Here is a 143,440-nt window from a genome sequence, read left to right as displayed (position 1 = left end):
ACATTTATGGTGCTTTTGATATTTCTCAAAAGTTTGGCTTTCCTATAAAGTTATGAGTTTAATATCCAATATTTAAAGCTAAGCTAAAATATTAAAAATCGAAAGTTACATTGATGAACCAGAGAAATGTTTCTTTTATGTGGTTAATGTGATGATTTAATTTCTCAAACATAGTTAGGTTCCTACTTACTATCAGCAGGTTTTGTATACATTAAGGGGAAGTTGGGGATGTTCTAGACCAGGAGAATGCCATAAGGCAAGACATGAAGTCATGAAATGTTATCAATGCAGAAATCTATAAATAGTTAGTCTGAGGGTAGAATGAACAGTGAAGATTGATAGGAAATGAAATTGTGCAGGAATACAATGTTCAAGTCTTAGAAAGTCAAGTTAAGCAGTTGGAATACTGTCTGGTTGAGCAGTGATTTCAAATTTGTCTATTTTGAATTGGATCTCTGTGGCGGAGCCAGGAGTCCATATTTTAAATGCTCTCCAGGTGATTCTGATGCAACATTCTACTTCAGTGATTCCCAAGACCACTAGAGTTTAAGCAGGGAGTCAAATATAACATAGATTGAATACTATTGAGGACAGTTTTGACAGGAAATAATTGAAGGCAGAGAGTCAAATTAGAAAGCTAATGCAATTTTTATGTTAAAGATCCAAGGGCCTGAATGGGTACTGAAAACTCCCAGAAAGGAGGAATCAGCTCCTGAAATACTAACAGGATTTAGTTATTCATTGATAGGGTTCTGGCCTTGCAAACTGGCATACTTAATGCAATCAGCAGAGTTCAAGGGATGTGGAATTATTTTGAATCTCAACATAAGTCAATGAAAAAAATAAGAATTTTTTTTTTGCTATGAAAAGTACATATACCTTAAATGGACAGGGTACAAATAAAATTCGTTGCAGAGTATATGTTTCTGTGGACTTGCATGGTAGAAAGCATGCTGCAGCAGTGGTATAGAATCATGGAGAGTCCAGAAGTTTCAAGTTAATCCATTTAGAACAGAACTTCAGCCAGTGGTCATGTTACAAGGCATTGGGGCTAGATTACCATGGAGACAATACTGGCATGATATACTCAGAGTATTCAAGGGTCCAAGTTCATGGACTATACTTAAAACAAGGACTTTGGTGCAGAGGGGAAGAAAAATCACAAGCCCAGGCAAAATCTCAAATGTGCTTTTAAAATGTGTGATTAGAATTAAAGGGAAAAACAAGCTTGATTGATAATATTAGAACCTCAAATCTCAGGATACTCTTCCGTTGCTATAGTGGTAGGATACCCAAACATCACCAACATTCCCCCCAAGTAAATTAAGAATGTCAGTAAGCCCAAGAAAGATTCACCAAAGAACAATACAATCCCACACCCGATACTCCCACTAACATTTAATCCCAATCCACCATAAATAGGTGACGGCTTTGAGGAAAACCCCACAAATCCTAAAACAAATAATATGCTCAATAAATACGTCATATATGTCATTATTTTCACATAGAATTTAACCATGACCAATGACATGAAAAACCATCGTTGTAATTCAACTATACAAACAATTCTCAGTATTCTAGGGTAATATTCCAATTCCTAACTTGTATTGCTTTGGTAAAAGCCGCATCTATAGGACTGAGCCTGCAGTATGAAGTTCCTTAGTGACTAGCCGAGAAAGACACAACAAAGCAATTGATTGACAAGCAGAAGTTCAAGTTTCTCCCAAACTGGCATTATGTCCCAGTAACCAAGCTGCATTGAGCTGCAGGCTCCTTCTTATATTTACAAATGTTCATTTCCAACAGGATGTGAGCAGTTGAAAGGTATTAACTCCTGATAAATATTTTCCTTGGCTAGATACAGGTCTAAAAACTTTTACTTATTAGATTATAAGTAACAGGTTACCTTAATAAAACAATTCACTGGAAGAATACTCAATGCCTCGTAGAACAGATAAGAATTCATGAAAACTGTGGCGGTGAAGAGTCAGGGCAATAAGAGCCACCCACAATTTCATCAAAATAATACCAGTCAAATGAGTGAGTTCCAATAATTTTCCCCATGTTTCTATCAAAGTCCAGGGAGAGATAGAGTGGCCAACTTAGGGTAAGGTGGTGCTCCTTGACATGCAATGTAGTACTACAATACTACACCAAATAGGCAAGTGCCTTTCCAAAGTATTTAGGATGCTGCTAACAAATAAAGGGGGATTAGATGCAGGTAACTAAAAAGAGCAAATGCCCACTACTGACCTCAAGAAAAAAAATTAATTAAGATAATGCAATATATGTGCACAATACAGTTTTACTCAGCTATAAAGAAGATGGAAATTATGTCATTTGCTGGTAAATGAATGGCACTGGAGAACATCATACTAAGTGAAATAAGCCAGATTCAAAAAATCAAGGGCCAAGTGTTTTCTCTCATTTCCAAAAGTTAGACCAAAATAAGGTGGGGGTGGGGATAAAGAAGGAGAAATCCCATGAAAATATAAGGGAGATCAGTGCAGCAGAGCAGGGGAATTGATTGAGAGGGAAGACGGGTGGGGAACAGAGAATAGTGCAATGACATTGACCAAATTATGCTGTGTACATATATGAATTTGCCACAGTGAATTGCAATTTTATAGCTATAAAGCACTAGTTTAAAAAACAAAATAAATACAAGGAAGACCAGTAGAATAGAGAAAGAGGACCAGAGGAAGGGAGGAGGGAAGAGAAAAGAGAAGTACTGAGGACTGAAGTAGAGCAAATTATATTCCATGCATGTATGATTGTGTTGAAATGAATGAACCCCACTACTATGTACAACTATAACGCGCTAATAAAAACATAAAAAAAGAATCCATGACAGGCTTGAGTATCCTTAACTGGATTTTAAATTTAAAACAATAACAATGAAATCAATGAGACAAGTCATTGTACATTTTAGCACATAAAAGTTAGTACCTGCTGAATAAAAGGCCTCCATAAAACCATTGAATATATTAAAAATGAGCATGTTTCTGTTATTGAGTCCTGCACAAATTTGAGAGATAATTTCCAGAGTTCTATGGAAAGCACAAATATGATAAATCATCCCATAATAAGATAAAGAAATTATTTGATTTCTGTACTGGTATATATGAACTTTATTCAACCTAGATGTCTTTTGAGTAAAGACATTTTAAAAACTGACAGAGTTCCAGTAAGTTCCAGAAGCAGCCCTGGTCCTAGTTATCTCTGTCCCTAGTCAGAAATTAAAACAGCTGAGGCCTTTTTGCTCCCTCTCCTTATTCAATTATGGGTACCACAATAGAGAAATAGAAACAGTAAGAGTATATGAGATTCAAGTAGGAGAGACCATGTGGAAAAATCAGTTTACATCATAAATCATTGTGACACTACTAAGAAAAGAATATGACCATTTCTGAGCAGTTGTCATTTGTGACATCAATTTTAATTTCTAAAATTCCTCTGTGGACTAAAACATTTAACTCCCTATAGGATTTTTTTTCTTATACCTTGCTATAAATAATGACTGCATTGAACTTGTCTAAGCATCACGCCTGAAGGGAGGGCAAAAAAGTACAAAGGGATCCATGTGCTGACCCTGTTCAGAAAGCCCGGCTTGCCTTCCCAGGTGAATAATCACAGGGCACACAAGACCAGAATCTCCAGGAAGCTTTTTATCAAATACACGTGCTGTGGCTTTCTTCCCATAAACTACACTTATATCTATAAATAAATTTATCTGTCCTTTTGTACAAAAGAAGATGTACCAATTGGGAGACTGAAGAGAGTAGATGGAGGCTCAGAGTTTGGATCAATAGCTGCCTGAAGCACTTTCACCATTAGCATCCCTAGGACATTTGGAGGTCTGAGAGCATTTCTGTGCCCAAGTGCTTTTTATTAGAAAGAAACTCTCAAAATCTCAGGTCTCGATTTTTAATCTTACTGGGTTTACATATAAGTGGTAATAGAAACTACCGTCACACATTGCTGTTTTTCTTAAAAAACAACAACAACAACAACAAAAAAAAAACTTGATGTTTTTTGACAAATGAAATTATACCTTAAAAATTCAAACCCAGTATGAAAAAAATTCAAAATGAACAAATTTCAGAGCACATTTTTTTGTCAAATGATTCCTTGCTTTGCAAAAAGATAAATTCATATATTATTTATTTTCTGAAAGTGGTCTATGTATCATTTACTTCCCTAAAAACACATTCTTTGTGTGTACAGTGTGGCCAATATGAGCATTCAATTATAATTCCTTTGTTGTAGCATTCAAACATCATTTGTTAAGTCCCAAATATATACTAGATTTGGGGAAACACATATGGATTAATCCAGCCTCTTACATCAAGAGCTTATATTAAGTTGGTTTAGACAGCCATGAACATAATGAATTATAACCTGGAAATATAACTATTTTTTAATGTTCAAAATGCTATAAATGAGAAAGTGATTAATTCTGCCTAAAAATTCAGAGATAAATTTATAGAATAAGGTCATTTTAAGTGAACTTTTAAGCATAAGTAAAAGTGTGCCCAGTAGCAAAGGGCTGAGAGGTCTGGAAAAAAAAAAAAGCATTCCAAGGCTTGGAGAGAGCAGACTATATGGATGTATTTGTGGAACCAGCAGATAAGTGGGACTGGCTTTACCCAGCAGTGCTGAAATGAAGTATTAAAAGGCATGTCTGATAAAGAAGACAATGCAGTATTGTGACATGAACTCTCATGCCGATGAGTTTGGAGAGTCAAGACAGCATCATAAGGAGGGGAGTTTTGATGGATAATTTTTGTGTCATCTTGACTGGGCTAAGGGATATCCAGAAAGCTGGTAAAATACTCTTTTTGTTCCTGCCTGTGAGAATGTTTCTGGTACAGATTAACATTTGAACTAGTAGACAGCATAAAGAGTCTCCTCACTAAAGTGGATGGGCTTATTTCAATCCTTTGAGAACACCCCCCACCAAAAAAACCCCACCCCAAACCAAAAGACAGAAAGGGTGAAATTGGTCAGTTTGAGCTACCTGGTACGTCCATCTTTTCTTGCCTGGGGCATTGGAGCATTGTAGCTTGGAGAATGCAGATCACAGGATTTCTCATCCTTTATAATCACATGAACCAATTTCCATTAAACATATGTGTATGATTACACACACACACACACACACACACACACACACACACACTCTCTTCCATTGGTTCTTTTTATCTGACCAATACAGAAGTGATATAAACAGATTAGTGGTTTACTTAGAAATGATCATTCCAGTTGTAATACTAGAGATAAAATCAAATCACTAGAATAATACGGTCTATAGGAATCTAGGGCAAGGTAAAACATGAGGACTATAAACTATGCTCTTCTGCTGTGAAAAGCCACATATTTAAAAACTAAGAATTATTTTTTATATTTTAATTGTTGAAAATTTTATGTAGAAAAATATACCTTGTCATTCAAATTTCAGAGCCCATAATGGAAGTTTTATTGGAACACAGCCATATTTATTCATATGCATGTTATCTATGGCTATAATCACACAGCAGCAGAGGTGATCAGCACAGAGATCACAAGCCTGAGGGTTGATTATCTAACTCATTGCAGAAGATATGAACAAAGTGTGGATAGCTAGGTCCAATATGAATTATGTTCAGAAAGATTCTTCCACTGTAAGAGTCAGAATCACCTAAAACTAGACTGGTAATAAGAATATACTCTAATTCTTCTTCTACTTGACATTGCAATTTCTTTTTTTTTATTTGTTGTTTGTAGATATATATGACAGTAGAGTGTATTTTGACATATTATATATACATGGAGTACAACCCATTCCAACAAAGATCCTATTCTTGTGGTTGTACATAATGTGGAATTACACTGGTCATGTTTTCATTTATGAGCAAAGGAAAGTTCTGTCTGATTCATTCTACTGTCTTTTCTATTCCCATTCCCTGTCTCTTCCCTTTATTTTCCTTTGTCTAATCCAATGAACTTATATTCTTCCCCTCTCTAACCTCCCTTGTTGTGGGTTAGCATCAACATATAACAGAGAACATCAGGATTTTGGATTTGGGGGGATTGGCTTATTTAACTTAGCATTATACTTTCCAGTTCCATGCATTTATCAGCAAATATCATAGTTCATTCTTCTTTATGGCTAAGTAGTATGCATTGTGTATATATACCACATTTTCTTTATCCATTCAAATGTTGAGGTGTACCTAGGCTGGTTTCATAGCTTTCCTATTGTGAATTGAGCTGCTATAAACATTGATGTGTCTGCAACACTGTAGTGTGCTGATTTTAAGTCCTTTGGGTAAATATCAAGGAGTAGGTCAAATGGTGCTTCTGTTTCAAGTTTTCTAAGAAATATGCATACTGCTTTCCAGAGCAGTTGCACCAATTTGCAGTCCCACCAGCAATGTATGAGTGAAATTTATTCCCCACATTCTTGCCAAGAAAGATTCTTCCACTGTAAAAATTGTTACTTGTATTCTTGATAATTGCCATTCTGACTGGAGTAAGATGAAATCTCAGTATAGTTTTAATTTGCAATTCTCTAATGGCTAGAGGTATTGAACATTTTTTTCATATATTTGTTGGCCATTCATATTTCTTCTTCTGTGAAGTATCTGTTCGGTTTCTTTGTCTATTTATTGACTGGGTTTTTTGTTTCTGTGGTGTTAAGATTTTTAGGTTTTTTTTGTCTATCCTGGAGACTAATGCTCTATCTGAGGTGCAGGTGGCAAAGATTTTCTCCCATTCTGTAGTCTCTCTCTCCATATTCTTAATTGTTTCTTTGCTGAAATCTTTTTAGTTTGATATCATCCCATTTATTGATTCTTGATTTTACTTCTTGCACTTTTGGAGTCTTGTAAAGGAAGTCAGTTCATGCTGACATGATGGAGAATTGGGCCTACTTTTTCTTCTAGTAAGCACAGGGTGTCTGGTCTAATGCCTAGGTCCTTAATTCACTTTGATTTTAAGTCAAAAGTGAATTTTTTCAAGGTGAGAAATAGGGGTTCAAATTCATTCTACTACATATGGATTTCTAGTTTTCCCAGCACCATATGTTGAAGAAGCAATCTTTTTTCCAAAGCACCTTTGTCTAGTTTGAGATAACTGTATTCATGTGGGTATGTCTCCATGTCTTCTCTTCTGTACAATTGGTCTTCATGTCTATTTTGGCACCAATACCATGCCATTTTGTGTTACCATAGGTCTATAGTATCATTTAAGGTCTGGTATTGTGATGCGTCACACTTCACTTTTCTCACTAAGGATTGCTTTGGTTCTTCTGAGCCTCTTAGTTTTCCAGATGAATTTCATGACTGCTTTTTCTATTTCTATAAAGAACATCATTGGAATTTTACTAGGAATTGCATTAAATCTGCATAATGCTTTTGATACTATGGTCATTTTGACAATATTAATTCTGCCTATTCAGGAACCATGGGAGATCTTTCCATTTTCTGAGATCTTCTTCAGTTTCTTTAGTGTTCTGTAGTTTTCATTGTAGAGATCTTTTGCCTCTTTTGTTAGATTGATTCCCAAGTTGTTTTTTTTTTTTTTTGAGGTTATTGTGAATGGGATAGTTTTCCTGATTCTCTTTCAGCTGATTCATATCTACTGTATAGGAATGCAACTGATTTATAGGTGTTCATTTTATATCCTGCTACTTTGCTGAATTTGTTTATGAGTTCAAAGAAGCTTGACATTGCAAGCTCATCCCTGAAATAATTTAAACACATACGCATATGTATCCTCACGTACACACACACTAATGCATTTTTGGAAAAGCCCATGTAGCACTACAAACTTAAGTTCAAGGAATATTCTTGCAACTCCTATTCTGGAGAAAGTGGTATCATTTGCCAGGACAAAAGTGAAAGGGATATTTTGAGGAACGGTGATTTAACTACTTAAACCTTGATATCAACCAATCCTGAGCTATGACTATATCAGTATCTATATAACTTCATGAACTGAATAAATATTTAATGAATACTAACTGTATACCAGGTGTTTCTAGAAAGTCCCCAACTTCTGATAGTTTGACATGATTTTTCAGCTTTACAATATGCATTCAGTAGAAACCAAACTTTGAATTTTGAAATTTATATTTTCCTGGGCAAATGACATTCAATACAATAATCTCATGATGTTGGGTAGTGGCAGCAAACCCTGCTCTCAGTCAGCCATGTGATCAAGAGGGTAAACAATCAATACTGGACAGTGTGCTGTGTTGCTAAGGTATGAAATTCTGTAAGAAGTGACATTGTATTAGTTTAACATCTCTTAAGCTGTTTCTTGGGGAAAAAATGCCTTTGGGTCTGCTGTGAAAATCAAATAACCATCATCACAACTATCATCATTAGAGCAAGACAATAATAAAAAGAGGTTCTAGAATGTTTGTTATAAAATGTGTCCAGCATTGCTGTAAGCACTTTATATATTAATAAATTTGAATTCTCTTACCATTTTACAGATGAGAAAACCAAAGTACAGAGAGGTTGAGCCAAATTGCATGCACAAAACACCACAGCTTGTGAGTTCAGGGCCATTACTGCAAAGCAGTTTATACAGAGCGTTCAGGTCCTTAAGCAATGCACTTTATTGATCCCAAAAAAATAAAATATGAAAAACAGAATTATGTCTATGTTTTGATTGATCAATGAACAATGTCAATAACTACATTTTAGAGAAATCATTTAAATTATATAGAATCAATTTCATCTGAGTGAGCAGAAAGTAGTAGAAGGAAATCACTTCACTTGGAAAACCTTTATTCAGATCAGTGACACTCAAAAAAGGCTTTAATAGGAGATCCAAAGAAAAGAAAACCATACCATATAACATGCATGAGCACGTGCACGCACAACACACACACAAACACACCACACACACACACACACACACACACACACACACACACACACACACACACGGCAAAGAAGCTGAGCCTTTTCTTTTGAAGTGCAGCTTTTCCCTATATAGTCAACTGCAGTCCTAGGAAATGAGGTCAGAGAGAGCTACACGTGTCCATGATGGAGGTTGGGTATAATAGTAAGTTAAACAGGAGAGCTAGTGTCCAGTATTACAATATCAACAAAATGGGATTAAACAGAGAAAATGTTCCTTTGCTGTAACTACAAAGCCTTCTCTCCATGCCACTAATATGGTTGAATCCTTGTACCCATGTAACATATCAACCAACATGTCCACATGAAATCTCAAGAGAGAATTAACAGAATGTAGGTAGGGAGTAAGGACGTCTCTACCATGGCAGCTTGGGGAAATATTATCTGTTCATGTTCAAAATGAGTAGAGAGTGAGACATAGGCCCTCTGAAAAGATTCTACTATCTAGAAGAAATTTTTCACTATTGTTAAAATATTTACTTTATTAAATAAGAGACTAAAGCAATTAACTGAGTTAATGGGAAAACATAAGAAAATAATACCACAGAGGAATTGAAAATAGTTTCAAGAGATTTTACCGGCCTTTCACTCTGCACCAAGATAAATGTCTGATGGATGAATGATTTAAAGGGAAACTATAAGTCAATGAATGATGCAGCATAAACTATGGATCCGGCTACATGGTTTGGTAGTAGAATAAATTTTACAGCTCTAAAAATCTTATAAATTCTATGATTAATGCCAAAATAAATACTATAAACAAAAAATTTGTATATTTGATTTGATTGTAAAGTAAATGAAAGATTGAGAAAAATAGTGATGCTATACATGAAATGAGATGGGTATGTTTTTCTAGAGATATAGGAGTACAAGGTGCTTGTAGATATTGATTACAATTTGCCATGAACATTACCAGGGCCACTGAAACTCACCCAGAGTAGTGTATACATACAGAAAAGATCAAGCAGCTGATTCCCTAGGGTCAACATTGCCCAAATACTTTTACTAATTCCACCCTCAATGGACTTTGCCTATTACATAGTAACAGAGCATTAGCCTGCTTCTCTCCTTTGTGTTAATCACCCAAAATTTAGGGCCCGATTTCCAACCTGTTATTTCCTACAACTTTTGTCTTCTCTAACCTAACCATTTGACCTGCCAAAATTTATCACACCACTAGTTTTATACTAAATGAAAAATGCGCAAAGCTTTTTTGAAAGCTTCCAACCACTCCAGGGTACCAGGAGATAAGACTCATATTTAGAAACATCATCTACCTGAAACACTACTTTCATTACTCCCTCTCATTACTTTCAACAGTTCAGTACTATTTTCGATCATATCTTTAATTATCATTCCACAGCATTCTAGGAACCTTGTGTGTGTGTGTGTGTGTGTGTGTGTGTGTGTGTATGTATGTATATATATACCTCTACTATCCATATTTCCTGCTCTCTTTCACTCAGAAACATTCAATAGTTTGTATGCACATCATTCACAAAATTAGTAGGTTTGTATCAACCTTTCCTAATTTGAAAATTCCATATTCTATGTACAAGATTATTCATGACATCATGTCAGTTACAAAATTTTAGAAAAACCTAAATGTCTTTCAAAAGTGGACTGGTTAAAATGCATGATCTGAATTTTTAGTAGATCATTAGACAGATTTTTTTAAAAGATTAAAAGTTCTTTATGCATTTCACCATTAAAATCTCTGTATTTGTTCCTCATTTATTATTTGTCCAGGTACATTACAAAATACTTGATGTAATATTGCTTTACAAAGAAAAAAGGTTTATTGAGCTCATTGTTTGGAAGGCTGAAAGTCTGAGATCAGGCAAAATCATGAGTTCAACCTCTGGTAAGGCCCTATCTGAATCATGGCAGGAGCATATGGGGGAGCAAGCTCTCATACCCCAAAGAAGGAAGTCGGAAAGTGATTCAGGAGTTGGACTCACTCTTACAACAATTTGCTCTCAGGATAGTTTTCTTCAGACTAGGCGTCTTCCGAGGGCAGCACTCCCAATACCCTAAGTACCTCCCACTCGTCTACTACCTATTAAAGATTCCATCACCTCCTACATTGCCATATTGGGGACTGAGCCTCCATCACATGAATGGATGGGAAGACAAACCATGTCCACATTAGCAATGTCCAAAGGATATTGTAAAAAAAAAAAAAAGTGAAAATAGCATGTACAGTGTGTATATAACATTTGTGCTACAAAAACAGGTGATTATAATTAAATGTAATATTTATATATGCATAAAATAATACACGAATTAAAAATAAAAATGTGATTTTATTTCTCTGTACCAAGAACAGGTAGGTGGCTGGAATACAGGGGTGAGTTGGAAATTTTTCATAATATGCTTTTTAATCTTTTTAATTTTGAAATGTGTCATTGTAGTACTCAAATTAAATTGAGAAAATGTTTCATGATCTGTTCTGAGAAATTTGTTTTTTCCATGACTTTTAATCACATTTTGTTTAAAAATGCTTTTGTTTGAATCCTATAACAGAGCTTAAGATTTTTCAAGGCATTTCCATCAATAACAAAAACCAAAATTAAAGTAAAATTCACTTATCTTTGGGGGGTCATTTAAGTTAGCAGGTAAATAGGCAAATTTTTTTTGGTCCTGGAGATTGAGCCCACAGGTGCTTAATCACTGAACCAGATCACAGCTTTTCTTAATGTTTTATTTAGAGATAGGGTCTTGCTAAATTGCTAAGAGCCTTGCTAAATTGCTGAGGCCGGCTTTGAACTTGTAATCCTCCTGCCTCAGCCTCCCCAGCCAATGAATTTACAAGTGTGTGCCACCATACCCAGCTAAACAGGCAATATTAACTGTCTCATAATTTATTTATTACATAATTCATTGCCTATTTATTCTAACATTAATTTTAAAAGTTGTAAAATGCCATTATTATAAAATAGAGACATTTTAATTCCCAAATCAAGTGTCACCTCTGCTAGGCCTTTACTTGTTTCTTTGGCCTTCTTCTCTTTGGTATTTTATTTGAAGTATTTTATACTCAATTTTGAGTTTAGTTATAATAATTATTTACCTAATGCTTATCCCAACCCTGTGCATAAGTTGGGGAGTATTTTTCTCTTGTACAAGGAAATAAACTGAGACCCAGTAACCGGGGAGCAATTAGGATTTGAAATTGAGCTTGTCTGACTCCAGAACCTGGGTGTTTCATTCTGTTGTATATTGCTCTGTATATCTCTAATTGTTGTATTTAATTTGTTAATTTCATAAGGAATTAGCAATGCATTCTTTGCATAATACTCGGGTTTTCTCCTTCACAGCATCAAGCACAGCTCTGGAAATTCAATCATTCTTTATAAAATGCTTTTAGATGATGTGAGCATATTTTGTTAAAAATTAGGTCACTTTAGAAAAGGGTCCTTAAATACACATTTATAATGGAAATATGAAAATGGCCTTCCAAATGTAAAATATGAGTTTTTGAAAGATATTAACATAGTTGTCATTTGGATATAATAATATTTAGAAATAGAAATATTTACAGGAGCTTATAACATTTGTAATTCCACAATGGTTAATATTAAGGTATATGACTCTGCTTACAGATGTTTTTAAAACAACTACTCATGGTCAATTAAATCATTTAGGGTATTCATGTGATGGTTGTTGTTGTAGGGTTCCAAGGTTTAAACTTTCTTTAATATGCAAAGTTCCCCTGAGCATTTTACATTTTACAGACCAAACAAACTGATTCAGATAAGATGCTAGATGCTCTCTGGGGAGCTCCCAAAGGCAGTGGTGTGTGATACAGCTCTGCTTCCTTCTGATGAATTCCTGCATGAAGAACATGTTTTCTCTGCCTTGCCTGTGGTTGATACCACCAGGGAGCAATTCCACTGTCACTGATGAATGCCAGCTAGGTCAGACCTTGTCAGTGCAAATGAAAGTCTTGTGATTAGTATTCTGTACCTTCTTACTAATGAACCTTCTAATCATGAAATCTGTCTGTACTTATAATCTTCTTCTCACTGTAAAGTGCCCTTGAAAGGTTAGATTAGCTGGAAACAGTAGCATTTTTTTCCCTCACATCATCCTTTCAAATTTAGTTTTAGACTTGCTGTTTATGACTCTTAAAATTTGAATTTCTTGACATTATGACTATGACAACCTTGGTTATACAATTCTAACATGCAAACAGAAGTTTCAAACATACAAAATCTTAGTAAAGTATTTTTTTATAATCTTATAAGTATTTCTTTAAACATTCAGACTTCTTGAGGAACATTTTGATAATAGAAAAACTATGTAAGAGTTATTTGTAGTAGATTTTACTAGAAAAAGTATTTATTAGAAATAGACATAAGAAAAAAATTTTTGCATTAACCAAAACTAAAAAAGAGTGACTTTGAAGTCAATGCCTAAGGAAAAGTTATTCAATGTAAGTTGAGTAGCTTTTGGCTTAATGTAAACACTGCATATATTTTTAACTTCACAAAGATTTGACTACTATTGTGCTTCAGATCAATTATATATTTTGCTAAATAGAAAACATTATTTATAATAAAGTACATTATTATTTTACATTTTTTTTAGTATTTTTTACTTGTGGATGGACCTTTATTTTATTTGCTTATTTATACATGGTGCTAGGAATTGAACTCAGTGCCTCACACGTATGAAGCAAGTGCTCTACCACTGAGCTACAACTATTTTATATAAAACTAAGATTTAAAGAACAAAGAATGTCAATTCAAGTATGACAGGGTATCGACTAAAGGCCACACATGTTGCAATGTGAAAACTATGTATAAAACTATGGCCAACTGTCCTCTGAAAGTCACAGATTTTAAAATGTGAGTTTATGAAATAAAGCTTGTAAAAATTATGGATATTATATAGAAGGAATACAGGAAGTCTTCTAAGATAGCGCACTATCTTTCCTCACCAATATTTTAAACAAATTTACATTTAGCAGATCCTAAAACTGTACATAGTCCATCTGAATTTACACATCCATCTTTATTTTAGTATGTGCATGTGGATGAGTGTGTGAGATTACCTAGAGCAACCATGAAAAAAGGTTTCCAAAGAGATAAAAATATACAGTCAAAATCATTTATAGGGCTAGAGTTGTGGCTCAGTGGTAGAGGGCCTGCCTAGCATGTGTGAGGCACTGAGTTCGAATTTCAGCACCGCATATAAATAGATGAATAAAATTAAGATTCATCAACATCTAAAAAGTATTTTCTGAAAAAACATTTATCAATGTGTAAAAATGGAATTATAAAGTGTTCAAGTGACCCAGAGAAAGGCAGTAAAGTGAAAAGTGGGGAAACAGAGAAAACAAATAGAAGACTAAAAGCAAAATGGCAAACATAAGGCCCAATAAATAGTTCAAGGATCAGGTTAAATGCAAGTGGGCAAAATATACCAATGAAAAGACACAGATTTGCAAAGTAAACTTTGAAACATGACCACACTCTATGCTGTCTATAAATATTCATATGAGCTTTAAAAATATAGGCAGATCAACAAAGGAAAAAGGCATCAATCACATATCAAGGAGACATTAATTTTTAAAAAGCAGAACTACTCCTTTTAACGTTAGCTACCATTGAATTCACAGCAAAGAAAATTCCCAGACATAGAAGAAAATCACACAGAGCAAGAATGCATTCCATTCCCAAATCAGAACTGCAAAATGTGTGATACAAAATTGGTAGAACTTAAAAGACAGACAAGCCTATAATGATGGTTGGGAATTTCAAGGCCCCACATCAAACTCGACATGAAGTTAGAAAATCAAGGAAGAATATGGAAGCAGCATAGTATGATATGCAAAGGGATGATCTCACTGAATTGTATAGAACACCCACTGACAGCAGCAGAAGCACATTCTTCTCAAGCTTTCCTGGAACAGACACCAAGAAAGACCACAACCTGGATCATAAAACAAACTCGGCAAAATGAAAAGAATTAAAAGCATACATATTTGTTCTCTGACAACAATGAAATCAAACTATAAATCAATAACAGAAAGACAACAGGAAAATCTCCAGACATGTGGTCAGAGAAAAACATACTTCTAAATAACCCATGGATCAAAGAGGAAGTCTCAAAGGAAATTGAAAGAATACATTGAACGAATAAAAAATAAAATTGAACGTTAAAATTCCTGGGACAGCGACAAAGAGAGGACAGCAGTGGGGGACAATCAGCGGGCACACCTCGGGCAGGCGTGTGGCCAGGCCTGACTCCCAAGTACTTGCAGAACTCCTCTGGGGTCCCAGGTGAGCGCCTGGGTGGTGCTGGCAACTAGTGCCCAGGGAGACGCCAAGGGAAAGTCACTGTCAGGTAAGCCCCAAAGCTGCTGCGAAGCGCCTCAACTTGGAGGAATGGACCTTGGGACAGCTCCCAAGCCCTACCACTGCCAGGAAGAGAAGACCCCAGAGCTGCAGATTGGCGTGGACCAGCTCTGGACATGGAAAGCAATGATACCCAGGCTGCCAGAGTCAAGGAGCTGATGGTTGGCTGTTACAAACCCACTGACGCCTTCATCCCCGCCCTGCTGGACAAGATGCAGGACATGCAGAAGCTGAGCTCACCCCAGGAGGAGTAAGGGTCCTCGACTCAGGTGAACGTGATGGGGTGGGAAGGATGGGGGTGTGTTCCCACAGGACAATCTCTGTTCTGGGACCAGGTAGCAACAGTGAAACCAAAGGACCCTGAAATCAGGATAGCTTCATGAGCAAAGCTCCTGCCATGAGCAGTGCTTCCTGTGTCCCTGATTCAAAGGTCTCTTCCCTTGTCCTCTCAGTTTTCTACTTTGGGTTTTTTAATTTGCTTTTTGTTACTAAACCAATAGGACTCTTTTTTTTTTAATCCTAGAACATAGCTAATATAGTGCTAAGAGGAAAATTAATAAAACTAAATTACATAAATTCGTAAAAAGAAAAGTATCAATAAAAGCTCTAGAACTTAGAAAATAGAGGAAATAATGAACAGAAATCAACAAAATTGGAAGCAGAAAAGGGAAAATCAGCAACAAAAGCCGATTTTTTGAAATGATCATTAAAATTGATAAAACTCTACTGCAATGATTTGCAAAAAATAAAAAGTAAAAATTACTAATATCATAAATGAATGATGAGTTAACATTACTGATCCCATTAACAATTAAAAGGAAAGCTATTAAAACCTCTGCCTACAAATTTGATAACTTGGATGAAATGGACTATTTCTTTAGGGACACAAGTTACAAAATTCACACAAAAAATTATAACTAATCAGAATAGGCCTTGCTGAGGTCCAAATGCTGTGCTCCTCTCAGGTTCATATGTTGGAACTTAATACCTTATGTGATGGTATTCAAAGACTGGGCTTTTGGCAAAGTGATTAAGTCATTAGGGGTCCACTCTCATGAGAAGGGTTAGTGCCCTCTTAAAAGAGAGTTAAGGTACCTACCTTATACTTTCAGCAATGTGGGCACATAGCAAGAGGGTGTCATCTGTAGGAACAGATGTCTGTTGAGAAACAGACACTAAATCTGCTGGCACCTTGATCTTGGTTGTAATTCATAAATTTGTAATACCTCAAATTCTGTTGTTTATAAATTGCTCCGTCTAATGTATTTTGTTATGACAACCCAAGCAAGCCAAGAAGGGCCTATGTGTACTAAAGAAATCGAATCAATAATTATCTGCCAAAAATGAAAGCACCATGCCTGGATGGTTTACTGATACTTTCTACCAAACATTTAAGGAAGCAGTGAACCCAACTCTCAACCCTTGCCGGAAAACAAAAGCAGAGAATACCTCCCAACCCATTCTCTGAGCCAGGCATTGCCTTAATACCTAAAACAGATAAAGGTGCTATTTTTTTTAAAAAAAGGGGGGAAGGTATAGACCAATGCCTCTCATAAACATACAAACAACCTGAATAAAAGATGAGAAAATTATATTCTTAAAAATATATAAAGAGAATTATATACCACAACAAAAGGGGATTTATTTTTGACATACAAAGCTGGTTCAACATTAGAAAGTCAATACAATTCAACATATCAATGGGCTTCTACAAGAAAAATTGTATGTTTGATGCAGGAAAAATATGTAATGGAATTTAACTCCCATATATGATAGAAACTCTTAGAAAATTTGGAGGAAGGATGATTCGGTTTGAGTGTGTCCTCCAAAATTTCCTGTGTTGAAATTAAATCTCCATTGTCAGGTATTAAGAAGGTGGAAACTTAAATCAATCTCTCACCTTGGGGAGGTGATTAGAATTATATAAGGCCATCAGGGTGGAACCCCCATGACTGAGTTTCTAATGGCTTAAAAAGGATACAGACCAGAAGATCACACACACACACACACACACACACACACACACACACACACACACACACTGTCTCTTGCCATGCGACATCATATACTATCTCAGGACTCCGTCAACATGAAATTCATCACCAAGTGCAGTCCTTCAACCCTGCACTCCCAGAATCATGAGCCAGAAAACCTTGTTTCTTTTTTTCTTTATTTGTTCTTTTTAGCTATACGTGACAGTAGAGTGCATTTTGACATATTATACATATACAGAGTATAACTTCCCATTCTTGTGGTTGTAAATGATGTGAAGTTGCACTAGTCACATATTCATATATGAACGTAGGAAAGTTATGTCCAATTCATTCTACTGTCTCTCCTATTCTTATTCCCCTCCCATCCCTTCATTCCCTTTTGTCTAATTCAATGAACTTCTTCTCACCCTCTCCTGATTGTATGCTATCTACATACCAGTGAGAAAATTCGGACTTTGTTTTTTTTTGGGGGGGGATTGGCTCACTTCACTTGGAATAATAGTCTCAAGTTCTATTCATTTACCTGCAAATGCCATAATTTCATTCTTTAAAGCTGAGTTAATATTCCACTGTGTATATATACCATATTTTCTTTATCCATTCATCTGTTGTAGGGCACCTAGGTTGGTTCCATAGCTTAGCTACTGTGAATTGAGCTGCTGAAAATTATGCTTGGCACCATATACATTGGTTGAACTAAATACCTTGTTGTTTATTCTCAATATCCAGCATGAGTATGTTGCAAAGAACATACACAATAAGAGTTTGCAAAAAGAGATACTGAATCAATCTGAATAACAGGGTTAAGAGAAAACAGTATCTAGAAGAAGTCATTTAGGAAGAAAGTGATAATGGATAATGATAGAAGCAGCTATGGAGCCAGTGGATAACTGGGGGAACATATAGACTACTAGGTTCTAATTGCCTTTCATTCAGCTGCCAATGCATTTCTACTTTTTAAAAATAATCCTTGGATTACATAGCTTTTAAGAAAAAATGGTTACAGTACCCTTATTTCTAAAACCCTTCTCTTTCCAAGTTATTTATTCAATCAGTTCACTCTTCTTCATACTAAGCCACTCCAAAACTTAGGTACATAGAACTGCAATTGTTAATTTATCATCCAGTGGTCTAAACCCACTCAGGTGATCTCCACTGACTTGTCCATGCCTCCACGACGTCAGTGTGTTTTGCCTGGTCTCTGGGTAATCTGAGACAGCCTCACTCATATGACTAATATTTGGCAGCCTATGCACATGCACAACTGGACCATGTGTCTGTCATCATCTATCAGGTTAATGCAGGCTTCGTCACATGGTAACCACAGGATTCCGAAAGCAGCAAGCAAGCAAGAACTAGCATATTTTAAGCTTCTGTGGTCCTACCTTTGCTTGATAATAAAGTTTGAGCACTCCCTTCAGGAAGTTGACTTATTTTCCTGCCTGCTTGTCCCAAAGCATAGGCAACCCAAAGAGCCCAGGTGGCAGTTATAGCTTAATTAACGAGACCCAAGTAGAGGCATTCCCCCTCTGAAGGTCCTCTATGTCTCAGAATTTCAGGAGCAGAAAACATAACTTCCTCGATTGGGTCCCTGATAAAAGGTCTTACTGTGGCCACTCCGGCTTCCATCACTGGGTTCTCATGTATTTGCCCACTGGGGACACAGTGACATACATTCTTACTGATTTAGAATATGCATGATAGGCTGGGCACAATGGCACACACCTCTAATCGCAGCAACTCAGGAGGCTGAGGTAGTGGCAAAAGAGCTGACTAAAACAGTCATGATACAGGACTGACAAACTGTCTTTCAGCCCAGTGAGGAATTACAAAGCAAAGATCTCATTTTTAAAAATCTTAGGGGGATCCTACATGTGCAGAAACGGTCACACCTACATCCCCATTTTTCTCAGCAAAAGTTAATGCAGACTTTGAATGAGTTAACAGGCAGTTAGCTAACCATATCCTAGGACCTTTGCAAGAGAAATACATTTGACTCCTACCCAGGCAGCTCCAGATATATCACTGACTGATCCTGCTGCAGATGGGCAAGTGTAAAAGTTGAACTCTAAGAAAAGCATGCTAAAGTAGAACTCAGACCTCAGTGTTTGGATATTCCCCTTCTCCCATAGTACAGACTATAGTTACCCAAATAAATTACTATGGAAAATTGTTACCGTGTCCACTTTCCAAAAGTACTTCTTGTTGGAGATTTGGCCTCTTTGACTCTATGAATTTGGGATTTGTAAAGTGGCTCAGATACAAAAATTAGAAGTAAAATTATGCCTTGTTTTTCTTTTTTAAAAAGAAGCCTCCGTTTTCTGGGCATCCATTCTTTTTTCTTTTTTCATTGTGCAGATTGCACAGTATCCTTGTTTTATGGTATTCATAGTAATCTATCTGTTTTGCCCCAACTGATGTCACGTTCTAGTAGCTAACTCTCTGAGGGGCAGGTCTTCTGATTCCCACTCAAACCTTGCTCTTAACTTGGTTTGTGCTCCTGTGGGAAGCCACTCCTGAGCAGTTTAGCATCTTCACTTGGCCTTGAGCCAAGGAGATTTTGGTCTGTCATTGCGTGCTATTTTGTGGCCCCCTCCCACTTAATGGATTATGCATTGAACATGGATTAAGAAGGCTGCTCTGGTAGCTCCAGAATTAGGCATGACCCATTGGGCCTGGTTGGCCTACCTCTTGCCTTGTTTGGCAAAGAACTTTCTACGGATAACCTTTGAACTTTCCCTATATATAATAAAGCAAAGGCAGGTACCCATGCTCGCTCGCTCTCTCTCTTCCTTCCCAGGGTGGAAGCTGGACTCCTAAGGTCGTAGAGCCCTCCTGCCCCTGCTCTCCAAAATTAATTCTATATTGTGTGGTTTCTTCCCTGCTTTTTTTTTCTTAGCTTAATTTCACAGCCCACCCCACATAGAGGAGACCCAAATTCCATCGCCCAAATGGGGCATGGGTGAGATAACCCCAGTGACTCCTCATTATTAAAGAGTGGCCATTGCATCTCCATTGTTTTAGAGTGACTTACCCATTATCTCCTGTCCTTAAATGTATTGGTTTTCTCTTGCTATTATAACACAAATTATTACAAATAGTGGGCTACAACAATACACATTTTATTCTCTTGTGTATTTGAAAGTTGAACATAGGTCTTGGTGGGATAAAAACAGGCTGACAGGACTGAATTCCTTCTCAAGTCTCCAGGGCACATGTAGTTGCCTGTCTCGCCTTCTACAGTTGCTTGCCTTCCTAGGCTCATGGGGGCCTCCTTCCAGCCTGTTTCCATTTTCATATCTCCTTCTTTGACTCCCCCCTCCTGCTACTTTCTTATAAAGACTACTGGGATTACCTTGGGATTACCCAACCAGATTATTCAGGATAGTCTCCTAAAATCCTTAATCACATCTGAAAGGGCCATTTTGCAAAGATGAAGATGGTTGCATCTTCACAGTTTCCAGGCATATGGGACATATTGAGGAGGCCATGATTTAGCCCATAGCATCTCCTGCCATTAACGTTGAGCTAGAGAAGTGGTTCTTTCTGATGTTGGTGGCCCTTTCATGAATATATCCCAAGTCCTCCATATAGAGGACTTTCCAGTCTCACACAATGTATCTACTCTAGCTCTTCACCTAGCCTTTTAGTTCCTTCTTTTACCATCTGGGATGTCAATTCTGGCATTTCCAACTTGCTGTGGTTCTTGACTTCCTTCATGCTACTAATGCTATCAGCATGTTTTCAGTATTTCCCAAAGTCCTTGCTAGACTGAGAAATCCTGGGAGAATATTCTCATATACATATATCCACTTTGATTTTAGCATCCAAAGAATTGGGTCCACACCTACTCTCCTGGAAATAGGCAAGTCGAATACCATATAAGAAGAGTCTGTCAGTAGACAAATGGCAGATATTTAAATGTAACTTTCATGAAAAATATCAGAAATAATATGGAAAGGAGGGAGTTCTGTTTCACTTGCAAGAGTGAGACAGGAGTGATGTCTCCCTTGACATTGGCCCTCAAGGACATTTACCCTAAATTTTATTTTATTCTATTTCATTTGTTAGTGGTGCCAATAAATTGAGCCCAGGATCTCACACATACTAAGCACATGTTCTACCACTGAGCTATACCTCCAACTCCTTAAGTTTTATTTCTTTAAGGCATCCAGATTTAGTAAAGACTACCCCTGTGTGCTATATTCAGGAAAGACCTCAAATTGAATGAAACAAACCTCACATTTTATGTAATACTTTGGATTATTCATTTATGTTTTTACTAAAAAGTTTACAAATGCTCTGAAGAATAAAGGAAAACTCCCTTTGAGGTGGTGCCTGAGAAACATTGTAGGTATCTTCAGCACAACTTCTTACAGGTGCATAATATTCTGCATTCCATGTGAAATGCCCTGTTCACTTCCCTCCCCATCCTTATTTTTTAAATTTTTATTAAAAATTGTTTTCTTTTCTAATTCATCTAGTTCCAAATGCTGTTGTGCTTAAACTAGTTTCTTATTGTTATTACAAATTTATGAGTTTTATATTTTTGGTGACATGGACTCATTTATCATGAGGCACAGATTATTGAGAAATATGACAAGGCCACAAGCTGAAACTCGTCATCCTACTTTTATTTCATTACTTTTTTTTTCTTTCCATTTCTAGTATGTTTTCAGCTAGGTACCCTCAATATTTTATTGCTCTCTCTGGTTTCTTGGATCTAAAGAGTCTCCTGTTTCCTGACATTTTGAAGAGCGATTGAGTAGGTAGGAGAGAAGGGCAGCCGAGCTGATTGGAAGCTTTCTCTTCTCTTCACAAGATCACAGTGGGATGGACTCCCAAGGTAAGAGGAGAAGTGAGGAAGGATGTCAGAAAGGAAAGCAGAGACCCCAAACTCCTCTTCCCTTTGAAATGAGACTGAATGCTGTCAGCATTTGATTTGATGGATAAACTATCCAGAGCTCTTTATCTTTGTTGCAAAGAAATTCCATTTCTTACAGGGTAAAGCGGTGTCTACTCCATGCACAGAATATATGTATTTATAAACAATATTCACACAACTATGTGAATTTTCCTTAGACATGACAAATATTTGGATACTGTTCTGCAATTTTGCCTGGTGTTCTGCATCTCATATTTGTTTCATAGTTATAAGTTCACAAGAGTTTTTGAGTACCATGCTTGTACGACTTTTTATCTAAGAAATATATTTTTGAGACAAATAGCTCATAAAACATTAAAGTGCTTCTAAATGGATTCTTAGTTGTTCATCTGCTAACATGGTAGTACTGTTATTTCCTTTCATCTTTATGAAACCCATAAAAGAGTTCAAATAATGAAATTGATTAGTTACATATTTTAACTAAAAACCCATAATATTATTTGAAAATACTTAGGGAGAATATTTACATAAATATCTTTTAAGATATTTTTGTAAAAAAGACTAAAACAACCCTTAAAATAGTTTTGTGAGATTTTATGATTTAAAAATGAAGTATGAATTGTAATCTAATTATAAAGTATTAAAGATACTTAGGTATAATGTCCAAATTGTTTTCCAAAAATTTTATGAAAAAGCTGTAATATCTCAAGTTCTTATCTTGGTACAGGAAATAGGTCTAAGTTCTTGATGATTTATATATTTTATGGCATTTCCTCTCATAGCAGAAAGCAAAAATCTACTCATAACAGCTAACATCTATTTAACCCTTAATAGTTTGCAAACATTGCCCCTATTATTTTATCATTTGATCCTCCTAACAATTTTACGGGAGATATTATCATTAATTCCAGCAGCTCAGGAGTCTGAGACAGGAGCATCTCGAGTTTAAAGTCAGCCTCAGCAACAGCAAGGAACTAAGCAACTCAGTGAGACATTGTCTATAATAAAAATACAGAATTGGGCTGAGGATGTGGCTCAGTGGTTGAGTGTCCTGGGTTCAGTCCCCGGTGCCAAAAAAAAAAAAAAAAAAAAAAAACCCTCAAAATAGAGTTTTAGGAGGTAGAAGTTCCTTCCCTGTCTTATTCTGCCATTCTGTCATCTTGTTGCAAGGTCCAAAATGGCTGTTTAGTCTCCAGCTGCACTCGGGGAATAGGAAAGAGTAAGTAGGAGTTTAGTGCTGCAGAGCCACAAAGCTTATTTTCCGATGAGACTCCCTGGAAGCCCCACACAGTATAACACCAGACATTTTATTATCCTCTTAGTTATATGTTCAAGCAGATCTGAGAATGTCTGGAAAATTAGTCTTTTACTCTAGTGGCAATGTGCCATCAAAATCTTAGTGTTCTGCTAGTGGGAGGGAAGGAAAGAATAGCTGCTGTGGTGTAATTGGGGTGTGTCTGGGGCGTGTCTCAGCCACAAAATCACTTATCCAAGTCATAATTACAGGAGTTCTTTCAACTTAGGCCAAGCAGAAAATGCAAAAATATATTTGATAGATATCTTTGAGACATTAATTCATGTGCCTATGTTCTGTGTGTAAAATAAAAATCACAATAGTATTATTTGAAGAAAAATGGTTGACATAAAAAAGTTTAACAGTTATTTAGCAGTGATTAAGTCTTGGCCCTGGAGCCAGGCCACTTGGTACTAACTATACAGATTTAAAGAAGTCACTTAGCACCTTTGATTCTTCATCATGAAATGGAGAAAATGGTACCTAGTTGCTAAGGTTGTTGTGAGAATGAAGTAAGTTAAAAATGGAAAGTTAATAAATATAGAATTGTGCTAATACCTAATAAGTACTCAATAATACTGGCTATTATGATAAGTGGTCTTTTATTAGCATTAAACCTGAGAAACACATAGATTCCTACTATGTGAAACACACAATAAAAGCAAAAATATTAATTAAGGGCTCGGGATGTGGCTCAAGCAGTAGCACGCTCCCCTGGCATGCGTGCAGCCCGGGTTCGATCCTCAGCACCACAAGAGATGTTGTGTTGGCCGAAAACTAAAAAATAAATATTAAAATTCTCTCTCTCTCTCTTTAAAAAAAATGTTAATTAAATGTATATATTATTTATATGCTTATTAAACCTACAGTTAATCTTAGATGACATATTATTACTAGGAATAAATTCTAATAAAGGAAAAGCGATCTATATTTTATAGAAAAGTTTCAATGAATGCATAAACTGCCAAAGGAAAAAACTATAAAACTTTATATTATATAGGTAGGGTTGTATTCATCTACATCATAAATTAGTAGACATTTTTATAGTATTAGCAGCCAAGAATCTCTCACACAGTATCCAAAAATGATAAAAGAACAAAACTATGCCTAGTATATAGGTCACCTGATCCTAATTAAATTATGAGTCTTTTGTGCAATAATACCGAAATTCCTATTGGTGAAATTTCATTTATTTAAAGCATCAAGTAATCTGATCTTATTTTTTTGTGTTTTGCAAGTAGTCAATTCTCCAATATTATTTCTAAAGTGTACTCATTAAAGGAACTGTGAAAAACTTTATATACTGACAAATTGCACCCTCCAGTGGAAAAACATGTTTATCCATAAAAATATAGTGTTTGCATATTGCAGCTTTGGTAGATTCAAATGTGTTTCTACCCCCAAATTTTTAAATGTAACTATATTTTATGACTTGAATGAATATATATCTATCTCTATTTTTCATTATACTTCCTAGGTCACTAGGAAGTTGCTCTGAGTTTCAGATTCTATTATGTTAATAGGATATTAAATGTTGGAAAAATAAAAGAAATATTTAGGAAGAAAATAAAAGATGAAATCGCACCATATGCACCTGCATATATTGATTATTTTCTAAACAAATATCCTCAAGTATGTTTTTAGTATAAAAATATTTTAGATATATAATACTTCTTTGTGTTGAACATACTGTTTCTATATTAACAAATTTTATTTATATTCCTATGAGCAAAGACTTTGGTTTGAAGGATCTTCAGCTGGTCAATATTAGAAAATGATTTCTTTTTAAAATTTTTTTTATTATTTCTTACATTCATCACAATAAAGGAGTGCATTACATTCATAATTTTTGTATTACAAATCTTAATACATCTTTATACCACAATTTATTAAATCTCTGTTTGTGTGTACTCAGCACTAAAAAATAATAAGATCATGGCATTTGCAGGGAAATGGATGGCATTAGAGAAGATTATGCTAAGTGAAGTTAGCCAATCCCCCCACAACAAATGCTGAATGTTTTCTCTGATATAAGGGGGGGTGAGTCAAAGTGGGGTAGGGAGGGAGAGCATGGGTAGAAGATAATTTTTTAATTGGCTAAGTAAAAAAGGAACCCCACACGTATTCTCATAAACTGAAAAAGGAAGGTAAAGATTAAGAAAAATACTTTCCCTCTGGAGAAGTGCTAGGTGCTTAGATACCAGTAATTATCTTCCCCTCCCTGCTACAATTGTATGGTAATAAAAACAGTCTCCTAATGATTTTAATTTTTTAAAAAACTAGAGTCCTAATAACAATGGGAATTGAATATGGCCTGCAAGAAATATGTAGCACATCCCCTTCAGCTGCCTATAATCAAGAAATGTCTTTATTTTTAAAAAATCATCAGGTAAATGTTTCATATTCAACTTCAAAATACAGTATATGTGATTCTTTTCAGTGTAATAACATAAATTAATGGTAAAATGATTGTTTTTCAAAAAGAGCTGAAACCTTGAGCACATCCGTTTGTCATGCTACTCTGAGAAGTCTAAAAGCTGATAGTAGTAGAAAGTGATGAACGCAGATGGACTTGACTTTAAAACTGACCTCACTCCACAATATTCTGTGCTAATTCCAAAGCCATCAACACCATTCTCCACCTTCTGTTTTTGGTGAGTGACTGCCATGCTATCAGACTCAGGCACAGATGGAAACTAAGTTCCTTTTCTTCACTGTCTTCTGGTCCAGAAATTCCTCCCTTTTGGCTTTCTTCTCTCTATTGCAAATGGCCTCTGAAATTCTCTGTTTTCCTAAAGTTGAAAGCTACTGTAGCCTTCACTTCACACATCTTATGCATCAGCTATCTAGTTTTTATCCTTAATGTCTCCTTAGAGGACTTCTAGGTTTCTTCTTCCTGGAGAACTGTGCTAAGAAATACATCCTTCTCCCCTAAGTTACTTCTTTGCAAACATTTGCTGTCTTTGACACATTGACCTAAATCTTCTTCTCAAGAGAGAGCAAACATAATATTTACCTTTGTTTCCTAAAGTTCTTAGAGCCAGGACCTAATTAGATCCTCTTCCTGCTGCCCTCTTCTTTGGTCCTGTCTCTTCTGGGAAACCCTGTCTGGAACCAGCCTGCTAGGCACTCAGCTGCGGGGAGAGTCTGCTCTCACTCTCTGGAATGCTTTCTCCACCCTAACTCATGGTTTTTATGTTGCTGGTCTTGTGCTGTATTTCAACTTTTTTCCAAGTTCTCTACTGTAACTCGTTTATGATCTTTTTACTGTATTTTACTTAGTTCTGTTTGTCTTTTAGACATGTAATACTCCCACTTTCTTATTGGTTTGACTTTTTTAACCTGTTAAAAGGGATAAATCATGCTATTTTTTCTTTTCTTTATCCATTTTAGTTCATAATTTTTCTTTTCTTTCTCTCCATGCTAAATAGTAGGTTAGGTCCACAAAGAAAGAAAGAACAGAGAACAAAGAACAAACAGTATCTCATGTCTCGTGGAGGAAACGTATTAATTTAAAAGTACTTAAAATTCAAGTCTGGAGCATATGAATGAATTATTATCCTAGTTAAACAAAGTCAAAGCTTCCCTAAAGAAAAGATGAACTGAGGTCTTATAAAGAATGAGAATAACGGAAGAGACTAAGTACCATGGAAAGATGAGGGACAGCAGGCTAGCAAGCTGATTTGCAAGAAGTAAAAGCCATTGAAGCCCAAAGAAAAGAACACATACTATGACAGAGCCAAGTGGAGTTTGGATCATTTAAGTTTTGTTATGTATCTTAAAACCAAAAAGAAGTGATTCAGATATTTTGGCAGAAGTGACATGAGATCAGCATTTGAAATCTTACTCCTCTACCAGCTGGCTCTGTGACATGACCTTTGGGCAAGTTTATCAACTTCTCTTAGCCTTATCTGGAAGGCAATAACCATTACATTTGTAGTAGTATAAGAAGTTGTAATGATAATGATGGGTCAAGCTTTATGGAGCATGTACCTTGCCCCAGTCCCTGTTTTTCGGGTGTCATGCTTTTTCTCTTTTGATCCTCCTCGAAGTAGTTACTATTACTATCATTCCTGTTTTTCAAATAAGGAATATGAGAAACAGAAATCAAGTGAAACAAACAAATACTAGTTAATGGTAGATTTCCTACTTCCCTTTTGCAAAGATTACAACAATTGATAACATTGAAGTGGTTATCATAGTCACCATAGTAAGTATTTGACAAAATTGGTCACGGTATTAGAAGTTCTGTAATTACTATTTATTGTGTTGGAAATGATGAGTTTAGATTTTCTAAGACCCTATCCAAAGTTGAATTCTGATCAGATCAGTGTCACTTTCTTTCTTCCTTTCCTTTCTTTTTCTTTTTTCTTTTTTGGCCAGTTTTGTCATACAAACTGTTTATACTTATTTTTAAAAGCATTGTTATTTTTTTTTTCAGTGGCCATGGAAAATCTGCAGGCACTTTCAGCTCTCTCAGGCTCCCTTAGTACTTTTTAACTATATGGGCTTTAACTCTTTACTGTCTGTACTCCAACTAACCCCTGCTCCTCTCCATATCAAGAACTTCCACTGGGCTTTCTGCTAATGTAAATATGTTGTTTAACTATCTTCTCCACCAAATACTCCAACTTCTTCCTGGTAAGGTGGCATTCCTTAGGGTATATGACTTCTCCTGCAGTTGCTCTGATGGTATTTCCTATCACAGCTTTCTCCCCCTCATTTTCCAATATCCAATCCATTTCTTCAAGTGAGTGTAAAAAAATAGCTCCTTTCAGGTCCATGTGTCTGTCTGTACCACATCCTGCCCTTGTAGTCCCTGCCATTCCTAACATTGCATTATCCATATCCAAGAGACTTTTACTACCACATATTTGGCCCACACAAAATCCTTGTCTCTCAGGACTGTGATTCCAACTTCACTGACTCTACATTCACTTCATTCTACTCAAGCTGTGCAGTGAAGCAGAGGTTATCAAGTAGGGTATGAGGCCTGAAATCGGTTATTTGGTTCAGGAAATTTAAAAAATATAGTTGATCTGACAGGTCTTCAGTCACCACAAATCCAAACTTTATATATAGAGAATCTCTATATAAGTCTATATAGAGGGCATTTTCTGCCCTAAGTATAAAAATATGTTCCAGTCATCAGTCACTACCTGAGGGTATAATCCCCTATACAAATTACTCTCTTGAGGTTTCTACTGTATAATTTAGGATCAGAAAACACTTTCTTACTGGTCAGTAGAGTACTCCCTAAGACAAATTTAAGCTTTTGAAGTCATTGTGTTTTCATGGTATGATGAGAGATCTTATTGCTTGCCTAGCATACATGACATCGTCTGACACTGAAGACAAGTCTAGAACAGCCTGCATAACTATGACATTGTCTGACACCTTATCCTTATGGTACTTTTCAAAATTTTTATTTTTCCCATTATTAAAACATGTGTTTATAATAGAAGAACTGAAAATATTTTTTGAAAATTGAAGAAAATAAAATTTTACATCTCTCCACTACCTAGAAAGAAACTGTTAAAATTTTTATGTAGTGTTTTCCAGTCTTTACTCAGCTCAATTCTTTTCTGCAAATCTAACCATAAATATGAACAAAAACTACTCTTTTATTAACATATATATGTACATGTGAATAAAAGAATAGTTTTATTCACATATACATATATATTTCCAGGGATGTATCTCAGTGGTAGTGTGCTGCTTGCCTAACTTGCAAGAGGCCCTGGGTTTACTCCCCAGTACCACACATGAAGAAAAAGTCCTTTTTCACTTAAAAATGACCTCATAAGCACTTCAAATGTTATTGCAATCTCTTTGGACATATATTTTGAGATAAAATTCACAAATTATAAAGTTCTGCATTTTCAACCATGTAATTCAGTGAATTTCAGCATGCTTTCCATGTTAAATCAATATTCATATTTTGAAAATTCCTAATAAACAGAATTATACCATGTGTGGTCATGTATGTGTGTCTTACTTCATTCCGTCATACTTAGCATAGTGGTTAAGGTTTATCCATATTGTAGCATGTGCCAATACTTTATTCCTTTTTATTGAATAAAAATATTGGTTTTGGGGAAAGTAATAAAAGGACTAAAAATGTTTTATGGAGCAATATTCAAGGGAATGGATATATCAAATTTTGCTTATCAGTTCCATCAGCAGTGGAGATTTGGGTTGTTTCCACTTTTTGACTATTATGAATAATGCTGCTTCATTTGTGGACAAGTCTTCATGTGAACATGTGTGTTTAAATGTCTTGGAATATATGTACAAGTGGAATTTGCTGGGTGTTGTGGTAACTTATGTTTAACTTTTGAAGCAACTAACAGTTTTCCAAATGGCTGTGGCATTTAACTTTTCCACCAGCAATGTATGAGGACTAAATTGCAGATAAAAGAGGAGCTCAATATCAGCAAGAAACAGTACACTTTTGACTTCCCAGTAATGTTAAAGAAATATTTCCTATTTTCTGCTATTTAAAGTTTGTGTTTTATTATAGTACTTTTATGTCTTCAACATTTACATGGAAAACTTTGATCCCTTTGGAATTTATTTTGATGAATTGACAAGTTTGTATAAGAACTTACTTTTATTTCTGATACCAACTTTTTCTCCATTTCCATTTATTTGAAAGTTCATCTTTTGCCACAGATTTAAAATTTTATGTTTCTATGTTGTAAATTTGTCTGTGAATTTGGATTCATTTCTAGATTTTTCTATTTCTCTATTCTCTTTCATTGTATGCTTCTGTTCTTGTGTCTATATGACACCCCTTTTTTTAAAAAAAAAATGGTTTTACTTATTTAGGCCTCTCGTACACTACTCCACATGCATTTAATAATTTGATCAGTTATGACATGTGTATATCTTGGTAAAAACATCACACAATAAAAGTCATGAAAAAACATTTTCTTGTGCCCTTTTTTTGTGCCCCCATTCCTCACCAAGCAACCGATATGTTTTCTGTCATTATACCTTGGAGTGTCTCAAATTTTGATCATATATACTCATTTTGTCTTTTGCTCAGCATAGTTATTTTGAGACACATTTATTTGTTGCCTTTAATCATTAGTTTTTTTTATTGATGATAATTTTGTTATATAAACATTACTTGACATCCATTTATCTGTCTTTGGACATTTGAGTTGCTTCCAGTTTTTTACTGTTATAGCTACTGTGTGAACATTTATGTGTAAAGCTGTGTGTATATATGCTTTTACATCCTTTAGGTGGGATGGAACAACTGATGTTTTTGGAAATTACTAGACTATTACCCAAAGTGCTTGTACTATTTTGTATTTCCACAAGAAGTGCGTGAGTTTTTTGTTTTTTTTGTTTTTGGCTCATCCATGTCCTCATCAACACTTGGTATTGTGGCTGTATAATTTTAGGCAATCTTATATATAAAGGAAAATATAGAGACGTGTACTTTGTAAATATATATAAATGAAATGCCTAAATTTTCATTGAACATTGGTCTAGATACGGCTCTCAAGTTATGGTTTACATATAGTCAACAAGCAAATCAGACTTGAGTAGATTACTCTCTAGTCAAGTGGTGAACTCATCCTATTATTTGAATGCCTCCAGAGCAAAGTCTGAGGTTTTCCAAAGAAGTATTTCTCCCTGAGATTTAAACTTAGAAAGCTTGCCTGAGTTTTCAGCCAGGGGAATTCAGACTCAAGACTAGAATCTTATCTCTTGCTGAATTTACAGCCTATGGAGCCTATTTTATGATTTCGAATTTACCATCCCTCACAATCATGTGAGTCTATGCCTTTAAATAAATCATTCTCTCTTTATAAAAAAGTATAGCTGTATCATATTGTGGTTAATTTCCAACTCCATTAAGATACAAATTAAAAATTAAGAAAAAATCTTTCCATATGCTAGTTTAGTCCTTTTCCATAAAATGTCTGCACAAATATTTTGCCTACTTTATATAAATGTATATATAAATATATTTATACAATGTACATTCGTGCACATCTCTCTGTATAGTTCATCTTATTAATGTGAATTCATTTCATATTCTAGCTGTAAGCTCTTTGCCAGATACATATTTATCAAATGTCTTCTCACAGTCTGTGGATTCTCTTAATATTATCTTTTGAAAAGAATATTAATGAAGTCCAGCTTATTTGCTTTTAATTTATTCTTGTTGTATTTAAATAGATTTGGAGACAACTTTTTGATTTTTACAATAGGTAAATATATCATATTGTATGGTCTGAATGCCCCCTTCCCCCCAATTCATGTGTTGAAATTTCATTCCCATTGTAGTGGTATTAAGATGGGGCCTGAGAATGTAACCACCATTTAACCCAGCTATCCACTCCTTGGTTTATACCCAAGGGACTTAAAAATCAGCATATTATAGTGATGCAACCACACAATGTTTATAGAAGCTCAATTCACAATAGCTAGACTATGGAACCAGCCTAGCAGTCCCTCAATAGATGAATGGATAAAGAAAATGTAGTATATATACTCAGTGGAATATGACTCAGCTTTAAAGAAGAGTAAAGTTATGGAATTTGCCAGTAAATGGTTGGATTTGGGAATATCATGCTAAGCGAAATAAGTCAATCCCACAAAATCAAAGGCCGAATGTTTTCTCTAATATGTGGATGTTAATTCACAATAAGGCGGGGGGGGGAGCACTAGGGAAGAATGTGTTACCTTAGATTAGGTAGAGGGAAGGGATGGGAGGGAAGGGGAGGGGATGTGAGGATAGGAAAGACAGTAGAATGAAACAGACATTATTACCGTATGTATATATGTGACTACATGACCAATGTGATTCTGCAACATGTACACTCAGAAAAATGAGAAATTATATCCCATCTATGTATGATATATCAAAGTGTATAAATGCATTCTACTGTCATGTATAATGAAAACAAATTAAAAATTAAAAAAATGATATAGTGAATAAAATTATAAATCAGATGGTATAAAGTTGAAATTCTAAAAAAAGAAAATGGGGCCTGAAGCAAGGTACTTAGGCCCATTTTTGTCCTTCTACTATCTTCTACTTGAGGACAGTGCTCACCCCTTTTATGTCATGTGAGGATGTAAGAAAAAAGCCCTTACCAGACACTAAGTGCCAGTTCCTTGATCTTGACTTTCCAGACTGCAGAACTACAACAAATTTCTATTATTTATAAATTACTCAGTCAGTGGTATTTTATTATAGCAGAACAAGGTACTAAGGATATTTCTTTAGTTATTTAGGTTATTTCTCTAAGATGTGTTTTAGAAGTGTTGGTCAGAAAACAATTATCCTTAATGTATCAAATTTAGCCCATGGCTTGCTTTGTTATGGTTTCTGAGATAAAAATAATTATAAAAAATATTCTTGGTAGTAGATGTTCACAATACCTTTATTTTATTTAGTTTTTTTTGTTGTTGTTGTTTTTTTATGTGGTGCTGGGAATCGTACCCAGTGCCTCACACATGCTCGGCAAATACTCTACCATTGAGCCACAATCCCAGCCCAAGATAAAAATAATTTCTACTTTTTTAAAGGCTTGTGAAAATTCAGAAAAAAAGTGGGAGAAAAACTAAAATACTCCTATTAAAGAATTGTAAAGAATTGTGTATGGACGTTAAATATAATTTATTAAATTCATTTCCAGGTATTTCATATTTGTTCCAGGTATTTCATATTAAAAACATGTTTATAAGAAGTTTATTGAAAATATCACATTCCTGGTACAAGGTCATTGTTTTATGGATTTTCAATTGAATAAATGAAGGAAAACATTTTCATTATCAGAAATAAACTTCGGAATAAGTTTATTAAAGGATAAGACCATGACAGATCAGCAAAAGGAAGACACTGAAAGAAATTTTAGTATGCAAAGATTCCCTTTTTCTTGACCTCCTGCCTCTGGTCTCTGATCTCTCCCCACACTCTTGACAAAAACTTCTGGCACCTGAAGGATGTGGATATCCTGGCATTGTTTTTTTCTTTTTTTTCATTGCTGATGGATTAGTTAGGGTTTTCCAGGAAAACAGAAGAGGATGAAGAGATATAACTTATTTGAAGGCACTGATTCACACATGATTGTGTGAGAGAGAAAATTTAAAATCATAGGACAGGCCCCACAGGCTGGAAGTTCACCCAGATGAGATATCAGTCTTGAGTCTGAATTCTCCTGGGCTGAAAACCCAGGCAAGGTTTCTAAGTTGAATTCTTAGGGAAAATGGCTTCTTTGGCAAACCTGAATTTGCTCTTGAAGGCTTCAACTGGTATTACTAGAGGGTCATCTACTCCAGCGTACAGAATTGCCTGTTAACCACCATCTAAAATATAACTTCCGAACAACACCTAAAGGGTGTTTGACCAAAGGTTAGGCATTTCCTCACATCCTCTATGTAGGAGACTCCTCCACCTGTTCTTCCACAGAGGGTAGCCTTTTCAGCTTATATTTGATGGGTGGATAGGGGTTAAGAGTTGGGACCCCCATTTCATTTGGTCTTGGTCTTTTGTCTTGCATTATGTCTGCACAATCTCAAGGTCTGGGACTATACTAATCAAAAAGTGACCCTCAGACCAGCAATACCAGCCCACCTGGAGCTTTATTAAAAATGCAGAAATCTCAGGTGCTCCCTCAGAGCAAAGTTGTCCTTTGGGATTTTCCCCTTTTGTCTTCCTTTCTTTTCTAACCAGCTGTACACTTACATGTGCCTTTTTCTGTGGACAGGGGGAAAAAATAGTTTTTTAAAAACCGCAATCTTAGGAGTAACTGCATTTAAGTCTTGCCCTTTAAATCAGAAAAAAACCAAGCGAAGTCATTCTCGGTTTGTTAGACGTTTGCCAGCATGAGTGCTGGGACCGGCTTCCGGCGGTCGCCCTTTGGTTGGTTACAAACTATTAAACACACCAGTGAGAATAAAATACGTCGGTACTACTACGCCTCTGCCAATTTCTTCCTAAGTCCCTATCAAACCTCCAGTCTTCCATTCCCCTGCCGCAGCAAAGCTTGCAGGATTCAATCACGGGTGGCCACCCAGCCACCAAGAAAACCCGGAGTAACGGATCAGGGGAGTAACCAGTGTTCCCAAAGCGGCAGAGGAACCGACCGAGCATGCGTAAGGAAGGGTGCGCGCGCGTGCGCATTGGTTCGCGCAGGGGCGCGCGCCGTCGCTCTGGGCGGCTTGGAGGCTGCGCGCGCGGTTGACGTGTTCGGTGGTTTGGAGGCGGCGAGACTCCGGGAGGGGAAGGAGCAGCGGGGAGGGGGGTGAGGTGGGTGGCTGAACCCGGAAGTGGGTAGGCGCTGGAGCGAGCGCGCCCAGAGTGGAGTCAGCGGCTAGAGCCAGCGGGGGAGCCCTGGGTTCCCGGTAATGAATCTGTGGGGCGTTTGCCTAGGGATAGTGGGTGGGAAGGGTAACGGGTTTCTGGTAGGCGAGCGCATTCTCCACCTGGCCCCGGCCTTGAAAGGCTCTTTTGCTTATTTTAGTCGTCCCTGTGTTTGACCCCACTCTTCTTGCTCTGAGCCCCTTCTGGGGCCGTCTCCTGGCGGGTGGTTTTGGGAGAGGGACGCGTTAGGTCTGTGAATAGCTGTGCATTGCCCCGCATAAAAAAGCATGCTAATGGAAAGACTCGGATTTCGTGGCCGCGACGGCCTTATTGTCACTATTTCAGCGCCCCCAAAACATGACTGCAGCCCCCTTCAACCTCCATCGTCAAGGATCTTAGAACTCTCCCGCTTCTGTCCAGTTATTTCCACCCTGTTCGTAAATCAGGCCTGGAAGGTGTGCTCTGGCTTCCTTTAAAAATTATTCTTTTGTTGGCTGTCTTTTCTAACCTGGCCCTCCTTGTTCTCCGCCCTAAAATCTTAGCCACGAATGAATGTGAGTGTGACTTGATGGTAACTTAGTTATAATTTAGGAAGGAGCGGACAAATGCCTGTGACTGATTTAAGGTTGCTTTGCCTGGAGTTATTTTACATGATTCTTACTTTTGCAGACCATGAAACCCTCAGGCACCCCTGTCCAGAAGCTGTTGTCCAAGACAATCTAGTTTTCCTTTATGAATCTCTTAAGACACTTATGAAGTTTCTTGTTCTGAAATTGCTGTACTGCAATGAAGAAAAGGAGAAAGGTTACTTCAAATCTTGACGAGAAGATCCATCTTGGCTATAAAGATTCTTCGGAAGGAAATGTTGCAGTGGAATGTGACCAATTGACCTGTACTCACTCTACAGAGAGACCTACAACTGAAGCTCTGCACTGTTATCAGGAACTTCCTCCCTCTCCAGATCAGAGAAAGCTTTTGAGTTCTTTGCAGTATAATAAGAATTTGCTAAAGTATTTAAATGATGATAGACAGAAACAACCATCTTTCTGTGATTTACTTATCATAGTAGAAGGAAAAGAATTTAGTGCACATAAAGTAGTTGTTGCTGTTGGCAGTAGTTATTTTCATGCCTGTTTGAGCAAAAATCCAAGCACTGATGTTGTCACTCTGGATCACGTAACACATTCAGTTTTTCAGCATTTGCTTGAATTTCTTTACACATCAGAATTTTTTGTGTACAAATATGAAATACCTCTTGTTTTAGAGGCTGCAAAATTTTTGGACATTATAGATGCAGTAAAGCTGCTAAATAATGAAAATGTTGCCGCTTTTCAATCAGAGCTAACTGAAAAGTCATCACCAGAAGAAACACTAAATGAATTAACTGGAAGATTATCAAATAATCATCAGTGCAAATTCTGCAGTAGACATTTTTGTTACAAAAAGTCTTTAGAAAATCATTTGGCTAAAACTCATAGGTCCCTTTTGTTAGGGAAAAAACATGGGTTAAAAATGCTGGAGAGAAGTTTTTCTGCAAGAAGATCAAAAAGGAATCGGAAGTGCCCTGTTAAGTTTGATGATACCAGTGATGATGAACAAGAAAGTGGTGATGGGTCAGACAATTTGAATCAAGAAAGTTTTGATAAGGAAAAGTCAGATAAAAATGATTCTGAGGATCCTGGAAGTGAATATAATGCTGAAGAAGATGAACTAGAGGAGGAAATGTCAGATGAATACTCTGACATTGAAGAACAAAGTGAAAAAGATAATGAAGCAGAAGAGGAACCTGAGGCTGGTGATTCTGTAGGAAGCATTCACGAGGGGTTAACTCCAGTAGTCATTCAGAACAGTAACAAAAAAATATTGCAGTGTCCTAAATGTGATAAAACATTTGACCGAATAGGTAAGAAAACTTTTGTTTCTTATCACTTACTTTACATGGATATTTAAAGATAATAATTGGAAACTGAAGTTTGAAAATAAAGAGTGCTTAAGTAGGGAAGATAATTTTCTTTTCACTGTGTACTTTATCCTATTATTTTAAATTTGTTGTAATTCAGGAATCATGTTAAGTATTTATATTACCCTTTATTTTTTCTTTGTCATGTCCTAATAGGTAATAGATTATTAGTTCATGTATTTAATATGAAAGACTCCAGAGAATCAATGATTATCATGAACAGCTTTGATTTATATTCCAGTTTTGAAGATGAGTGCTAACTTGAGTCATTACAGAAAATATAATTGGATTATATTTAGTAATTTGTTTACTGTTTTCCCTTTGTACATGATGATAAATTATAAATATAGTCGCCTTTCTAGTGTTTTTTAGAATTAGAATGTTTTAAATTAGACTATAGTGAAGAATAAAATTATACTGTAATTGAATAACTTTGGATAGATAATTTAGGAAGTACCCTAGTTATTAATACTAATTATTATAAAAATGAATAAATCAAATTTTTCCCTTTTAAAAGAGTATGTAGGAAATGTGGTCCATAACCTGAGGTTTTGTGTCAGTGCATATTTAATTTTGAGATGTCAGATATTTGCTAGTAAAGCAATTTTGAAGAAGTCATATAAACTATTTAATGCATACTCTTTAATTGAAGTAGTTAAGCTATTTACGTGTAAATTGAAGTTATGAAATTGTGAAATATATTCTACCACACATAATGATAAGAACATAATGAATTTAATCTGAGTTTGTTTAATATGTTCCCAGGTGTATTATACTTTTGAATTATTATGTTATTGATATAGGTGGAAATTGATTTTATAAGGTATTAATCATTTGCTGTCAAAATATAGCTACAGCATACAGTAGGCATTAAAGTAGTAACTTTTTGCTTTTTATAATGCTTTTTGAATACATTATCTCTGAATCAGAATACTTTTGATAATCCAATTTGGCAATTATTTATTAATTTTTTATTGTGAAGCTGTATGCCAACATGAATAAAATAACTTCAATTGGAAGAGCTCATTACAAGACACTTGTTAAAGTCAGGCTAGATAATTGCTGTTGAGAATTAACAAAGTTAAAAGAACATATGTATTTAGGAAAGAACAGCTTTTTGGGGTTTATGTACCTGAGAACATTTCATCTTTCTAATGGATTCTGCATCTTTGACCTTTGTACCCTTAGCACATGCTTCCTGTATCTACTTTAATTGACCTAATTTCACTTGGAGATGAGTGAGCAAGGGTCAGTTAAAACATGCATTATAGATCCAGCACATAGATCTTAAATTGTCCCATCCAACACACTAGGCCTGTGAGATACTTTCTTAGAGAGGGATTCTGGATTGCAATACAACTTGGAAACTATATAATAATCTGCATTAATTCTGCAAAATTCTATAAACATAAGCTATGGTAATGTCTGACTGCCTGGGTTTTTTTGAATTCAAGTCTTGGGTGATTTACTTAACCTGTCTATGCTTTATTCTCATAAAGTGAGACAATGCTAATATGATGCTCATAGTACCTTCTTATTGGGGTTATAATGGGGATTAAATGAGATATTTCTAGGAAATCACTTAAACTATTGTACAAAATTTATGTATTCAAGGAATTCTGGCTGCTATTACATACTTACTGAGCCTCTAAACTACCAAACACAGATAAACCAATAGGAAATGATATATTCCCTGTCCTTAAGAACCTTAGAACGTGATGTGTACATGCAAAAAGACGATCATATGATAATAATTATTAAAAGATAATTTTATGAGGATAAATACAGAAGACTCAGGGAATCAGGAGTGGTTTCCAAAAGCGATGATATTTGAGCTAAGACTTAAGAAATAGGGAGAAATTTTGAAGGCAGAAGGATCAATGTGTAAAGGCATTAAGGGATGTTGATTCTGGAAATTGCTAAAGTTTGTCTGGTTTCAAGATGGGCAGGGAAGCCTAATAAAAATGATAGGAGATGAGGACTGGCAAGTAAGTGGAAGTCAAATTTTGAATGGCTTGTATTTGAATGGCAGATGAGTTTAGATTTTATCTGATGAAAAAAACTTGATGAAGAAAATGACAACCTTTAGTAGTTTTAGAAAGATGCTGACTTCAGTTTGGAAAAGAAAAGACTGAATGAGAAAGTTTGGGAGACAAGAAGGAGCATGTTGCCAAGCTCTGGCACACGCCTGTAAGCCCAGCAGCTCAGGAGGCTGAGGCAGGAGAATCATGAGTTGAAAGCCAGCCTCAGCAAAAGCAGCTCAATGAGACTCTGTCTCTAATTAAAATACAAAGTAGGGCTGAAAATGTAGCTCAGTGGTCAAGCGCCCCTCAATTCAATCCCAGTAACAAAAAAAAAGGGAGCATTTAGCAGAGGACTAGAAGCATCAGTGCTTGGACTAGATGAGGGCCTTGGGAATGAAAAGTGGATGAGGGTAGAGCAGAGTGATTTGCTGAATGTAGACAAAGTAGATTGGTGATGGGTAGAATAAAAAGAATATGTAGAAGATGTATCCTAAGTGTGTTACCATAGCATCCCCAAAATAGTTCAAGGGCTACCTTCCAGTCATCCTTTTCATATCACACTTATTCCTTTCATGGAATTTACAAATGTTTGTTGTTATTTTAAGCATTTCATTCAATTGTGAATCTGAAGCTTATGCATTTTATTCTTGGCTAGTATCCTTTATAATATATCCGGTCATTTTAAATTATGAGTTTTCAGTAAGCACTTGCTTTCTTGAACTAGGTTGAGAGGCTGATGCCTGGCTTTACATTGAACTTGTAAGAAGCCAGTTAAGCTTTCTTATCAGCTTCTAACTTGGAGTGGGTTTATGAGAGATGAAAAGCTCTGAAACCTGCTGGAACCATTAGCTCCACAGTATATAATTTTATAAATTGATTTCATTTCTTTGGATCTCTTATCTTTTCTGATATATTTAATAGTTGCTTGGAGTAAGACTGCTGATCCTGTTATGTCATTCCTTAGGCTACCAGCTGTCCTTTTCTCAGGGGATTTTCATGCAAATAAGAGTCCTTTGACCTCTTCCCTTATACTAAAATCCTAGTGGGTAAAAAAGCAAAAATAGCAAGATGACATATGAGGTGCAAGAGAAAATCTGGATAATTTATCTTTCCTAGACAGAACTCAAAATTTTCCTTGGATTAAACTCACAATATCTTCTAGAATATAAAAATAAATGTTTTTTAACACCCTCCCCCCTTTTTTAATTGAACGTGACTTTATAGTCCATCCTGACAAAGATTACACTTAGTTCTTAAAGAAGGGTTATAACAATGGCTTAATTCTCTAATGCCAAGTATTTTAATTACATAGTTTTTAGGATATGGTACGTGAATAGATTCAAGGTACAATTTAATGTTTAACAATATTTTATATTATATGTCTTACATATGTGTATGTATGTGTGTGTGTATATATATATATGTGTGTGTGTGTGTGTGTATAATGAACTAATTTGGTGATGCGTCTCTTTGCAAAAACTGCATGCAGATTCTGACAGTGATAATTTTGCATAACCCACATTATGCAATAAATTCTGAACACCAGGACAGATTTGTTCCTTGAAGTGACACTTTTTTAAGTTGAAACTTCAATAAATTTGAGTGAACATTTAGATTTTATACGTTATTGTTGAATACCCCCACACATAAATACATACACCCCTACCAATTGCTTTAAACATGAAATTTATTTGGAGACTTAACTTTTTCCCCCATTAGCCTCTAAAGATAAACTTAGATAAACCTCCTCTGAATCCATCATTTTCTCAGGGTTTTCTCTCATATTCAGAAATTCGAATTCATTAAGCTGTAATAGGTCCTGCAGTGATTATGTGCATAAACTTTGAATTAATAACTTAAGCATAGTGTTTTCACTATTGAGATTTTTAATGTCATGATGAATTATTTAAGTTTCTGTATTTTCATTAATCTCTTGTCTTTGCTGAATTTATTTAAAATATTTTCAAAAGATCATTAGATTTGTCTGTTTTGGCTATTTCAGTTTAATTTTCTATTTTCTTTTTCTTGCTTAAATCTTAAGTCTCCTGGTCTGTAGGAAAATGGAAGCTTTATAGTCAAAATAGTTTTTATTTTTAATTTGCCATTTTGAAAGTTTTAATATTTAGCTACATTAGGTTTAATTTTTTATTTGAAAACAAGAAAAAACTTCTTTAAATATAAGGAAAATGCTACTAATCTAATATAGCATCTATATTTTCATAGAAAATGAAGATTGGTGCAGTTTTTCTTATGAAGTTACTGTTCCTGTTCACTTGCTAATACAGATGAGATTTAAGCATTAGGAAGTTGATAAATTATCTTTCTGTTTTTTAAGAATCTGTACTAGACATGCACATTTAATCCCCATTTAAAAAATGTTCCCCCAAAACACATCATTAATCATTTAAATATCAGGTGTATATTCTTGATTTGTTTTACATACTTTCCCACAAGTTGGTATTTACATAATCTTAAAAGTCAGTTTAAGGGCTGGAGATATAGCTCAGTTTGGTAGAATGCTTGTCTTGCATACACAAGGCTCTAGGTTTAATCCCCAGCACCACAAAAACAAAACAAAAAAACCCATCAGTTTAAAAAAATGATATGTGAAAACTTTCATAGTCAAATAAAACTTTTTAAAAATTCCATATAGTGACTCCTGTCCTCGTCCAGCATTAGATCTGATCCCTTAAATACAGTAGGGGAAGTAGTGGAGATAGGATATTTATATGCATGTGTAGATGGGAGGGTATGCCCTAGAAATGGCAGAGAGAAAACCGAGTTACTAGATAGTGTTAGTAGTGGCAAGTGGAAAAAGCAAAGTCCTTTCAGTGCTGTCAGATGAAACCCTAGTTTGATCTATTATTATAGCACATACTCAAATCTGTTATAATTATTTATAACACATAATCATAATTACAGATTTATATTTGAGGTATACCTACTTGTCCATACTGTGACTAGCAATCCATATAATCCATATGATAATAATAAAAATAGATTGTTATAGTGCTTACTTTATACTAGAATGCTTTAAGTTTTATCTGTGTATTAATTCATTTACTTCTCACAGCCCCATGAAGTATTATTAACCTGGATACAAAAAGGTTAAATTTTTTCTGGCTTTCTTGAACACAGTAGGGGAAGTGGTAGATGTTGATTATTAATATGCATGTATAAACGGGAGGGTATGTTTTAGCAAAATGGCTGAGAATTATTTAAATTTCTGAAATTGAGGATTTGGGTGTATATTTAATTTTCCTTAATCATGACGCTTTATTCCACTGTCAGATTTCATTCACAATGTAGCAAATGTGCTCAATTTTATTTTAATTTCTCTCTTTTGGTAGGGAAATACGAAAGCCACACCCGTGTACACACAGGTGAGAAGCCCTTTGAGTGTGATATTTGTCACCAGCGTTATTCGACAAAGTCTAACCTAACTGTTCACAGAAAGAAGCACAGTAATGAAACAGAATTTCATAAGAAGGAGCACAAGTGCCCTTATTGTAATAAACTTCATGCAAGCAAGAAGACTTTAGCCAAGCATGTTAAGAGGCAAGTATTATCTTGCTTCTATTATATACAATAGGGTGCTTTCTAATGTAAGCATGTAGTAAACTAAAAATAGTCAACTAAAAATATCTATGAAAATGCTTATCTCTAATTCTTTCATTGCTTAATATTTTGCAGACTACAGATTAAGAAGAGCAAATATTAATTCATCATGTTTTTTGTTTATGGTATTGAGATAATTTTTTTTTGATGTTGAAACAGGAATATAGTCTGTAACAGGTTTTAAGGTAGAGCATTTGATTATGTTGTTTTCTGTTTTGGGGTTGGATAAGAATGTCTTCAGAAATATGTGGTTTTAGAATTATAAGAATTTGCTTTACATATTTAATGTGTGAAAGATAGTAAGAAAATATTTAATATTATATTGCATATTAGCTCTAAAAATAAATTTACTGAAATGTGGAGTAAAAAAGTATAATCAGTTACTTTGCAGGTTATTTATAAATTGCTAGGGTTCCTGAATATTTTTAAAATATGGCTAAATTTTTTTTTATTTCTGCATAAACTGAGGTTTAAGAATAACTTTGTTAAAAATCATGATGATAATCTATATTCTTACCAGAGATGCCTATCACTTTAAGAAAAAAATCAGTGCCTGATTCTTGTAATTACAGTTAGTGGATTTATATGTTATATTGACTTAACTAGTATCATCTTTTCCTAATAATTTTTATTTTTCTTTGGTAGATTTCATCCTGAAAATGCACAAGAATTTATTTCCATCAAGAAGACTAAGAGTGAAAGTTGGAAATGTGATGTAAGGGTTTTTAATTTGTATTAGAAATACAAAGTAAATATAACGTTGCCTTTTGGGAAAGAAAGGTGATTAGGTTTTTTTGTTTGTTTGTTTTACAATGCTGAGAATCAAACCCAGGTCCTTGGGTGTGGGGGAGTTGCTCATGCTAGGCTAGATTTTAAAGTAACATAACTGAACTTATTCCACTTTTAGTATCTTTCTTTTTTGTAAAAGTAGTCTAGTGGTTTTTTTTTTTTTTTTTTAAAGAGGAGAGTGGGGGGGGGAATTTTTCCAACATTTATTTTCTAGTTCTCGGCGGACACAACATCTTTGTTGGTATGTGGTGCTGAGGGTCGAACCCGGGCCGCACGCACGCCGGGCGAGCCCACTACCGCTTGAGCCACATCCCCAGCCCCAGTCTAGTGGTTTTTATAAATTAATCCTGATGAGTTAGTTTTGGGTGGTAGATCTGATTAGAAATCCTAGTTTTTATTGATACTGAAATCACTATACCAGGTATTTACAGTTGGGTATATCATCTATGACATTATTTTTGCAGAGTTATTATTATTATTATTATTTTTGAAGTGTTAGAGTTGCTTCCCCCTGACTCCCACCCGTTTGTGGTTATCTGTTGCTGCATAATAAACCACCTTAAAAATTTAGTGTGCTTAAAACAACTATTTTGTTGTATCTTACCTTTTTGTGGGGCAGGAATCCAAATTTGGGGCAGAGCTTTGCTAGGTAATTCTTCTGTTTTACATGGTATCATTTGAAGTCATTCAGTTGTTTTTAGGTGATTGTTTTTAGATGGTGATTGGACTGGTTTGGTTTGGGGCCATTTCCAAAGTGACTCAATCACCTGGTTGGCAGCTTGGTGTTTTCTGACAACTAGGATTTCAGTAGGAATGCACCAATAACCTAGAGCCTCCTCTTCTTTTTCATTAGATTACATCAACTTCCTTCTTGTATAGTATTTGGGTTCTAAGACTGATTATACTGTGTGTTTTGAGAAGCCTAGTAAGAACTACAAAGTTAGAGCCTAGCCTCAGAAGTCACATATCATAACTTCCACAACAGAAATCATCATTCAAGGAGTCATACAAGCAGGGCAAATTTAAGGGGAGGGGAATTAGACTTCATTTTTTAGTGGCAAGGAATTTGTAGGAAAATTTATTCTGTTATACTCCTGAAATATTTTTTGAGTATTTAGATGACTATGTTAATATGTTGTATTGTTATTTTTTCTTCTTTATAACAAGGATTCAATTTATATACATAGCAAAATTCTCAGTATTCTCAGCATTTCTCTGATTTCTATTTCTAGAAATTGAATTTTGTTATTCGAATCTACATAAGATGATATCTTCCCCTTACTAAGTTCATCATCTGTGTCTATAAAATGATGATATTGATAATTATGTCTACTTCATAGGATTATTGTGAAAATTAAATATATTTTGTGAATTAGCCTTGTGCTTTATGTTACATGTTGTTGCAACAGCCTCTCTTTCTCTTTTTTTCTATTTCTGATATATGTTACATTTCTTTAAGAGTTGTGTTTCTTTCTGATCACTTCAAGAGAAAAATTTTGAAATTATTTTTCTGTGATTTCTTGTTCATTTTTCAAATCAAATATATGGCAGCAGTGATAAAACTTTTTTATTCCCGATACATAAATTGTTTAAACTATATATTGAAATTAAGAATTAAAATATATGTTGAATTAAGAAATTACTGTCTAGAATTAAGTAAAATTATTTTATAGCTCTATTAAACATATAAGGAGTTGAAACTCAGTTAGCTTTATAGCTGATACAAAATCATTCCTTGGAGTAATTCCTCCAAAGTTTTTTTCCTTCACATAATTTGATTGTACTTTTGGTAAGTTTTCTGTTTGTAGAAATTTCTTACTTGAAAATATATATATTTATATTTTTCTCATTATGACCTTGTATTTTAGTTTTTAATTAAGGTTTCCTTGCACTTTATATACATTCATTTAGATTTGTAAGAAATCTTTTACAAGAAGGCCACATTTGGAAGAACATATGATTTTACATTCTCAAGATAAACCTTTTAAGTGTACCTATTGTGAAGAACATTTTAAATCAAGGTTTGCACGGTTGAAGCATCAGGAAAAGTTCCATCTGGGTAAGGAAGTTAATTTTTTTTAAAGCCCCCATGGCAATTATTGATTATTATTACATCATGTTGGAGGGGACTATTGAAGTACTCTTTTTTCTTCTAAAAGTGCCTATTTTTTAAAAGTAATTATTTCCCATTATGCCCCCTGCCACCACATATGCATAACATCCCCGTTATTATCATTGCCCAACAAAGTAGTATATTTGTATAATTTATGAACATCCAAGTTTTGGTAGTTATGAAAAAAGTTGCTATGAATATCTGTGTGTAAATTTTTGTGTGGACATAAGTTTTCACTTCTTTTGGGTAAATCCCTAGCAGCATAAGTACTGTATTGAATGGTAAGATTAGACTTGGTTTGTAAGGAACCACCATCATCTCTCTTCCCAAGTGGCTGTATCATTGTACATTTCCACTAGCCATGAAAGAATTCCTGTTGCTTCACATCCTTGGCATCTGTTAGTCAGCTTTTCATCGTTGTGACAAAATATCTGGGGGAAAAAAAAGACCCAAAGAAGGAAAATGTTATTTTGGCTTATGGTTTCAAAGGTTTTAGCCCATTTTCAGCTGGCTCCATTGTTTTAGGCCTGTGGTGAGGCAGTACATGATGGTGGAAGGGCATGGTAGAGCAAAGCTGCTTACCTCATATCGATTGGGAAACAGAGAGAGGAAGGGACTGAGGACAAGATATATCCTTCCAGGGCATACCCCTATTGACGTGTTTCCCCCAATGAGGGACCACCTATAGTTTCCACTACCTTCCCAAAATGCCATCAGATTAGGAATCCTTTCATGGGTTCATCCATTGAATTATGATCCAATCATATTCCAAAACCCCAATGCTAAACACTGCTGTACTGGGACCAAGCTTTCTTTTTTTTTTTTGATTTTTTTTTTTATTGGTTGTTCACAACATTAAAAAGCTCTTGACATATCATATTTCATACATTAGATTCAAGTGGGTTATGAACTCCCAATTTTTACCCCAAATACAGATTGCAGAATCACATCGGTTACACATCCACAATTTTACATAATGCCCTATTAATAACTGTTGTATTCTGCTACCTTTCCTATCCTCTACTATCCGTACATGAGCCTCTGGAGGACTTTCTAAATGGTAACTATAACAACAAAATTTAGTATTGTCAGTATTCTGAATTATGACCATTGTAATAGGTGTTTAGTGGTATCTCATTGTTTTAATTTATGTTCCTAATTACTTATGATGTAAAGCATCTTTTTATGTTTATTTGCTATTTGTGTATACCTTTGGTGTGATGGATGTCTACTAGATCTTTGGCCCGATTTTAAAAAAAATTTTTAAGTTGTAGATGATATTTTTATGTGGTGCCTTACATGTGCTGGGTAAGCACTCTACCACAGAGTCACATCTCTGGCCCTTTGGTCTAGTTTTTGATTGGGTCCTTTATTTTATTTATTGTTGAGTTTTGAGAGTTCTTTGTATATTTTGGGTAATATATATAGCCCTTTATGAAATATTTCTTTTAAAGTATTTCCTCCCAATCTGTGGCTTGTCTTCATTATCTTAACAGTATCTGTCACAGAAGAAATTTTTTATTTTAATAAATCCAGCTTATCAATACTTTGGTGGATTTGCCTTTGGTGTCATGTCTAAAAGCCATTGTCAAACCCACAGTCATCTAGGTTTTTGCCACTATGTCTTAGAATTTTTATAGTTTTACATCTTACATTTAGGTCTGTGATTCATTTCAAGTTCATGTTTGCAAAGACTCTAAGGCTTATGTCTAGACTAATTTAAAAAAAATTTGCATATGGTAACCAGTTTTCTCAGTTGTGTAGCATTCATTTATTTGTCATATCAGTTGATCATATTTATGTGACTCTGGGCTCTTTTATGTTCTGTTTGTGTAATTGTCTTTTCATCTGCCAATACCATACTCCCTTGACTTTATAGTTAAGTCTTGAAGTAAGTTTTCTAACTTTGTTCTTCTCCTTCTATATGGTGTTGGCTATTCTGGATTTCTTTTTCCCTCTACATATATAAACAGGAGAATTTGTTGATACTTAAAGAATAATTTGCTGGGTTTTGATTGGGATTGCATTAATTCTTGGGTCAAATGGTGAAGAACTGGCATCCTCACAATATCAAGTCTTCTTGTCGTCGATCATGGACTATATCTCCATTTATTTAGTTGTTCTTTGATTTTTTACATCATAAATCATGTAGATGTCTACTCATTTTGTTAGATTTTTTTACCTGTTTCATTTGGGGAGACTGTTGAATCACTATTAGTGAACTTTGGATATTAAATTAATGAAAGAAAGTTATACTGATTTGGAGGAGTACTGTATATGCTGCAGTTCCCACACATTAGTAAGTGTGATGGTTTTTATTTTGGTAGCAAATGTGTTCAAGGTCATAAACAACTTTGTGGGTTTTTTTGTACCATGGATTGTACCCAGCCACTGAGCCACATCCCTAGCCCTTTTATTTTTTATTTTGAAACAGGGTCTCATTAAGTTGCTTAGGGCCTCACCAATTTGCTCAAATTGTCTTTGATCCCCCAGCTTCAACCTCCCGAGCTGCTGAATTACAGTTACATGCCACTGTGCCTGGCAATAATTCATTCTTTGATTATTGAATAGGTTGAGGTGAAGCATTTTTATTATATAAAACACTCATTTTTCAAGGATTAGTGTAAACTTAGCATATGTGAAATGAAATACTGTACTTGATGAATTTTTTTTTGCCTTATGCCATGGCCAAGGTAGAGACCATGGTCTAGATGGTGGTTTAGTTTGATAAATTTTTGACAGTTAATCCCAAAAACAAATTATTGTCATCCCAGGGGGAGGCCTTTATCCTATCCTATTCAATGTTTTTACTAACATAAGTAAGAATTCTTTACAGTAAATAAAAACAATGCAGGTAAATAATTTTACACATGACATAAAGCTGGCAGGGGTACTTAATATACCTAAAAATAAAAATATATTAAAAAATAAAGCTGGTTGTAGTGGCACATAACTGTAATCCCAACTACTCAAGAGACTGAGGTAGGAGGATTGCAAGTTCAAGTTCAGCCTAGGCAATTTAGTATGATATCCTGTATTTTTCAAAATAATTTTTTTTTTTTAAAAAAAAGGGCTGGGATATAATTCAGTGCCACAGTACTTGTCTGGCATGTACAAGGTCTGATACTGAAAAGAAAAAATTCTGGATGTTATGAAATAGGTCAAAACAAATAAGATTAGGAATAAATACAAAATGGTAGACTCATGGGAATGATCTTTTACTCATTGAGTCTTGAAAAAACATAACGTGGTGGTACATGATCCAAATTCCTCATATTATAGATGGGCTTAATAGCAAAGGCTTTTTAGGCAAAGGCACAATGTAAACAAATAGACTGACAAAAGTCAGTATAGTGTTAAACTATGTTAATAAATGTGTTTTTCAGAATTAGGATATTAATAGTATAAATGGTTTTGGATATTGACAAATATAGAGAAGGGTAGTTTTGATATAGGATCTTAAAGTCATGTCATTAAAAAAACTGTTGAAGTACCTGAAATATTTTATCTTGAGAAAGAGAATCTTCCTCTCTCTTCAGATACTTTCAAGGGTATATCATACAATAAGGCATACTTAATCTTTGTGATTCTAGTACACAGAGCTAGTTTATACAGAATTCTTTTTCTATCCTAACCCTCTCCAAGTTGCCTTTGCTAAATTATTCTTTAATAGTATTTCAGCTGAGAAATTCTAAGGAATCATCATATGGAAATAGTTTTTGTAGTTACTAAATCTGTAGTTGGAGACATGTTCATAATTGGAAGTTGTATGTGAAAAACTCTTTTAGACTTTAGTACCAGGAAAAATAGTTTTCTCTGGGTTTTGTTTCTTTTTGAAATGAAAAACAATTATTAATATTTTTTTGTAGAAACATCCTAGCAAAACATAGTAAATTGTATAACCAAGTATTTGTTTCTGCCTCTTTTTCCTGTTCCTGATTATTACAACATTTATTAAATAAATGACTTAGTAAGTAAGTAAACATTTTAAGTACTTTGGGTGGAAATTCTAAGATACAAGTTTAGTTTTACTACCAATTATTTATTAAGTATTAGAACTTACAAATTAAAGTAATTGTTTTGTGATAATTACTTTCCCATCAATGAAAGCATCCTAGTACATAAGCATATGTCAAACTGGGCAGATGTTAATGTTGTTTACAGAAATTCCTATAAAGGGATTGAACTAGAAAAGTTTTCAGGGTTATTGAAAAGTTATTTTTTTTTCTTTTTCTTTCTTTTTTTCTTTTTTAGTTGTTGATAGACCTTTATTTTATTTTTTTATACATGGTGCTGAGGATCGAACTCAGTGCCTCACACATGCCAGGCAAGTGAGCCACAGCTCCAACCCAAAAGGTTATTTTTCTATCATGTTTCAGCATATATTTAGGAGAGGTATTCCAGTTTACGAAGTAGTAAGGTTTAGCTAACCTGCTAACTAAAGTTCACTGTGAAAAATATCCAAGGGAAGTACATTGTAATAAATTTTTATTGAATAATTGCTAAATATATGATTAACTTTGTGTTAGAATCTGGGTATATTATCCCTTCCAAATTAAATTACAATAAAATGGATAGCCAAACAATTAAATTAATCACTATGTTATAACACTGTGCTCAAACAAATATTTTACATATGGTTAGTTAGTTCATATGATTTTTTTAGAGAGAGAGAGAATTTTAATATTTATTTTTTTTTAGTTCTCAGTGGACACAACATCTTTGTTTGTATGTGGTGCTGAGGATCGAACCTGGGCCACATGCATGCCAGGCGAGCGCGCTACGACTTGAGCCACATCCCCAGCCCCAGTTCATATGATTTTTAATAAGAGTTGACATTCATTAGGAGAAAAATGTTAACCCATTTTGTCCCAAGATTTCAATTTTATAGGTGTAGGACACCTATAAAAATTTAAACTTATCAACGAATATACCACTTAAGGTAACTTTGAAATAATATTTGAGTAATATGTTCATAGAATTGAAAACTTGGGACTTAAGGGGTAATAGGCGTGGCATGATGTGGAATTGAAGTACCAGATTTCAAAGCCAATATGCAGCTTTCTTGAGTTGTAACTCTTGTGTTTCTTTTCACATTCTTTTAAAAAATACTTTATTTTAGTTGTAGTTGAACATAATACCTTTATTTTATTTTTATGTAGTGCTGAGGATCGAACCCAGTGCCCTGCATGTGCTAGGTGAGCGCTCTACTGCTGAGCCACAACCCCAGTCCCCCTTTTTCACATTCTTTATCTTCCTTTGAACTTGCCATTGAGTGGAACTTATTCTCTCCAGTTGTATATTTGATAAAATCATGGTGAAATTCAGAATCCAGCAAAGGTCAATATTACTATGGCAAATTTGGGTTTAATTTTGTAGGACTAAATAGAAATGTACCACAATATTTTAAGTCTACTTAGTATCACTAAAAACTTGTTATTAGGAACAGCAATGTATTTCCAAATTGTGAACCCTCCAAAAAAAAAAAAAGTTTTTTATCTTTTCAGAGTTTTTGTTACCTACTTTTCACAGATATTTAGTAGGTGGCATTTTCATTTGGTTCAGCTTGATTTCAAATTAGGAATTAGGAACTGGCCATTTTAATTTATTAATACATTAGTTCATTCAGCATTAATTATGTCTATTACTTAACAAATCCTTACTTGATTCTAGGACTGTGGAAATGATTGTCACTTGCTTTCTAGGAATAACAATCTAAAAAAGAAGAAGAAAAAAACTATGAACCAATAAGTGTAACATATTATAACATATGCACTGATAGTGGTAGGCATAAATGTATAACACACCTACTAAATTTAACTTAGTATCTCTCTTTGAATGCATACTATTCTTTCTTTTTCTTTCTTTTTTTTTAAGGTCCTTTTCCATGTGATATATGTGGACGTCAGTTCAATGACACTGGAAATTTGAAACGCCACATAGAATGTACTCATGGTGGAAAAAGAAAATGGACTTGCTTTATTTGTGGAAAATCAGTACGAGAAAGGTGAAGATTTATCTGCATACACAGACAAATTTTAGCACTTTTATGTAAAAAATAATTATTATGAATTTGGCTTATGAAGTGTAGAGTAACTCAAGACACAAAATACCTGAATACTGCTTTAGTTTAAAATATAAAGAAAAAAGAAGAAATTATATGAAATATTGTAGCTAATGATTTGGAGCTAGGATTTGTAGGTTTAGATGATTGATTTAACTTAACATTTCATTTGTTTCTGAAATCCCACTAAAATATATTAAAGGCATTATGTTTGCTTTTTAAAGACATTAAGCTACAAAGAGAAGAGAAAGATAATATGGCAACTCAGGTTTGAAAGCTATATAGCAGGTGAATCACTTGTAACTGACTTAGTACATCTAAGAAAAGACAAATCCCAAAGGACCAAGGGAAATGGAAAAAGCCTAGTTTGTCACAGAATCCACACAAGGTATAGGAACTAGCAGTATTGAGTACCACTGGAACTCTAGTGAAGGAGAGACAGATCAAAAGCACTAGAGTAAATACTTTGAAAATTTTTGAAGTTAGATCATTAGATTCTTTTCCATAGATCCAATGTGCCATTTCTGCTGGGCATCAGCCCTTTTCCCAAAAGAGGATTGCAGGACTAGAATATGCCACAATGTTATATGATTAAATGCCTTGTGAATGTTGAAAGGAGTAAGCCCTAGGGATTCTTCTGCTAATATCTTGTCCCTATCACTGAATCATGAGCAGATAGTCAAAGATTATAAGATGTAGAGGAAAACCTTTAACATGGAAAATAGATTACAGCACAAACAGGGGGTGGGAAAAGGACTGTAAGGAAACAGATTATGAAGAAAGAAGAAAACATTTTTTTTAAGTAAACAATTACTAATTGTTTCCCTAGTTGAAGATTCAGAATCCATTATATAAGGGTAGGATACTGTAGGAAAGGATCACTTAATAAATCTCCTAGAAATTCAAAGCACGATGGCCACAGTATAGATATCAATTGGAGAGCTAAAGGATAAATAGTGAAGGAAAAAAGGTACAAAAATATAAAAAATAAAGATGAGAACATTAGAGGATCAGGGAAATCTAGCATCTGAATAGGAATTTCAGAAAGAATAGAAATAACATGGAGGGCTGGAAATTTATTTTTAATAATGCAAGATTATATCCTGAACTCAAGAATATCAATTGCCAGATAGAAATGACCCAGCAGATGCTTAGGTCATTAGATGAAAATGTACATCACTGATATTTCAGAGCACCAGAGACAAAGAGAAACTTTTTATATGCTTTTCGTTGGGTAGGGTCACTACATTGAATAGAATTACTTGGACTTTTCTCAATAGCAACACTAGAAGTAAGATGATGTAATAGTACTTTGAAAATTTGGAAAAAAAAATAATCCCAACCTACAGTTCTTAAAAGAAAACATTTGCATCTGAGAATAGAATTTGACACGTTTTCATGGTGTTAAAAAATAGCTTTTAATGTCCTATTTCTCATGAACTAATACAGAGTGTGTACTACCAACATGCAAGAATAATCTCACAAAGGGGAAGACAAGGGCTACAGGAAAACAAAGTTCTAACATAGGAGACAAGCAAAGGGCATTGACAGGAGGATAGTACATGAAAATACCAAAATGTCAGATATGTAACATATGCAATGTGTAGTCCATATTGGTATTAGTGTGGTCTAAGACTCGTTGAGGGTTGTCATTGGTTAGATTACTTGCTAGCATTTTTATCTTTTAACTAAGAGAACAGAATACTAGAGGAGGTCTGGTTTCTTGCCTCTATTCACTCTCTTTAGAACTTCTGTATGCTAATGTTAATTAAGGATATTTAATTTCTTCCACAGAAATGTTATTTTGGGGCTATCCTCAGAATAAAACAACAACAAAAAGGGAATAATTATTTCTGAGGAGGGAGTAAAAAATGAGATTAAGGAGAAGCTTTAAGTCTTAATCTGCACATGTACTTAATGCTATTTTAAACAGTACATATAAATTTTATACACTCTTCAGGATGTGAAAGTTTCATAGTCTAAAGCAGTGAGAAATGTCATTTTCTTAAAACAATAGATGGATATGATGGAGGTATAGTAAAATCATTATAGTACATTATATAAAATCATTTATAGATAGAAAAAATATAGACTATTGTTTGGGCATAAATTAATTTTTCTATTAATAGTATTTCTGTAAAAATAAAAAGTAAGCCAAAAGAAAAACAAAGATAATTCTTCTATCTTTTTACTATAACTACTTAGAAGGTAGGGGGTCTGGTTATTTTGGGGGGTATTTTCCTCAGTGCTGGAACTGTTACTTGTCAAGTGTTGGTGGTCCTTGTAGAAGTGCACCATCTGCTGGTGGAGCTTGACTTTCATTTCATATTAAGCCTTTTAATGAGACTGAAATTAAAAAAAGAACTACTATTGACAGCTAAAAGCCTGCAAGTCTCAGTTGCTTTTCATTTCCTTTCCTCTTGTAAATAACATGTCCATGTTTACTTAGCACATTAGTATGTGGGAAAATTCTGAATGTTAGAATTTCAGGGACTGCTGGTTGTGGTTTACTTGGAGCTGTAATGGTTACACTAGCCCATCCAGGTCAGTGGGACTGGAAGACTTAGGAAGAGCAAAAATTATATCCTTTATATAGGTTCCTTTTATACATCACCACCTGAAAGTCAGTAACACCTGTATTGTTTTCTTTGCCTTAAAACATCTAACAAGTAATGAGCACACATTTGGAAGGAAAAACTGATAAACTGAATTCCTTAAATATTTTCTACCTTCTGTACTAAAATCCACATAAGTTTTACCCAATTCAGTAGTGATAATTGAGCATTTTTTATTTACACTTCTTCAAAGTGTGCTTAAGTTGTATAGTTAAATCTGTAAGCAACCAACAACAAAGAATGCCACAATCAGTGTTTTTAATTTATTTTTAATGAGAAAGACATAACAAGCATATTTGTATACTGCTGTTCAGTAGAGAGTAAAAATATTGTAGGAAAAAGAATTGCTATAATATCTCTGGCTTTGTATACCATTCTATTAATCTTTCTGGAAATTTGTAGTATATACATGGGTATATAATAAAACTTTAAATTTATGTATTTTTAACACAGAACTACTTTGAAAGAACATTTGAGAATCCATAGTGGAGAAAAGCCTCATCTTTGTAGTATTTGTGGACAAAGTTTTCGTCATGGAAGCTCATACAGGTAAGTAAAGCTATTTTTCCCTATGTGAGGTAAGATACAATTACATCTCCATTTTATTTATTTCTTATTATGTTTTTTGTTGAATATTTCTAAACATATGTAAAATTGTATAAAAAGCTTTCTGTTCTCTACAATTTTTAATATTTATTTGCATTTTAAAGGATTTATAAAGAATATTATTAAATGTTTCCTCATTGCCAAATTTACTAAAGGTTTTACTAAGTTATTATTTTAATATTTATTTATTTTTCCTTGAATGAGAATTTATTTGGAACCTTTTTGTTTCAAATTTGGTGTTGTTTGTTTGTTTGTTTGTTTGTTTTTAATTTTTTATTTTTTTTATTGGTTGTTCACAACATTACAGAGCTCTTGATGTTTGTTTGTTTTTGCTTATGTTTTTGTTTGCAGTACTAAGGATCCAATCCAGGGCCTTGAGCATGCTAGGCAAATGCTATATCATTGAGTTACATTCCCAGCTCTATTTCTTCATTCTTCATTATACAAGAATATCTTTAGTATAAAAACATGGCAAGTTTAAAACTCTAGAATTCTCAATTTTATGAATGAATCTCTGACCACATTTGAAGTTTATGAAAATGTTTTTCTAGATATATAACTGCTTTTTGGAAATGCTTGTATCATTTTAATTTTATGATTGGTTTCTAGAATTTTAGTCATAAGGCTTTAGTGTTTACACTTTCATTTATTATTTTCCTCTTAAATTTAGACAGATTGTTTTTCCTTTAGATGCAGTCCAGTTAGATTACTGATTTTAGTTATGGTAGAATCAACACTTATTTTGGCAACTTGAATGAGAAAGCTCTTCATTTTACTAGGAGATATATATATGTATATGTATATATATACATATATATATATAAAATGTGTACATATATGTGTATACTGTATATGTGACAAAAGATAAGAGTGTGTGTGTGTATATATATATATACACACACACATTGTATGTATATATAATAGATTGTAGGGATAGAAGGATTCAAGTTAAATCAATTTTAATAATCGAAACCTTTATAATCTGTGTTTGAATGACTATAAAAGGAGTTCCATTTTCCTCAACTAGTGCAAAGAGTGGTAAAGTGTAATTTTCATAATGTTGAGTTTTTTTATAATACAATAAATTCTGAACTATCAATTTATAAGTGGTATCACTTGTCTTCTGGAATAGTACTAATCTTCAGTTATTTGCTGTGTTATTTGCTATTATTATTATCATGTGTTTAGTCACTTGTACAGTTATTCCATTTGTCTGATTCTATTCCTGTAATATTCCTCCTTTCGATGTTTCTAAGACTTGGCCAGTCAGATAACAACCCCAGATATTTGGTAGATTAATGAAATAGATTTAAAATCTAACATGTTGGGAAGAAATATTATCCAAAAGTGGTTTAAGCATGTGCAAATGTTAAAATGCTTTTTTGGAAGTGGTGAATAGAACCCTGGGGCCAATGAACAGAAGACTGAGAAAGGCTCTGAAAGTCACAGATAAAAGACGAATAGTACCTGAAGGAGATTGGGTAGACAGCCCATTTTTCATTATTTATTCATTTTCAAGTATTTGTCATCTGTTTCAGTGGTCTGCACTTTTTTTTCTTTATAGGCTTCACTTACGAGTACATCATGATGACAAAAGATATGAGTGTGATGAATGTGGAAAAACATTTATTCGTCATGACCACCTTACAAAGCACAAAAAAATACATTCAGGTAGGCTATATTTTGTTTTTCTATTTTCAGAATTTTTTAATACCTAAAAAGAACATCATAATACATCATGTTTACATTAGCTGTAGTTTTAATAATTAGGTGTATATTAATTACTCCTTTTTAATGCTGATTCTAAAAACCTTTCTGAAAGAAGCATCTAAAAGAGAAGTAATTTTATGACATTCCCTGAAATTTTAATCCTATATTTGGTCACCCTTTGTGACTACAAAGTATAGTTTAAAATTTAATTTTAAACAAATTCTCAAAAAATTTGAATTTGCATATCATGGTGATATGTGGAATTATTGCTATTGTCACATCCCTAACGGAAGAAACTGTGATAATATTTCCCACTTTGATTGTATTTGAGAAATAGTTAGCAAAATTTTGGTGTTTTAAAGGAAAATGATTGTAATTGTTTATGTTATACTAAATTTTGAAAGCATCTTTGGAAAAGAGTATTTTAATAATCCCGATCAATTTCAGATCTTTATACTGTATTTATAATTTTTACATTCTGGGGATTTCTTTCATATTTTCCTCTTAGATTGATGTTCAGGAAGTTCTAAGAGAGTCAACTATGTGAGCACAATAATGGGAAAGAGCCATCTCTAAGAGCACAGTAGAACAGGTGATTATTCTAATAAGCATAATTTAAAATATAAAGTATACAACAAATAATAGTTATTTTCTTAAATCATATCAGTGAGGCAGATTGCAGTTATTTTCAATTTTTTGTAATTTTTAGTTTTTCATAGTTTTTTACTATTGGGGATTGAACCAGGGCACTTGACCACAGAGCTGCATCCCCAGCCCTTTTTTGTATTTTTATTTATAAACAGGTTCTTGCTGAGTTGCTTAGTGCCTTGCTTTTGCTAAGGCTGGCTTTGAACTCAAGATCCTCCTGCCTCATCTTCCCTAGCCGCTGGATTACAGATGTGCGCTACCATACCCAGCTGAGATAGTGATTTTTAAAGACCAAGTATTTGTAGCTAAATGTAAAAATAGGAAATCACCTAGGATTTTTCATTACATTTGCATTTTGGCTTATTGCAAAAGTAAGAAATCCCACAGATGAAAATCTTTCAAAAGCAAAGTACAAAGATCTGAAAATGTTCAGGTCCTTTTTATAAATAGTAAAACAGCCTCTCTTCAATGTAATGTATGTTCATTTGAGGTGTTCACATCTAGACATATATATCTATATAAACAACTGAAAAATATCCTGGGTTTTAAAGTAATTTCATTTATTTTGCTCTTTTACATTGAAAGGTAAGATTTGAAATCTATAGCAGAAGGCTGTTAATTTCTTTTCCAAGTGGATAAAGGATTTACATTCGTGAAATTAAATATAGATTCCCTTAGGAAAGATGTTTAAGAAAGGAATATAAAGAAAATAGCCCAGAATAATAGGTGGTTTTACTTTCTTGGTTTATTTCCTAACATGTGATCTTATTGTTTGGTCATTTATTTATGGGGAGGAAAACAAACTGAAATGTATACTATAATCAAAGTATTTGGAACTTTATTTTTAGGTGAAAAGGCTCATCAGTGTGAAGAATGTGGAAAATGTTTTGGTCGTAGGGATCATCTCACTGTTCATTACAAAAGTGTGCACCTTGGTGAGAAAGTGTGGCAAAAGTGAGTGACAAAGTAAAATTTTTCATAATTACTACATAGGCTGAGTCTTGATTGAGGAAGAGTTAGAGCTTTTTGTTTAATTAGGGATAGGTTAATCAGCTGTTTTTTTTTTTTCCTAGTTTATCATAGCTTCTTTATAGATCTTAAAGAATTGAACAAGGCATATTTTTTCCTACTTATTTTCACGGAATTGAAGGAGTAAGAGGGGGTAGACATAGACTTTGACTTAAATAATACTCTTTTGGAAATATCTTAGTCCTCACAATTAAATTTTACATTTGAGATTATTTAACTCAAAAATACTCTTAGGCACTATAGTATGCTGCTCACTAAGTTAACTTTTGGGTAATTTATAGTTTTATGTCTATGATAAAAATGAGGGGCAAGTATTTCATTCCTTGAAATTTATTTGATTTATAAGTGCAAATATCAAATATTTATTAAGAAGTGAAATGATGAGAGCATTGTCAACTTTTTGATGAATGTGAATTTTGAGATTGCTGCAGTTTCTAATCAGCCTCAGTATTTGTTTCTTTAATGTTTTAATTTACATAAAGTGAAATTTTCTCTTTTTAGAGAATAGTTCTGTAAGTCATATATCACTACCATCAGAATACAGACTATTTCCATAACCTCAGAATTTATACCCTTTGTATTCAGTTGCTCTTCCCTTTAGCCCACTATTGATCTGTTTTTGTCCTATTAATTTTTTCTTGTATATTTAAATAGCTGATATTAAAAAGTGATTTAAAATAGTTGAAAATCTGAAGGCTTCTTTTTATGGATTTTTTAATATAACTGGAGAAATAAGAACCAGCAACAAGCTCCATACTTAAAAGTATCCATGTTTCTGTAGAGTTCTATGCTTTATTCATTTGATAATTATATGTACAGTTATAAAATTAGAGCTTATTTTCATTATTATTAAAAATTACATTGAAAAATGCAAACATTTTTATTTTCTTAGATATAAAGCAACTTTTCATCAATGTGACGTTTGTAAGAAAATTTTTAAAGGAAAATCAAGTCTGGAAATGCATTTTCGGACACATTCAGGTAAGACTTAATGGGTACTTCATATATACTTTGGTGAGGTTATTCAGGAGTAAAATATGCCTATATTTGTTCTTGGTTAAATCATTTTCCTCATTAAGATGTCTACTCATTATATTGGAGTTTATGTGAATAAGCAATATTGTGGTCTTCTAGTCTGTATTCTAAAAGCTTCAGTACTTTTGAATATCATTATTTAGAATTTGGAAAATTATTCTCCTATGTGGCTTATTCTCATCCATACATGTTTTGCTTATGTAATCCTCAGAGTAGTGATTATATATTTACTTCAACAGTTGTCTTGTTGAAACAGTAATACATTAGTTAAAATTGGCATAAACTGATAGAAATCTGGGATTGGATTTTAGCCTTGATTCATATTTTTAAGTTCAAGGTAAATTGTCTTTATAAGATCTTTGTGCTGTAGTGTAGCATATAAAGTGTACAAATCTTAATGGACAGATCAATGAGTTTTTATAATTAACATGTCAATGTAGCCACCCCTCAGATCAACATATAGAATACTGCCAGGACCCCAGAGGCATCTTCCCTGTCCCCTCCTTGCAGAGATAATGACTATGTTGACTTATATCGATAAAAATCAGTTGTGTCTGTTTGACCCTCATATAAATGGAATTACATGATAAGAACATTTTTTTTTTCAAGATCTGGCTTTCACTCAAAAGTATGTCTGTGAGATACTTTTATGCGAGGTTTATTTTTATTCTCATATTAATATACCCTACTTTATTTTGTCCATTCTACTGTGAAAGAAGCATTGTTTAGTTCTTTGAACAGTCTTGTCCATATTTTTGCATAAACATGCAAAAAAATTAATTATTCTGGTATTATACTTGACCCGGCAATTCCTGGCAACAAGGATAGACATTACTAAACAGGTTTTTAAGACAATTGTGTGCATTTGTACTACCACCAGCAGTGTAAGAATTCTAGTTGCTCCACATTTTCACCAACGTTTCATATTTTGTGTTAGTTCACCTGATGGATATGTAGTACTATTTGAAAGTAGCCTTTATTTGCATTTTTGTGATGAGTAGTGATACTCAAACCTCCTCATATTTTATATGCTTGCTGGCCATTTGAGCATCCACTATTATAATTGATTCTTCTCATTTTCTTAAATCTGTTTTTAAATTCATTTGTAAGAGTTCTTTCTATATTAGTTGTATTAGCCCATTGCTGATTGTATATATTGTAGATATCTTGTTCTACTCTATGACTTATCTTTTCACTTTAGTAATGGTATCTTTCTTTTTTTTGAAAAAAAATTTTTTTTCAGTTGTCTATAGACACTTATTTTTTTTATTTATTTTTATTGGTGCTGAGGATCGAACCCAGTGCCTCATACCTGCCAAGCAACCACTCTACCACTGAGCTACAAACCCATCCCTGGTAATGGTATCTTTCAATGAACAAAGGTTCTGAATTTTAAAGACATCATGTATCTTTTCAAAATTTTTTATATTTATGTTCTTTTCTATTTAAAGAAACTTTTTTATAATATGACTTATTTTATTTATTTTTTTTAATTATATATGACAGTGGAATGCATTACAATTCTTATTACACATATAGAGCACAATTTTTCATATTTCTGGTTGTATACAAAATGTATTCACACCAACTCGTGTCTTTATACATGTACTTTTTAAAAAATTTTTTTTAATTTTTATTTTTTCCTTAGTTGTTGATAGATCTTTGTTTTATTTATTTATATGTGGTGCTGAGAATCGAACCCAGTGCCTCACACATACAAGGCAAGAGCGCTACCACTGAGCCATAGTCTCAGCCCTATACTTATACTTTTGATAATAATGATCATCACATTCCACCATCATTTATAACCCCATACACCCTCTCTTCCCCTCCAACCCCTCTTTGTATCTAGAGTTGGTCCGTTCCTCCCATGCTCCCTCTCCCTATCCCACTATGAATCAGCCTCCTTATAGCAAAGAAAACATCGGCTTTTGCTTTTGGAGATTGGCTAACTTCACTTAGCATTATCTTCTTTAACCTCAACCATTTACCTGCAAATGCCATGATTTTATTCTCTTTTATTGCTAAGTAATATTCTATCATGTATATATGCCACATTTTTTTTTATCCATTAATCTATTGAAGGGCATCTAGGTTTGTTCCATAGTTTAGCTATTGTGAATTATGCTGCTATAAACATTGATGTGGCTATGTCCCTGTAGTATGCTGCTTTTAAGTTCTTTGGTACAGACTGAGGAGAGGGATAGCTGGGTTAAATGGTGGTTTCATTCTTAATTTTCCAAGAAATCTCTGTACTGCTTTCCATATTGGCTGCACCAATTTGCAGTCCCACCAGCAGTGTACAAATGTACCTTTTTCCCCAAATCCTAGCCAACACTTATTGGTGTTTGTTTTCATAAAAGCTACCATTCTGACTGGAGTGAGATGAAATCTTAGAGTGGTTTTGACTTGCATTTCTCTAGTTGCTAGTGATGATGAACATTTTTTTCATATATTTGTTGGTTGATTGTATATCATCTTCTGAGGAAGTGTCTCTTCAGGTCCTTGGCCCATTTATTGATTGGGTTATTTGTGGTTTTTTTTTTTTATTTTGGTAGTTAGCTTTTTGAGTTCTTTATATACCTAGAGATTAGTGCTCTATCTGATGTGTGAAGGGTAAAGATTTGCTACCAAGATGTAGGCTCTCTATTCACCTCACAGATTGTTTCTTTTGCTGAGAAGAAACTTTTTAGTTTGAGTCCACCCCATTTATTGATTCTAGATTTTAATTCTTGTGCCACAGGAGTCTTATTAAAGAAGTTGGGACCTAAGCTCACATGATGGAGATTAGGGCCTACTTTTTCTTCTTTTAGACACAGGGTCTCTGGTTTTATTCCTAAGTCCTTGATCCATTTTGAGTTGAGTTTCATGCATGGTAAGAGATAGGGGTTTAATTTCATTTTGTTGCATATGGATTTCCAGTTTTCTCAGCACCATTTGTTGAAGAGGCTACCTTTTCTCCAGTGCATATTTTTGGCAACTTTGTCTAATATAAGATAATTGTACTTTTGTGGGTTAGTCTCTATGTTCTGTACCATTGGTCTACCAGTCTGTTTTGGTGCCAATATCATGTTGTTTTTGTTACTATTGCTCTGTAGTATAATTTAAGGTCTGGTATAGTGATGCCACCTGCTTCACTCTTCTTGCTAAGGATTGCTTTAGCTATTCTGGATCTCTTATTTTTCCAGATGAATTCATGATTGCTTTTTTTATTTCTATGAGGAATGTCATTGGGATTTCGATCGGAATTGCATTAAATCTGTATATTGCTTTTTGAAGTATGGTCATTTTGATAATTTTAATTTTGCCTATCCAAGAGCAAGGTAGATCTTTCCATCTTCTAAGTTCTTCTTTGACTTCTTTCTTTAGGGTTCTATAGTTTTCATTGTATAGATCTTTCATCTCTTTCATTAAGTTGATTCCCAAGTATTTTATTCTTTTTGAGGCTATTGTAAATTGGGTAGTTTTCTACAATTCCATTTCTGAGGATTTATCACTGATATACAGAAATGCCTTTGATTTATGGGTTTTGATTTTATATCCTGCTACTTTGCTGAATTCATTTACTAGTTCTAGAAGTTTTCTGGTGGAACTTTTAGGGTCTTCTAGTTATAGAATCATATCATCAGCAAATAGTGCCAATTTGAATACTTTTCCTATGTGATATCTCTTTAATTTCTTTCACCTAATTGCTCTTGGCCAGTGTTTCAAGAATTATATTAAATAGAAGTATGGTAAAAGAGGGCATCCCTGTGTCGTTCCAGTTTTTAGAGGGAATGCCTTCAATTTTTCTCCATTTCAAATGATATTGGCCTGGGGTTTAGCAAAGATAACCTTTATGATGTTGAGATATGTTCCTGTTATCCCTAATTTTTCTAGTGTTTTGAACATAAAGGGGTACTGTATTTAATCAAATGCTTTTTCTGCATCTATTGAGATGATCATATAAGTCTTTTCTTTAAGTCTATTGATGTGATGAATTAAATTTATTGATTTCCATATGTTGAACCAACCTTGCATCCCTGGGATGAATTCACTTAATTGTGGTGCATGATCTTTTTGATTTGTTTTTATATTCGATTTGCCAGAATTTTATTGAGAATTTTTACATTAGAGATATTGATCTGAAGTTTTTTTTCTTTGATGTGTCTTTGCCTGGTTTTGGAATCAGGGTGATATTTGCCTCATAGAATGAGTTTGGAAGTGCTCTCTCTTTTTCTATTTCCTGAAATAAATTGAAGAGTATTGGTATTAGTTCTTCTTTAAAGATCTTGTAGAACTCGGCTGTGTATCCATTCAGCCCTGGGTTTTTCTTGGTTTTTTAGACTTTTGATGGTATCTGCTATTTTGTCACTTGAAATTGATTATCCTGATTCAACTTAGGCAAATTATATGACTCTAGAAATTTGTAGATGCCTTCGATATTTTTTATTTTATTGGAGTACAAGTTTTCAAAATAATTTCTAATTATCTTCTGTATTTCTGTATTGTCTGTTGCGATATTTTCTTTTTCATCACGTATGTTAGTGATTCAGTTTTCTCCTTCTCTTTGTTAGCATGGCTGAGGGTCTATCAATTTTATTTATTTTTTCAAAGAACCAACTTTTTGTTCTGTCAATTTTTTTCAATCATTTCTTTTGTTTCAATTTCATTGATTTCAACTCTGATTTTAATTATTTCCTGTCTTTTGCTGCTTTTGGTGTTGATTTGTTCTTTTTTTCTTAGGGCTTTGAGATGTAATGTTAAGTCATTTATTCATTGACTTTTTCTTCTTTTAAAAAGAGGAATGAACTTCATGCAATGAACTTTTCTCTTAGAACTGCTTTCATCATGTCCTAGAGATTTCGATATGTTGTACCTGTATTGTCATTCATCTCTAAAATTTTTTTTAATCTCCTCCTTGATGTCTTCTGCAACCCATTGTTCATTCAGTAGCATATTATTTAGTCTCCAGGTGTTGGAGTGGCTTTTATTTCTTATTTTATCATTGATTTCTAATTTCATTCCATTATGATCTGATAGAATGCAGGATAGTATCTCTACTTTTTTATATTTGCTAAGAGTTGCTTTGTGGCATAGTATGTGATCTATTTTAGAGAAGGATCCATGTGCTGCTGAGAAGAAAGTGTATTCACTCGTTTGAAGAATGAAATATTTTATATATGTCAGTTAAATCTAAGTTTTTGGTTGTATTATTGAGTTCTGTAGTTTCTTTGTTCAGCTTTTGTTTGGAAGATTTATCTAATGATGAAAGAGGTGTTTTAAAGTCACCAAAATTATTGTGTTGTGGTCTATTTGACTCTTGAACTTGAGAAGAATTTGTTTGATGAATGTAGATGCTCCATTGTTTGGGGCATATATATTTATAATTGTTAAGTCTTGTTGGTGTATGGTTCCCTTGAGCAGTATGTAGTGTCCTTCTTTATCCTTTTTGATTGACTTTAGTTTGAAGTCTACTTTATTTGATATGAGGATGGAAATCCCTGCTTGCTTCTGCAGTCCATGTGAGTTGTATGGTTTTTCCCAGCCCTTCACCTTCAGTCTGTGGATGTCTTTTTCTATGAGATGAATCTCTTGGAGCTAGCATATTGTTTGTTTTTTTTTAAAATCCAATCTGCTCGTCTATGTCTTTTGATTGGTGAGTTTAGGCCATTAACATTCAGGGTTATTATTGAGACATGATTTGTATTCCCAGCCATTTTTATTTGTTTTTGTCATTTAACTTTAGTAGGTTTCTCTTGTGATTAGATTTTCCTTTAGTGTAATCCTTCCCTCTGCTGATTTTCATCATTGTTTTTCATTTCCTCTTCTTGGAATATTTTGCTGAGGATGTTCTAGAGTACAGGCTTTCTAGTTGTAAATTCTTTTAACTTTTGTTTATCACAGAAGGTTTTTATTTCATCATCAAATCCAAAGCTTAGTTTTGCTGGATATAAGATTCTTGGTTGGCATTCATTTTCTTTCAGAGCTTGGTATATGTTGTTCCATGATCCTCTGGCTTTGAGGGTCTGGGTTGAAAAATCTGCTGAGATATGAATTGGTCTCCCCCTATATGTGATCTGATTCCTCTCTCTTATAGCTTTTAAGATTCTATCCTTATTCTGTATGCTAGGCATTTTCATTATAATGTGCCTTGGTGTAGATCTGTTTTAATTTTGTACATTTGGTGTCCTGTAAGCCTCTTGTATTTGGTTTTCCAGTTCATTCTTCATGCTTGGGAAATTTTCTGATATTATCTCATTGAAGAGATTGTGCGTTCCTTTGATTTGAAACTCTGTGCCTTCCTCTATCCCAGTAACTCTGAGTTTTGGTTTTTTGATGCTATCCCATAATTCTTAGATATTCTGTTCATGGTTTCTAATTATCTTCACTGTGTGATCAACTTTATTTTCCAAGTTATATACTTTGTCTTCATTATCTGACGTTCTTTTTTCCAAGTGATGTAGTCTGTTGGTTATGCTTTCTATTGAGTTTTTTTATTTGATTTATTGTGTCCTTCATTTTAAGGATTTCTGACTGGTTTTCTTTCAGAGTCTTTCTCTTTGGAAGTAATCTTTTGCTACCTGTATTTGCTCTCTTATTCATTGTTTGAGTAATCAATTTTTGCCTATATTTGCTCATTTAGGTCATTCTTTAGTTCACAGATCATTTTAATTATGAACCTTCTGAACTCCTTCTCTGACATTTCATCAACTTTCCTGTCTGCAGGTTCTGTTTATTATAGTGTCCTGGTTTGTTTGGGGCACTTTCCTTCCCTGTTTTTTCATGTTGTCTATGTGTCTTCCTTTCTTGCAGTGTGGATCTGAGATATTACACTTTCTTTCGTATATTCTTATAGTACCCATGCAGATTGTCTGTACCTCACTTGATGTTGAGCTTCCAGACCCTGTTGGTGTCCCTCATTGAATGCTACTGCATCCTGGATCTGGGTCCTGTGCAAGCTGGTGTGGGTGGATCTGGGCCTCTGGGCTTGACCTCCCTTGGTAGTCTGCTGTTTGGGAGGGACAATCCTGTGGCGGATGTGGCTGCAGGAGGGGTGGACCAGGCCTACTGAGAGCCTGGGTCCCCTGCTGGCTGGTGTGGGAGGTCTGGGGTGGATCTCTGCTCCTGCAGTAGTCTGCTGGTTTGAAAGCTTTAAAGAAACAAACTTCTTTAACTTCAGATAATGAAGACAAACTGACCCCAGGCATTTGAAACTTTGGATGTCACTTTTTTTAGAAGCTTTATTGTAACCTTCATGTTTAGATCTACGCATCTTGAATTTTTGTTGTTATTAAGGAGGGATGAATATTCCCATTTTGACATATAGTTATCTAGATGTGCTACCACTGTTTACTGAAAGACTATTCTCACTGCAAGTTGTTGATACATTTGTTTTAAATTAAGTGATCACATGTGTGGTTTGTCAATTCTATTATGTTCTATTGAACTATCTGTATAGACTTTTAAAGTTTAGTAATGTGATAAGTTATGTTTAGTTTTGTATGTCAAACCTTACGTTTCTGGAATAAACACAGATTGATTCACGTTCTATTACTCTGTTAATGATATATTACCCTGTTCCTCCATCATGTTGTATTCAAGATATAACATCCTGTTCCTGATGTATTACCCTGTATAGCTGAATTCAGTTTGTTTATTTGCTTTTATCTCTCTCCTCCTTTCTTTTTTTTTTCTTTTCTTTTTTTCTTTCTCCCTTTTTCTCTATGTTCATGAGACATACTACCTATATTTTTTTTCCTTGTAATGTCCCTGTCAGGCTTTGTAATAATGAGACTGGTCAAAAAAATGACATGGGAAGTAATACATCTTTTTGAAGTACGTAGAGGAGTTTGTGTAAAATTGGCATTATACTCTCAATATTTGGAAGAATTCACTGGTAAATCCCTCTGAGTTTATTTATTTTATTTAGAGAAAGGTTTTAATTTTTTACAATGTTGGGGATCAAATCCAAGGTCCTCTGTGTCAAACACTTTACCACTGAGCTATGTCCCCAGTCTAATTAAAGATTCCTTAATAGTTATAGAGCTGTCAGATACTCAGTGTCTCTTTTGACTTTAAGATATTTGTATAATCTAAAATACCAAATCTTTTGGAAGGATTCAGGGTATTTTATTTATCTTTTTAATAATTATAGGATCTTTGGTTATAACCGTTTTTCATTCCCATTGGTAATATATTTTTAACTCTGTCTTTTAAAGCTCTACATAATGAATTGATTCATTGCATTCTTCAAGTTTTGTATTTCATATTTTCACTATAATGCCATAAAATATTTTCTAATATTTATTCTGATTTTTTTCTCTTTATATTTGATCATATATTTTTCCTTTACTGTCCATTCCTTCTTGCATTATCTTTGTGCATCTATAATTATTTTCCTTCTGCATGAGAAACACCATATTCTCTTAGCTTTTATTTAACTAAAATGTTTTTATTTTTACCTTAAGGAGGATAGTTTTTCTGGCTATAAAGTGACATTAGCATTTATTTTCTTATAGCACTTTAAATATGTCATCTCTCTTCTTCAAGCTTCTTTGACTTTTTTGAAATTTTTACTGTTATTTTTATTGTTGATCACTTGAAAGAAATGTTTCCCAGTTGGTTTTGCTTTTACAGATTCTTCTTTATCTTTGGTTTTCAATAGTTTTGCTCTTGTATTAGTCAGCTTCTTTTGTTGATGTAACCAAAAGACCTGATGAGAACAATTAGAGGAAGCACAGTTTATTTGACTCATACTTTTAAATTTCTCAGTCCATAGATGACCAACGCTATAGCATTGGGCCTGAGATGAGGCAGAACATTATGGTGGAAGAATAGGGCAGTGGAAGGCAGCTCAGAACATGGCAACAAGGAAGCAGAGGGAACTCTGTTCACCAGGGTCAAAATATATACCCAAAGGCATGCTTCCAGTGACTTACCTCCTTCAGCCATACCCTCCCTGCCATTCATGTGGATAAATGTACTGATTAGGTTAAGGCTCTCATAACCCAATTCTTGTACTTTATTGCTTTGTCTCACACGTGAGCTTTTTGGGAAAACCTTGTGTCTAAACCATAACAACTGTAGTATGACTTCATGTGTTTTTTGTTGTAGTTTGTTGCTTATATTTTGTGAAGCTTGTGGAACTTACTGCATCTACAACTTGATGTCTCTTTTTTTTTAGGAAGGTTCTCAGTCACATTCTCTTTAAATATAGCTTTATTATATACTCTGGGAATTCAAGTATTCATATGTTAGACCATTTCACTTTGTCATATATCATTGTCATGCTATTTTTTTTGTTTTTTTTTATCCTATATCTCTTTATACATTTATCTGGATATTTTCTATTGATACAGCTTTCATGGTAGTAATCATTTCTTCTATGGCATCCAATTTGCTGTTAAATCTACCTATCAAATTGTTATCTTCAATTGTTTAATTTTTCTAACTTTCTTTTCTACACATTCCAATTCCTTGGTGAAATTTTCTTTTTTGTATCTTCATGAACATATTAACCATATTGATTTTGATGTCTTAGCCTTATAAATATAGCTCTTTGAAATTTTTGGTAAATCTGTCACCATGTTTTCTTCTCTTGCTATTTGATCACCTGTTCCTGTTTCTGGCATTCCTGGTAATTTTGTATTGAACGTTGGATTTTGTAATTAAAAATTATAGACGCTCTTGAAGATGTGTTTTTTCACAGATTTAATATTCTTCTCACCAGCAGATGGAGCATGAAATGACCTTGCTTTATTTCTTTTTTTATTTCTGGTCTGTCTTCTAGTTCATCATATTTTGGGGTCTTTACTGAAGGAATGGTATCTTTTCTCACTTTGAAGAGTCCTGAATTCTAATCTCTCTCCTCAGCACCCCTTGGGACTGCTGAAGAAACTCAGTCCTTTAGCCCCTCAGCCCCTGGTCTCCAGCTGTCTCACTCAGGAAATGTTCATCTTAGGAATTGGCAGATATTTTGGTTCATTTTTCTATTCTTCTTCCTCCTCCCTGCCCCGCCCAGGCTTCTGACCCCTCAAGTCCTTGATAGTCCAAAGCTCCAACTTTTGTCTTCTTATTCCAGTAAGATTTCCTCAAGCCCTAGGCTGCAATTTGGCCTCATTTTCCCATAAACTGAATCTGAAAGCGCACTGAAGAGAGAAGAAAGCACCTCCATACTTCCTGTGTCTCTAGAACCTTGGGCCCATGGGTTCTGGCTGACTTGGTTGTGCTTCATGAGGTACCTTTAAAGAGTAGGCTTTTTGTGCTATGTTTTGATTTGTTTTGTTTTTTGAGCTTTTATCTTTCCCCTCACTCCAGCAAGAAACATGATATGATATAAACTATCAAGTCTGAAATAAATGCTCCTCATTACATTTTAAGTACTAAATTTTAATCTAAAGATAGTTGATCCTGTGGGTGGCATTTTTAAATTCTAAAGGCTCATAGGTTGTTGGAATTATAACTGAGAAGTAGTTGGCATTTATTTGAGTATTGTTTTATTTTTTCTGGTGTGAATAGATTTCTTTCTATAGATCCTGAAAAGTACCTTTCTTTGGTTGCTTATGTCTCTCATTTATGTTCCTCAGATGCATAAAACTTGGTTTAATTGCTGTTAAATAGATAATTTTAGTCTAGAAAAATCTCACTATAAAAATATTTTTTTATTCTATATTTCTCCTTTCATCAAGTTCATGTACTTACTTTTTGGCTTTTGCTACTTGTGTATCTTCATACAACCCAGATATATTTCATACATTCCATAACGTCAACATTTCCTTTCTGGAATTTGTCTTTTTATAAGCCCAAATTTATTTATTTTTCTATTGAAAATGGCTTCTGTTTAAAATGATAATAGATATCTCAAAGGATATGCCTATCAGGTTCCAGTTTTCTAAAAGTATTGTTGTACACTAGAACTAATTGGCTCTTTAAGTTAAAGAAAAGAAGGAAGGAAGGAAGAAAATCTTTGTATTTATAAAAGCATTTTCATGAAGACACTCATAGAGGCCATTATGCCTAGTAATATGCCAAAGGAAAACACTTTTTTTTTTTTTAAAGAGAGAGAGAGACGGGGCTGGGGATGTGGCTCAAGCGGTAGCGCGCTCGCCTGGCATGCGTGCAGCCCGGGTTCGATCCTCAGCACCACATACCAACAAAGATGTTGTGTCCGCCGAGAACTAAAAAATAAATATTAAAAATTCTCTCTCTCTCTCTCTCTCTCTCTCTCTCTCCCCCCCCCCTCACTCTCTCTTAAAAAAAAGAAAAGAGAGAGAGAATTTTTTTTAATATTTATTTTTTAGTTTTCGGCAGATACAACATCTTTGTTTGTATGTGGTGCTGAGGATCGAATCCGGGCCGCACGCATGAGAGGCGAGCGCGCTACTGCTTGAGCCACATCCCCAGCCCAAAGGAAAACACTTAAAACTCACATTTTTATCTTTAAAAATCAAATCTGTGCTTTTTGGTGGTGTGTGTTATGCTGCTGTATTAGTGTTTTTATTTTCAAGGACAATTGTAGAATGCTTCTTGCATGTCATATATTGATGTCAGGGATTTATAGAAAGAACTTTAATTGTTACATCTTAACAGTATAAGCTTTTTTTTTTTTCTTTCTCGCTCTCAAAGCACTATGAATTTTGTCATTGTCTCTAATTCTAGGCATTCAACTGTAAAATCAAATGTTAGAGACAGCGCATCCTATATATAGTTAAAAAGTACTTTCTTTTCAGAAATGTTACTTCTTTATATAGTGTATCACTTCATGTCTCACTTTCGTTCTAGTAACATTGGTAATGCTGTTAGTCTAGAACCAAGTAGAAATCTAATGGTAGCAGGTTCCCAGCATCCCCATCTGTATAAATTTTGTCAGTGGTTTGTCAGTGTTGTAATGGGCTGCAAAATATTAAACAATAATACCTAAGAAGTAATCATTTGAAATAGTTTCTCAGCTCCAAGATAGTTCTCTCTTTAATTTTCTACAAGAATAGATTATGTTTTAAATGGAGAGCTGAAGGAGATAAGGCTAAAAAACTCGTATAAGGGCTGGGATTGTGGCTCAGCGGTAGAATGCATGCAAGGCCCTGGGTTCGATCCTCAGCACCACATAAAAATAAATAAACAAAATAAAGGTATTGTATCCAACTACTTCTCTCTCTCTATATATATATATATGTATGTATATCTCCTGTGTAACAGTAGATATGTAATCTCATTTGAAATAATAGATATGTAATCTCATTTGCCTTTGTATATTGCAATATTAGCATGCCTGTATTTATTTTCTATTGATGGTGTAATAAATTACCACAAATTTAGCAGCCTAAACAATATGTATTTATGAATATTTATGAACTTATAGTTCATTGGGCTAAGATATAGGTGTTGGTAGGGTCGTATTTTTTTCTGAGGCCTCTTAGGAAAAATGTATTTATCAATTCCTGAGGTTCTTGGCAAAATAGAATTCTTGGAGTTAGAGGGCTAGGATTAAAGTTCTAATTTTCTTGGTGGTGGCAAGCTAAGAGCCTTTTACAACTTTTAGTGTCCTGGGTCCTGCCGGGTTCCCTTCTTCCATTTTCAAAGCCAGTAATTTGGGGCTGAGTTCTCTTGTCACATGTTTCTCACCCATTATTCTTCAGTTAGCAGACAGTTCTTAAGACTCTTTCAGTTATATTGGACTCACCTCCATAATCCAATAAATCTGTCCATTTTAGATCCTAAACTTGATCATATCTGCAAAGTTTCATTTACTGTGTGATATAATGTATTCACAGCTTCTGTGGATTAGAATGTGTACCTCTTTGAGGGACTGTTATTCTGCCTATCACATTGGCTAACCTAGGAATTTTGAATGCCTTATGTAAAAAAGCAAATTAATCTGTAGTGTGAGATCCTTGACTCAGGAATTGAAAACTGATTTAGCCTTCTAATTCTTTCCCATCAACTTTTCTTATTTAGTTAGACCTTGGGCTAGAGATGATTATGACTACTTCTCATTCTGATCCAAAGAAAAAGGTTGATCAGAGTTTCTGTTATGATTTTTATCTTCCTTGGATAGAAGAAAATAAGTTTAACAAAACTTTTGGAGGCTATAGTGGGAATAAAGTGAGAAATGATAATTAGTGCTGAGCAGTGTTATTTCAGTTTTCCATTTAGGTGCTATCATTATTTCATGTTACAGGTGAGAAAACTAGGCTTAGTAGAAGTTGTTAGCTTGCTTAAGGTTTGGCTAGTAAGTTGTGTAGCCACAACTCAAGCCCATATCTTTCTGATATTTAACTGATTGTTTTCATCACTTTACTATGCTATCCCTTTTTGTGATAGCATTTAATTTAATATGATTGTTCTTATTAAGGTCTTAAAAGTATGCAGATGGAAACCTTGCAATTTAAATTATCATTTTATCAATTAGGTACACTTTACAATTAATTTTATTTTTTTTTCATACAGGTGAAAAACCATACAAGTGTCAAATTTGCAATCAATCTTTTAGAATTAAAAAAACCTTAACAAAACACCTGGTTATTCATTCTGATGCCCGACCTTTCAACTGTCAGCATTGTAATGCAACATTTAAGCGGAAAGACAAACTGAAATACCATATTGACCACGTTCATGGGATAAAATCTCCTGATGATCCTCTCAGTACTTCTGAGGAAAAACTTGTGTCCTTGCCGGTAGAGTACTCATCTGATGATAAAATCTTTCAAACAGAAACAAAACAATATATGGACCAGCCCAAAGTTTATCAACCAGAAGCCAAGACTATGTTACAGAATGTATCTGCTGAAGTGTGTGTTCCAGTAACATTGGTTCCAGTTCAGATGCCTGATACTCCCAGTGACCTGGTGCATCATACTACCACACTCCCACCATCTTCTCATGAGATTCTGTCACCACAGCCACAGTCAACTGATTATCCACGTGCAGCTGATTTAGCTTTCCTGGAAAAATATACTCTTACTCCTCAACCTGCAAATATAGTTCATCCAGTCCGACCTGAACAAATGCTAGATCCTAGAGAACAGTCTTACCTTGGAACATTACTAGGCCTTGATAACACTACTGCTGTTCAGAATATTTCTACTAATGAGCATCATTCATGAGTAAACATTCCACAGACTTTATGATGGTTATGTGCTAAATGGTAGCTAAAACCTGGTGGCTTTTAAGCTAGTAGGGCTGCTATTTTTTCATTTTTTGTAGTTTCTCAAGTCCTCAGAACAGTTTCAGATCAAGAAAACAGTGTGTCTCTGTTGACTGAATACATGAATATTTGGACATAATTTGGCATAATATTTGAAGTAAACATTTTTGTGATTTTTTTAATGGTTAGTGCTAATTTTTAGTGGGTTCTTGAACTTTTCAGAATTAGCTACTGACATTATGGGGATTTTTTTTTTAATCATCAGTGGAAAGTTTTATTCTTTAGCCTTATATCTTTTCTTCTTTCCCCATTTTACAAACAAGTTTAAGAACTATGTAGCTCTTAAGAAAGAATGTAGAAGTATACTGATAATTTCTTATCCTAACTTATCTACATTTTTAATTGAAATTAAGAATTTGAATATATAAGAAAGTCTTGGGTATATTTGTGATGTCTTGCCATCTATTCATAACTTCAGGTATAATAATCCTTCAGACTTTTGACATACTCAAAGCCAGAAGCTAATTTATATAAGATTAGCGTGTTAAAAGAAATGTTGGATTGAAATCATAATCCAGATATTCAGGTTTTGCCTTTACTTGAGTTATTATGAATAATAAATGCAAACATTGATCTACGCATTAAATTATACAAGTTAAAAATGTGTTAGATGAAAAATATGACAGCCTTAACTAGATATCTCCAAGGTAAGTTAACCTTTTGAACTTTTTTTGTCATTTATTTCAGGAACATTAACAATATGTCATAGCATATATCTTCCTCTCATTAATGAAGGAGCAGTTATGACTACTTAGTGATACAATTGAATGCACTACTTTTGAGTTTCATTTACTTTGACAGATTAAAAGTGGGATAAAGAACCTGCTTACTTCATGTATAATCATTAGAAAAGATGCCAAACAAATTCTAAAATTTGCACCTACTTTACTTTAATTGAATGAAGCTACTACTTGTTTACAGATTCACATACAATCCAGATCTTTATTTTTGCTTTCATAATTAGCGGAATGTTTATAATTATCCTTGATTCTTATTTTTTTATGAGACACAAGTTGAGGACTTGGAGAAAAGAAATAGCAGTTAACAGTGAAAGCTCACTGATTGAATTTGAGGAAAAACATTGAAATTATAGAATACCTTTAAAGATATGCACTTTCCATATTTTCAAGTCAATTTAAACTTATACTAGGATAATGTTTCCTAGTAGGATTGCTTGAGGATTAGACTGGACAGGGTTGATTTATTATTGATTTACCATTTATCTGTAAACTACTGGAAAATAGCAGTTCTCAAAGTTTTCCATTTTAATTTTGTTTACACTCCCAATTGCTTTAAGCACTTTTTTGTGTGTAAACTGTAAAGTCTGGCCTGGCCCTTGTGAATAAGAAAATCACAAATAAAATAATGAACTTTTAGTGAATAAAATTTAACCAGTTAGTAGCGGAAGAAACTGATGAAGCACTTAAGAAATGAAGGTACTTTATAGGAAAATTTGCCATGTTAGTGATAATAAAAACAAAAAAAAATGTTGAGAATTGAAGCATTTAACCAAAGTAGTTCATATAAATAATAAAACCAACATGAGTTTTGCCTCATTTATTAAGGTTTAGTTATAATTATCTTAGGACCAGTAGACATAATTACTATATTATCTTTTCTTTCTAAAGCATTCTCATTTACTTTATGTGGAAATGTTATACCTGGGGTACTTACATAATTGAGCTTGACTATAAGGTACTGTTAGTCTAGTCTTTCAGATTGACTGTTAAAAATACATCTTTATGATTTTTATTATAAAGACTGACAAGATTTTAACTAAAAATCTTAACTGTAATAAAAAATAAATCATACCTAAAAATATACTTTGCCTTATATATAAGCTAATATAGAAAAATTTGGACTCACAAAAAGGCAAATGGTATATATATATATATGTGTATGTATATGGTGTATTGTATATTTGGTGGCCAAAAAAGAGAGGATATTGCATTTTCACATTGAAAAGAATACTTTGCTGTTTGAAGGTATTTACTTTAGGGTTCTTTTAATAATGTTCTAATGTTTTAAATATATGGTATAATTGTAGGGATTGGTTTACATAGAACTTTTCTGAGAAACATCTCTTATGTAAAGTGAAATACAATTGTATAATTGTATTTAGTTATTATTGAAGATAACTTAAACTTGAATAGTGGTTTACTGTTTTCTAAAATGCTTTCACTTATTATCTCATTTGAACCTCATAACCAGCTCTGAAATAGAAAGGACATGTTGTATTCCCATTTTGTAGAGAAAGAATCGGAGGTTAAGATGAAAGGACTCATTTAAATTCATGTGATCAGTAAGTTGCAGAGTTACCAATAGAAAAGAAGAAAGGTGGCATTAATGGTGGCTTACTATGTGCCAGGGATTACATTCCCTCACTTAACTGTAACCCTGTCTGGTAGAGAGTTTAATTCTTATGAAAAAACAACAAAAAGAAAACTAATCTGCTGCCTTGAATTTCCAGAAATATAAGAAATTTTGAAATTGGGAAAACCTCATGGATTTGGGCAAACTGAATGTATGTAAGCTTTTGCATTGAGCACAAAAAGCATAAAATGAAGCCTACTCTTTTCAGTTTACCTTTCTATAACCCTGTAATCCATTTTATTTTATAACTATCCTTAAAATTTTGACTTAAGTTTAGCCTTATTGAGAATTGTTATTTTATAAACATAATTTATTGTTTTAAGTTAATTTTTTAGCAGATAGCAATTAGCACTTAGTCTGTAAATTGAATAATTTATCAAGTGCAGAAATTTATTAACCTAATCTGTTTTGACTTAAATGCACCAAAGATTTTTAGTAGGTATTAAATAGTCTTAAAAATTTTAAATTCTTTGTTGTTTGAATAAGTATTTGTCCAAAGAAGCACAGTTGAAGTCCTAGAAATATGGGTTTAAAGAAAAAACAAACAAAAAAACTAGTTTGAATACTGAGATTAAGTATTAAATGTTTGTGTTTATATGTATAACAATAAAAACAGACAAAAATACTCTGGGAATAGTATACTGACAAACCAATTATAAGTAAGCATACTCAGTTTTCTTAAGTTTAATTGAATGTTGTTTTTAGTGAACACTATCAAATGCTAAATAATCTTTATTTTTTACACTACGTTATCAAAATAATTTTTGCCTTAGAAATTTTTGGGGGGTTAAGTTGTTATTTTTATATATATATAAAAAAACCCACCTATTTTTTGCAGCCTAAAATACCATTTGAGATTAGGATTTGTTCCTCATACCAGCAAGACATAACCAGTAACTATAAGGTAATAGTTTTTGCATACTTTTGAGTAATTTAGACATTCATTGCTGAGAAAAGAGGAGTAGCAAAAGTAGGGTTTTAAATTGGTGCTTTAGTGAGTGATTTTCTTTTAAGTGATGGTAGGTCAAGAAATAATTACAAATGTTCTGTGAAACTTAAAGTGTCCAAACATGTTTGCAGAGTGACCATAAAATATTAGTTAAGGGCTAATAAATAATTAAACATCACTCATTGCTTTTCACTCTATAATTGTTAACAAATTCAATACAGTTGAACTGGTATGTTTATAAGCCTGAATTTTCTTCTTACCATATCATTCTAATATAATTGATGAAAAGTCAGATTTTAAGCATTAGCTCTTTGACAGTGTCATTTTATACCATCTTTTCTTGACTATTTTGTGCCTTTTCAAAATGTTATACTTGCTTAGTTGATTCTGCTAGCTAGATTGTACTGGTTAATAAATGATTTTGTTTTGTTTTGAGTTTCTTGTTTGTTATGGGTCTTATGTTTGTGTTGCCTGCTGGTTAGGCAACAACTTGTTTAGGTTGTTTTATGTTTATGTAGGAAAATTGGCACTAAGCGCTAGTGTGAACATTTGTTTTTATGATTTATATGTCATTTTTAGAAATCTGTATTGTAGCCTATATAGTTAACTGTGAAGTCACTCCTGGGCCTGTCTTTAAATGCTTATTAGAAGAGTCTAACAAATAAAATGAATAGTGTGTCTGTCTCTCTCTCTATCTTTTTGGATAATCATAACCACGCAGTTACCATAACCACACTGTTCTGCACTGAGTGACTTCTTATTTTAATTTGCCTAAATCTGAACAAGAGGTGATGGTTTGAGATAAGATTCCCATTAGAAGCAGCAATATCCCAACCGATATATAACTTGAGTTGATGAACTCAGGAAAAATCAGGATTTTTAAAGTCATATTTGGATATTCTAAGACTTAGTGCCAAATTTTAAATGAAAATAAAATGTATTCTTTTTAATAAGGAACAATAACAAGTTTCTAAAACTTTGAGTAGTGTAATAGTAAATATTACTTGCTATTAGTGAATGATGGATAATGTGAGAATAATTTTCTATTCAATTTCTAGGAACTAGGCAATTTTATAGATCCTACTCTTTGCACATTTCCCTTGCTATAGTCCATAGTGTTTTAGGGTGTTCCTTTATTTCCTCTGAATTTTTTTTTTTTTTACCTAAAATGCTTTCCCCCTATCATTAGCATGCTTTCTGCTCTTTCTCTTTGAAAGTAGCATTAGTAAGATAGAAATAATAGGATTAGATTGTGTGGAGAATGGGAGCAAGAAAGTTTTTGTAGAGAGAGAGTACTTACATTTTGCTTACTCTTCATGTTTCAACTTGCTGTGTATTGATCTTAAGTCTATGACTTGAACAATCCCCAAATAATTAAAATTTAGTCTCTGCAGCCATTTCTATAAAGAGAAATTAAGGATTATATTCAGAGCATAGAAGTTATCAAAGATGAACCTAACCTTTATTTTTTTTCAAAGTAGGTTAAAAAAATTCAGTATTTGCATTACTGTTGGGGATTCAGAAGCGTGTTTTGAATAAAGAGCATGTGCACATCTCATTATTAAGCCTCTGCTTGCTACCTGTGCTTGCATTAAAGTTGGACAATGTACACTGTGCTATGAAGTAATTATAAAAATTTTATTCCTTTCAACAATCACTCTTATCCCTATAGCTAAAACTGTAATAACCGTTGATGAGTGTGGCTGCCAAAAAAAAAAAAATTACAAATCTGGATATTTAACTGCTCCATGTTGTGTAATAAATGTTCTAATTAAGGGGATTTATGATGTACATTAAAATAGAAGTGGTTTTGGACTTGTTTTCAGTCTCAAATAATAATTTTTGTTTTTAATTAAGGATGCTTTCAAGAAAAATTACAAAGAAAATCTGAAATATCAAAATTCATGATTGTCAACTGTATAAAATGTGAGTTTAATAGATATTTTGTTTGTCTCATGTTTCTTAAGTATAATGTCTTTATAGAAAAATTCAGTTCTCTGTGAAGAATAGGAAATGTCTTGTATATTGAATTAGTTCTTTGTGTTATTTTGATATTTAAAATAAACAGAAAGTTCTTTGATCCTAATAAAGTATACCTAGGTTTTATTGAATTATATTTCCACATCATGGAAAATGCAGTACTCTGCATGCCTCTGTAAAACTGAATTCAAAGACCATGAGCAAATGGAAAACCAACTACTTGGGGCACACTTTTATTTCTTAAAAATTACATATCATTTTAAATTTTTTAAAAATTTAAATATTAAATATTTAAATATAAAATTTAAATATTAAATGTGTAAACCTCAAACAATCCAATGATTCATAAGTGTCTAAATTCAAATATTAATAATGACTGTTTTGTTTGAAGTAGTCATATTGCACTTTGTTTTGTTTTTGTGTGCTGATCATTGAACTCAGAGGCACTTTACCACTCAGCTATATCCTAGCCCTTTTTGATTTTTATACTGGTCTTTCTGCCTTGCCAAGGCTGTCCTCAAAACTTGTAATCTTGGGGCTGGGGATGTGGCTCAAGCGGTAGCGCGCTTGCCTGCCATGCGTGCGGCCCGGGTTCGATCCTCAGCACCACATACCAACAAAGATGTTGTGTCCGCCGAGAACTAAAAAAAAAATAGATATTAAAAATTCTCTCTCTCTCACTCTCTCCTCTCTCACTCTTTAAAAAAAAAAAAAAACTTGTAATCTTATTTCAGGTTCTCACTGTGCTCTGCTTTATGGTGTTTATTTTGGAGAGAAATCTATGAAGTGTAGCAACATTCTATTAATTAAATCAGTTATTCTGTATAATAGTGACAGTGGAGACTCTGACCTCTTAAACCCCTCACAAACAGAACTCTACATTCTGGTCATCAGAGAAATGATTGCTGGTTAAAGGCATAAACTGTATGCCAGAGGACAGTACCCCAGCCTTACAAACCATTGGCTCCATCTGGCCCCTTAACAGCCTTTTGTTGATAGACCATAAATTCTATCAAGGCAGCAGCTTTTCAGTGTTACAAGACTAGTAAATTCTCTAGGCATGAGTCCCATTTCTGCAAAGTGAGTTTGCTGATGATAGGCAACATTGTATGTAATATTTAATTGCTGTCTAGCAAATGATACCAAACCTAGTGGCTTAAAACAACAGACATTTATTGCCTCACAGTTCTGAGAGTCAGGAATCTAGATGAGGCTTAGCTGGGTGATTTTGGCTCAGGGTCTTTAATGAAGTTGAAGGCAAACTGTTAATCAGGGTTGCACTCTTAACAGAATAGCTATACTTCCAAGCTCACTTATGTGGCCATTGGCTTAAGTTCCTCACTATGTGGCCTCCCCACAGGGCTGCTTAATGATATGGCAGCTGACTCCAACCCCCACACCCAACTCTTCACACACACCCTATCAGAAAGCAATCCAAAAAAAAGAGAGTATACCTAGGATTTAAGCTCAATCTTTTCCTAACCTAATCTTGGAAATGATATTGCGTCACTTCTGCAGTATATTGTGAGTCACTAGTTCTAGTCCATGTGCATGGGACACAAACTTTCCCTCTTGAAGTAAGGAGTAGAAAGGAACTTTTGAGATATTTTGAAAACCATCACAGATTCATTGGTTATAGATGCAGCTCTCTATAAATCCTTGGATAATGGCAGTTAGTACCACCATGTATATTCAGAGAGAAAAAATATTGCCCCTACCATAAAAGGTTTAGTGTAACAACATGCCATAGGAAGTTGCCTGGTGCCACTGGAATTTGAAGTAATTTGGGGGAAGTTAGCATTGATCTTTGTTAGGTTGGGCACTCAACAGTGGCCTTTCACATAAGCGTTGGTAAGGGTAGACCATGTGTGAAGTTATTCTTGGTCTCTGCCCATGCTACTATGGCCACAGGGTAAGTGGGTTCGATGAATAAGCAAATGGATTCCTTCCTTAGGAAAGATTCTGACATCCACAGGACAAGGTTATTGTTTTTACCTGGTTCTTAATCTCCTTGCCTGCCATGGATGTTTTCTGATAGGCATTTACATGCAACTTAATTTTAACATCCTGTACTTATTTTGGCAGGCCTTTTTACACGCTTCTCTTCAGACTGTCTTGACACCAATTTTCCATATTGATTTTTCTAAAACTTTGTCCAGTTAACCAACCCATTAGCTATTACCCAGGAATCTGCATAAATCCTTAGACTGTCTTCCTTATGAAGTAGACTACTAAAACATTCTCAAAGAGTATGTTTCATCCATACCTAAGGGGAAGCTATAATATAGCTTTGTTCTCATCCGATCAACCCTAGAGATCTCTCCATAAACCAGAGTTTTTGCTTTCTTCATGAAATCTCCAATTTTACCTAGGCATAGTTTGAGAGGCAGAAAAGTAGTAGAAGATATATATTATAGAAATCTTCAGTCACTTGTTTGCGTAGCTTGTGTGTTTTTAAGGCCTGTGTAGATCTGAGGGGGTATGTGTCATTTTTGCTTGATAATGGAATGTTGCTTGTTAAATCGATTTTAGGTCAGCAAACTTCTTTGTAAAAGACTAGAAGCTAAATATTTTTGGTCATGCAGGCCATATGATTTCTGTCACGACTATTCTGCCAGTGTAGTGTAGAAGAATTATATACAATATGTAAATTAATTGGCATGACTGTGTTCCAATAAACCTATTACAAGAGAACAATGGGCCAGACTTGGGCCTCAGGACTTAGTTTGCTGATCCTGTGTTAGGTGATAGTTGGCAATAGGCAGTTTGGATCACAAAATTCCTTTTATCCTATGAGTACATATTCAGTCTCTATCATAATCTAGTAGCAAAACTAAGATCTGTTTTTCAAATAGCAGATGTTTGCAGAGAAGGCATAACTTTATTGGCAAATCTAAAATTTTGTGCCATGATACATCTATGGAAATTTCCCAGAGCTTCTATTCCATATCCATGATTGTCTTGGACTCTTAAGCCTTTTATGCCATGTCCCGCGCAGGCAGTGCAAATGGGGTTCCCCTCACTGGAATGGGCTGAGAAATAAAAACTAGGAAAACTACAATTGTGGAAAAAAAAAAAAAAAAAAGAATACAGAAAGCAGTTTTAAAGTGGGGGCAGGATGGGCAAGCTGACCAGACGGATGGAACTTCTGACAAAATGGAGCCTGGGCCGTTTTATTTATATCGGGGAAACATCAAAGAGATTCTACAGACTGTTATTTTCCCAAAAAAAGGTGGGCTTTTTAGTTTCTAATAGGTTATGCCCATCTCTATTGGTACTATGAGGAATCTTTCTAGCAGAGTGAAGGGAAAAGTCACGTGCCTTGGGAGAGCCATGCGAAGTTCCCAATGCCAGGCCTATCCCTCCCTGGCTTCCATGCTGAGAGAAGGTCCTCATGTATTTCATTGACGGCTTCCTGCAATGCCACATTTCACAGTTAGCAAGGGAGGATATATTGCAGTGTGGACCTGCTGCAGAGGCCTTGCTCCAGTACCCAATTAAAAAAAAAAAAAAAAGTTCACTAGATAAATGGATTGGTGAGACATGCCCTAATAAGATATGCAGTGCCTCCAAAAGAGGCCTTCCAAATGAAACAAATGTATAGCAGCTGCCTCTTTCTTTAGAGGGGATATCCTGACATGTCCTAGACCACTAGATACTTGGATACTTTATTGATGCAGTGGAATCCTGAGCTTTGCCATAGTTTCTCTCTTACCACCTGGCCTAAGATAGTGTTAGTATTATACAAACACTTAAATACAAACTGCTTCATGTTTTCTGTACTGAGTGAACAGGGCAAAAAAATATTTTCCTGGACAGTAACCCATCTAGCTTTTTCACTGGCAAAATTAGCAAGGTAGGGGCTATATGGATGTAATCACTAGTCCAACATCCCTCAAGTCTTGACAATAATCTCTGGATTAGAAGGAAGGAAGAGGAGGCATGGTCAGAAGCTTCTATTTGACTATCATAATATCCCTTGCTTCTTGGATTTAAGACCCAGCTTAAAAATGCTGTCAGGAACTATTCCCAGTTTTATTCTGGAGCTAGATGGATCCAATGGACACTCTGTGAAACAGACTCAGGCCTAGATGCTATTTATCTCCTGATGTCTAGAAGCTCCTTCTATGAGCTCTGGTCCATGGTAGCATTTAAGTTTTTTGAAGTGTATCAGAAAGATAGAGCCATCACTTCATAACCAGTGCACAGTCTGGTTATTCCTCTCTCCTCCATCCATAGTCACATTGATAAATGGCTGCAGTTCTCTCTCAGGAAAGTTTAAATGATGATTTAGGACATATACTTATATTCATTTTGAATGGTTCTTTCTCATAGGTGCAAGACCTTTCCTTAGTCAAGTAGTTTGTGTCTGGGCAAGAGGTTCTAAATCGCCACAATACTAATTTCAGTTTTTCCTTCATAGATGTTGTAATTTACACACACACACACACACACACACACACATTTATATTTCAAGCAGCAGCATAATCCACTGCTTATCTTATTTCTAGGGATTTTCTATCAATTAGCTACTGCCACAAATCCATACCTCTACCATTTAGACCTTGGCATATTATGGTAAGTTCTATCACACCTGCTGTGTTAAGTACCAACAAGTCTTGGCCACTTGTGGGTCCTATCATCCGCTTGAAGATCAGAGAGGCTGTTTTCATTGTAGCATCCTCTATTATCATTTCTGTCATATAGAGAACAGGATGCTATTCTTCATATGTGTTTTCAAGAATGCTCGAGTCTCACAGCAATGCATTTCTTAAAGCCTCAGTTGAAGGAAGGATTCTGAGGTGGGGGGAATATGTATGTTTAGGGGTGGCTAGGTTGCACTTATAGATGTTCTGCAACATTTCCATGTTCCTAAACCTTTGGAATTTTTATTCTACAAAATAAAATAGGTAGATAACTCACTGTAAACCACTACTGAGTTCAACTTTCAATTAATGAATCGCAAGTAGTAAAGCCAACCTGTAAAACTATTGTTCCAATGCATTAAATGGCAAAGTGTACCCATGACAATTATTTCTGATTGTTTCTTAAGATTTGTCCCCTTGGCTTAATACCATTATAATCCACTTTAGATTATCAAAATCTTGTAACTCTTTTAGTATGCAGTACAGGTTATTTCCTCTTACAGTAGTTGTCACATTTACTTTTTCTGCCCATGTTTTATTTTTTGCAATCTGAGTTAATAAGTGATCATGGGGAGGGGAAAATGCTGAAAATTGACATTGACTTTGTGAGTTCCTGCTCCAGGTGCAATTCTTAGAAAATAAGGAAGCCCTCAAATTGACATAGGGTGAAGGGGGCTGCCTGTGCTGGAAAGGGAAGTTTACAGAAATAAAGAGGTTTACAGTTCTCAGCCTTGTCAATTCTCCAAATGTCACTGTTAGTCAGCCTTCTGCCACCATAATATATTGTGAGATATAAAAAGAGAATAGGATTATTTTGGCTCAGTTTTTTTTTTTTAAGGTTCCAGTCCTTGAACAATTGGCCCTGTTTCTTTGGGCCTGTGGTCACACTTCATGGCAGGAATATGTGGTAGAGCAAAACAACTCAGCTCATGATCAGTGAGCAAAAGACAGGAAGAGAGAGGTGGGAGTCCCACTATTCCTTTTAAGGGGCATGCTCCCCAATGACCTGAATACCTCCCACAAAACACCATATCTTACAGGTTCCACTACTTCCCAGTAGCTCCTCACTGGGGACCATGTCTCTATCTCATGGACTGTTGGATGAACATTCCAGATCCAAAATATGATAGTCATCATACCCATTCCCAAGGAAATCCTCCTTCTCCATAAAACCTTTTACCTAGTCTAAAAGAATTAACACTGTAGAGCATTTATTTTATTTTATTTTTTTAGAGATTTTTTTAATATTTATTTTTCAGTTCTTGGCAGACACAACATCTTTGTTTGTATGTGGTGCTGAGGATCTAACCCGGGTCGCACGCATGCCAGGCGAGCACGCTACCGCTTGAGCCACATCCCCAGGCCCACTGTAGAGCATTTAAATAGTGTTGTTAAATTTGTTATCCAATCCTTGGATTTACTATCAGATATTTGTGTTTAATTCTTGACCATATTTTCCTTAAGAATACAGATAGTGAGGGACTTCTTCAGAGTTTCATAGATGCCTCTTGTTTTCAGAAAATGTTCTTAGCTGTTTGTTTCATAGATTTTCATCTTATTCCCTACCTATGCTCTCTAGGGTAGCCAGACAAAACTAAGTAACACTATAATCTTTATAATCATTTATAAAGTGTTGGCATAGCAACTAGATGTCACTGCCACTTGATATTTGAATGAATTGCTCTCCATATATACTACATTTCATGTTCCCATCAGCAATAATTTGAATAATCATGATTCCACCACATACCTCAGACTATCATGATGTTTTCCCCTAGAAGAGGTTATGCCTGAGCTCTTCAAATATGATCAACTCAATTGTAGAATTCCTTGAAGCCACTATTGTATCAATCAGGGTCACAAAGTTCTCTACTCCAATTTAGTATAATTCAAGGAAATTTTAATAAAGGGACTATTTGCAAACACGTGACCAGATCTAAGGACATCATAAGTGATAGTGCAATACCTTAGGACTAGTAATAAAATGGTATTCTGACCCTCAGGTCCAAGTTGTGAAGGGAAATTCCCATCTGGAAAGGGTACCTCTAAAGCTATGTGTGAGGTTTAATGTTGAGAAAGTCAGCTAACACATGGAGGAGCAATTAGGAAAGAGAAGTACTCTCACCTTCCTCTTCTGAGGCAAATGAGAAACCACAAAGTGAGAAAACCTATTGGTTTAGCCAATAAAGATTAGCATATTAAAGCAAAATGCAGAATGGAAAAGATTGGAGAGTAGAAAGGAAGAGGCAAGTAAAAAATATTCAGTACAGTTCATTCTAATTTTTTTTAAATATAAGCCAACAGTGTTGCTTTATGAGAAACTCATGAAGCATAGAGTAAATATGAAAAATTGTGCTATTAACACATTGAGTTGAAGCCAAAATTTGAGTGTCTTAATATAAGGAGGATTTATTTGCAATACTAATTTAATAAGTAACATTCACAGTAATAAGTAACATATATATATATATATAATGCATTTGAAAATAATTGTAATTCATATTAGCATTTTTATTAATTGTGCATCAGTACTGTAGGATTTTAAAAAATCCTCTGGACATTTTTTTTACATGTTGATGGATCTTTATTTTATTCATTTAATTTAGTGGTGCTGAGATTTGAACCCGGTGCCTCACACATGCTAGGCAAGCACTCTACCACTGAGTCACAGCACCAGCCTTCTGAACAACTTTGTTTACATATTAAGGTAATTGTTCAAACTCAGGTCAAATGTGGTGTCATGAACATAATTTCACACATTATCTTCCTCATTTTGTTTTTCCTCTCAGTCTTTTCTTTCTATAGATTTTGTGTAACCATACATCTATACATTATTACTGTTTTTTTTTTAAGTTTCTGCTGCCTTTAGAGGCAGTACATTTTAGAGGGTAAAAGCAAGACTGTGGCCAAACTAGGGATACATATCCTGGCTTGCTACTTTCTAATTAGCTGTATGCTCTATAGTCCTCATCTATAAAATGCAAATAATGATAATTATGTCCCATGAGATATCTTGTAGGATTTAAGTTTGAGATAATTATGTAAAGGGTTTGAAACTGTTCCTGACATACAGTAATATGTGAGCTAAAATCATTATTATAAAAATATAAAAATCAGTGGTTGTTTGTCAAGAGAATTTTCTATCCAAACTATCATTTATGGATTATTGGGAGTCTTAGCTTTTATTTATCTAGTATTGCTCCCAGTATCTGGAGGTAAGAAACAGAGTGTACATGTAGTGAGCTTCTGCAATGGCCAGCCACTAAAATAAGCATGTTTACTAAACTGTCAATTTAATTGTCTTTATATTTTTCCAATTCAGCCCAGAAAACCGCGGAAGTAAAGTTCATCGATGTAATTCTGGGCGTGGTGGATCAGATGAGTGGAGTGACAAACTATTTTGCCCCCTCAACGGTTTTATCTATAGTTGTGCCGCGCAACCGCAATGATTCCTACTTTTACTGTGGAAATGCTGTTACTATCTTCCCCTTATCATAACCTGTTTACAAACTCTAAAGGCAATTTCAATCCTAAACCTGTGCGTTTCTTTTCCTCAGAAAAGAACGACTGGCGGGTCCCATGCAATCATTTAAACGAGGCGCTGCGGTTTCATTGGCCAGAAGCTGCTGCTCATTGATTGGCTCCCTGGTGTTGTGGGCGGAGCGCGGAGGTGCCCATTGGCGGAGGCGAAAAATTTAAACGGAGGCAAAAGGCAAGTCTAGTTTTGCTCCGTGACTTGAGTTTGCGAGTTTGTGGGGTTGGTACCCTTTTTATTTCTAGGGTGTCGGCTTCTGGAAAGCAAAGCGGGGTAAATTCGCTCCGACCATTTCCACGGCCGCGCGGTGAAGCGGTCAGCGTCGGTCGGAGGTCCCTGCTCCGGAGCAGCCTGGTAGAGGGTAGGGAAGGAGGCCGGGTCGGGGTCTGAGGCTGCCATGGCGAACCGGCGAGTGGGGCGAACCTGCTGGGAGCTGAGCCCTACGGAACGCCGGCCGCCGGCGGGGCGGCGGGAACCAGCGGCCCAGGAGGAGGCGGCTTCCCCGCCGACGCTGTCTCTCAGCCACTTCTGCAGGTCCCCTTTCCTCTGCTTCGGAGATGTCCGCCTGGGCGCCTCGCGGACGCTGCCCCTGGTCCTGCACAACCCTAACGAGGAGGTGGCTGAGGTGGAGATCTCCCACTTCCCGGCCGCGGACCTGGGCTTCAGCGTGTCTCAGCGTTGTTTCGTGTTGCAGGTATGTCGTGGGGCGGGGCGTGCCTTGGGCTGCGCTTTCTACCCTGTCCTTCCCGCCGCCTTCCTCCGTAGGGATGAAGCTTGGGAAAGGAATGACAAAAATACCCTCAGAGAATGAAGGGAGAGTGTGGTGGCCCTTGACACACAGTTTTCCACGCACATATATAATGTTAGGGCACTCATTTACTTGGGCGGTGACAGTGCATCAAGGCATGCCTACTTATCTTTAACAACATTCTAAGTAAACTTTATGCAAAAAAAAAAAGCATATAAAAATATGCTCCGGGTATTTTTAAATACTTTTGGTGTTTTTAAACTAATAGTTGGCACTAAGAGTGCATTCAATTTAATTTTATGACATTTGTTTCAAGAACCTCCCACATAGCTTTTACAGCCTGCTTTGGCCAAAGTACTAGTCCCATTCTCATCACCACAAAACAGAAAATTTGGTTCTTATTTTGACTGATGTGTCCTTTTAATTGAGTAGATCCTTGGAAAGCATGAAATCATTAACTGAGGGAGTCTAGATGGCTAATAACCACTTCATAAGGCAGTAGTAATTCAAATCTGAGGTCCATTGCCTTCTGTGTCACTGCTCATCTGCACTTCAGAACCTGGCTGGTCTTGTTTATAAATGACTGCTTTTCTTCCTATGGAAAGTTGGATTTCTGTTCTGTATAGTGATACTTTTACTTTTTTGTTGTTGTTGTTGTTGTTGTTATAATGTAGAAGTAAAGTTCTTGTTTTTCAGAGTAAATTGTTTTACACAGTAAAGATTCTGTATTTGTATTTTCTAAAACAAACTGCTTATGATGTTATATAGATTTACTTTTCAAACAAAAAACTGGTTTTTTTCCTCTGACAAACAACCAAGGTTTTGTTTGTTATTGTTGTTTTGTCATGTCAGGGTTTGGCAGATTCTATTGGACAGGCTGTATGGTGTAGATAGATGTTAAAGTCTAAACTCTGGAGCCAGACTACTTGGGTTCTAATTATTAGTGGTATGACTTTGACAAAGTTTCTAGACATTGGTCACTTCATAGTTAACCAGTTGTATGAAATACCTGCAATTGTTCCTGAAACATACAGATTGTTTAACAAAGATCAATTTTATGATGTGGACTGTAGAGGAGTTTGTGAGAAAGAGGAAATTTAGTTGATCATCTTTATGTTTCTTTTTCCACAAAATCTTTATAATACAGGACCATTATATTTGAAATAAAAGTACTGCACATGATAAAGGAGTAGACATTTCAATTTTTTTTTAAAGCCACTCAATTAAAATGATCTGGAGACTATTCTATTGCTTTCATCCAGTTAGATTTTTTTTTTTATTTTTTAGTTGTCAATGGATTTACATGTAGTGTTGAGAACTGAACCTTGTGCTTCACACATGCAAGGCAAGAGGTCTACCACTGAGCCAGGACACCCAGCCCTCATCCAGTTGGATTTTATTATAGTTTTATGTTGTTATGAACCCTCTTAGTGCTGGTGACTATTTTCATTATAATGAAATGAGCAGATCAGGTGGGAAAAATATATTTGACTTACCAAATGCTTTTAGGATTTTAGAGTGTTCATGAATAATAGTTGCTGTATGGTATGCTTTGATTATTTTAATTATATTGTCATAATCATTTAAAATGTATTCTTTTGATTGTAGCCTAAAGAAAAACTAGTTATTTCTGTTAACTGGACACCATTGAAAGAAGGCCGAATAAGAGAGATTGTGACATTTCTTGTAAATGATGTTCTGAAACACCAAGCCATATTGCTAGGAAATGCAGAAGAGCAGAAAAAGAAAAAGGTAATAGTTTAATCATTCTATAATTTACTCCAAGAAATGTTTCATAATGTGTAAAAATTATTTTGATGACAAGCCTGAGTAACATGTATAAATTGTTTATTAAAATAATATTCAATGGTTTTTAATTTCATCAGTATATTTTGTTTGTTTTTACAGAGGAGTCTTTGGAATACCATTAATAAAAAGAAAAATTCAGCCTCTTCAAGTTATAACAAAAAGATTTCAAATGATCAAAATGTTAACAAAACATTTTGTGTTTCTCAAAAAGTTGACAGAATTAGGAGCCCACTACAGGCATGTGAAAATCTGGCTATTAATGAAGCCTGTTCTCCAACAGAAAATAGTTCTTTAACCCTTGAAGAACATAAAATACCTATATCACCTATTAGCCCTGCTTTCCAAGAATGTCATGGTGAAATTTGCTTGCCACTTTCTGTACGTCGGTCTACTACCTACTCATCTCTTCTTGCATGTGAAAATGAGGAACAGTTAAAAGTAGAAGATGCCACCATTTCAAAAGATTTTAATTTTAATGAGGAAGTCATAACTAAAACTTCCTTTCAAAGTGAGGAGAATAGTAAACTTATTCTGACCCCAAACTGTTCTTCAACTTTGAACATTATGCAAAGTCAAGCAAATTTTCTAAGTCCAGATTCTTTTGTAAATAATAGTCATACAGCTAATAATGAAGTAGGGTTAACGTCATTTCTTTCATCAGATACACTTAAAAAAGATAATTCAGAGTCTGTGAATTTGGAATCCAAAAGTATACATGAAATTTACAGAACAATTTTAAGTCCAGATTCTTTTGTAAATGATAATTATGGAGCAAATCAGGATCTAGAGTCAGATTCAGTTAATCCTGTTTTATCCCCAAATCAATTTGTAAAAGATAACATGGCACATATATATACCTCTCAGCAAACATGTAAAATATTATCATTATCAAATGAAAATTCTCAGATTGCCCGGTCTCCTCAGCAGTGGAGAAAAAATGAAGTTTTGCCATGTAGTCCTGAATATCAGGGTTCAAAAACACCCAAGCCTAATTTTGAAGAACTAAATCCTATAGAAGTGAAGTCAAGTTACTACAATTTTAGAAAACAAATTCACCCTAAATTTTCTGCAATTCAGGATGTTTCTCGTTATAGCCATAATAAGCAACATAAGAGACGCCCCATACTTTCTAACACAGTTATTAAAAGGAAGACCACCATTGCCAGAGAAAATCAAGCTGAGATTAATAAACCAAAAGCAAAAAGATGCCTCAACAGTAGAGTAGGTGAATGTGAAAAAGTAATAGATCACTCCAAAGAAACAGAAGCTTTACATTCTCATCTTCCAATTATCGATTCAGTATTAAGTAAACCTAAGTGTTATAAAAGTGAAGTAACTAATTCAACGACAGCTTTAGTTGCTTGTAAAAGAAAAAGTGATGGAAACATGGAAGATACAAATGTGAAGGTTGCTATTATAGAACATATGGATACACCCAAAATCAAAAGAATCCACTTTTCTCCCTTGGAATCGAAAACATCAACTGTTAAAAAAATAAAGATGACAACACCAATCTCAAAACGTACTAGCAACAGAGAGAAATTAAGCCTTAAGAAGAAAACTGGTGAGTATTACTTATAAAATCTCTAGTGTATTTTCTGTTTTGGTTTAGTGAATCTGCTATTTTTTTTTTTTAATTATAAGATTTGTGTTACTTTATTTTTTTTATTTAAAGAGAAAGTGAGAGAGGAAAGAGAGAATTTTTTAATATTTATTTTTTAGTTCTCGGCAGACACAACATCTTTGTTGGTATGTGGTGCTGAGGATCGAACCCGGGCCGCATGCATGCCAGGCGAGCGCGCTACCGCTTGAGCCACATCCCCAGCCCCATGAATCTGCTATTGATAAGCTTATATTAACTTGTACTTTTCATTTGTCAGATTGCTCAGTGGAAGACAGAACAAATAGTGTGGGACTAATTTCTGAAATTATTGCAATCTTGTCTGTTAAACTTTGGATATTTTTTAAAATTTTATTTATTTATTTTTTAGTTGTAGATGGACACAATACTTTTATTTGTTTTTTATTTATTTTTATGTGGTCTTGAGAATTGAACCCAATGCCTCACATGTGTGAGGCAAGCACTCTCCCACTGAATCACAACCCCAGCCCAAACTTTTGATATTTTACTCATGAATTTTCTGCAATAATTCTGTTTTTTAAAAAATATTATATCCAAATATTTATCTCAATTTGATATTTTTGGTACCTCCTTAAGTTTTACAACCTAAGAAAGTATTTGACATGTCTTGCCTTAGTCCACGCCCTAACTAGAAGGCCCAGTGAAGTTCCTGGCCCGAATACTACCATTGGAAAGATTGTTTGAAAGACCTATTCATGTCCTGTGCTCCTGATGAGCTTACTCTGTCTTCGCCTCTGCCCATCCACTAATTGGAAATGAAGATAGGTCCCTAGAGTTCTCCATTTCTTAGAGAAGAATATTTTTCCTTTTCTAGTATTCACAGCTTTATCACACTGCCTCAGAAGCAGATAGGATTAATCCCATCACACTTTTAACCCAAAATACCTCTTCTGACAATCAAGATCCAAGCAGGAAAGTAACCCACACTATGTATTTTTACCAGATAATTTGTTTTCTTTCTCCTATTCTGTAAATCCTTCTATATCCTTTGGACTCACTGTTCTTCATTAGCACTTCTTTGCAAACATTCTCCTACCTTGTTACCCTGTTGCAGCCTGACCTTCTCTTGACAACAGTGCTTTCATTATAACCCTCTCAAGTTCTGTCTGCATTCTCTCCTACTTTTATGATTTTGGAGCTCCTGCTGGAATCTTCTAATATCTACTTTTTATTTTTTATCTATTTCCAAACTAATATCCCCTCTCTCCCTTAAAAACAAGCAAAAAGAAAATAACAAAATAGCTTAAAGCTCATTTTTCAGACTTCCTCACCTCTGTCCTCTCTTGATGCAGAGAATGATTCACTCTCAAAATTTTGAATCTTGCTTATTATACTTTTTCTAAAACTACTACTATATGATTTCAAAATCATTTTCCAATGTCTTTCTAATACTCTGGGAATTTAGTTCCAACCTCCTTAGGTCATGCTCTCCTAAAAGCATCTTAATCTCCAGTTACTATCTCTATAAGTTCCACATTTCCTCTAGAACCCAACTTCAACATTGTTTATACCCCGCTGTACACATACAGTTCTTTAATCCACCACTGTTTCCATGGCCCTCATCTCTGACCTATCTATCTTTCCTAATTCAGCTTGAATTCCATGGTTCAACATAAGCACTTCCCCTTCCTTCCTTCCCTTCATTGTCCATGCCATAAATTCCAACTGTATTTCAGTCTAACTTTGCCTACTCTATGCCTGAACCTTGCTTGGTTGTTCTTTATTACTACAAACCCCAAGTAATCCCTGAACTCTTTTTATGGCTGTATTTTCCTGGCTTATTAACTTTGCTATAGGGTACCTCACCTTTTTCTCCTGAAACTTCTCTTTCCTCCTGTCTCATGATTGATAATAGTAGCTGACATTTACTGAGTTCTTTTATGTGTCAGACCTAGTTGTGAGTGCCTTACTATTACCTCTTTTAATATTTATGACATTCATGTGCAGTAAATGTTATTTTTACCCATAGCACAATTTTACAAATAGGTACATTGAGACTTGAGTAATTTGCCCATTTTACAGTCAGTCAGTGATAAAGCTGGGGTTCTACCCCAGGTAATGTCAGTTCTGTGATCCTCATCCAAGCTAATGACCCGTTTCCTATTTCACTGAGGGAGTAGAAATATAGATGCTTCTCTATTTATTAAGGATTACATCCAATAAACCCATTATAATCGACCTTAACAAGAAAAGTTTCAATAAAATAGCAAAAACTGATTGAAGTGGATTCAACAATTTTAGGTGATGAATTGGAAATAACTAATAAAGCTCCTTTCAAAATGATGTTTTACTTCAGAAAATAACTTTTAATTAAGTATAATCTATATGCAAAAATTATACAAATCAGTATATAACTCAGTGAATGATCACAAAGGGAACATTGACTCTATTAAGGAGTTTTGCTTAAAAGAAAATGTAAGCAACATAAGCATAGAGCATAGGCTGAAGGGATAAATGGTCAGTGAGTTCCACACTGTAAATCCAGTGATTATTTCTCAATCTTTTTTTTTTTTTGTATTGGGGATTGAACCCTGGTACATTTAACCACTGAGCCTCAGCCCTTTCCTGTATTTTATTTGGAGGGTCTGGCCAAGTTGTTTAGGGTCTCCCTTAGTTGATGAGGCTGGCTTTGAACTCATGATCCTCCTTCCTTAGCCTCCCAAAGTGCTGGCATTATAGGCGTGCACCACCATGCCTGGCTATTCTCAATCTTCATCTTGAACTATTTGTAAACAGTTTGGAACCTTGAACCTCTATCTTCTTGGAACATTTTATCTTGCCATTCTCATTCTCCTGGTTTTCTTCCTTCTTCATTGACTGCTCCCTTTCAGTTTTCTTTGTGGGAAGTTTCTTATTACCCTTACACTTTGGATTACAGAGGGCTAGTCATTAAACATTTTTATATTTTTACTCATTCTCTTAATGATCTCATCTATTATTTCTCAATAGTGAGGCCCAAAGCTGTGGAATTGTCCTAATTTGTGTTTCTCTCTCATCCTTTCTTTATAAACTCAAATGCAGATCTGATTCTAAACTCAGTCCACCAACAAATTTTCTCTTTCTTTCAAATATAATCATAATCTGATCACTTCTCACTCACCATTGAATGGCACCATTTGGGCCAGTCTTTGTCATTGCAGGATGTGCAAACAGATCTCCTTGCTTTCACCCTTGACTTTTCCATAATCTGCATACCCACATACTACTTTTAAAATTCTTACTTCCTGTTGCAATGAAAGCCAAAATTCCTACAATGGTTTACAGGTCCCTATAACATCAATATTATGACCTTTTGACTTTCCAGCCTCTTACTTTTCTCTTTCCCTTGCTCACTGTTTTTTACCACTTTGGCTTCCTTGTAGTCCTTGAAACTTCAAATATGCTCTGTCCTCAGGGTATTTGCAGTTTGTTGTTTTCTCTAACTAGAATGACCTTTTTATTTAGTTCACTTATCACCGTATCATGTTCAAAACAGTGACTTGACCCAGGTTCTCAAACGCTACCAAATATTTAGAGTCACAGTTTAAACTTAGGTTTACCTAGCTACAACATAAATGTTTTTTTTTTTTCACCATTCTTATTGGGGTTTAAATGGAAGAAAAGCTAACAACTCTTCTAATTTTCCACTATGTGGCGTTTTTCTTCCTTGCTCAGGAAACTCCAATGGTGCTTTACTGTTATCAGATGATTTACAAAATTATTATTCTGCCATTTTAGGTCATCAGTTATAGGATCTCTGTTTATCTAGCCAGATATCTTTATTCACCATTCTGTCTGTGTATCCTCTTACTAACATTCATATCTGTTTTTCTCTCATTAATTCAATCCTTTATTTCAAGTACTTTTGTTAATACTGTTCTCTAATGAATTTCCCTCTAATTATATTCCCTTAGAAACTAATTACAGCTTATGTGACATCTTGAACCTGTTAATTCTATTTCTTGCTTTACTGTTTTTTGTAGATATGTTCTGATCCAATAACAAATTATTTGATTCTAAGAAACATATCCATTTTGGTCTTCTGCAAGGTATACAACAAATGATGAACAGAATGAATTCGTGAATGAATGAATGAACAAAGATCACTGAATTTTTGACACTCAAACCCGTACCTGTTTTTGAGGTCCGTGGTTGAACCTCTTTGTTAGGTTTAGAGAGAACTGTACATATTTGGTATCTGATATATGAGCCCATAGAAGAGCCAGTAATTCACTAAGAGCTGCTCTAGCTTCTTTCTCTTCTGACAAACAATTCTCCAGATATATTTCTTTAACACTAATGAGGCCCCTTAATAAAGCATATATTAAGTGTTCATACATTGTTTAGGCTCTGTTTTCCCAGGGAAAAAATATAATTTGTATCCTCAAGCTACTCCCAGTTTTAATGATTAAGCTCTGCCCAGGGAATTATTGAAGCATAGAAGCAGAGATGTTGTATGAATGGCAAAAAATGTGATAAGGTACTAATGCAGGCTTCCTAATGAATAAAATGATTTCAATGCAGAGGGACTAGCTTGTTGAAGGTTGCAAAGTGAGTCTCCCTATTATGTTTTAAATGTTCAAATAAAAAGAAAATTATAACAATAAATGTTATAACTTGATCATGTTCCTTATCTTCATAATAGGTATAGATTTGAGATTCCTCTAAAACAAGAGTAAGCAGCCTTTTTTTTTTTTTTTTTTTTTGGATTTTTTTAAAAATAACTTTTTAAATACCTTTATCTTATTTATTTGTTTTTATGTAGTGTTGAGGATCGAACCCAGGGCTTCACATATGCTAGGCAAATGCTCTTTCACTTGCCTACTACAACCCCAGCCCCTTTTTCTTTCATAGTTCAGATAATATTTTTGGCTATGCAGGCCATATTTCTATCACAACTATTTAGCTCTGCCATTAACAATGTGCCTGTGTTCTAATAATTTTTTATTTATAGGCACTGAAATTTGAATTTCATGTAGTTTTTATGTCATCAAATAATATTCACTTCATTTCCCCCCATTCATTTACAAACGTAAAAACTATTCTTTGCTTATAGAACATACAAAAGAAGATTGTGCTGGATTTTACACATGGGCTATAGTTTGCTCTAATTAGGAAAGATGCTTACATTTAGTAGCAGAATATGCTGGTATGAAACCTGCTTTTGATAGAGTGAACTGCTACTCCTATAGATATTTGCTACTATGAATTTTATTGCCTTTTCCTTTATAATTACTTGCTATTTATTAATCATGTAAGCTACATACTTGGTAATCAGTCTGTTCTCATTCTTCACCACTTTCCTAGTGAGTTGGTATTAAGACTTATTGTTTCGACTATTAAAACAAATCTGCTCTGTTTCCTACTTTTGTTAAAAATTGTTTTATCATATCTAACTTGGCTAATAACTACCTTGTAGTTTTTTATCTTTAGTCATAACCCCATTCATTTTCTTGCTTATATTATTTTCAAAAATAAAGATGAAGGTGTTATTTCTCGAAATAAAATCTGTCACTGAAATAGAGGGTACTTCAAACTTGTTAATAGTGCAGGCTCTAGAACTTGACTACCCAGGTTCAAACCCCTGCTGCTTCCTAACTTATGTGACCTCTAAGCCCTAGAATCCTAATTATGTAAATTTTGGATAATTATAGTACTGTTCATAGATTTATTGCGATAATTATATGAGGAAAGATTGATACTTAATAGCTCTTGGCATAGTATATTCAATTATTAGCTGCCACTATTACTAATATTGTTGAACTCTTCCCTCCCTCTTCCATCTTCTTTTATGTAATTTCTTATTTGTGTTTATTCTTCGTTGTATCATTGTTATAGTTTTGTCAGCAAGCCATATCCCTTGTGCTTAATATTCATTTTAGGAGTTAGCACATGTATATTTTCATCCAGAAGGTCTTTTATGCCCCCTTTAAACTTTTTCTGTATTAGACTTAACTGCCTATAGGCTGTGACAATTATCTTTCTATTCTGTATTTTCCCTGTACCTAACACAGTCTGGAATATATGCACACAGTCAATTGTGGTTAAATCTGGACAGTAACTTCTGTAGACAAAAATTAAATGTGGTTTTTTGGTTTGTACATTCTAGATGTTGATTTCATTGACCACTAAGTTCGTAATATTAGTATGTGAAGCATAGTAATTATTAAGTACTTGCTAAATGAATATGATTATGAAGAACCCATACTTTTAATTTTAAATGAGCTACCAACTTTGGGAATTTTATTTTTTAATGCTATTAATTTTGTTTTCTAATATATTTTAGATTCAATGGCATTCAAAACGCCTATTTCTAAAACAAACAAAAGGATAAAACCCATTGTTGCTGTGGCACAGTCTAATTTGACCTTCATAAAACCATTAAAAGCAGGTAAGTACTTATTATATTTAAACTGAAAATATAGTTTATTATATTTAATCGAAAAAGTGACATGGAATGAAGCATCAATTTCATTTCAAATGGAAATGAATTTTTTTAAAAATTTGAATAAAGGCCTTGAAGAATTTTTAAAGTGTGTATGCAAATTATAATTAAGGTATTCTATCAGATTTTACAGAAATTGCTTCATGGTAGGTTAGGATTTTTAAATAATCAGGGAATTTTGTTTTATTCCCTATCATTTTGCTTGATCACATTTCATACCCAAAATGTTTTCAAGTCTTTGCAGCAAGTAGTGAAAAGCAAATATTGTTCAGTTTTTTTATTATGGTTTCACTAGTTTAAAAAAAAGTTATTTTTCTATATATTGTACAGTAATTTACTAGAAACTTTTATATGTAATAATCTAGTTGTATTCTTAGATATTCCTAGACACCCAATGCCATTTGCTGCAAAAAACATGTTTTATGATGAGCGCTGGAAGGAAAAACAGGAACAAGGATTCACTTGGTGGCTAAATTTTATATTAACTCCGGATGACTTCACTGTAAAAACAAGTATTTCTGAAGGTAAACATTAAGTTAATGTTTAAATTTAATAATACTCTTGTTTTAGCAGACCAAAATTTGACAGGATTTGTCATTCTTTAATTATATATACTTTACTTATTACGTTATATTTCACTAATTTATTGACTTAAGTTTTTAAGATTGTGTAGGTAATTTTTCTTACATAGGTTGACATGAATAGATTTTCTGTACTAAAAGTACTGAAACTTGCCTTTTCTTTTTACCTTCCATTCTATCACTTTATCAGCCAATGTAAGCAGTCCTTTGTGGCCTGAACATTTTGGATGTATTGACTCCACTATTAATACGTTAGTTTAAGAAGTAGGTCAGAACACTGCATAGTACAGGGACTGTGAGAGACAATTCAGATGAAATTTTAAAACACTGCAGTGTTTATTCTGGAAGAGAAGACTTGGGTGTGGGATAAGGTAGAAGCTCAGATAACTAAAATGATTTTAGTTATCAAACCATTGTGTAATCTTGTAAAATGGTGATTTCCCCCATTGTTGCAATGTTCAAACAGACCATATTTCACATTCACCAGAGAAACGTGTGGGATTTCTTCTATTAGATGCAGAGTCTCTGGTTTAATTCCTAGGTCCTTGATCCATTTTGAGTTAAGTTTTGTGCATGGTGAGAGATAGGGATTTAATTTCATTTGGTGCATATAGATTTCCAGTTTTCCCAGCAACATTTGTTGAAGAAGCCATCTTTTCTCCAATGTATATTTTTGGCGCCTTTGTCTAATATAACTGTAATCATATGATTCTGTGTTCTCTATTCTGTACCATTGGTCTGCTTTGGTGCCAATACCATGCTGCTTTTGTTACTATTACTCTGTAGTATAGTTTAAGTTTAAGTTCTGGTATAGTGATGCCACCTGCTTCACTCTTCTTTCTAAGGATTGCTTTTGCTATTATTTTTCCAGATGAATTTCATGACTTCTTTTTCTATTTCTATGAGGAGTATCATTGGGATTATGATTAGAATTGCATTAAATCTGTATAGTACTTTTGGTAGTATGATCATTTTGACAACATTAATTCTGCCTATCCAAGAACAAGATAGATCTTTCCGTCTTCTAAGGTCTTCTTTAATTTCTTTCTTTAGCGTTCTATAGTTTTCATTGTAAAGGTCTTGTACCTCCTTTGTTAAATTTGATTCTCAAGTATTTTATTCTTTTTTTGAGGCTATTGTAAACAGGATAGTTTTTCTCATTTCCCTTTCAGAGGATTTGTCACCAATATACAGAAATGCATTTGATTTATGGGAATTGATTTTGTATCCTGGTACTTTGCTGAATTCATTTTACTAGTTTTCTGGTGGAGTTTTTTGGATCTTCTAGGTATAGAAGAATCATAGGCAAATAGTGCTAATTTGAGTTCTTCCTTTCCTATCTGTATCCCTTTAATTTCTTTCATCTAATTCCTCTGACCAGTGTTTCAAGAACTATGTTAAATAGAAGTGGTGAAAGAGGGCATCCCTGTCTTGTTCCAGTTTTTAGAGGAAATGCCTTTACTGTTTCTCCATTTCAAATGATGTTGGCCTGGGGCTTAGGCTTATCATAGATAGCTTTTATGATGTTGAGATATATTCCTGTTATCCATCTATGTTCATTAGAGATATTTATCTGAAGTTTTATTTCTTTGATGTGTCTTTGCCTGGTTTTGGAATGAGGGTGACATTGGCCTCACAGAATGAATTTGGAAGCGCTCCCTCTTTTTCTATTTCACAGAATAATTTATAGAGTATTGGTATTAGTTCTTTAGTTGTGTATTCATCTGGTCCTGGGCTTTTTTTGGTTGGTAGGCTTCTGATGGTGTCTTCTATTAATCTGTTTAAATTGTGTATATCATCCTGATATTCAACTTGGGCGACTCATATGCCTCTAGAAATTTGTCAATGCCTTTAATATTCTCTATTATATTGGAGTACAAGTTTTTAAAATAATATCTAATTATCTTCTGTATTTCTGTAGTGTCTGTTGTGATATTTCCTTTTTCATCACGTTCATTGGTAATTTGAATTTTCTCTCTCCTTCTCTTTGTCAGCATGGCTAAGGGTTTGTTAATTTTATTTATTTTTTTGAAGAACCAAGTTTTTGTTCTGTTAATATTTTCAATTGTTTCTTTTGTTTCAATTTCATTGATTTTGGCTGTGATTTTAAATATTTCCTTAAATATGTCTTCTACTGCTTTTGGTGTTGATTTGTTGTTCTTTTTCTATGGCTTTGAGATGTAATGTTAAGTCATTTATTTGTTGACTTTTTCTTCTTTTAAGGAATGAACTCCATGCAATGAACTTTTCTTAGAACTGCTTTCATAGTGTTCCAGAGATTTTGATATGTTGTATCTGTGTTCTCATTTACCTCTAAGAATTTTTTAATATCCTCCTTGATGTCTTTTGCAACCCATTGTTCATTTAGTAGCATATTATTTAGTCTCCAGTTATTGGAATAGTTTGTATTTCTTATTTTATCATTGATTTCTAATTTCATTCCAGTATGATCTGATAGAATACAGGGTAGTATCTCTACTTTTTTGTATTTGTTAAGAGTTACTTTGTGGCATAATATATGGTCTGTTTTAGAGAAGGATCCATGTGTGTTTAGAGAAGAAAGTATATTCTCTCATTGAAGGAGGAAATATTCTATATATGTCAATTAAGTCTAAGTTATTGAGTATATTATTGAGTCTTATATTTTCTTTGTTCAGCTTTTGTTTGGAAGACCTATCCAGTGGTGTAAGAGGTGTGTTAAAGTCACCAAAATTATTATGTTGTGGTCAGTTTGACTCTTGAACTTGAGAAGAGTTTGTTTGATGAACATAAATGCTCCATTATTTGGGGCATATATATCTCAAATTGTTATGTCTGGTTGGTATATGGTTCCCTTGAGCAGTGTGAAATGTTCTTCTTTGTCCCTTTTGATTAACTTTAGCTAAAGTCTACTTTATTTGATATGAGGATGGAAACCCCTGCTTGCTTCTGCAGTCCATGTGAGTGGTATGATTTTTCCCAACCTTTCATCTTCAGTCTGTGTATGTCTTTTGCTATGAAATGAGTCTCTTGGAAACAGAATATTGTATTGTTCAGTCTTTTTTTTTTTTTTGATCCAATTAGCTAGCCTATGTCTTTTGATTAGTGAATTTAGGCCATTAACATCAGGGTTATTATTGAGATATGGTTTGTATTCTCAGCCACTTTTGTTTATTTTTGTTATTTAACTTGACTTGGTTTTCCTTTGATTAGCTTTTCCTTTAGTGTAATACCTACCTTTGCTGATTTTTATTGTTGTTTTTCATTTTCTCTTCATAAAATAGTTTGCCAAGGATGTTCTGTAGTAGAGGTTTTCTAGCTGTAAATTCTTTTGTTTATCATGGAAGATTTTTATTTCATCATCAAATCTAAAGCTTAGTTTTGCTGGATACAAAATTCTTAGTTGGCATCCATTTTTTTTTTTTTTTTTCAAAGCTTGATATATGTTGTTATAGGATCTTCTAGCTTTCAGGGTCTGGGTTGAAAAATCTGCACATAACCTAATTGTTTCTCCCTATATGCAATCTGATTCCTTTCTCTCGTGGCTTTTAATTTTTTCTCCTTATTCTGTATGTTAGGCATTGTTATTATAATGTACCTTGGTGTGAATCTGTTGTGATTTTGTACATTTGGTGTCCTGTAAACCTCTTGAATTTGGTTTTCCAATTCGTTCTTTATGTTTGAAAGTTTTTCTGCATTATTACATTGAATAGATTGTTCATTCCTTTGTTTTGGAACTGTGCCTTCCTCTATCCCAATAAGTCTTAAATTTGGTCTTTTTATGCTATCCCATGTTTCTTGAATGTTCTGCTCATGGTTTATTACCATTTTCAACTGTGTGATCTACATTCTTTTCAAGATTATATATTTTTTCTTCATTTTTCGAGGTCCTGTCTTCCAAGTGGTCTAATCTGTTGGTGATGCTTTCAATTGAACTTTTAATTTGTTTCTTTCATTTCAAGGATTTATTTTTGAGAGAGAGAGAGAAAGAATGAATTTTTAATATTTATTTTTTAGTTTTCGGTGGACACAACATCTTTATTTTATTTTTATGTGGTGCTGAGGATCAAACCCAGCACCCCGCGTATGCCAGGTGAGTGCGCTGCCTCTTGAGCCACATCCTTAACCTCTCATTTCAAGGATTTTTGTTTGGTTTTTCTTTAGAACTTCTATCTCCCTATTGAAGTAATCTTTTGCTTCCTGTATTTGCTTATGTAGCTCTTTGTCAAGATGATATTTTTTTGCTGCCTGTATTTGCTCTCTTATATCATTCTTTAATTCACAAAACATTTTAACTATATACATCCTGAACTCCCTCTCTGTCATTTCATTTGCTGTGCTGGCCATGGATTCTAATAATGTAGTATCTTCATTTGTTTGTGGAACCTTCTTCCCTTGTCTTTTTATGTTGCTTTTGTGTCTTCCTTTTTAGCTCTGTGGATCCAAGGCGTTACCATTTTTATCCCATAGGCTTATAGTGCCCCTGTAGGGTTCCAATACCTCTCCTGAGGGAAAGGACAATGTTAACAAATATAAACAAAATACCACCTAAAAACAAAGATATTTACAGTTTGGCCACAGTGTACAGAAATGGTAAATTCAAGTATTATTTATAATATAATCAGTAGATTTATAAAAGGGTTTACAGTTTCTGATGGTGGGCAAAGAACCCAGGGTGAGGTGTAGGAAGATATGTTGAGGAGGTATGAGATGAGGATATAGAGTTAATCTTAGGCTGTGTGAAAGAGAAATCTAAAGAAGAATGTTAGTAGCAGGAGAATAGAGAGATAGTAATTTGGGGTAGATAAGTAAGAGGAAAGACATAGAATACATAAAACAAACACATGTATATTAAGAAAAATTTAAAAATGTTAAAATAATAAAAATTGGAGAGAAAGAAAAAAAAGAATATACAACACAACTGTAATATACTATTCAGTCTTACCAGTCCTCAATATCCTAATTCATGCAAAGTACTTGCTTTCACATATGTTGGGGATGTGAGGGCAGGAGAATAAAGAGGGAGAAGAAAGAAAAAAAATCTCAAAGGAAGAAATAAGGATTGTTTTGGTTGGAGATGAGAATCTTTCCTGCTTCCCTTCTCATCCAGTAGGTGGGGTTGTCTGTTCTTAGTTGGTATCTCTGCCCTCATGATGGTGGGAGTTACCAGGGTGCGAGGGTTGGTCTTGTGTGCAGGGCACCTGGAAGTGGGGTTTGGCACTCCAGTTGGGAGACTGCACCTCAAGGATCTCTTTGGCATCTATCTGCTCCTGTCATGTGGGTGCTGGGTCTTATCTCCTTATCTCACCTGTAGACCTCACAGTTCCTGCCCTCTAAATTAGTCTCTAAAGTGTATCTTCCTTACCCCCTCCCTTTCTACTTCCTAATCAGGAGCCTTTCTCCAGAGGTTCTTGTATGTTGCACTCTGGTGGCTGTCATAGAGGGCTGTTTTTTATTGAACTGTTCCAAGTTAGCAGCTGCTGGCTATTGGGAGGAATTAGAAAACTAAAGATGGTGATGAAGATGACCCAAGATGGAGGCAGCTGCTTTCTGCGATGGGGTGTTGGGTGGGGTGGGATGGGGTAGCCAGGAGATGTGTTGTGGTTCAGATGAGCTCTGTAGCATGCAATGTTGCAGCTCTCAGCTTTTTTTCAGAGCTTCTGATGTCCCCAGGTGCAGGCCGGCTACCACAAGTAGGGGACTAAGGCAGTAGCTGCCGAGTCCCAAGAGGGAGCCTCACATTGGTAGATGGGAGTCCACATGGGAGTGGTGGCTGGAGTTCCTGCTCATGGGTAGCAGCTGTACTTCGTGGGAGCGGCGTCTGGGAATTCTGCGCTGGTGCTGATGCCAGTGGTCCCACTAAGGCACCTTGTGACCTGCGTGAGCAAGTAGTCAGGAGTCGGAAGTGCTTTTCTAAAGCTGAGGCCTCTTTGCCTTGCTGGCAAAGAGGCTGTGATTCCTGCTCGGCGGGATCAGCTATGGGGGGTCCTCTATCACTCTCAGCAAAGCAGTATTCCCACAGGCTGAGACCCGGGTCATGGAGCGACACAGAATGCTGCCTCCTTCTGGTCTACCATCTTGGATCTGAGCAAAAATCACATTCTTTAGGAGCTTAACTTTTTTTTTATTAATTTATAAAAATGATGGAAAATAAGCCAGTTCAAAGGTCATTTAATATTCTGGATTAGAGAAGCTAATGTTTAAAATGTTGGTGGTAGCAGGTAGTGCTAACAGGTTGTGGAGATAGATTGGCCCAAGGTACTTAGTGAATGATGACAACTACATTTTAAGATTAGAGAATCAGAAGAAAACTTGGAAGGAGTGGGAAATGGATTCCATTTTTATCATCTTAAGTTGGATTTTATTGCTGAATTTAACAATTTATGATATTTTTTAACCAGAAACATTTATTCTTTTTTTTTTTTTTTTTTACCCAGTAAATGCTGCTACTCTTCTTTTGGGAGCAGAGAGTCAACATAAAATAAGTGTTCCTAGAGTGCCTACAAAAGATGAAATGTCTCTCAGAGCTTATACTGCACGGTGCAGGTTGAATAGATTACGCCGCACAGCATGCTGTTTATTTACATCTGAAAAAATGGTTAAAGCTATTAAAAAGCTTGAAATTGAAATTGAAAATAGGCGGTTAATTGTTCGAAAAGATAGACATCTCTGGAAAGATATTGGTAAGAAGGTTACTGATTAATTTTTTAAATTTGGCATTTAGTCCCTGCCCCCAGTTTTATTGAAGGAAGTATAATTGACAGATAAAAATTGTATATATTTAAGATGTACAGTGTGATGTTGATATGCATATATACTGTAAGATGATAACTACAATGTAGCTGATTAACATATCTAGCACCTTACATAGTTACGCTTGTGAGGAGGATGAGTTGGTTGAGGACATTTAAGATGTATTCTTAACAGATTTCAAGTTTGTAATTCAGCTTTGATAACTATAATCACAATACTATACAATAGATCTCTAGAACTTATTCATCTTGCATAAATGAAACTTTGTACCCTTTTGATAAGCATCTCCTCAGCCCTTGGCAACCACCATTCTCTCTGCTTCTGTGAATTCAATGTTTTTAGATTACATGTGCAAGCAAGATAATACAGTGATTGTTTTTCCTTTCCTGGCTTATTGCACTTAACATAATGTCCTACAGGCTTATCCATGTTGTGAAAAAAGACAGTATTTCCTTCATCTTAGAGGCTGAATAGTATTTCATTATGTGTATAGACACAACACATTTTCTTTATTCTTTCTTTCATTGGTGGATACTTAGATTGTTTCCACATCTTGGCTACAGTAAATAATGCTACAATAAATATAAAAATAAAATTATCTCTTCCAGACACTGATTTCATTTCATGTGTGTGTGTGTATGTGTATGTGTGTGTATAGATAGATAGATAGATTTTTTGTTTCAAAGCTAAATTTACTTGCTTTAGCTTTTCTGCCCCAAATCTCACATACATAAATATAATCATGTATAGTTAAGAATAGAAGTATTTTTTATATAGACAATTTGCTTCATATAAGTGATTATTCTTTTTTTTCCACTGATATCTTTTCTATGGAATTTTATCCTCTTTATTTAATTAGTGATCTGAACTTGTCTTTCTTTTGATCTATATTTCAGGAGAACGTCAGAAAGTCTTGAACTGGCTATTATCCTATAATCCTTTGTGGCTTCGAATTGGCCTAGAGGTGAGCATATGTTTTAGTTTTAAACAGTTTATTTTTCAATTGTATACTTAGAATATTCTTTAATAAAATGTGGTTTTATTCATAGAAGTTATAAAATTATTTGTTTAGCTTGACTCATCTTCAATATAAAATATAAAGTCAACTAGGAAATACTGATTAGATAAGTAGACCATGTCATTATTTATTATTGACATATTGTTACAGAGTAATTTATTTCTATAGTCTTTTTCTTCTTTCTTTCTGGTTTTTTTTTTTTTTTGTATTGGAGATTGAACACTTTACCATTCAGCCACACCTACAGCCTTTTTTATTTTTTATTTTGAAACAAGGTCTTGCTAACTTGTTTAGGGCCTTGCTTAATTGCTAAGGCTGGCCTCAAACTGCCTCAGCCTTCTAATCCACTTGGGATTACAGTTGTGTCACCACCATGCCCAGCTACTTCTGTAGTCTTTTAAATATACATAATGTGATTTTGGCTGTAATGAACCTATAGTATAGTAAACTAATTTTTTGAACATTTATAAATGAAAAGACTAAGCTGTTTAAAACATATTTTCTAATTTAAGTCTCTTTAAAATTCAATGAGATGTGTATTATTATTTTTACTTCTCTAACAAAGTGAAAGCTATGATATTAAGTGACTTGTAAAATGCCAGTAATTGGTCAAGCCTTGTACCTACAACTGTCTGAGCCAAATCACAACTTTCCAATTGTTTGATGGACTACTACTTAAAAAACATCATCCAGATTTGAGTTATTACATAGTGCTTGTTAACTATTATAACATTTTGAATAATTAGGGTTCTGTTATACTTTCATGATATCTGTAGAGGCATGGTTATAATTAAATTTGAACAATGTTCCTATATTTTTTAAAATTTTTGGTACTGGAGATTGAATCCAGCAGTACTCTACTCCATTACTTTTTATTTTTTATTTAGACTGGGTCTTGCTAAGTTGCTGAGGCTGGCCTCAAATTTGTGTTCCTCCTGCCTTAGCCTCCAAGTAAATTTTAAACATAAATGTAAATGCTCCTTGTCAGATGATTAAAAATTTATCTAAGTTCTAAGTTTTGTCTTTTTTTGTTGTGAAGTAAACATTTAAAAATGCATAAAATATATATGTACAGTTTTAAAGGGTTATTTACTGAATGACTATGCCATTTCCTTACTGTTTAGGATATAGACTATTACCAGTTCTTTAGAAGATTGTTGTCTACTCTTCTCCAATAGCGTTTCATTCCTTTTTTGAGGTAGTATGATTCTGACTTTAGGTTTTAATTTTTTGTTTTTAGACAATTTATGGTGAACTCATATCTTTGGAAGACAATAGTGATGTCACAGGGTTGGCTATGTTTATTCTGAATCGCTTGCTTTGGAATCCTGATATAGCAGCTGAATATAGACACCCTACTGTTCCTCATTTATACAGAGATGGTAAACATTGCTGCTTCCTTTGCATTTTCTCCACACTATGCACAAATGGCTTCTAGTTATTCTTCCTGTTTCTATTTATGTTTTACTTTCTTAAAGAAACCAGTCTAAATAGGTCTGTTTCCACTGCCTTCCTTTCCCTTATTCCTATTATTCCTCTTCACTATGTATAATTATTACTACTATTTGTTGTCTCTATCCATCTTCTCCCTCCAGTAGGTTATAAATCCTATTCAGATTATATTTGTCATGCTTTGCTACTGTATATATAGTGCCTAGGACAAAGCTTGCAAATAGTAGGTGCTCCTTAAATGTCAGTTGAATGAATCCAGCTAAATCTCCTCATGTGCCCATTTTCCTTATCCATGAATTGAAAATATTAAATGGTACCTCTTATGTAGAGTTGTTGTATAGGTTTATTGAATTCATATATGTAAACTAAGAAAGGCACATAGTGTGATTTTTCTATTTGTTTGCTACTACTTTTTTCATGTTTTAAGTGAAACTTGCCTTTCATGGATGAATTTGTTATTATTTTTTTTTAAATATTTTTTCTAAGGTCATGAAGAAGCTTTGTCCAAGTTCACATTGAAAAAGTTATTGTTGTTGGTCTGTTTCCTTGATCATGCTAAGCTTTCCAGACTTATTGATCATGATCCTTGTCTCTTCTGTAAAGATGCCGAATTCAAGGTATAGTTTTCATTTTATGTTATATATTTCAAATTTCCCATTTAAGACTTTTCTTGATCTTATGGCATATTTTCTGTTTAGAAAGAACATTAACTTTGGGTTTTTTTTTTAATTTTTTTTTTAGCTGTTGATGAACCTTTATTTTATTCATTTATTTATATGTGGTGCTGAGCATCAAACTCATTGCCTCACACACATGGGGCAAGTACTCTACCACTGAGCCACATCCCCAGCCCAGAAAGAACATTAACTTTCTAGAGACTAATATGTTAGAATATAATATGAATGAATGTTTATTTAGTGAATCCCATCAGTAATTCTACCTTGCCTGATTTTTTGTTGGTTAACCTTTCACCAGTATATCATTATTACTCTTAATTTTGACATGAAAATGAACTAAACTATGTTTCTAAGAAATTAATTTTGAGGGAAATTTCTTACCTAATTTTGATGTAGTATATTATCAAATTAATGCTAGGTTTTGTAGTATGTTATTAATTATGAGCAAATTTTAAAGAGAACATGAATTGAAAATGTATGATATTTGCAGTATTAACATTTGATATGAAACTGAAAATCTTTTTATACTATAATTAATTTTATGTCTATATGTACAGAATGACCAAAAGGATTTGCTTTTATTATATAAAAAGTTATACTATTGAAATATTATATCTGCAACCTGTTTCTTTGTAGGCTAGTAAAGAAATCCTTCTGGCTTTTTCACGAGATTTCCTAAGTGGTGAAGGTGATCTCTCCCGTCACCTTGGCTTTTTGGGATTGCCTGTTAGCCATGTTCAGACACCATTTGATGAATTTGATTTTTCTGTTACAAATCTTGCTGTAGATTTGCAGTGTGGAGTGCGTCTTGTGTAAGTATAAGAAATAGAATCATTTTGCTAATGGAATATACTAAAATTTTTTGGAAAACATTGTACTCTGTACTCATAAATATATATTTTTTTGTTCTTTCTTGTAATGGAATAAATTTAGGGTTGAAAAAAATTGAGATTTCTCTTTCAAAAAAATGATATCAGTTTTATGCCCAGAAACTTTTCTCCTACCACACTTTTTTTTTCTGTTGGCATGTGACTTGAGTACATGCTCTGCAGTACATGGTTAGGAGCTACTGATGTCTCAGAAAAGGACTGGGAAAGAGCGTGAAACTAATTAAAACATGAAACACTTAAATACATTTTATATCAATGAGTTCCATTATCATTTCAGACTAGCTTTAGTAGCATTTACTTTGTTTTAATGTTTGATTAAAATCAGATGAAGTGATAGAATGACTTGCCCAAGTTTTAGAGTAAAATGGAGATATAGACTCTTTGATGCCTGACTTTAAATTACAGAATATTTATCAAATAATAAACTGGAATCCCTCACAATTGGCTATGATTTTAGTAATGGATTGCTTATTTCAGCTTTGGAAGGCCTGACTTTGACCATGTACTTCAGTTAGTCTCTTTAGAATTTCTGGATTGGAGACAATAGTCTTATTTCTAGGGAACTCTCCAATATGTTATACCCTTATCAAGGAAACACTTTGGGGGTTAAAAAGAGAGAGAGAGAGAGAGAGATTTAGTTATAGATGGGCACAATATCTTTATTTAATTTATTTACTTCTATGTGGTGCTGAGAATCAAACCCAGTGCTTCACACATGCTAGGCAAGTGCTCTACTACTGAGCTACAGCCTCAGCACCATTATGTATGTTTTTTTATGTGTATTTGAATTTCAAACCAGCCAATTAAACTGGTAATGGATTGGTCTATTGTTGCAGAAATGTTTCCTACATTGATTGGTCTAGGATGATCTTAAGTCATTTTCTAGCCTTTAGAAACTATGATTCTGTAAATAATTTTGCCACCTTTTAGTTATATACAACATCAGATGAGGCTTGCTTTTTCTGTGGAAATATTGACTATTGTGTAGTGGATAAAATATTGGTAACCTAGATGATATTAGGAATTTGAATTCAAGCTCTGGAGTACATGTCTTTTTTAGGTAGACATTCAAATATGTTTATTGTATGCATTACTATTATACAGAGAGAGAGAGAAAGAGAATTCGACCAACTGTAGTTATGGAAACTGATGAAACAAGATTTTAATTGCTGTCTTATTTCTGTCATAGCAGTATATGATGATGAATTAGATCAATTAAATTAACTTCCTCTGGGCCTTTGTTACTTTCTCTGTTAAAAAAAAAAAAGGGCCACTAATACCTGACTATGGGATTTACCATGATGACTAAAATAAAAAAACAAAAAAACACTTAACTTGATTAATAGATTATAGCACACCTTAATACATGCCTCCTTCTTCTTATCCTTCCTCTCCTTCCTTTTTTTCTTTCTCTGTAGAAGTTTATTATTTTGTTGATATGTATGTATATTTTTGTGTATGTTTCAGTTTTCTTATCATTTTATTCATGGATTTCCATATTTAAAAATTAAAAATGAAAAACAACTACTCATTAACTATGGAGCAATACAATTTTGAGATAGTTATTTGGAGTCTTTTTGACCTTACTCTCTTTAAACTCTTGGGATTTATGAGGGTAATAACTATTTTTAAATGAATATTTATTTTTATATATATTGTTACATAGCAAATTCATCTGAAAATTTCTTTACTACTAGGCGAACTATGGAACTTCTCACACACAACTGGAATCTTTCAAAGAAACTCAGGATTCCTGCAATAAGTCGTCTTCAAAAAATGCACAATGTTGACATTGTTCTTCAAATTCTTAAATCACGAGGAATTCAATTAAGTGATGAACATGGTAAAAACTGAACAGAGAAATACTTATTCTCATTGAATATTGGTAGATATATATACATGAATCATGCTAATGGACTGCATTTTTATTGGCAGGAAATTCAATCCTATCTAAGGATATTGTGGATAGGCACAGAGAAAAGACTCTTGCATTGCTTTGGAAAATTGTATTTGCTTTTCAGGTATTATACATTTGGCACATTTTGTGTTTTTTTTATTTTTCAATTTTGATTACTAGTTTATAAAAGGAATTTGAATCAAATAAACACAATAATAACTGCCACTTATTAGAATTTATTTTGTCTCAGGCCTGTGATAATTTTTGTATGTATTCTATTTTAATATTTCTCACACATGCATTAGGTCATGTTAAGTCTCCTTCACAGGTGAGGAAAGTGAAGCTCAAGTTTATATCATTGATATGTGGAACTGTGCTGAGAATCTAAGCTTGTGTGGCCCCAAATCTCATTTTCTTAACCACTAGATATTTTATCAGTGTAGATTATAGGGTGGCGATGTAGCTTAGTAGAAGAGTGCTTGCCTTGCCTAGCATGTATGAGGTCCTTAAAGAAAATGTAGATTTTTCTGTACTTTGGGAATTTTATTTTTGGATTTTAAAATTTCTGATTAGGTTTAATTTTTTTTAACCTGCAGTTGATCAAAATACAGAATAGATACTTTAATTCTGTAGGTCAAAAATAACATGATGTGGACCTAGAGAGAACAAAGGAAAAAAAGGGGGGGATAGGGTGGGGAATCTCATGAAAATAAAAGACCAGTATAGTAGAGGAAAGTGAAGCAAGAAAGGAGAAGGCAGGAGAGGAGGAAAAGGGGAGAAGGGTACTAGGAAATGGCATTGACAAATCATGTTATGGGTATGTATGAATATGAAACAATGAATCCCACTATTATGTACAATATAAAGCACTAATAAAACATTAAAAATATAAACTAATATATGAAAAATTAAGGAATTTATCCTTTTTATATGTTTCAGGTGGATATTTCCCTTAATTTAGAGCAATTAAAGGAAGAAATTCACTTTCTAAAATACACACACAGTATAAAGAAATCATTGTCTGCAGTGTCGTGCCGCTCTGATGCTATTATTAATAAGAAAAAAGACAAAAGAAATAGTGGTTTCTTTGAACAGTATAGTGAAAATGTGAAATTATTGATGGACTGGGTAAATGCAGTTTGTGCCTTCTATAATAAGAAGGTAAAGTTTTTTTTGTGGTTGTTTTTGTTTTAATTCACTATCTTTAAATAATTTGGGTTGATGTCAATTAAGCTTAATGCATAAAATATTTTCTTACATTTCTTAAGTAATGTAATTTTTAGATTTAAGCAGACTTTTCCTCACATGAATGATTATATTGTTGTATGCTAGATTTTAACTAATCTAAGTTGTCACCAATTGGAAAATGCATGATGTAAGTTTTATATATCACTAAGGGGGAAAAATGCCCTTAATTAAGCATTTATACAGAACTGGTATATGATGTCCATTTTGTTATTATATTCTTGTTTAAAATGGCTATCAAGTGTAGTAGAAGCATATGCAGAATTCATAAGAGAAAACTGTGATGTTCCAAACAAAGTATGTACATTAAGTAAACTTTGTTTAGGCATTGAGTATATAGTGCTGTTGGCCATGCTTTGTTTCTGACTGAATCAGAAACATACATAGAACAATGCCATCTACAGACTGATGAAAATGTTGGGACCAGAGACTCACAGCACTGTGTCTTTCCCCCCTGAGAAGTGGTCAGTATTCCCTATTCAGTGTTCACGGATAATGAGAATTGACTATAATTACTGTATTTACTTAAGAGAGCTATAACAAATTACTGCAAACTAGACCTTTATTCTATTCACAGCTCTAGAGACTTGAAGTCTGATACCATGCCTGAGAAGGGAATATGCTCTCACTAAAGTCTCTAGGGAACTGTGTCATGTTCTTAAGTACTGGTGGTTGCCAGCAGTGCTTGGTAGTTTTTGACTCATCTGTGCATTATTTCAGTCTCTGCCTCTTCCCATCTTATGGAGTTCTCCTTGTGTTTCTGTCTGTGTGTCTCTTTCTTCTTAAAAGGACACCAGTCATAATGGATTAAGAAGTCACCCTACTTGTATGACCCCATGTCACTTAATTATATCTATAATGACCTTGTTTCCAAATAAGGTCACATCCTGAGGTTCTGGGAAGGATGTGAAGTTTTGATTGATACTATCTAATCCAAGACAGTAATAATATAAAATCCTACTTTTGAAATGGTTAGGATTTAATATTTGAGAATTTGGCTGTGCATATGGTATACTAGATTCTCTTAACAATTAGTGTGATACTCTTTAACTACTAAAAGGATATAATGTTCTATGAAAGCTGATATGAGTATTTAAAAACAAGTAATTATTTTTCTGGTATTTCCAATCAGGTAGAGAATTTTACAGTGTCTTTCTCAGATGGCCGTGTGTTATGTTACCTTATCCATCACTACCATCCTTGCTATGTGCCTTTTGATGCTATTTGTCAGCGTACTACTCAAACTGTGGAATGCACACAAACTGGTTCAATGGTATTAAATTCTTCCTCTGAATCCGATGACAGTACTCTGGACATATCTCTTAAATCATTTGATCCTGGTTAGTCCTTTTTTGTTGATCAACCTTTCTGGTTCTTTGCCATGTCTGATTTTGGGCTATAGCATTCTAATTTCTTTCTTTCTTTTTTTTTTTTTCTTTTCTTGCATGATAGAAAATACTTCAGAACTCCACAAAGAACTTCTGGAAAATGAAAAGAAAAATTTTTATTTGGTCAGGTCTGCAGTTAGAGACCTTGGTGGAATACCTGCTATGATTCATCATTCAGATATGTCAAATACAATTCCAGATGAAAAGGTAAATAAGGGTTTCTTAAACTCTTAATAAGTCTCAGAATATAACAGTGAGTATATATTCTCTGTTGATCTTCTGTATTCATCTTTTGTGTTTTTTTAGGTGGTTATTACCTATTTGTCATTTCTTTGTGCAAGGCTTTTAGATCTTCGTAAAGAAATAAGAGCTGCTCGACTTATACAGACAGCATGGAGAAAATATAAAATAAAAACAGAACTAAAGCTCTATAAGGTAATCCTAGAAAATGAAGACATATGAATTGTACTTTAAAATATGCTAGTGTTTTGGGTTTTTTTGTTTGTTTGTTTGTTTTTTAATGGTGCTGTTGATCAAACCCAGGACATACTTGGCTAATGTTCTATCACTGAGCTACTATACAGCCTCCAGTTGATTGGTTCTTGATGTGAATTTTATATTTACTAATATATGAAGTTAAAAAAGATAAATTTAATAATTGCATGTATGTGTTTTGAGGTGACATGGTGTGAATATTCTAATCACTACTATTTTCTTAATTTGATTCCTTTCCACCTCTGTCCACCCTTTCACTTAGTCTGCCCTAGGGCATGGGGAATAATGTTGTCTGCTTTGTAAATTTGTGAAGAATAACTTAGGGATGCTTGACTCAGCTCTTCTTACAGCAGGACTCTCCTTTTGATTTTTTCAAGTTGTGCTCTGTGAGGCTTCTCCTAGTGCTAGTGTTGATTGGGTCTGGACATCAAGTGTCTGATTTTGCAGTAATTAACAAGACCATTTTGTTTGTCCTGAGACCATCTTTCAGTTTATCCTTTATAAAGCAGTATTTTGGTGTCCATTATTTTATTTTTCAAAATGTTTAAGATCTGGACACAGGATAGAGATGTTATTTATTGCTTTCTTTTGTGATCCCAACAGTACAAAATTTTTCATTAACATAAAATAGCTTCATTCTTAGGTTCTGAGAAAAATGTCATTTTTAATAATCTGAGAAATGGTCTCTTGACCAGTTGAACAGAACAGATTATTTTAACCCTTTCATCTTCCTACCTACTAATCAATATTATACTTAATATTTAGAAAACCATCAATAATAGAACAAGTAGTCATCATCTAATAAAATTTATCATAGATATTTCAGAAATAGGTTACATTCATTATTGCTCCTCAAATTTTTAATTACAGTAAATTTATATTTATGGCCAGTTTTCAGTAGCTATCTAAAACAACTAACATTTTGGCAACTACGAAACATAACCTGTTTTCCTATACAGTGTCTGACTTAGAAAGAATAATAACTGAAATAATTTGCTCTTGCCCAAAGTCCTGTAGTAACTTAATTAACTTAAAAAAATTAATTATCATATAAGGAATAAAGTCTTAAATAATTAAGTATTTAATTCACATTTGCTGGTTTTGTTTTTTAAGGAGAGAGACAAAGCTGCAAGAATTATTCAGTCAGCTGTAATAAATTTTCTAACCAAACAACGAGTGAAAAGAAAGATTAATGCAACACTGGTCATTCAGAAATATTGGAGAAGAGTCTTAGCACAAAGAAAATTATTAATGTTAAAAAAGGAAAAACTGGAAAATGTACAGAATAAAGCAGCAACGGTCATTCAGGTATAGTATCCTGAACAAATTTTTTTAACTTAAACATTTCTAGTAACATTTTAAAGGAAGAAGGAAAAATATGACAAAGTCTTCAATGATTATATATTAGAATTCTTTTTCTAATGTTCTCTCTTAATATCCAAAGATGATTGATTCCAGGACCCCTTTGTGGATACCAAAATCTGCAATGTATATGATTTGCATGTTATCTATGTACATCTTCCTGTATATTTCAACTTTCTATATTACTTATAATACCTAACACAATATAAGTGCCTTATAAATGGTTATTATACTGTATTGTTAAAGGAATAATGATGACAGGAAAAGTCTGTACATGTTCAGAACAGGCACTTTTTTTTCTGGAATATCAATCTCTTGGTTGAATTTAATAATGTAGAATTCATAGATACACAAAGCCGACTATATTTGATTTAAAAAAATATTTAGCATCTCCTTATTACCTGTGAATCTCTTTGCTACATTCAGCATAAGACTGAAACATAATTGAAATGCCTTCTTTGTTCTGAAAGGGACAAGACTCTAGTTCTATGCATCTTGCTGTCTTCATTTTGTATTAGAGATTTGTAGTCTTCCACTGCATGGGACATTGTGGCATACAGCATCACTCTACTTTGAATCCATGTACCTTACCAAGGTATAGCTTTATCTTAATAATGAGTCCTAGAAACTTCTCTTTGGGAACAAATAATACACACATTTTTCTCCCAAGCCCATTTAGTTAGTATATAATGAAAATAGTGCTTATAATTAGTCAATAGAATGTCTATGTTATTTTACTTTTTAGCCAAAATATGTAACATCTATTTAACATAATAATATGTTCCTTGTGTTGACTATTCTGGGTCCTTTGCTTTTTTGTATAATGTTAGCATCAGTTTGCTGATATCCAAAGTAATTGGTGAGATTTTGATTGAGATTGGATTGAATCAAAATAAAGAATTGACATCTTGATAATTTTGAGTCTTCCTAAACATACATGACCATGGTATATTTAGATCTAAATTTCTGATATTTCATCAGTTCTGAATTTTTGCTCATATAGATTTTGTACATATTTTGTTAGATATGCACCTTAGCATTTCACTGTTTTGCTACAAATGTAAATAGTACTAAGCTTATACATTTATTGTTTACTTATTATTCTGAGATTTTTTTCTTTTTTTTCCTTTTTTTTTTTTTTCTGTAGATTCTTTGGTACCCAGTCCCTATACTGCTCTACTTGCATGAAAGGGAAAAAAATATATATATATATAGGAAGAAACAACATGCCCCTCTCCTAATCAGCAATTTATAGATTGTTTTGGACAGGTTTCTATAAGAATTATCTAGAACTTGATTACCAGTAGCCTGGGATCATGTAGATATCAGCAACTGGAATTGGCTGGAAAGTCTGCAATCCTGTTTGTTGAGCCAACATATTGTTTCATTGACTAAGAAGCTACATTATAATTGTGGCTTTTCAAGAGACAAAAGTTTGCTTACTTTAGAGTGTTTCCAAAATTATATATATATATAATATATATATATTCATTCCATATATTATATATCTATAATCCCCATATTTGGTAAAAGAAAGTAATTTTATTTTTAATGACAACAATAACCCTGAAAGTGATCTAGCTCATTTGTTTCTCAAAATCCTGTACAGTTGTCCCTTGGTATCCATGAGGGATTGGTTCTAGGACCCCAGCAGATATCCAAATCTGTATGTTTACAAAATGGCATGGTATTTGTGTATAACCATGCACATCCTCATCCTTCAATATGCTTTGAATTCTCTTATAGTATTTCTAATATTCAATGCAATGCCAATAGTGTATAAATAGTTTTTAGACTTTATTGTTTAGAGAATGATGGCAAGAAATCAAGTTGGTACATGTTCAATACAGTCACATCTTTCTTTTCTTTTTTCTTTTGGAAAATGTTCCACCCTCACCTGTTTGAATTCATGGAAACAGAGGGCTCACTATGTTTATATTTCAGTCCTGTAGTGTTATAGTACAGGATGCATTATGTACAGAATTTTCAAGCATAATAAGATAGTTTAACAACCATAAAATAAAGGAAATATTTAAGATCTGGAAATAAAGTCTTCAGAAATTATATATAACCAATAGATACCAAAAATATTATAATATTTTTCTTTTCCTTCTAATATAACAAAATTGCTACTTATGACTCTGTAATACAAATGCAGTGTAAATACAATCAGAATTGAAATGGATTTCTGAATTGACTCCAGCTATATCAATGTAAAGACTAAACTATAAATAAGATGTTAGCAATGAAATATTGGCTTTCTAATTAATGTGTTCATTTTTAAGCATGGTATTAGAAAACTTAATATTTTCAAAAGTATTAAGAATAGAAAGCTATGTCTATTTTACATTTTGTCCTTTATTACCTTTCCTAGGGGTATTGGAGAAGATATTCCACTAGAAAAAGATTTCTGAAATTGAAATATTATTCAGTCATCCTGCAGTCTAGAATAAGAATGATAATTGCTGTTAAATCTTATAAACGATATCTTTGGGCCACAATTATAATTCAAAGGCATTGGCGTGCTAGTTTAAGAAGAAAACAAGATCAACAAAGATATAAAAGGTTAAAATCATCATGCCTTATAATCCAATCTATGTTCAGAAGATGGAAGCAACGTAAAATGCAATTACAAATAAAAGCTGCAGTAATATTGCAAAGAGCTTTTAGAGAATGGCATTCTAGGAGAAAAGCTAAAGAAAAGTGTGCTATTGTCATACAATCATGGTATAGAAGGCACAGAGAATTACAGAAATATATTTATATTAGATCTTGTATTGTTATTATTCAGAGAAGATTTCGGTGCTTTCAAGCCCAAAAGTTATATAAAAGAAAGAAAGAGTCTGTACTGACTATCCAGAAGTACTACAAAGCATATCTTAAAGGAAAGATTGAGCGCACCAACTACTTACAGAAACGAGCTGCAGCCATTCAACTACAGGCAGCTTTCAGGAGAATGAAGGCTCGGAATTTATACAGACAAATTAGAGCTGCTTATGTTTTGCAATCATATTGGAGAATGCGACAGGACAAATTTAGATTTTTAAACCTTAAGAAGATTGTTATCAGATTGCAGGCACACATAAGAAAACATCAGCAATTACGGAAATATAAGAGGATGAAGAAAGCAGCCATTATAATTCAGACTCATTTCCGAGCTTACATTTCAGCCAGGAAAGTTCTAGCAACTTATGAGAGAACACGTTCTGCTGTCATTGTTCTACAGTCTGCATATAGAGGGATGCAAGCCAGGAAAACATTTATTCATATCTTAACATCTATTATAAAGATTCAGTCATATTATCGTGCTTATATTTCCAGAAAGAAATTTGTGAGTCTAAAAAATGCTACAATAAAGTTGCAGTCAGTTGTCAAGATGAAACAAGCACGTAAACAATATTTACTTCTAAGAGAAGCTGTACTATTAATCCAGCAATGGTACCGTACACAAAAAATGGCTGCACGAAAGAGAGAAGAATATGTGCAGATACGTGAATCTTGTATCAAATTGCAAGCTTTTGTTAGAGGATACCTGGTCAGAAAGCAGATAAGATTGCAAAGAAAAGCTGCCGTTTCGCTGCAATCTTATTTCAGAATGAGAAGGATACGGCAGCACTACCTGAAAACTTATAAAGCAGTTGTTGTCATTCAGAATTACTATCGTGCATACAAAGTACAAGTCAATCAGAGGAAGAACTTCTTGCAAGTCAAAAGAGCAGCTACTTGTTTGCAAGCAGTCTACAGAGGTTACAAAGTTCGCCGACTATTGAAACAACAATCTCTAGCGGCTCTTAAAATTCAAACTGCTTTTAGAGGCTACAGTAAAAGAATAAAATATCAATCTGTTCTTTGGTCGGTAATGAAAATTCAGAGATGGTACAGGGCACACAAATCTGCTTATGATATAAGAACACATTTTTTAAAGAAAAGAGCAGCTGTGATTTCTCTTCAGTCTGCTTATCGAGGCTGGAAAGTCCGGCAGCAGATCAGAAGGGAACATCAAGCTGCAATCAAGATTCAGTCTACTTTTAGAATGAACAAGGCCCAGAAGCAATTCAGATTGTTAAAATCAGCAGCGTTAATCATCCAGCAACATCTAAGAGCATGGACTATAGGAAAGAAACAACGTATGGAGTATGTTGAACTCCGTCATGCAGTACTGGTGCTTCAGTCTGCATGGAAAGGAAGAACCCAGAGAAGACAAATTCAAAGGAAGCACAAATGTGCGGCCATCATACAGTCATACTATAGAATGCATGTGCAACAAAAGAGGTGGAGACTCATGAGAAAAGCTGCTCTTTTGATTCAAATGTATTATAGAGCTTACAGAATTGGGAGAGAACAACATCGTTTGTATTTGAAAACAAAAATGGCTGTGCTAGTTTTACAGTCAGCTTACCGTGGTATGAAAGTGAGAAAAAGAATAAAGAAATTCAGCAAAGCAGCAATCACTATACAATCTAAATATAGAGCTTACAGAGCCCAAAAGAAATATGCAATCTACAGAGCTTCAGCTATCATAATTCAGAGGTGGTATCGAGATATCAAAATTACAAACCATCAACAAAAGGAGTATCTTAATTTAAAGAAGACAGCAATTAAAATCCAAGCTGTTTATAGAGGTATTAGAGTAAGAAGACATATTCAACACATGCATATTGCAGCCACTTTAATTAAAGCCATGTTTAAAATGTATCAGTCAAGAGTAAGATACCATGCAATGAGAAGAGCAGCTGTTGCAATTCAAGTAAGATACAGAGCATATTGTCAAGGTAAAATTCAGCGTGAAAAGTACCTGGCAACTTTAAAGGCTGTTAATACTCTTCAGGCAAGTTTTAGAGGAGCAAGAGTTAGACAAACTCTAAGAAAGATGCAGGTTGCAGCAACACTTATTCAGTCATGCTATAGAAGATACAGGCAGCAAATGTATTTTAATAAGTTAAAGAAGGCAACAAAAATAGTACAGCAAAGATACCGAGCAGTGAAGGCAAGAAACAAACAATTTCAGAGGTATAACCAATTGAGGCATTCTGCAGTACGCCTTCAGGCTACTTTTAGGGGCATGAAAACTAGGAGACTTTTAAAAGTTATGCATTTAGCTGCCACCCTTATTCAGAGGAGATTTAGAACTGTGATGATGAGAAGAAAATTCCTTTCTCTCAGGAAAACTGTTATTTGGATTCAGAGAACATATCGTGCAAAACTTTGTGGAAGGAAGCATCACTTACAAGTCCTTCAGTTACGAAAGGCAGTTATTAAGATCCAGTCATCATACAGAGGGTGGGTGATAAGGAGACAAATGCAAGAAATGCAGAGGGCTGCTGTTCTCATTCAGGCGACTTTCAGAATGCACAGAACATTTGTTTCATTTCAGACTAAGAAACGTGCCTCAATTATAATTCAACAACATTATAGAACATACAGAGCTGCAAAATTGCAAAGAGAAAATTTTATCAGACAATGGGATTCTGCAGTGGTCATTCAAGCTGCATATAAAGGAATGAAAACAAGACAGCTTTTAAGGGAAAAACACAGAGCTGCTATTAGAATACAAAGCACATACAAAATGTGTAAGCAATATTGTTTCTACCAAAAGCTCCGGTGGGCTACAAAAGTGTTACAAGACAGATATCGAGCAAATAAAAAGAAACAAAAAGCTCTTCAACCCAATATGTGTAAAGAAGAAACAAATAGCATTCAAGCAAGTTTTCAGGACATCAACATAAGGAAACAAACTCAGAAACAGCATGAAGCTGCCATTATTATTCAGAAGCATTTTAAAGCTTTTCTCACAAGGAGACGTTATCTCCACTTTAGAGCAACAGTAATTTCTGTTCAAAGAAGATACAGAGCATTAACTGCAACAAGAACCCAAACAGTTACTTCTGTACAGTCTTCTTACAGAGGCTTTAAGGTAAGAAGTAATATCCAATGTATGCACCTGGCTGCCACACTAATTTGGTCATTCTACCTAATGCACAGAGCCAAAGCTGTTTATTGAACAAAGAAAACTGATTTTTGTTACACAGATTTTTGTAGGTCATATGTCAGAGTTAAAAAGGAAAGACAAAAGTGTTTTAGCAGATTCAGAAATCTGACCTCTTCAGGCTGCCTTTAATGGCATGACAGACAGAAATTTAAAATATATATGAGGAAAGGATGGCAGTCTTGCTAACCAATCTGCATTCAACTGTTACAGAAGTAAAACCCAATATGAAGCTGTTCAAAGTGGGGATGTTATGATTTACAGGTGGTTTAACACTTCTCTGTTTGCTTTTCACAGGAAGGAGAGTATCATTCTCAAAGTGGGACTATAGTAATGATTCAAAGAGATCTTTGTGATACAGTCACAAGAAAACTGGAAATGCAGAAATGTGCTGCCCTCCAAATTCAGTCCTTCCTTCTGATGGCTGTGTTTCGGAGAAGATTTGTTCAGCAGAAAAGAGCTGCTGTCGCTTTACAGCGTTATATCAGGACATGGCAAACCAGAAAGCAGTTTTTACTATATAGAAAAGCAGCGGTCATTTTACAAAATCACTACAGAGCCCGTCTATCTGCAAAACACCAAAGACAAGTCTATTTGCAAATCAGGAGGAGTGTTATTATAATTCAAGCTAGAATCAAAGGATTTATACAGAAACAGAAGTTTTATAAAATTAAAAGCAGCACCATAAAAATTCAGGTATTTACTTATTTAAAATATAAAGTTTCAATATTTTGGTCAGTGTTTGTGAGAATTTTTTAAATGAGTTTAAGCAGGCCATAAATAATAATAGTACTTTGAGTGACCATTTTATCATCTTCCAAAGTAGAACATTATTTTGAGAGTGAGAAAAGACACCAGTGATGATTCAGGCAAGACAGCATAGAACTGGAGTTGTTTTGACCCTGGTCACCTTGCACTTCGTGCATTTCATAGGTGTTAATTATAGCACTCCTGGAAGAATTTTGAAAAGATGGGATCTCCATATTTGACATTTTTTAAGAGTAAATTTTAAATTAAAGTGAACTGTTATTTAGCATAATTGGATGAAACAGGATAATTATATTCCTCTAATAATATATTAGCTAGAGCTGCTTATTATATAGATGTACTTTATTCAGTTTAGCACTTTTGGCTTCTAAAGCATTTTGTTATTTTGTTTAATAAATTCTCCAATGTGTGAGGAAAATAGAGTTTTATCTCTTAAAATATTAGAGAACTGAGAAAAAATTAACCAAAAATTTCAATGTTGTATTGGAAGGAGGCAGATCCAGGAATTGAATCTGAGCACTTCAGCTATTTTTGTTCTATGTGAAATAAATTGGGCTTTGAACCTAAGTATGATATATTGTTATCTTGATAGTTGCTGTTAAGCTTAGAAATAATATTCTGTCTCAAAATCCACAACTGTTTAGTGCTAATAAGGTGCTAAATATTGTACTGGGTTTTAGGAATAGACCGTAAGATATACTTAGTTGCTCTCCTCAAACAACTTAATTGAGCAACGGAAATGATAATATTAAGTAAGAAGTGTATGTTAGTGGGAACAAAAAGAATCTAAGCTAATCCTGTGGTCAGAGAAAGCTTTCTAGAGTGAGTGACATATATATTCAAATATTTGGCTAAAGGATAAATTTGGAAAGAGCCAAGTAAAATGTATGGAGGGATTATTTCAGCTATAGGAGATAACACAAAAAATCGAAAAACTTCAGAGAGGAGTACAAAGTAAGATAGGAGAAGACTGGCCAGGAGCAAAATTGTGAATATCTTTGTAAGATGCAGAAAAAAATTTATAAAGGAATTTAAGCAGGAGAAGGCTAGAATTATTTTTATTTTTACAAAGTTACTCTGACAGGAATGTGAAAGGTGAACTGTAAAGGGAACAAAACTAGAATAGGGAGACTATTTGGGAGGCCATTGATCAGGTGAAAGTCAACAGTTTAATATAGGTTAGTGAAAATGAAGTTTGGAGAATTAATTTGGTTAGGAAGAGAATTGTCATCATGTTGAGCATGAACAGGGATCCAAGACATGTTTATGGCTTAGGTAACTCAGCAGAAGATACCATTTAGTGACACCGGAAACAAAGGTAAGAGCAGGATTCCTTTACAGACTACACACAAAAACCAGAATGTATGTGGAGTGGTAAGGATTACTCCCCAGGAAGTGGAGAGTAGGTTAGTGTGTTCATTTTCTTTCTGTTCTTCCAAATGCATTGATGCACATATATCTGGATTTCCACATGTAATGCACATCTTACAATTTAAAATATTGGCTAGGGTTACGTTAGGCTTTTCTGTCAGCAACAGGGTATGTGTGATAAAGTACGTGGCAGGCATTCATTATATCGGCACCACTATCCTCAGAGGACTCACTATATGCCAGACTCTAATGGGAGTTAGTATATGACTTTATTTCTACAATTGATTTTTGTTTATCTGCGTTAACCTCAGATTGACTGTCTTAATATACTAATTCTTCCAATTTACAAAAAATGACAATCATTGCATACCTGTTATATTTTTTTGCATTTGATAGGCTATATGGAGAAGATATAAAGCTAAGAAATATTTATGTAAAGTGAGAGCTGCCTGCAAGATTCAAGCCTGGTATAGGTGTTGGAGAGCACGTAATGAATATTTAGCTGTATTAAAAGCTGTTGAAATTATTCAAGGTTGCTTCTATGCCAAACGGGAGAGAACACGGTAATGTATTGTAGCCCTGTGGAAGAGCATAACAGTATATGTGTGGTTGTCAAGTCCTAGCTATAAGCTAACCATATAAATTGAGTATTTGCTATGCTCAATTTATATGGTTAGCTTTGTTGGTATTTTCTCCATTCATGAACATAATATATCTCTTGGGATAGCTTACTTTTTAAATATAGAGCATAGCCTTGATGATATAATTTAGTAAGAAATATTTACATACACTTAAAGCTTTTGTCCTTTTTGTTGTTGTTGATATAGCTATTGGCTAAATTTGTTTTCATATTTCTTTTTTTTTTCTTTCTTTCTTTACTTTGTATTACTCTTCATACTCTTTGTCCTTAATGATGAAGACCCTAATTACCAACTTTCTATGCATATTCTATTTCCTCACTTACCCAAGTCATTTAATGTATGTTTTACATACATTTTTAGAGACTGCTATTAAATGGTCTTTTTTTTTTTAATTTCACACTATAAGAATTTTTCTTCACATCCCAAAATTTGTGATTGCTGTCCAGTTTAGGAGAGCAGAGCAGAGTTAGAGGACTTAATATATAGACGCAGTTGCCACTATCAATATTAAGGACTGGTATCTTATTTTCTTGTAGCAAAATGGTGAATTTTCTCAATGATATTCGGTCTTATTTTCTAAGAAATCTGACAATCAAACAAACTCATCTTTTTACCTTTTCTATAATACTGAGAAGAAATTAAAGAGCCCATCTTTCTTCTCAAATAAGTGTCCTTTTCTTATCTGATGCTACTTGTAATCTTCCAACCTCTCTTTTTGACCACCTCCTGTCTGCTCAGAGACTCACTCAGACTTTATTCTTTACTATTATTTGTCATGACTCACTTTATGGAGGTTTTTGTCTGGACCCAAATGGTCATACTTTCTTTTGATCTTGTTCAAAATTATTTTTCACACCAGAATTATGGAACTTCTTATTTCCTACTCACTGGGATATTGCCAATTGCAAAACTTCCTTTTTATTGTGTCTTAAGTGTATGCATAAAATTGTGATTGCTAGAACTTAAGTATGAATTCCTGCTTTCTTTTGTTTTGCCTTTGTTTTTTTTTTTTCTCCTCAGTATTGGAAGTAAGAGAACAATAAATATTTGTTGAATATATTAAATTTGAAATTGCTTTTCAATAATAACTATTTTTTAGGTTTTTGAAGATGAGAGCATCAACAATTATCATTCAGAGAAAATGGAGAGCTATACTTTCTGTAAGAATGGCTCATGAGCACTTAATGGCAAAAGTAGGTGTAAATAAAAATAACTCATTTGTAAGACAAAGAATTTTTTTAGACCTAATTATTCATTTATTTTATATCTATTATACTCAAGTAAAAGTTATTTTTACTTGGAAAGACACTAGTATTTTATATATATATATAGTGCATGCATATATCATATGTATTTATAAGTTATTTTCAAACTCAAGTTTGAAGTGCTTTCAGTGAAAATAACCAGTCTGGAGAAATCATAATAAATGTAGCATATTTTGTCTAGTATAAGTCAAATACTTAGTAACATGCTCTTTAAGCCACTATTGATTATATATTTAAATTGTTTAACATCTGCATTTTAAAATAGCTTTGGGCTTTAGTTAAAAAAATCAAAAATTAAAATTTGACTTAAATTTTAGTGTTCATGTTCATTCACTATGGTTAATAATATAACTATGATTGTTATTACTCTTACTAGTCATACTTAAAGTATGCCAAGTATTGGATAAGCTCTTGTATATGAACAAATTTGATCTTCATACAACCTTATAAAATAGTTACTGTTATCCTACTCAACTTAAAGGTGAGGAAAATGTTTAGAGAGGTAAATTTACTTGCCCAAATAGCTGGAGGTTTATAAAACAAACCTAGCTTAAATGAATTAAAATTATTTAAATTCACATCCTCTGTGTGTGTGAAAATTAGATTGTCAGGATGTTATATAATTGAGCAACATAAAGTATGCTGGTGGTATGCTTTGTGGTTCTTGAAACCACAGAAGTTCCCTCATGGCTGGTTATAGTGACCACTCTGCTCTTTATATTGTAGCTAGATCTTTTAGTAAATGTATTTTTCCTATAATAACTTTAGTCCTTTTCCTCCTCACAATGAAAAGAATCAGGAGGGTAAGAGGGAGAGAACACCAAATATCTATTGATCTTGGCTTGTCCCTTCAATTTTGGCTATAGATCTATATAGACTGTATCACCTTTTCATATCTATGAAATATGACATCCTCAAACATTGAAAAAATTCAAGAATCTCTAGTAGGTTGAAAATCTTATTATTTCTATCTATTAATGTCACTTGTAAAATTTTCCTTGTAGAAACATCGTGCTGCTTGTCTGATCCAAGCACATTTTAGAGGACATAAAAGAAGACAGCTCTTTCTTCAGCAGAAATCTGCTGTTTTGATCATACAAAGACATATACGAGCCTGGGAGGCTGGGAAATGTGAAAGAATAAAATATCTTGAATTAAAAAAGTCTACAGTTATTCTACAAGCACTAGTGCGTGGCTGGTTAGAAAGGAGAAAAGTAAGTTTTTTAAGTAGAATGTTTCAATCACGTGAAATGAAAGTATTTGATATTAAATGGTGGTAAGACATTTTGGTCTTTGGAGAATATTTTCAGAGCTAATATAAGTTTGAGTTCATTCAGCTGCTGCAGAGCTACATAGAAGGGCATTGGGTGTCACAGATTTTTGTTCTGTGACCCTGCTGCTCCCCAATGCCAGAGATGCAAAATAAAATTTCTCTTGTATAATGACTCAATAAAAAAACTGAAAGAAGTATGAGGGAAAGGTTTCATAGGTTAAAGATGTTAATTTTTACTCAAGTAGCCTTTTGCTGCCCTTAAGGAATTGTAACTACCATTCCTGTGATGTCACCCACATCTTCAGCAAAAGAGAATTCTGTTAAGGGAGCTCATGACATTTGGCTTCCAATATATAAAGCACTGGCATAGACATAACAGCCTGATTTGAACCTAAAATAGAGTTCTTTTGTATTTTACTCATATATATTAGAAATCTAAAGCCCCAAGATCACTGTTGAAAGCCATACTATAAGAATCTTACACTGGACTTGTGCTACACTAATACTGGAACAATTAATTCATATAATTTTATCAGATTTAACATCACCATCTCTATTCTGCTGGAATACAGTAGCCTTTTTTGGTTTTTAGCATTGATATCTTTCATTATTCATACTTTGAAGGTCTTAAATTGCTGTTATTAGGTAGTTTAGTTACATTAAATGCTATAATTTTGCTTACATACTCTGAATCATGAGTTAAATCATTCTAAATATTTTGAAATATAGGATTATAATCACATTGAATCATGATAGTTACCTAAGAGAAAAAACTATCTTAAGAATCAGACACTTTAATAGAGGGAAGGGAACAGGGCAGGAAGTGGGGGAAGGAAGGGAGATGTACTGGGATCTGAATTATAGCAAATTATATTCTGTTTTTAAATTATGTCAAAATGAATTCTAATATTATATATAACTAAAAAGAACCAATAAAAAATAAAATATTTTAATATTCTACATGCTATACAACTGAGCAATCAACTCATTTGTTATAGTACTTCAAAAAATTTCTTCAGTTAAAATATTGGTGTATCAAAAAAGTCAGACACTTGATTATTAATATTCTTTTTCTCCTTTAGATTTTAAAACAAAGAGCCAAAGCTCGGCTCCTTCACTTCACAGCAGCTGCATATTATCACCTGTCTGCTCTTAGAATTCAAAGAGCATATAAAGTTCACATGGCTATGAAGAATGCTAACAAACGGGTTAATTCAGCCATTTGTATTCAGGTCAGTTTGTCTTTTGCAGAAAAAGTATGAGATGTAACTTTCCTCTTAGAAATTTTTGACATATATTGAACAATTCTCAGATTCCTTATGGTAAGATCATATAATATGTAACACTTTCAGCATATAGCTATTAGGATGACTGGAAGTTTGGATATCTTCTTTATGGAACAGCAATAAAGCTGTGAATTACTCTCTGATGTAATTTTACTCATTTATTGCACTCCCACTAGTAAAGTTGGAGGGTACCTGTTCCTCTAAATCCTTCACACCAGTGGCATCAGAAGACACCCTGAATTTTGCCATTTCAGTGAATTGGAAATGGTATCTCATTTTGTTTTTCATTTACTTGATTGCCAGCAGTTCTGAAATTTTTACATTTATTATTCAAGTTCTTATCTGTGTATCATGTGCTCTTTCTAATCTTTCTTTTTATGCACTTTGTCCCTTTTTCTACTTGATGTTCTTTTTTATTATGATTTATAGGAATCCTTTATTCTGGATAAAGTTCTTATTTGTGTAATTAACATGCATGTACCAATAAAATATTTAGTGAAAAAATAATTTTCAGAATGTTGTATAGTTTGATCGAATTTATATAAATTGTTAAAATAAAGGTATTACTCTGCAGGATTAAATACATACGTCCACATATACACACATCCAGTGTGGACTGAATGAGTCTCTACAAAGTAGAAAGGGGAAATGATACTGGAGGTTTGAAAGGCGTTTTGACCTTCTGTTTCTTTCTCTAGAGTTTAGCATTGACAGCCAGTTTGGCTTCCCCCTTCACTTCATAGCAGCTTCATATTATCTGCTTTTAGAATTCAAGGAGCATGTAAACTTCACATGGCTATGAAGAATGCTAACATATATAAAATATGTATATAAATGTATGTACATTTTTGTCTACTTTTAAAAATGTGTATATTAAAAGTGAAAAACTCTTCACATTTTAAACAGAGATGGTTTCGAGCAAAATTAGAACGAAAGAGATTTATTGAGAAATATTATAGCATCATAAAAATTGAGCATGAAGTTCAAGAATGTATGAACCAGAAAAATAGGGCTGCATCAGTAATACAGAAAGCAGTACGTCACTTTCTCCTTCGCAAAAGACAGGAAAAATTTAATAGTAGAATCACTAAACTTCAGGTAAGTGAAAACTCTATGGTTTTTGATACAGAAATAAAACCAAAATTGAGGTTTTAGTTGAAATGTATCTGTTTATATCATATAAATTTACTGAAAATATTTGTTTTGTAGAAGTAAATGTATATATAAATTCAAAACAATATGGGCTGTAATCTTAAAATTATTCTTTTATCTCTTTAAGGCATTATGGAGAGGCTACTCTTGGAGGAAGAAACATGATTGTACAAAAATTAAAGCTATACGGTTAAGTCTTCAGATGGTTAATAGGGAGATTAGAGAAGAAGATAAACTCTACAAAAGAACCACACTTGCACTTCATTATCTTTTAACGTATAAGCACCTTTCTGCCATTCTTGAGGCCCTAAAACACCTCGGTTAGTTTGTTATAACAATATCTTGCATAAGATTAGGAATGCATTTTTTATATTTGAATATTTAAAGAACATTGTGATTACACAGTATTAACCAAGACTTCATTTTTTCTTGGAGCATTGTAGTGGGGTTCATTTTGCATATAACTTTGTATGCTCCATTTCTTTTGGTGGGGGGGGGCAGAGGGGTACCAGGGATTGAACCCAGGGGTGTTCAACCACTGAGCCACATCCCCAGTCTGTTTTTTACTTTTATTTTTTCACTTAGAGACAGGATCTTGCTAAGTTGCATAGGGCTTGGCTAAGTTACTGAGGCTGGCTTTGAACTTGGGAATCATCCTGCTTCCACCTATAAAGCCTCTGAGATTACAGGCATGTGCCACCACACCCGGCCAGTTTGCTCCATTTCAATCCTTTGTACTTCTTCTTCTCCCAGTCCCTCCCCTGTCCTCTTTCTCTATTCAATTGGTCTTCTTTCTGTTTATTTATTTTTCTACTTACCTACATTATAGTTATATATAAAATTGGAATGCATTGTTGTTACTGGAAATTAACATGTGTCTTTTTCTCTTTCAGAGGTTGTTACCAGATTATCTCCACGTTGTTGTGAGAACATGGCTGAGAGTGGAGCAATTTCTAAAATATTTGTTTTAATCCGAAGTTGTAATCGTAGTGTTCCTTGTATGGAGGTCATCAGATATGCTGTACAAGTTTTGCTTAATGTAGCTAAGGTAGTTTTCCATTTTAATAATGAAATAATAATTGTTCAAGAAATGTAACTCTGCAAATTAATAGATAGATAGAATTGATAGAATTTATATAAATTATAAAATTGAGATATTACTCTGCAGGATTAAATACATACGTCCACATATACACACATCCAGTGTGGACTGGACGAGTCTCTATGAAGTAGAGTAGAAATGCTCCAAATTAGAAATTAGGCTGGGAATGGTGCTGCATGCCTAATCCCAATAGCTCAGGAAGGAGTCAGAAGGATTGCAGGTTCTAAGCCAGCCTCAGCAGCTTAGACTATAAGCAACCTAGTGAGACACTGTCTCAAAATAAATATTAAAAAAAAAAAAGCTGGGGATTTGGCTCAGTGGTTAAGCACTACCCTTGGTCTCAATCCATGGCACCAAAAAAGGAAAAAAAAAACAAAGTTTGAAATTAGGCCTCTAAATTAAAATTCATGTATATGAAGAATCTTGATGAGGAAAAATATTTAATTTATGAATATAACTATAGATATGAATGCTATTTTGTTGTTTTATTTCTATTACTTTTATAATATGAATAATAATATGAATAATAGTATTATTGAGAACTTGCCAGTATTTTTGTACATTATTTAATTTAATTCTTAAAATAATCCTGTAAAGTATCTCATATATTTCCCATTTTATAGAAAAGGAGTGATAATGCTTACAGAAGTTGCATACAATCAGTGGTATTAAGATGAGACATTTACCTTCCTTGCCCACCCTTGAAACCAGGACTGTAGTGTACCCAGTATATTGAGGAATAGTGGTTAAGAACATAGACCCAAACTACTGAATTTGAATCCCAGTTCTGCAAGCTGTTATAGATTATTTGGCCTCTCTTTGCTTTACTTTCTTCAACAGTAAAATGAGTATAGAAAAAAATAATACTCATCTCAAAATGTTACTGTGAAGATTAAATGAGTTAATATACTTAAAAGTTCTTGATACATAAACATACCATGCAAGTGTTAGCTATTAATGGTTTCTTATTTTTATGTTAGAATGATTATTTTTTGAAACCATGCAAATTTCAGTATGAATGTAATAGTATCATTAAATAAAGCATGAAAAACTAATCCTAGATTTATTAGTATCAAATTTGTTTTATTCTAAAGTACATCTTCCTCTCAAGAAGGATGTAAAATAGTGTAATTAGATCTTGCCTTACTCATTATCTTACCCTATGACTAACTGTAACAGATAAGTTCTCTTTCATGAGAGAGTCTTGCTAAAATGGTCTTCTCTTTAGAAGCTTGCTTTTATTTACTTCAAGATATTCTTTTTTAGAGATTTTAGCTTTAATTTGTTTTATGTGGAACTTTTGAAGTGGTTAGGAAAGTAAAAGATTAATATGCATATAAGATTCAAATATGATAGGAGTAACAAAAAATTATCTCATGAAGTCCTTTGTACCTTTGGCAGATACTTTAAAGATTTGGCTCTAAGCTGTCTTTACGGTTGGGCAGTTTTAAAGGTGTATGCTTATTACAACTTTTAATTTCATTCTGTTCTCTTCAAGTATGAGAAAACTACTTCAGCAGTTTATGATGTAGAAAACTGTATACACACATTGTTGGAGCTTTTGCAGATGTACCGAGAAAAGCCTGGTGACAAAGTTGCAGACAAGGGTGGAAGCATTTTCACAAAAACTTGTTGTTTGTTGGCTGTTTTGTTGAAGACAACAAACAGAGCCTCTGTAAGTATTGATCAGTTACTTTTCTTTGAGCTTATTTTCTATGTTCTTTTATGTATAGATTTTATGTTTTTCCTTTAGTAACCATTACACTAAAATAGGATTTTGCATGTGATCAAACTTGGGGTTTTTTTTTGTTGTTGTTTTTATGTTTTGTTTTTTGTTTTTGTTTTTGTTTTTGTTTTTTTTCCTAGTATCAGTGTGTGTGTGTATGTATATATTCATTGTTTCATTTTGATATTAAAGAAACTGAATTCTGAAAATAGAATTTATTTCAGTCATGTAAATAAGAATTTCCTACTTACTAGAGAGTATAACAAATTACCTTAGCAGGGTAGGAAATAAGATACATATAATTCTCTATCCACCTATCATAACCATAAATATGTCTCAAGCTTTTCTGTGCCGAGACATCTGAGTTATTCTTTCCAGGTATCACAATCAACATAAGAGTAACCAGAGCCCTGCCTTTATCCTGATAACTATGGAAACCTCTGAAGCATTTTAAGCAAGAGAATAATATTTTCCTATTTAAGTTTTAGCATCACCCTGGCTACTGACTGAAGAATGAATTTGAGAGAGCATGTATAGATATGGGGAGACCATTATAGGAGGCAAATGTAGATATGTAGTGGCTAGACAAGAGATTATGCTTCACCTAGGGTTGTGTCAATGAGAGGTAAGTGGATGATTCTAGAAAGTTGGAAGAGGTAAAATTCATAGGACTTAGTAACTAGATATGACAGGTTATATTGAGTATATTTCCTTTTTGCATTCAGTATCGAGTTAAATGTACAATTTTTAAATATTTCTCCTCTTTATAATTATCTTACATATTATTTCACAATTTAAAATAATTTGCCTACTATACTTAGAGAGCCGTGCTCTTGATTGTTAAAAGCTCGAAAGCCTACTACATAGTATTCAAAGGATTGATTTTGTTATTCTAGGAGAGATTGAATTCTTATTAGGTTTTAGTAAATGTACACTTTCTTTTTTAGGATGTACGAAGTAGTCCCAAAGTTGTTGACCGCATTTATAGCATCTACAAACTTACAGCTCGTAAACATAAAATAAATGCTGAAAGAATACTTAATAATCAAAAGAAGAATTCTTCCATAGGCATTCCCTTTATTCCAGAAACACCAATAAGGACCAGAATAGTTTCAAGGTAAGCATTTAATTGTATTCTGTAATTTCATGTCACCATTCATTCATTTAAATAAATATTTGTTAACACTGTCATAAGCAAGATATTGTTCTTAACCATAGAGAAACAAGAATAAGAATAGATTATTCAAAAAAAAAAGAAAAAGAATAGACTATTCGGTAAATCTAAAGGAATCGATTTCACTAAGTAATGAAATAATACTGATGTAGCTTTGGGTATTTAGTAGCTATTCAACAAATTCCTTATGTTAAATAGTTCAGACCTAATGCTAAGAACCTTGTTATATCAGTTTTATTTTCCATGTTAATCTCTATTTTTATGAGGTGCTGAGGATCGAACCCAGGACCTCATACATGCTAAGCCAGCGCTCTACGGCTGAGCCAAACCCCAGTCTAATCCAGGATGATTTTATATCAAGATCTTTTACTTACGTATATCTGCAAAAAAAGAAAAAAAAATCTGTTTTCTTTTTTTCTAAATAATGTAACATCACAAATTCTGTGACTAGACATAGATATATCTTTCAGAGTCACTATTTAGCCTGTTATAGACCCATAAAGATAATTGTGGTTTACCTAGTTTATGTTACTTTTTTTTTTTTTTTAAGGTGTGTTTGTTTATGTGGTTACTCCCCATGATCAGGAGCAGAAATCATATAGAGCTGCATCTTGAACTACAAAGTGCTTAAATTTGGTTGTGCAGCGTAAAGCTGTGTGGTTCAGGAAGAATGACAATGAGCGAACAGATTAATGAGTAAAATAATAAAGATAGTGACAACTACTAAGATAAAGAGAATGGCCGAGAAAGCATCATGTGATTTTTAAGTCCTGGAGTGTGAGTTGAGGAGAGGATAGCACAGAGTGGGCAGGAGTGTTGCATCATGGCATGGCTTTTGTTTTGAATAAGCTTGAGAAACCTACAGCATAAATAAAAGGAAAATATAAATAAGCCATTGGAAAATCATGCCATTGGAAAATCTGGTTGAACAGAAGAACAAATTTTTAGATAAAAATTGGAGTACTGTTGGTTTGAGGATGTAGATAGCACTTAAGGCCAAAAGATGAATGAATGTGATCATGGATTGAAATTTCACTCCTTTATATCACTCCTTTCCATCGTATGGATACATACTGCATTTTGACCACTAACCAATGGTGAGGCATTTAGATTTTTAACAAGAAAGAATAAGAAGATGGAAGTGTATATAGTCGGGATTTGTGTGAGAAGATACATGAGCTCTCTCCTGATTGATACCGTTTTCTCAATGTGGTGTGATATTTTAAACTCAACAACTCAGAAGTAGCTTAGAGGGTATGGAAGGGATATTTGAAAAGAGGAAAGAAATAAAATAGTCATCTGGGAGAGCAGAAGCATACTAGGCAATTCAAATGCCCATTTGACATAAAATAAAAATGTATAGTTTCTTTAGCAATATCTGTATAGGAATGGAGAAAGAAGATATTTTTATTTAATTTGGAACCCAAATAGAATTTTCTAGACAAGTTTGATAGGAGAAAGAAACAGAATGGAATAATATTGGGATAACTAAACTAGTTAGGGAGGAAAGTGAGAATAACATTCTAATGAACAATAGGTATGTGTTGAGGTCAAGTGAACTAGAGATGTCAGCAGGGTGGAGGAATTGGTTCAGTGACTGTATTTAAGCAGATAACATGGATAAATCAGAAGTGGTGATAAAGTCTAGAATGTAAACTATGTGAGAAAAGATTGGTTAAGAAAGAATGGAAGGAAAGGGTTGCAAAAACTGAGAATGCTGTTGGGTTTTTAGCCATATGGATGTTGATATTAATGAGAATGATAGCAGGAGTTGGGAGAAGTCCAAGAGCAGGTTCATAATTAGGAGATGGTCAATGAGCAAAAGATGGTAGCAAAATAAGTAGTATAAGCTTCAAAGAAGCCAGTATCATAAGGAAATATTCTAGAACTGATAATTGGCAATAATATGAAGTTCTTCCACCTCTTTGAAAAGGTTGTAAGAGAAATGATGTGTCATGAATTAGTTAACACATAAAGATAAAAATTAACTCTTTTAAGAAATTAACTCTTTTAAGAAATGTACTATTTTAATGCCATATTTTTATTTTTATTTTTTAAAACAGACTTAAGCCGGATTGGGTTTTAAGAAGAGATAGTATAGAAGAAATCACAAATTCTCTGCAAGCTATTCAAATGGTGATGGATACACTTGGCATTCCTTATCAGTAAATAAAAACATTTTCAGTGTGTACAGTATAAAGAAATATTAATGCTAATCATGAATATGTAAAGTGCTTTTTGCTTTCTATGTACAACTTCTAAAATCTGACTTTGTATTAAAAATAAATATGTATATTACAAATAACTAAGCTGTTTATTAAATTCTTCATTGTTTTTTATTTAATATAGCTGTATGCATATAACAAATAAATATATCATAAGATGATTATAATACTGTTACTCATGTCTATTAAAGTGTTATATTAGTTTGAATGTAGTCATATTCCTAAAAGGAAAGGAATCAATTATTACCTGTTTTATTGATAAGCAAAAGCATTTTACTAAAACACATGTTGAAAGTCAAAGATTCTATCTATTCACTTAGAAAATGAGAAGAGCATAAAATATTCCCACACATGTGTATGGATAATGTACTAATTTGTATCCTTCACTGGCTAAAGCATCCAGAGAGGTAAATGAGCTTCTCTAGGGAAATTATAAGAATATAACCAGTCAGTATATATACTAAAACCCCTTAACTTTGAACTGATTTTAATTTGGATTATAATTTATAGTGGGAAGAGAATAGTATTGCTTTAAAAGAAACTTGTTGTTCATTTACATACTACAAATTGGAAAGTTATTTAGTTTGAAAGTTACTTATTTTGTAAACTTTAGGTTATTGACATCTGTATCTATGTGGCTCCAGGGCCACAGAAGTTTGATAGGACCCCAAAGTTTTCCATGCATGAACACTAAAAATTTTATCTGTTTGAAATAGTAAGTAAATCCTAACTAGCTTAAAATTGTCTGCCTATGTTATAGTTTGCATCTCAGGTGTCCTCCAGAAGCTCTTGTGTTGATGCTGTAATGTTCAGAGGTGAAATGATTAGACTATGAGAGCTAATCAGTACACCCTAGTTTGAATGGACTCACTCGGTGGTAACTGTAGGCAGTTGAGGCAGGCCTGAAGGAAGTGAGTCACTGGGGATATGCCCTGGAAGGGTTCATCTTCCCTGAAACCCCTTCTCTCTCTCTGCTTTCTGGATGCCATGAATGGAGCAGTGCTTCTCTACCACACCATTCTGCCATGATCTTTGCCCTCACCTTGGGCCCAGAGCAATGGAATTGGCTGTTTTTAGACTAAGACCTCTGAAACCATGAGAGCCAAATAAACCTTTCCTTTTCTAAGTTGTTCTTGTTGGATATTTTGGTCACAGTGATCCAAAGCTAACACAACTTATAATTTGGTTAAGATAGATCGAAACATATTGATGTGTTCAAAAGTATATTCAAATATGATGGAGATTTTTGTTTCCCACTCTTTTTTTTCCTCAATGAAGTGTCAGTACTAAGTGTTTTACAAACATTGTAATTTTTATTGACTTTCTCATTGTTTTGTTTTCCTTCATTCAACAGAGCTTTACTATAAATAATCTATTTACTTTGGTAAATTATATATACTTCTAGGATTTAATTGGCCAGCATATAAACATTAATGGTGCTAATTTCTTATAAATATAACCAACTAGTAATTGCACAGTAAATATTATGCATGCAATAAAATGACTTCCTGATGTTTAAATAGTTTTTTTTTTTCCTTGTTGAATATTACACAAAACCAAAAATCTTTTGAAGGACATTTAACAGTATTACTGTGCCAGGGAGCAGTAAGCAGTAACGTTAGTCCTACCAGGACTTCCCCTTTGCCCATTCCCAGGGAAAGGTATTAGATTTAACAAGTAAGGAATTATAGAGCTGTTCGTGCACAACCCTGTTTTACTACGTGGGGTGAAGTTGCAGCCTACTCTGCAATTTCCTTTATGGTTTATACACTGTCAAATTTAATGATAAGGATATTGTGTCTTGTGCATTACACAGAAGTACAATTCCCATCTTAGAACAGCTAGATAGGGTGAGATTTAAAAAAAAAATTGTTGGTTCCATACTTTAGGTATTGTGAATTGAACTGCTATAAACATTGATGTGGCTATATCACTGAATTATGCTGATTTTCAGTTCTTTGGGTATAAACGAAGGAGTGTGACAGCTGGGTCAAATGGTAGTTCCATTCCAAGTTTTCTGAGGAATCTCCACACTGCTTTCCAAAGTGGTTACACCAATTTTCAGTCCCACCAGCAATGTATGATTGTACCTTTTCCCCCACATCTTTAATAACACACTTATTATTGCTTTTATTCTTGATAATTGCCATTTGACTAGAATGAGATGAAATCTAAGAGTAGTTTTGATTTGCATTTCTCCAATTGCTAGAGATGCTGAACATTTTTTCATATATTTGTTGATCGATTGTATTTCTTCTGCAAAGTGCCTGTTCTGTTCCTTTGCCCATTTATTGATTGGGTTATTTGTTTCTTTGAGTTCTTTATATATCAACAGATGAATGGATAAAGAAAATATGGTGTATATACACAATGGAACATTACTCAGCCTTAAAGAAGAATGAAATTATGGCATTTTCAGGTAAATGGATGGAGCTGGAGAATATCATGCTAAGCGAAGTAAGCCAAACCCAAAAAAGCAAAGGCCGAATGTTTTCTCTGATAAGTGGATACTGATCCATAATGTGGCGGGTGTGGTAGGGAAGAATGGAGTAACTTTGGCTTGGGCAGAAGGCAGTGAGAGGAGGGGATAGGAAGGATAGTAGAATGAGTCAGACATTATTACCCTATGTCCATATATGATTATATAATCTGTATAATTACATCATATACAATCAAAAGAAAGGAGTTATATGTCATTTATGAATGCTGTGTCAAAATGCATTCTACTGTCATGTGTAACTAATTAGAACAAATTAAAAATAAATTGTTATAAGGTGAAAAAATATAAAAAGCAGTGTAGTTGGGGCTGGGGTTGTAGCTCAGTTGTAGAGCACTTGCCCAGCACATGTGAGACACTGGGTTCAATCCTCAGCACCACATAAAAATAAATAGAGTATACAATTTAATGTTTTAAAAGAAATACCCAATACTTAAAAAAAAAAAAAAAAAGCAGTGTAGTTGCATCACCACCCTGTAATTGCGTTGCATTCTTTGTTTTCACTTACCAGTCCTACATGCCCTTCCAGTGGAGTCTCCTCATTCTATCTCATACTCAGGTGTGAACACTTCATTTAATTAACTTGGCCAGCTTCCCATTTTATCCATCTCTTTTATGTCCATTTCAATTTTTGGTAAGACTCCTTTAAATAATACAATATGTTTTTTGCATATTTATTTACATCAACAGCATCCTGAAGAGCATTTTTGCTATGGTCATGCATAGTTTTAAACACTCAAAATGACTAGTGCTATTTCATTGTGGTTTTAATTTCCATTTCCCTAACAATAATGATATTGAGTATTTGGGGGGGGGGGTTTCATTTACATGTCTTTGGTGAAAGTGTCTTGCACATTGGAAAAATTGACTGTTCTGAGTTGTGAGAGATCTTTAAATCTTTTTGAACACAAGTCCTTTATAGGATATGAGAAATACAGAAGTTTTTAATTTTTATGAAATCCAATTTGTCTTTTTTCATTTACTGATTGTACTTTCGGTGATATAAAATCTCTGCTTAACCCAAAGACATAAAGATTTTCTATTACATTTGTACTGTTTAGTTCATTGATCCATTTCAAGTTAATTCATTTAAAAAGACTATTCTTTCTCCATTGAAATGTATTTTTTTTATGATCTGGCTTCTTTGGTTTGCAAAATGTTCTTTGGACCACATGGCTATTGTTCCACATACATATGAAAAAAAAAATATCCTGCTGTTGTGTAGAGTGTTTGATAAACCCAATTCAGGCAAATTAGGTGATAGTGCTATTCAAGACTTCTGTCCTCTTACTACCTGTCTTCTTTTACCAGTTATTGATAGAGGGTTGTAGTAATTGCAGATTTGTCTATGTCCCCTTGAATAAAAAACCAATTAACTGAATGTATTTTGGAGCTCTCTTATTCTGTAATCTTCAAGGTTGTTATGTTGTCTTAATACGTCTACTAATCTAATTATGGAATGATCTAGTTTCTTAGTAACTTTTTTGTTGTAAAATTTTGCGTGATATTTATATAGCAACTCCAGTTCCTGCTCTCTTTTTCTCTCTGTCTCTGGCCACCGCCCCCCCCCATTCCTATATTTAAAATGTTTTAATTGTGGTAAAACACATGTAACATTTTAACCATTTTTAAGTGTGTGCAGTTTATTGGTATGACATGCATTCACATTTTGGGTATTCTAATTCTGGTTTGCATAAGCATGTATATTAATTTCTGAGGGCTACTATTACAAATGATCACAAATTTATTGGCCTAAAATAGCAGAAACTTATTCTGTTTGGGAGATCATTGGTCTGAAATGAAGATGTTGGCAGAGCTGCAGCCCTCAGGATCCAGGAGCGACTGTCCCTTGCCTCTACAAACTTTGTTGACTCCTGGTATATTTCTGGCTTCTGGCTACATCACTACAGTTTCTGTCTATAGTCATATTGCCTCTTTCTCTTTTCTTTATTTAATCTCCTTCTGCCATACTTTTCAAACATATGTCATTGAGTTTTGGGTACACAATGGTAATCCAAGGTATTTTCATCTCAAGATTCTCAACTTACTTATATCTGCAAAGACCCTTTCTCCAAATAAGATGACATTCAAAGGTTCTAGGATTTGAACATTGAAATCTCTTTTGGAGGTCCCTACCCAATCTACTATAATATAGTATACCCATCCACATTTTACTTTTAACCTATCTGTGTTTAAGAGATGTCTTGCAGAAGATATATGATTTGGACTTTATTGTTTAATCTACTCTAACAATTGTCCATTTAATTGGAGCATTTAGACTTATTATAGTTATTATGATTATTAGTATGGTTGGTTTAATTCTTCTCCCTGTTCTTTTTTTCCTATTCATCCCATCTGTTCCTTTTTTCTTTTTTTTTTTTCCTCTTTTGGATTGATTGAATAGTTTTTGTGATCACAATTTATCTACTTTATTGGCTATAAATATTTGTCATGTTATTCTGTTATTCTGTTGGCTGCTTCAAGGTTTTTAGTAAACATCTTTAACTTAACACACTATCTCTGGTAATATTATACAACTTTATATACATTATTAAAGATTTTCCAATTTATGGCTGGGGCTATAGCTCAGTTGGTAGAGTGCTTGCCTTTCATGCACAAGGCCCTGGGTTCAATCCCCAGCACCACACACACACAAAGAAAGATTTCCCAATTTATTAAATTTATTCCTCCCCTGCCTTTGGATTGTTATCAATAGTTTACTTCTAGTGTATTAAATAAATTATCATTTTATCATTTTTACTTTAAATAATCATTAATTTTAAAGAGTCTTAAATTTTAAAAATATATTCATTCATATAGGTGCTATATTTGTTAATCTTCAGTCAATTAATAGTTGCATATTTCTATCTGGTGTCATTTTCCTTCTGCCTAAAGGACTTCCTTTCAACATGATTCATAATGTAAACCAACTGATCAGGAATTCTTTCAAGTTATGCATGTCTAAAAGGACCTTTTCTTACTATTATTATTGTTATTATTTACTTTTTTGGCCTTCATTTTTGAAACATTTTAATTGGTTTTACAGTTGTAGATTGGAAGTTTTTTTGGTATTTTGTCTTGTTTTTATGAAACTTAGGATTTTATTTCTAAAACCACTTCTAATTTGTGTGTGTGTGTGTGTGTGTTTAAAGATCAAACTTTAGAATACTAAATTATCTCAGTAGTATGTCTACAATATACCTCAAGATTGCTACTATTTTAAAGTTTTATTTTTGAGATCAAGAGTTTTAAGTGTAAAACAAGTAGTGCTTTTCCAAACTCACAATCTGGATATTGAGATTATGAATTAGTTGAGCGACTCCAGTCTTTACTCCAGTATTACATTAATAATAAATAAGCAAACAAAACTAGTCAGAAATTTTTGAAAAGATGACTTGAAGTGTGAAAACTAGATTCACATTATCTATCATAGTGAGAGTAGTGAAAATATGATACTAAAAAAACCTAACTAAAATAAATGATGAAATAATTAGAAAAATCTAAAAATAGACCTAAAATATGTACATGAATTTAGTAAATTACTATGATGGAAATTCAGAACAGTGCAAAAACAGTGAATTATTTGATAAATAATTGGAATAAATTGGCAATTCTGATGGGGAAAAAAGTTACTTCTCTGATAACTATCCACAAAAATTTTATGTTTAGTGGATTCTGCCTGGCCTCCCAGGCCTTCCTTGAAACATCAGTGGAAAACTCCATGACTCACTGAATACATCATCATGCATTCCTGCAGAAATAGTATCACTTGAATGCCATGGTCTACTGCCATCTTGACCAGTACCTGGGCCTCCTGGGACTACGGCTGCAGTAGTTCTGAGTGATTGGGCAGCTGAGCACAGTGAAACAACTGTGTGTGTAGGGTGCCCAGGAATTCTTCTCAAAAGAATTTTTCCTTTTACACCCTTGAGCCTATGATGTAATGTGGTCTTGTCAATTCCTGCCATGCCTTCAAGGCATCAGGTCTTGTGCAAATACTTAGCATCTCTTTAGTAGCTATAATGTCTTTAATAAAACAACCACAACTTTCTTTTTTTATAATTTTTTTTTAGTTGTAGATGGACACAATACCTTTATTTTATTTATTTATTTTTATATGGTTCTAAGTTATACCACTGTACTACAACTCCAGCCCACAACCACACATTTCTTTCTTTCTTTTTTTGGAGGCGGTAGGTGGGTACAGGGGCTTAAACTTAGTGGCACTCAACCAGTGATCCTCATCCTCAGCCCTTTTTTTTGTATTTTGTTTAGAGACAGGAACTCACTGAGTTGCTTAGCACCTCGCTTTTGCTGAGGCTAGCTTTGAATCCATCCTCCTGCCTCAGTCTCCCTAGCCACTGGGATTACAGGCATGTGCCACCATGCTCCCAGCACAACCACATCTTTCTTGACCCCAGTTTTGAAAGCATTTTTCTGGCCAAATTGCAAATTTTTACAATGTTTTTGATCTAGTTTTGCTCTTAATTTTTAGAATAAACCTGGCCCTAAACTGCCAGAAATATCCATGCCATGGACTGAATGATGTCCTGCCTTGAAATTTCCTCCACCAGATTAATTGGTCTTTCACTTTTAAATTCAGCCTCACACAAAGTCTCAGGACATGAGTAAAATGTAGCCAAATTATTTCTCAGAATATAACACAAACATGCTGTCCAATTTCCAATTGAGTCCCCATTCCCCTCTGAAACTTTGAGAGCACAGGCTTTACTGTTTGCATTCCTCTCTGCATCTCCCGAGCTCCCACTAAAATTGCCCATTAATCACTGCTTACAACATTCTAAGCCCTCTCCAGCCTGCATCTCTCAACTTTTACAAACCACTTCCAAAGGCTTCTGAACCACATGGTCAGGTTAGTCACAGCAATGACCCCACTTCTCATTATCAATTTCTGTGTTAATTAGCTTTTAATCTCTGTGACCAAAACATCTAACAAGAGCAACTTAGAGGAGGAAAAGTTAATATGGAGCTCTTGGTTTCAGAGGACTCAGTCCATAGACAAGCAGTTCCATTGCTTTGGATATAAGGTGAGGCAGAACATTGTGGCTGAAGGGCATGGTGAAGTTCTGCTTCATTCCTTGCAGCCAGGAAGCAGAGAAGGGGCCAGGAAGAGTCCAGGAAGACCCTTCCATAGCATACCACCAGTGACCCACCTCTTTCAGCCCTGCCCCACCTGCCTAGAGTTACCACTCATTCAATCCATTCAAACCAGTATGGACTGGTTATGTTACAGCTTTCATAATCTATAATCATTTCAGTTCTTTACATTCCTGTGTAAATACAGGAGCCTTTGGAGGACCTCATATCCAAACCATAATAAGAATATAAAATTGAAAATCACAAAGCAATTCCACTTTCCATATTATGGGCTCATAGATATCTATAAGACAGCTCAACAGAAAAATATGCAAAGAACCTGTATAGGCAATTCATAGTGAAATAAAAAATAATTAATAGGCATGCTTTCATTAAAAATAGCAATATTTATCTGTTTCTAATCCACATTTCACTTCTGGGGATTTATTCATTTTGTAAAAAAAATGCCATTGGAATTATTGATAAGTACTACATTGAATCTATATATCATTTGGGGGAATGTGGACATTATAACAATATGAATTGTTTCAATTCATAAAAATGAGATATTTGTCCATTTACTTCTTAAATTTTCTTTTGTATGTGTTTCGTAGTTTTCAGAATTTATGTCTTTAATTTCTTTGGATAATTTTATTACTAAGTATTTTATGCAATTTTAAATGGAATTTATTTCTTAATTTTCTTCTCTGGTCATTGTTAAAAGAACAATGTTAATAATCCTAAAATTCATTTGGATCCATGAAAGATTTCAAACAGCCTCAGGGACCTCCGCCTCCTCCAGCTACAACCTACCTGCCTGCAGTTACTCCTCGGTTAACCCCATCAAGGGATT

At 34.0% G+C, this 143,440-nt stretch overlaps 2 protein-coding genes across 3 annotated transcripts; both read left to right on the top strand.

Moving 5' to 3' along the window:
- The first annotated feature begins 34,696 nt into the window (after positions 1 to 34,696).
- Zbtb41 (zinc finger and BTB domain containing 41) lies at positions 34,697 to 76,938 on the top strand. Its single transcript, XM_078022526.1, has 11 exons — positions 34,697 to 34,826; positions 35,455 to 36,688; positions 42,120 to 42,327; positions 43,033 to 43,102; positions 45,088 to 45,235; positions 51,167 to 51,296; positions 54,422 to 54,517; positions 56,139 to 56,245; positions 57,781 to 57,886; positions 58,854 to 58,942; positions 72,425 to 76,938. The coding sequence occupies exons 2-11, from the start codon at positions 35,572 to 35,574 to the stop codon at positions 73,078 to 73,080; spliced, it is 2,727 nt and encodes a 908-aa protein (XP_077878652.1). The 5' UTR covers positions 34,697 to 34,826; positions 35,455 to 35,571; the 3' UTR covers positions 73,081 to 76,938.
- Positions 76,939 to 77,340: 402 nt separating this feature from the next.
- On the top strand, positions 77,341 to 135,734 carry Aspm (assembly factor for spindle microtubules). Of its 2 annotated transcripts, XM_078022524.1 has the most exons (30): positions 77,341 to 78,429; positions 85,736 to 87,358; positions 89,021 to 89,164; positions 89,321 to 90,785; positions 97,129 to 97,233; positions 97,665 to 97,811; positions 104,285 to 104,530; positions 105,497 to 105,564; positions 106,859 to 107,000; positions 107,557 to 107,687; positions 108,384 to 108,559; positions 110,335 to 110,480; positions 110,573 to 110,658; positions 111,474 to 111,695; positions 112,912 to 113,119; positions 113,232 to 113,374; positions 113,474 to 113,602; positions 114,776 to 114,970; positions 117,399 to 120,938; positions 121,308 to 121,706; positions 123,546 to 123,712; positions 124,890 to 124,983; positions 126,060 to 126,269; positions 127,411 to 127,560; positions 128,521 to 128,712; positions 128,894 to 129,086; positions 129,660 to 129,814; positions 131,367 to 131,543; positions 132,542 to 132,711; positions 134,832 to 135,734. In XM_078022524.1, exons 2-30 carry the CDS (start codon positions 87,062 to 87,064, stop codon positions 134,935 to 134,937), a joined length of 9,603 nt encoding a protein of 3,200 aa, XP_077878650.1. In that variant the 5' UTR covers positions 77,341 to 78,429; positions 85,736 to 87,061; the 3' UTR covers positions 134,938 to 135,734. The 2 variants fall into 2 exon arrangements, with proteins under 2 accessions (XP_077878650.1, XP_077878651.1); XM_078022525.1 differs by lacking the exon at positions 128,521 to 128,712.
- Positions 135,735 to 143,440: the final 7,706 nt, after the last annotated feature.

The sequence above is a fragment of the Ictidomys tridecemlineatus genome, chromosome 10, assembly GCF_052094955.1.
Source record: "Ictidomys tridecemlineatus isolate mIctTri1 chromosome 10, mIctTri1.hap1, whole genome shotgun sequence".
Classification (NCBI taxonomy): domain Eukaryota; kingdom Metazoa; phylum Chordata; class Mammalia; order Rodentia; family Sciuridae; genus Ictidomys; species Ictidomys tridecemlineatus.
This window is presented reverse-complemented; position numbering and strand designations above follow the sequence as displayed.

What these genes read in the sequence shown, in the direction of transcription:
- Zbtb41 (XM_078022526.1), top strand. Translation starts at nt 35,572, where the DNA reads ATGAAGAAAAGGAGAAAGGTTACTTCAAATCTTGACGAGAAGATCCAT. An exon ending in TCAGGAAAAGTTCCATCTGG is followed by an intron (nt 45,236 to 51,166) that starts GTAAGGAAGTTA and finishes TTTTTTTTTAAG; the next exon opens with GTCCTTTTCCATGTGATATA. An exon ending in GGAAAATCAGTACGAGAAAG is followed by an intron (nt 51,297 to 54,421) that starts GTGAAGATTTAT and finishes TTTTTAACACAG; the next exon opens with AACTACTTTGAAAGAACATT.
- Aspm (XM_078022524.1), top strand. Translation starts at nt 87,062, where the DNA reads ATGGCGAACCGGCGAGTGGGGCGAACCTGCTGGGAGCTGAGCCCTACG. An exon ending in CATAAAACCATTAAAAGCAG is followed by an intron (nt 97,234 to 97,664) that starts GTAAGTACTTAT and finishes TTGTATTCTTAG; the next exon opens with ATATTCCTAGACACCCAATG. An exon ending in AAGCAGCAACGGTCATTCAG is followed by an intron (nt 114,971 to 117,398) that starts GTATAGTATCCT and finishes TACCTTTCCTAG; the next exon opens with GGGTATTGGAGAAGATATTC.